Source organism: Gossypium hirsutum, chromosome D11 (assembly GCF_007990345.1).
Source record: "Gossypium hirsutum isolate 1008001.06 chromosome D11, Gossypium_hirsutum_v2.1, whole genome shotgun sequence".
NCBI classification, from domain to species: domain Eukaryota; kingdom Viridiplantae; phylum Streptophyta; class Magnoliopsida; order Malvales; family Malvaceae; genus Gossypium; species Gossypium hirsutum.
In genome coordinates this window covers 72,313,557-72,428,831 of record NC_053447.1, presented here as the reverse complement: position 1 = coordinate 72,428,831, position 115,275 = coordinate 72,313,557, and the positions used below count along the sequence as shown (strand labels likewise).

At 32.0% G+C, this 115,275-nt stretch overlaps 14 protein-coding genes and 1 non-coding gene across 20 annotated transcripts; 7 read left to right on the top strand and 8 right to left on the bottom strand.

The window, feature by feature from the left end:
* The first annotated feature begins 692 nt into the window (after positions 1-692).
* Positions 693-7,430, top strand: LOC107898809 (ethylene-insensitive protein 2). Of its 2 annotated transcripts, none has more exons than XM_016824356.2 (8): positions 693-1,039; positions 1,672-2,290; positions 2,634-2,720; positions 2,822-2,932; positions 3,014-3,226; positions 3,781-3,966; positions 4,061-6,682; positions 6,773-7,430. In XM_016824356.2, the coding sequence occupies exons 2-8, from the start codon at positions 2,042-2,044 to the stop codon at positions 7,157-7,159; spliced, it is 3,855 nt and encodes a 1,284-aa protein (XP_016679845.1). In that variant the 5' UTR covers positions 693-1,039; positions 1,672-2,041; the 3' UTR covers positions 7,160-7,430. The 2 variants fall into 2 exon arrangements, with proteins under 2 accessions (XP_016679845.1, XP_016679846.1); XM_016824357.2 differs by having other exon boundaries at positions 793-1,039; positions 3,784-3,966.
* Positions 7,431-14,825: 7,395 nt separating this feature from the next.
* On the top strand, positions 14,826-18,680 carry LOC121203612 (phenylalanine ammonia-lyase). The gene is made up of 2 exons (XM_041105309.1): positions 14,826-15,448; positions 16,797-18,680. The coding sequence occupies exons 1-2, from the start codon at positions 15,042-15,044 to the stop codon at positions 18,544-18,546; spliced, it is 2,157 nt and encodes a 718-aa protein (XP_040961243.1). The 5' UTR covers positions 14,826-15,041; the 3' UTR covers positions 18,547-18,680.
* A 1,503-nt stretch (positions 18,681-20,183) lies between these two features.
* On the bottom strand, positions 20,184-24,597 carry LOC121223572 (uncharacterized). Its single transcript, XM_041105308.1, has 9 exons — positions 24,364-24,597; positions 22,835-22,945; positions 22,434-22,620; positions 21,871-21,920; positions 21,668-21,758; positions 21,023-21,582; positions 20,712-20,939; positions 20,580-20,636; positions 20,184-20,508 (listed from the first exon to the last, which is right to left on the bottom strand). The coding sequence occupies exons 2-9, from the start codon at positions 22,892-22,894 to the stop codon at positions 20,323-20,325; spliced, it is 1,419 nt and encodes a 472-aa protein (XP_040961242.1). The 5' UTR covers positions 22,895-22,945; positions 24,364-24,597; the 3' UTR covers positions 20,184-20,322.
* An 11,269-nt stretch (positions 24,598-35,866) lies between these two features.
* Positions 35,867-44,024, bottom strand: LOC107898806 (cell division cycle protein 48 homolog). The gene is made up of 9 exons (XM_016824352.2): positions 40,557-44,024; positions 40,297-40,462; positions 39,344-39,572; positions 37,958-38,724; positions 37,655-37,876; positions 37,482-37,553; positions 37,111-37,392; positions 36,654-37,013; positions 35,867-36,366 (listed from the first exon to the last, which is right to left on the bottom strand). Exons 1-9 carry the CDS (start codon positions 40,583-40,585, stop codon positions 36,076-36,078), a joined length of 2,418 nt encoding a protein of 805 aa, XP_016679841.2. The 5' UTR covers positions 40,586-44,024; the 3' UTR covers positions 35,867-36,075.
* Positions 44,025-44,505: 481 nt separating this feature from the next.
* LOC107898804 (transcription initiation factor TFIID subunit 8) lies at positions 44,506-46,525 on the bottom strand. The gene is made up of 2 exons (XM_016824351.2): positions 46,257-46,525; positions 44,506-45,924 (listed from the first exon to the last, which is right to left on the bottom strand). Exons 1-2 carry the CDS (start codon positions 46,261-46,263, stop codon positions 44,816-44,818), a joined length of 1,116 nt encoding a protein of 371 aa, XP_016679840.2. The 5' UTR covers positions 46,264-46,525; the 3' UTR covers positions 44,506-44,815.
* A 2,463-nt stretch (positions 46,526-48,988) lies between these two features.
* LOC107898802 (S-adenosylmethionine synthase 1) lies at positions 48,989-51,345 on the top strand. Its single transcript, XM_016824349.2, has 2 exons — positions 48,989-49,468; positions 49,870-51,345. Exon 2 carries the CDS (start codon positions 49,872-49,874, stop codon positions 51,042-51,044), a length of 1,173 nt encoding a protein of 390 aa, XP_016679838.2. The 5' UTR covers positions 48,989-49,468; positions 49,870-49,871; the 3' UTR covers positions 51,045-51,345.
* A 4,957-nt stretch (positions 51,346-56,302) lies between these two features.
* Positions 56,303-59,429, top strand: LOC107898803 (probable xyloglucan endotransglucosylase/hydrolase protein 32). The gene is made up of 4 exons (XM_016824350.2): positions 56,303-56,546; positions 57,454-57,554; positions 57,964-58,181; positions 58,840-59,429. Exons 1-4 carry the CDS (start codon positions 56,348-56,350, stop codon positions 59,204-59,206), a joined length of 885 nt encoding a protein of 294 aa, XP_016679839.1. The 5' UTR covers positions 56,303-56,347; the 3' UTR covers positions 59,207-59,429.
* Positions 59,430-60,301: 872 nt separating this feature from the next.
* On the top strand, positions 60,302-63,487 carry LOC107898800 (serine/threonine protein phosphatase 2A 57 kDa regulatory subunit B' beta isoform). The gene is made up of 2 exons (XM_041105306.1): positions 60,302-61,739; positions 62,933-63,487. Exons 1-2 carry the CDS (start codon positions 60,606-60,608, stop codon positions 63,227-63,229), a joined length of 1,431 nt encoding a protein of 476 aa, XP_040961240.1. The 5' UTR covers positions 60,302-60,605; the 3' UTR covers positions 63,230-63,487.
* A 1,174-nt stretch (positions 63,488-64,661) lies between these two features.
* LOC107898801 (uncharacterized) lies at positions 64,662-67,614 on the top strand. Its single transcript, XM_016824348.2, has 4 exons — positions 64,662-64,991; positions 65,092-65,202; positions 66,559-66,627; positions 67,212-67,614. Exons 1-4 carry the CDS (start codon positions 64,848-64,850, stop codon positions 67,260-67,262), a joined length of 375 nt encoding a protein of 124 aa, XP_016679837.1. The 5' UTR covers positions 64,662-64,847; the 3' UTR covers positions 67,263-67,614.
* A 912-nt stretch (positions 67,615-68,526) lies between these two features.
* Positions 68,527-68,600, bottom strand: TRNAM-CAU (transfer RNA methionine (anticodon CAU)). The gene has a single exon. It is a non-coding gene; the product is annotated as a tRNA-Met (tRNA).
* A 3,610-nt stretch (positions 68,601-72,210) lies between these two features.
* On the bottom strand, positions 72,211-74,187 carry LOC107898064 (aquaporin TIP1-1). Its single transcript, XM_016823616.2, has 2 exons — positions 73,636-74,187; positions 72,211-72,787 (listed from the first exon to the last, which is right to left on the bottom strand). Exons 1-2 carry the CDS (start codon positions 74,017-74,019, stop codon positions 72,416-72,418), a joined length of 756 nt encoding a protein of 251 aa, XP_016679105.2. The 5' UTR covers positions 74,020-74,187; the 3' UTR covers positions 72,211-72,415.
* A 2,000-nt stretch (positions 74,188-76,187) lies between these two features.
* On the bottom strand, positions 76,188-76,656 carry LOC121223570 (50S ribosomal protein L2, chloroplastic-like). The gene has a single exon (XM_041105305.1). It carries the CDS (start codon positions 76,628-76,630, stop codon positions 76,202-76,204), a length of 429 nt encoding a protein of 142 aa, XP_040961239.1. The 5' UTR covers positions 76,631-76,656; the 3' UTR covers positions 76,188-76,201.
* Positions 76,657-78,408: 1,752 nt separating this feature from the next.
* Positions 78,409-82,017, bottom strand: LOC107898799 (ras-related protein RABC2a). 2 transcript variants are annotated; one of them, XM_016824346.2, is made up of 6 exons: positions 81,732-82,016; positions 81,556-81,624; positions 80,741-80,806; positions 79,685-79,806; positions 78,964-79,092; positions 78,409-78,711 (listed from the first exon to the last, which is right to left on the bottom strand). In XM_016824346.2, the coding sequence occupies exons 1-6, from the start codon at positions 81,874-81,876 to the stop codon at positions 78,580-78,582; spliced, it is 663 nt and encodes a 220-aa protein (XP_016679835.1). In that variant the 5' UTR covers positions 81,877-82,016; the 3' UTR covers positions 78,409-78,579. The 2 variants fall into 2 exon arrangements, with proteins under 2 accessions (XP_016679835.1, XP_040961238.1); XM_041105304.1 differs by lacking the exon at positions 80,741-80,806 and having other exon boundaries at positions 81,732-82,017.
* Positions 82,018-83,099: 1,082 nt separating this feature from the next.
* On the bottom strand, positions 83,100-102,653 carry LOC107898798 (protein SHOOT GRAVITROPISM 6). Of its 4 annotated transcripts, none has more exons than XM_041105300.1 (51): positions 102,468-102,653; positions 102,289-102,379; positions 102,150-102,204; positions 101,924-102,055; positions 101,079-101,150; positions 100,793-100,883; positions 100,579-100,674; positions 99,985-100,063; positions 99,814-99,877; positions 99,367-99,470; positions 99,043-99,148; positions 98,034-98,123; positions 97,827-97,904; positions 97,541-97,608; positions 97,368-97,467; positions 97,143-97,265; positions 96,686-96,790; positions 96,511-96,576; positions 96,237-96,335; positions 96,076-96,150; positions 95,542-95,601; positions 95,010-95,099; positions 94,625-94,746; positions 93,370-93,499; positions 93,214-93,305; positions 92,710-92,845; positions 92,273-92,354; positions 91,827-91,972; positions 91,639-91,719; positions 91,439-91,539; positions 90,290-90,525; positions 90,099-90,208; positions 89,831-89,959; positions 89,625-89,699; positions 89,404-89,537; positions 89,209-89,281; positions 88,422-88,553; positions 88,143-88,327; positions 87,939-88,061; positions 87,786-87,846; positions 87,592-87,681; positions 87,389-87,489; positions 87,183-87,288; positions 86,844-86,957; positions 86,646-86,720; positions 86,258-86,356; positions 85,328-85,399; positions 84,723-84,808; positions 84,546-84,639; positions 83,692-83,799; positions 83,100-83,603 (listed from the first exon to the last, which is right to left on the bottom strand). In XM_041105300.1, the coding sequence occupies exons 1-51, from the start codon at positions 102,508-102,510 to the stop codon at positions 83,367-83,369; spliced, it is 5,217 nt and encodes a 1,738-aa protein (XP_040961234.1). In that variant the 5' UTR covers positions 102,511-102,653; the 3' UTR covers positions 83,100-83,366. The 4 variants fall into 4 exon arrangements, 3 of the variants coding, with proteins under 3 accessions (XP_040961234.1, XP_040961235.1, XP_040961236.1); XM_041105301.1 differs by having other exon boundaries at positions 93,214-93,293; positions 102,468-102,638; XR_005920886.1 differs by having other exon boundaries at positions 83,497-83,603; positions 83,692-83,866; positions 102,468-102,639.
* A 10,226-nt stretch (positions 102,654-112,879) lies between these two features.
* Positions 112,880-114,543, top strand: LOC121223569 (UDP-glycosyltransferase 73C3). The gene has a single exon (XM_041105299.1). It carries the CDS (start codon positions 112,929-112,931, stop codon positions 114,399-114,401), a length of 1,473 nt encoding a protein of 490 aa, XP_040961233.1. The 5' UTR covers positions 112,880-112,928; the 3' UTR covers positions 114,402-114,543.
* Positions 114,544-115,275: the final 732 nt, after the last annotated feature.

The following is a 115,275-nucleotide window of genomic DNA, read 5'->3' as shown; positions in this document are numbered from 1 at the left end:
ACATTTCACGTTTAATTTGACAATTAGGGTAGAAAAGATATTTACAGTCCCTCCCATTTTTGAATTGAGCAAACTGGTTCCTTTGAAAAAAATTAAAGCTATTTAGTCATTGCTAATTTTGAAAGAGAGCACGTAAGGACAATAACTCACGACGTTAATGTTTTCCATCAATTATACATGAATTTGATTGATATAATAGTAAATCTAGCCCTCATAGTTTAAACATTTTGTCAATTTGGTATTAATTTAACAAATTTATCTTGACACATTTGTGTGACTTTGTAACTATGGAGGCTAAATTTGTTGAATTATTTATAATTAAGGCCAAAATGATAAAATATGTAAACACTGAAGGCTAAATATTGACAAAATATATTAATGTCATGAATAAATAATTGTCTTTAGTTGCTCACTTTTGAAATTAATAGGGATTAAATTGCTCTGAAATTTTTCGAAAGGACTAATTTGTTCAATTTCGAAATTGAGAGGGATTGAAGAGGTCTTTTTACCGCAATTCGGATGACAAAAAGACCTAATTTTAAGGACCAATTTAAAATCTGAATGAAAGCTTAGAGATCACTAGTGAAATTAACCCACATATATGTTTTTAGACAGATGAGATAAAAAGGAGAGAAAAAGAAAAGTAGGGGAAAACGTTAACTGTCTTTTAGACCTTTCAAGTTTCAATTTTGTTTTTTTTGTTCTTTTCTTTTCTTCTGTTTGGTTAATGGTAAAAAAAAAAAAAACGCTTTTCTTCAACATGGCTTGAAATGGAGCCCACACCTTTGAAATATATATCATGCAATCCCAGTATCCATCTCTCTATATATTTAACACCCTTTGTTTTTTTCTTTCTTTTTCTCTCTCTCTGTTTGTGTGGAAAAAAAATAAAGAAAATGGTGTCATAAAAAGAAGAAGAAAGCATCTTCTTCAAAGATTTACTCTGTTAAAACCCCCATACTTTTGACAGAGATTGCCAGAGAAAAGGATAGCAAATAAAGCTTTAAGAAAACAACCTTTCATGAACTTCACCACAAAGGTAAAATAAATTAAAAGAAAAGTTTTCTTTACAATCCCTAATTTTAGCTTCGTGTAGCTTCTAATTGTTATGTTGTTCTTTTTTAGCTTTCTGGGTTTTCTTCCTTTTATGTATATAATCCACTTTCAATTTTTTTTATTCTATTGTATTTTATTGAGTTGAATCAGATCCATAAAACTTGAATTCTCTTTTGATTTTAGTTCTTGAGGGTTTGGTTCAATTTTGGGATTCTTTTTGGGGGGTTTATTGAAGATCTGAACTTCTTTATTTTTGGGTTTTTTTTTTATGTACTGATATTCAATTACTATTGATTAGCATTAATGGTGAAACTGAGTTTAAAAACTGAAAAAAAAAATGGTGATGGTGCTTTGAATGCTTTGCTTGGTTGAATTTAATTGACACTGTTTTTGTTTTGGTGAAATAAAACTAGTTTGTAGTATATATAGCTTATGAGATTCACTGTATGTGGACTTTAATGAATTTTGCCTCTGGTTCAAATCCGTTTTTCGCCATTTTTAGACTATAATCTGGTTGTAATTAATCTTTAGATGTTGATTTTAGAACTTTGAATTTTTTTTTTTGTTTGTGTTTGTCCGGTTTGATTGATTTGGATCCGGTTTTTTATTTTCCAGGTGCATTTGAAGGACAGTTCGTTGTTATTGTCTTGATTACGACTGAGAGTATCTTTCGTTTATGCTGGTTCAAGTCAATTTCTTGCCTAAGGTCTTGACAGTATCGTGTTAATAAATTGGATTTCAAGCATTAAATCGGGATATCATAATTGCAGCTAGTGCTGGAATGTAAAGTGCATTTAGATCCCTGCTAGTCGTGCTGTTGCATATACATTCGTTTGCTAGTTAAGCTTCTAGAAAATGGGCTAGATGTGCATATCGTCTTGAGGTTTAGTTTTCATGAACAACCGTGTAATTGTGTAGTTCGTTGAAGCGTTTACGGTTCTTTTTTGCTATTCCGAAGTGTTGTTGTGATTTGTAATTTAGCAGCATGGAAGCCGAGGCAGGGAATGTGAACCTCCAACCTGGTGGTGTTTATCGGTTGCTTCCTGCTGTTTTACCTGTTCTTCTAATAGCGATCGGGTACATCGACCCAGGGAAGTGGGTTGTAACTATCGAAGGAGGTGCTCGTTTTGGTTTTGATTTGGTAATCCCAATGCTTCTTTTCAATTTCGCTGCCATTTTGTGTCAATACCTATCGGCTAGAATCGGTATAGTCACCGGAAAAGATCTTGCTCAGGTACAGTTCGTTTGTTTTTATCGTTTATGCTTATTGCAATGTTACTTTCTCATGCTTTGGCTGAATGGATTAATTGCTATTTTAGTACCTTCTAAACGTGAAAAGTTCAATTTAATTCTTTTTAGCTTGTTTTAAATAGAAAAAAAAATGTAATTTTAGCCCCTTTCAAAGTTACAAAGTACAGTTAAGTCATTTTAATACAAAATTTTTAGCTTTGGCCCTCCCAAAGTTTGTAAGTTTTATCTCGGCCCCCATCACATAATTCCTAGTTTTGCCCCTGGACTTTCATGCCTTTTTGTGATTCTTATTATGATTTTATTTTTTTTCCTTCTTCGGATGATAGATTTGCTGTGATGAGTACGAGAAAACGACTCTAATTTTCTTAGGAGTTCAAGCAGAGCTTTCCATGATTGTATTAGACCTTACTATGGTAATAATTTCCAGCTGCCTTCTGCAATTTATTATGAACTAAGGCTACCGTATCAAGTGATATTTATTTTTATTCTCGAACTACTGTTCTTATTTCACCAGGTTTTGGGTGTTGCACACGGGATAAATCTTCTCTTTGGGATTGATTTGTCAACAAGTGTTTTTTTAGCTGCTCTCGATGCTGTTTTATTCCCGGTTTTCGCCTCTCTCTTGGTAAAGCCAACCTGCTTCTTTTATTGCACAACCTCTTTTTCAACATCATCAACAACGATCTAATCGGTTTCCGATAATTAGGATCACTGCAGGGCAAGTTTACTATGCATGTATGCAGCTGGTTTCGTATTGCTTTCTTATGTTTCCGGAGTGCTCATCGGTCAACCCGAAATTTCTCTTACCATGGCTGGGATGCTAACTAAGTTGAGTGGCGAGAGTGCATTTGCGTTGATGAGTCTCCTTGGAGCAAGCATCATGCCCCACAATTTTTATCTACATTCTTCTATTGTTCAGGTATCTCTCATTGGACTGCTTATATATGTGTATGTATGTGATTTGTGTTTATACGTATCTTATTTTGGGCTTCAGTATCGGGAATCCTATATCATTTGGAAATTTCATTTCTCTAAAGAATTCGATTTTCTTTTTCCCGACAAAACTTGGGTTTAAAAAGCCTTTTCAGAGTCTTCACTTTCCGAATCAAAGGTGTTATATATAGGGGCGAAGGGAGGGAAGGCAAGCAGGGTCCTTGGCCCCTCCTAAAATGAAAAATTGTGCTTCTACTGCTTGAAGCCTTATAAAATTTTAAACAAATGAATGGTAAAATTATAGTTTGGTCCCACAAAAATGATAAATTTTTTATTTTAGTCCTAAAAACTACAAAGATATATGCCAATACAATGGTGAAATTGCATTTAGCTCTCATAAAAATATGTAACTCAATCTCGTCCCCCCAGAAAAAATTTCTGGCTTCTCCCCGCACACAAATATAGTGTGGTTTTCTAGACTTTACAATTTTCGACTCAATCATTGTCGATTTTCTGAACTTTTCTTCTTATGTTACGCAGCAGTATCGAGGACCGTCAAATATTTCAAAGAGTATCTTATGCCACAACCATTTCTTTGCCATCGTATGCGTCTTCAGTGGCCTTTTTCTCGTAAATTACTTGCTGATGAACTCGGCCGCAAATGTCTTCCATAGTGCCGGCCTCGTCTTGCTCACTTTTCAAGATGCTATGTCACTACTCGAACAGGTTTTTCTCTTTTTTTTCTGATAAGCTATTGGTTATAATGACATTTTACGAGTTGTTTCTATATATTTCTTGATGTTAAAAATGATTGAAACAGGTGTTTAGGAATGGAGTACTGTCCATAATCTTTATGCTGGTTATGTTCTTATCGAATCAAATTACTGCATCAACCTGGAATCTCGGAGGGCAAGTTGTTTTGCACGATTTCCTCGGGCTTGAAATACCGGGTTGGCTTCATCGTGCAACAATCAGAAATATTGCATCGGTTCCGGCTCTTTATTGTGTTTGGACTTCCGGAGTCGAAGGGATATATCAGTTGCTTATCTTCACTCAGGTTATGATGGCTCTTTTACTTCCATCATCAGTGATCCCTCTCTTTCGGGTTGCTTCGTCGAGACCGATCATGGGTGTCTATAAGATATCTCCAGTTGTTGAGTTTCTGGCACTGACTACATTCATGGGGATGCTCGGGTTAAAGATAATATTCGTGGTAGAAATGATTTTTGGGGATAGTGATTGGGCCAGTAATTTGAGATCGAATGCTGGTATTAGCATGTCTGTTCCGTTTGTTGTTCTTCTCGTAACTGCTGGTGCATCGTTTTCTTTGATGCTTTGGTTAGCTGCTACTCCTTTAAAATCCGCTAGTTCCTTGTACGAAGTTCAAGCATGGAAATGGGACTTGAATAGAACTGTTCCCGAGGCAGCTATAGAGAGAGAAGAAAATGGTTTAAGTGAAACTAGATATCATGGAGATGGACCTGCTCGTATTGGGGAAAGATCATCAATACCCGAAAAGTCTACTGAGAGTAGTTTGGATTTATGTTCTTCGGATTATGATCTCGATTTGCCCGAAACAATTATGGAGTCTGACCAGGAAATATGTTTGAGTACTGTTAACGAGAACTCTTCTAATATTATACAGCCTAGTCCCTCTGTTTGTAGCACCGAGGAGTCCGTATCTATAACTGATCCAGCTTCAACTGTAGTTAACGAGGCTGCTGGCGATGATTTGCCGAGCACTAAAACTCCACAGATTGAATCGACGAATCCCATGGAGAGAACAGTGAGTTTAGAGGGAGATCTCCTGATCGATGACCTCGGAGAAACTTGGGAGCCCGAAGAGCCATCAAAACCTCCTTCGGGAAGTATCTCGTCATTAACATCGGACGGCCCTCCTTCATTCCGGAGTCTCAGTGGGAAAAACGATGACTGTGGGAGTGGTACCGGAAGTCTCTCTAGATTAGCCGGATTAGGTCGTGCTGCAAGGCGTCAATTAGCTGCCATTCTTGATGAATTTTGGGGACAACTATACGATCTTCACGGCCAACCTACCCAAGAAGCAAAGAAACTCGATGTATTATTAGGTATTGATTCTAAGCTCGTAAAAGTGGATACTACCGGGAAAGAACATGGTGGGTATTTCCCTTCAGTAGGAGGAAGAACATCCGATACACTGATCAGTTCAAGTCCGTATGTGTATTCAAGAGGATCATCTCCAATGTGGTCAAGTCACATGCAATTATTAGATGCTTATGTTCAAAATTCGCGCCGTAATGTTGATTCTGGTGAAAGGAGGCACTCTAGTTTACGAACTGCAATGTCCGGTGACACATGGGATTATCAACCAGCTACGGTACACGGATATCAAATGAAATCTTATCTGAATCGAATTGCGAAAGATAGAAACTCCGATAGCTTTAATGGTCAAATGGAGTTACAAGCACCGAATTCTCCAGCCCTCGGACCTACAAATTATCGAAACTCCATGGCTTTGACATTAGAGCAAAAATTGCAAAACAGGATAACTCCTGCTCACGAACCCGGATTTCAGAATGTTGCGGTTTCTATAAATAGCCCGTTACAATCTGAAGGATCTTATTATAACATTGGCTCGCCTGGAACTAATGATAATTCTGGGATATCTGTCAATACAAAGAAGTATCATAGCTTACCATCCATATCAGGGCTCTCTGTTCCTCATCGGGACCTATACATGTCCGAGAAGAATGCTCCATGGGACAGTTCCAATGGATATGGGCCGGCTGCTGGTCAGCCTATGTTTTCAAATGCCGGGTCAAGGACCAGAGTTCCATTGGTCTTTGATGAGCTTTCTCAACCAAAGGGCTATCAAGATGCTTTTCCAGTACAGTTGAGTTCAAGTCCAGGCAGTGGATCCCTTTGGTCTCGACAACCTTTTGAACAGTTTGGTGTAGCTGAGAAGAAACGAACTGCTGGTAGTGAAGTACCTGGAAGTGGGTTGAACTCAATGTCATGGGATACAGCTTCTGGCATGGATTTAGAGTCCAAGCTTCTTCAATCTTTCCGACATTGTATAGTAAAGCTCTTGAAATTAGACGGGTCCGACTGGTTATTTAGACAAAATGATGGAGCCGACGAGGATTTAATCGATCGTGTAGCTGCAAGGGAGAGGTTTCTTTACGATGCTGAAGCTAAACAGATGAACCAGGCTATTTGTACGGGCGAATCTCAATACTCATCTCCAGAAAAGAAGTACGGTTCAACACTGAAGAGCAACGAGGCAAGTCTCGCCAACATTTTAATTTCATCTGTTCCTCAGTGTGGCGAGGGCTGCATTTGGAAAGCCGATTTAATAATAAGCTTTGGCGTATGGTGCATTCATCGGATCCTTGATCTTTCGCTGATGGAAAGCCGACCCGAGCTGTGGGGAAAATACACTTACGTTCTTAATCATCTCCAGGTATATTGGTTGCTTTAATTCTCGGGGTATTATCATTACCGTATGATCGTTTCTATTTCTCCTTTATATTGATGGCATTTTCATTAACAGGGTGTCATAGATCCGGCATTTTCGAAACCCCGTTCCCCAATGTTATCCTGCTTCTGCCTTCAAATCCCGGCAGATTACCAGCAAAGGTCGAGTCCTCCAGTTTCAAACGGAATGTTGCCCCCAACCGCGAAACCTGGCCGGGGCAAGTGTACGAATGCAGCCACACTCTTGGATATAATCAAGGACGTGGAGATCGCTATTTCTTGCCGGAAAGGTCGATCGGGCACTGCTGCCGGCGACGTAGCTTTCCCGAGGGGAAAAGAGAACTTGGCTTCTGTTCTTAAACGCTACAAACGCAGATTGTCCAATCTAGTTGGCACACATGAAGGCCTCGGTTCACACAAGGTCCCGACATCAGCTCCTCTGTCGGCTTCTTATGGATCATAGCTTCCGTTCTAGTTCTACTCACCGAGATTCACAGTTGTCAAGCTGTTCGGTTTTCAGAGGCAATTCGAGCACCAAATCACGTCTCATGAGACTGCCAAAACCGACCCCTCTTCCCCTTTCTCATGTGTATTAAAAGTTAGACCTGATAATGTTATTTCCATGTATGTTTATATATATACATAGGAATGGGAGTTGTTAACTGGGTGTGTAATTGCAGAAGAACTAAAAGAAAATGGGTTGAAAGGAAAAAAAAAGTAGAAATTGGTCTAAATAGCATTGGTCCCTTTACTAAAATTTAGGATGCAATTTTCGTATATTAATTTGGCATAATTTAGGATTAAAAGTTAACTATTTCAGGTAAAATGTTTTTATAATTTTAAAAAGGGTAAATTATACTCAAGGTCATTAAATTATTAAAAAGTTTATGTTTTGATCACCCAATTTTAAGAAGTTACAAAATAATCATTGAACTATTTGAAAGTACTCATTTAAGTTATTATTTTTTAAAAAAAAAATTTGACTAGCGAATTCTAAGTAGTGATTTGACATCGATGCAATTTGACAATCAATATAGTAGATTAATATCTATTGACAGGTAGAACATATCTTAGAACTTAGTTTATCTGGGAGTTTGTGCTAAAGATCGAAGAATAAAATTATTTGAATTTTGGTTCACTGATTTGTAACGATCAAAGCTAATTTATGAAAAAAATACTGAATAATAGAAGGGGAAGCAGTGCATTCAATTAGTGCAAGTAGTGTGTAACATACCAAAAATTTCGCTTTCGGATTTTGCGTCGGATCAACATAAATTCGGTTAAAATTTTCAAACAACTTATTTCTGAAATTTTGGATGAAAGGATAAAATTTAAAATTTTAGAATGTTTAATGGATTTTGTACTTATTTGAATTTTTATTTTAAAATTTGAGATTAAATTGAATTTCGATTTAGTTTTAGTGATTAAATTGAATTTCCAATTTTTAAATCAGGGATTAATTTTGCAAGTAATTTTTTTAAATGTTAGTGTCGTATGTGTTGTGTTCTTCATCATCATTTATTAGAATTCATTAGGATGCAGATAATTTCTACAATTTTCTTTTAGTTTAGCCTTCGCGTGTATTTCGTAAAAGATAGATTTATTATTTGTATGTTTAATTTTTATATTTTAATGTGTATTAAATGAATAATTAATCGAGCGGGTCGCTTTAACGACCACTGTAGCACTCCAGATCCGACTGGACTTTTGGGTCGGGTTTGGGGTGTTACACGGTACCAACAGAGAAGCAATACAACGACAATTTTAATATTCCAGTGACTTAAATGAAAACTTTCAAATAGTTCAATGATCATTTTATAACTTTTTGAAGTTAAGTAACCAAAACATAAAATTACTATAGTTTAGTGACCTTGGATGTAATTTATCCTTTTAAAAAACACTCATTTCAATTTATCATGTTGACAAATATTTTATATTGAAAAGAGCGTTATCTACATCACATGAAAGTAGGGATCAAATTAAATTAAATTAAAATATAGCAATAAAATTCCAAATCTTAGCATAATAAAAGGATAAAAAAAATCATAAGTTGACCTTGTTCAAAAGTTAGTTTGGGTAAAATTATGTTAAGTGACTAAGACTTTTCTTTTATTTAGAAGGGAATACAACAACAATTTTAACAATTCGGTGATTTAAATGAAAACTTTTTAATAATTGAGTGGTAACTTTTTGAAGTTAAATGACTAAAACGTAAACTTACTAATAATTTAGGGATCTTGAATCTAAGTTACCCTTTTTGCTCTCTCTATAATTAATCCAAAACACATTTTTTTTTCTTTTTGTTTATTTGCATCATAAAAACCGTCAATCCTCATCACTACCCAATACTCACCGAGACCTGATCATGGGTCGGGCCACCCACTCAGGCCCGAAGGTTTGTCAAAAAAGTGGGAGGGTTTAGGTAAAAATATAAACTCAAAAATGGACTTGAACAAAAAATAAGACTCTTTTTCTAAATGGGTCAGACCTCGGGTAGGATTTTTCGACTCGAGCCCGGTCTAACCCAAATCAACTGTTTTGTTGTCATTTTGTTATTATATTACTATTTTGTTGTTATTGTTTGGATATTATGTAAATTTTATTTTATTGTCAATTTTGCTACTATTTTTAGAAGCATTTGCTTGCTAAGTTACAATTTGTTGGGAAATATTTATTGTAATGTTTTTAGTGTATCTGATGTATTATATTTTTTAAAAATTTATTTTTATATAAAAATAATCTAAAAAAATTAATATGAGTGGACTCGAGTTTAGCTTTTTTTAATTTGAGCTCGGCTTGGACAAAATTTTAGGCTCATTTTTCAGGCCAAGCCAGACCTGAGCCTAGAATATTAGCCGAAAATATTGTATGAATGAAATTACATATAAATTAATCTGAGGTAGAAAAACATCTCATAAGTATACAAGTTAGTGGCTAGCTGAGTTTTAGCTTGATTGACATCGTCATTGTTGTTAGTGTGGGAGGACATGGGTTCGAGTGCGCTGGAGAAGCTATGGGTAGTTTGAAGCATTGTATCAAAAAGAGCAGATATGATAAAGAACCTATAATGAGATTAATATTAAAAAAAATATCAAGTTAATGAGGGCCTGTTTTTTAATGAAAAATAATTCTAGCTTGCTGACATTTTATATTGGTTCGTATAGTTCTTATGTTGCAAATAAACTTTTAAAAAAAATGTTTTAGACTAATTATTGAAAGATTCCTAATTTTATTCAAAAGTTTAAAAAGACCACATCAAAAATACGTTAGTGGGTTAATCGAAATTTTAGCGGTAGTGACCAATTCGAACAATTGTCTCAATTAGAGTGACTAAATTGATCAAAAGAATTAGAGTGACTAAAATAACAACAACTTTATTTTAAAATGACCTGTGGTGTAATTTATCCGAATATTTTTGGTAGGTGTATATATGTACACACACGAAGGTTGGTGGGATATGCGGCCTGTATTTATCTAACTTCTTTTTTTTTTTTTTTTGCTTCACAATAATTGATTGATTAAATGTTTTGTAGGTCCCTTGCTTTACAATGTTTAGTTAATACTTGATTTTGATATGAAATAGTATACCAAATTCTATTTTGTTGACTAGACAACTAATCACATTTATTATTATTAAAATATTGTACGTTTTATTCAAATGACCTTTTTATTAATGGTCCTTATAATCATTCCGGTTTATGCTTGGCATCTAATTTAGCTGAGACGTTTGCACTTCGCGAAGTTCTTTATTAGTTAGAAGGCTATTGGTATCAATAACATCATTGTTGGTTCTGCTTGTCTTACTAAGGGTGACATAGATTTATCGAATTTTGGTTTCTTGATTATGGATTGTCAAGTTGGTTTCATAATTTGTCCTTTTGTTGGACACGTCGAGACGCTAATAAGACGATTCATAACCATGCTAAGGTAACCTCATCTTATGCGGATCATACTTAGTGGGATAGCCCTTCCTCGTTTCCTAATTCTAATTTATCTGATGATGCTTTGAATTCTAGTTCTGATGTTTGTAGACGACAATAGGACCGAGTGTTTGGAGTAAGCCTGTTGGTTTGGGTTTAGTCTTTGTGAAACGAGTTTTACCTCCATCTAAAATAACTTAAACTTCATTTTTTATTATTCTTTTAATTCGTATTTGAATTTGAATCGCTACACTTCTAATAAAATTTTAAAATTTCACAAACGAATTTATAATATTATTATATATTATTTTAAATTTTTTATATAATTAAAAATAAGTAACAATTTTATAATCGATTTATATAATTTTTTGGGTAATCTATCAAAATAGTCATTTTTGTTTACCTCAGATTGCATTTTAGTTACTTATGTTGGAAGTGTTGCAACATTTTAGTCACTGAGCCATTAACGGTGTAACGGTAAGCTGATGTGGCATGTTAAATCATCATTTCAAACAAAAATTTTAGGTTGAATTATACAATTGGTCTCCATATTTTTTCGTTTTGAGCAATTTAATTTTTTTTTCTTTTATGTTCTTTTAACGTAGTTTTTCTATGTTTTTGATTTGTTATACTTTTATTTTTTTGAACAATTTAATTTTTTTTCTTTATTTTCCTTTTTTTCTTCCCTTTTAGTTTTAATAAATAGAAAACATAGAAAAACTACATTAAAAGAGACGGAGAAGGGAGGAAAATAGAGGAAGAAGCAGAAGAGAATGAAAAAAAGAAAAAAGAAAGTTAAAATAAGATAAAAGAAAAAATTAAATGGCTCAAAATGAAAAAAAATATGGGGACCAATTGTACAATTCAACCTAAAATTTTTTGTTTGAAATGATGATTTAATGTGTCACATTAGCTTACCGTTAACGGCAATTAACGGCTCAGTAACTAAAACGTAACATTTCAAACATAAATGACTAAAATGTAACCTAAGATAAACAAGAGTGACTATTTTAGTAGTTTACCCTAATTCTTTTATTCCACTAATAAGGTATAAAACAATAATTATTTATATTGGAGACATAATGGAAATTTGGTGAGGTTTGAACAGTTTTTTCTTGTTGAGGATAAGTTCAAGAGAAAACAGCTTTGTTGAAAATAGTATACCAACAAGCCTTATTTTTACTTGTTCAAAAATATATATATATATATAAATTTTTACGAGAAATTTGACTTAAATGAACCAATTTTGAAATTATAGATATTGTTATTTATATATAAATAATTATTTAATTTCAAAGTTTAGAAGAAGAAAAAAAAACTTAATTAATCTTATATTAACAACGCATAAATAAGAGGATAATACGTTTCAGCGCACTCGAACCCACAATCTTTTACATTAACAATCATATTCATGTCAATTGAGTTAAAACTCATTCGATTTAATTTCAAATTTTTTAATTTCCTAAATTATCAGTAATTTATTAATCAATAATAGAATTGCAATTTCCACAACTTGACTTTTTAGTATATATATATACACACACACACGTATAAAAGATTTAATCTTTGACACTAATAGCACTGTTTCAACAACCCAATCCCACTGAAAAGTAGGTGTATATATATATTCAACAATAATAAATATCTTTTTATATATGTAAAATTAAAATTTTGATTCGATTAATTTACTTCTTAACTCGATTTAAATTTTTTTACTATAAAAGTTCTTTGTACAGCACAAAATAAGAAAAATGAATCGAATAAAAAAATTCAAAATGATGCAAATAAATAAATATATGAATCCGAGATTGTCTAACTTGAATTCTCGACCAATAATCATGAAACGACATAAACCCGAATTTTAAATTGTGTGGATATGAATGAAATCGTCAAATTAAACAATATAGAGGGAAAATAAGTATAAAATTTAAATATCCAATTAAGTTTAAATTGTGTGGATATGAATGTGATTTTTTTTATTGGTATAATAACAAAATTAACTCTCAGATTTTACACATTCTATCAATTTGATTTTGGTTTAACAATTTAACTCGCAATATTCACACAAAATGTACAAATATCAAGGGCTAAATTTATCATTACACCAATTAAAATTATATACAATTGTCAGAAAAACTTTAACACCATGATTAATTGTCGAATAGTTGCTCACTTCCAAAAATTTTAAAAAATTGCTTTAAAATTTTTTAAATGGACCAATTTATTCAATATCAAAATTGAAAGGGACCAAAAATATTTTCACAAAAAAAAAATCTATCAGCTCTTCTATAAATTACTCAACTTTATCTTATCCCAAAAAAAAATCTCTCTTCTCTTAAAAATTAGATATTTTATTAAAAAATATTTTTATTTTTTATTTTAAAAGTTATTACTACTAATTCCAAAAGTATTAATCCAAATATTAGCTTCTCCCAAAAATAGTACAAAAGTCATTTTGCAGGCGGTGTTAGCTTTAACTAAACATAATCTTAGTTTATTAAATAGGGCTATTCTACCAAGCATACCCAAACTTTCATTCAGATTTTAAATCGGTCCCTTATCTTCAAAATATTCTAATTAACTCTTCGAAATATCAATATTGTCCTCCCATCATCCTATTTCTCAATGTAAGCATAAAATATCAATTTAGATCTAATAATGATCATATTTAATAATTAAAACACTTACATTAAATTGTAAATACGTGTATAATGACGGAGCCAAAGGGGGTCGACAATGGCCTTGGCCCCACAAAAAAGGATTATAGTTTATTATTATATCTGTTCTTTTTGATACAATATTTATAATTATCCATAGCCTCTCCTCAATCATTAAATAGGAGGATAATGCACTTCAGCATATTCGAACCCACGTTCTCCTAAACTGGCAACAATACCAATGCCAGTTGATACTTATTTTAGTATTTATATATACATATATATATTTATTTATGATACGGAAAGAAATCTAACGTGAAACAAAAATCTACCTAAAAAATCCAATTTATAGTTTGATAATAAATTTAGTCGGCGGAATTAGTAAACATATTTCTGGGATAAACATGGAAAAGTCATTAATGAATTTACATATTTGGCAAAAAAAAATTTAAAAATATCTTTTTCATTAAAAATATAAAAAATAATTAATGCAACGTTAACCTACTACTCAAAAAAACATGCATGGAAACGTTTCCTCCTCTATTCTCACCAACCACAAATCCATCGCTTTCACCCTTTTTTTTTTCTGTTCATTTAATATTTATTTACGTTTTTGCAAGTATTATTTTAATTTTTGAAACTTGTTCGAGGGTCGAGTTATCCGTTTTAAATTAATAGATATTTTTGTTCAAGTTATGATTTTGACATTTAAATACCGATGATGTTAATTACATTTTGTTTATGATTGTAAATTAAATCTTGAATCGGAATTAAATATCAACTAGGCTTGCTAATTGGACCGGTTTGGACTATTAAGATTAGGTAAATTCGAGTTTTGAAAATTTTGAGTTATTTTAAATTTAAGTCACTTTTGGTTTTATTTTTAGTCGGAATATTTCGGGTCTAGTCAATTTGGATTGAGTCAATTCGTCTTTTGAAAATTTTTCAAGTCAATATTGATTTAGATTCAGTTTTATCAGATTGTCTCGAGCTCAAGAGTTTTAGGTTTGATCAATCTAGATTGAGTTAATTCAAGTTTTAAAAATTTTAAGTCTTTTCAAATTCGAGTTAATTGCAATTTTGATTCATTTTTAGTCAGACCGTTTTGGGTTATGTCGTTTTTGGTCTAGTGAATCTGGATTGAGTTAACTCAAGTTTTAAAAACTTCTAATTTGACTCGGTTTCGATTTCGATTCATTTCTAGTTATACTATTCTGAATTCGGCTCATTTTGGATTCGAATTCCAAGACTGAATTTTTCAAATAAGGTTATTACGAATTTGAAAAACTTCAAGTTCCGGGTCATTGCATGTTACTTTTTGGATAAGTTCGAGCTTAATTCATTTCAAATTCAAGTCATATTTAAGTTAAAATGAGTTTAATTGTTAATTTTTTCCAATAATCAAATCTAGTGAAACCGAACTCAAATTTAATTTATCTGAAATAAAATGAATTGGAATTTTTAATTTAATTTAATTTAATTTAATTTAATTTAATTTGTTTTTCGTTCTCTACCATCTACATACAACCCCCTTATGCTTACCTACCCAACTCCACTAACCCTTTCCCCCTTTATCTCTTCTCTATTTAAACCATCTTTTTCTTTTCTTTTCTCTCCAAGAAGGAAACCAAAGGAAATTTTCAAAAAAAAAAAAAATCCTTTGATATTTCCTTCGATTTGATCTCATTTTCCCTCTCTCAAAATCCATAGATTCGTAAATCAAACATAAAAAAATCCTTTCATTTCGATCAATAATTCCTGTTATAAAATGGCGGCAATCACTCAAAACGGTTCTTTAGACAGTTTTTGCACCACCACAGCCAACGGTTCCACCGCCTTCGCAGCCGATCCATTGAACTGGGGCGTTGTGGCCGAATCGTTGAAAGGAAGCCATTTGGACGAAGTGAAACGGATGGTGATGGAGTATCGGAAGCCATTGGTGAAACTCGGCGGAGAGACATTAACGATTTCTCAAGTCGCGGCGATTGCAGCGCACGATTCTGGTGTCAAAGTTGAACTCTCCGACGATGCGAGGGCTGCCGTTAAAGCTAGTGCCGATTGGGTGCTTGATGGGATGAATAAAGGCACTGATAGCTATGGCGTTACTACTGGTTTTGGCTCTACTTCTCATCGGAGAACCAAAAAAGGCGCTGCGCTTCAAAAAGAGCTTATTAGGTAAGTTTTAAAAGAAAAATATAAATAAATTTACGTACTTAAAAACCAGCATTGCAACTCGCTTTCGTACTGAGTTGAATCGTACTATTTGACTCAGTTCTGAACCAGGTGGATTTGTTTTTTGTATAACATAATTTGGCGGTGAAGAGGTGAACAACGGTTAATACGGTCAGATTAATTTTTTTTAGTGCTTAAATTGAATTATAAAATTATAAAATTTTGAGGATTGAAATATAATTTTATCATAATTAATACAGTATTTAGAAAGGACCTAACATAAATTTTACCAAAATGCAATTTAACCTGCATAACAATTTTTCCATTTTTGGGGCGCCAAGCCCTTAAATATAATTTTAAATCCCAGTTGACCTAACAAAGTCGATTTAACATCTCAGTTCGGTCGGTTTAACTTTTTTTTTAAATATAATTATTTTATATTATATATATTTAATATAAATATTAAAATATACATAAAATTTTGGTTATATTAAATATTCTGAGTTAATCAAGTCGGTCTATTTAGTTACAGGCGTGGAAACTTGTAGGGATCTTCGCCTCTCAAAAATTTTGAAAATTTTTCATTATATCCTTTGAAATTTTTAAAAATTTCAATTAAGCCTCTCAAAAGTTTTAAGAATTTTACTTGAGTCTTCAAAAGTTTCAAAATTTTGAAAATTTTTCATCATGCCTTTTTTTTTGTTTTTTTTTTAAAGTTTTAATTATGCCTCTTAAAACTTTTAAAAATTCTAATTAAATCTCTAAAGTTTTAAAAATTTTAATTAGATCTTTTAAGATTTTTGAAAATTCCCATTCATCCATTAACAATTTTAAAAATTTCAATTAAATCTCCCCAAAAAATTTAAATTTTGAATTAGGTCCCTGAAATTTTTGGAAATTTTGAATCAACCCCAAAACTTAGCAGCATGTTTCACCAATGGGTTCAATTATAAATTTTAATAATCAATAACCGACCAACAAAAACATCTTAACTGAAACCTTAATTGAGATTTAATTGAAAAAAGAATAAATCGATTTAGTTGGGTGAGTTATAATCGAGTTATAAATAATTGAACCGAATTTTACCGATTAGTATCGGCTTGGTTCGGTTCTTTCGTTTCTTAATAAATTTAATTAATTGTTAAAATATTTAATTATTTATATTCGTTTTCAAGAATTTTCAGTTTTTCACTGTTTAGAAATAAAATCCTAGTTCTTATATTAATACAGAATAAAACATTAATTAGAATTTAATTTGAACAATTACGATTTTTAACTTATAAATAACAAATTAAATCAATGAAAAATCGAAGCAAAATATCTTAAATCTATTTGTTGTCTGCCTGTACAGGTTCTTGAATGCTGGGATTTTTGGCAATGGAACCGAGTCATGCAACACGCTTCCTCACTCAGCAACGCGGGCAGCCATGCTCGTTAGAATCAATACTCTGTTACAAGGATATTCTGGTATCCGATTTGAGATTTTAGAAGCCATTACTAAGCTTTTAAACCACAACATTACCCCATGTTTGCCCCTCCGCGGCACTATTACGGCCTCGGGTGATCTCGTTCCGCTTTCCTACATTGCTGGATTACTCACCGGCAGGCCGAATTCCAAGGCTGTTGGACCAGATGGAAAATCCCTCAATGCCGAGGAAGCCTTTCGTGTAGCTGGTATCGATTCCGGATTCTTCATGTTGCAGCCTAAAGAAGGGTTGGCTCTTGTCAATGGTACCGCGGTTGGTTCAGGTTTGGCTTCCATGGTTCTTTTTGAAGCTAATGTTCTTGTTGTTTTGTCCGAGATTTTGTCTGCGGTTTTTGCTGAAGTGATGAACGGTAAACCTGAGTTTACGGATCATTTGACACATAAATTGAAGCATCATCCGGGACAAATTGAGGCCGCTGCGATAATGGAACATATACTCGAAGGGAGTTCATATGTTAAAGCAGCTAAGAAATTACATGAAATGGATCCGTTGCAAAAACCGAAACAAGATCGGTACGCGTTACGGACTTCTCCGCAATGGCTTGGTCCTCAGGTTGAAGTGATCCGATTTGCAACCAAATCGATCGAAAGAGAGATTAACTCTGTCAACGACAACCCTTTGATCGATGTCTCGAGAAATAAGGCCTTACATGGTGGCAATTTCCAAGGTACCCCGATTGGTGTCTCGATGGATAACGTTCGCTTGGCTATTGCTGCTATAGGGAAACTTATGTTTGCTCAATTCTCGGAACTTGTTAACGATTTCTACAACAACGGTCTCCCATCTAACCTCTCCGGTGGTCCAAACCCAAGTCTTGATTATGGTTTCAAGGGAGCCGAAATTGCAATGGCTTCCTATTGTTCTGAGCTCCAATACTTGGCTAATCCAGTCACGAACCACGTTCAAAGTGCCGAGCAGCACAACCAAGATGTGAACTCATTGGGGTTAATCTCATCTCGGAAAACCGCCGAGGCCGTTGATATCTTAAAGCTTATGTCCTCCACATACTTGGTGGCGCTTTGCCAAGCTATCGATTTAAGACATTTAGAAGAAAACTTAAAGAACACGGTAAAGAACATCGTGAGCCAAGTCGCTAAGAAGACCCTCACGACCGGTCCCAACGGCGAGCTTCACCCTTCGCGGTTCTGCGAAAAGGACTTACTCAAAGCCGTGGACCACGAATATGTTTTCTCATACATTGACGACCCTTGCAGCGCTACGTATCCGTTGATGCAAAAGCTAAGACAAGTCCTCGTTGAGCACGCGTTGAGCAACGGCAACAACGAGAACAACGCTAGCACTTCGATCTTCCAAAAGATTGCAGCTTTCGAAGAAGAATTGAAGACCCTATTGCCGAAAGAGGTCGAGAACTCGAGGGTTTCCATCGAGAACGGAAACCCAGCAATCCCAAACAAGATCACGGAATGCCGGTCTTACCCGCTGTACAAATTCGTGAGGGAAGAGCTTGGGACTGGGTTGCTAACCGGGGAAAAAGTGAAGTCCCCTGGTGAGGAATTTGACAAGGTGTTCATTGCTATGTGCCAAGGGAAGGTAATTGATCCAATGCTTGAATGTCTTAAAGAATGGAACGGTGCCCCACTGCCAATTTGCTAGTTTTTTTCTTTTTCAATTTGGTCCTTGGAAATTTGTTTTGCAATCTGTTTCTTTGTTTGTAATTTGTTAAATAAGTTATAACTATATATATTGGGCTCAAAGTTGGATTTTAAATATAGTAATTGTTTTTCTAATTGCTACCGCTAAAAGGCCAAATTACAGTTTTGGTGCCTATATACTATGATCAGATATGAGATTTAGTCGGCATAATCATCTTTCTAATTGCTACTACTAAAAAGGTCAAATTGCAATTTTGGTGCCCGTGCTCTCAAATTTGAAATTTTGTAATCCATATCACTTCTCTCAATATAGTCAATGGCGTACCATGAACGTATCATTTTTGCCCTTGTATAGGTATTCACATGTGTGAGCAGATATGTCGTTTTGGGTTTATCGATGTTTTTCTTTTCACATATATTATCTTTTTTTTGTCAAGTTATTGTTTAATTTTTAATTTCTTAATAAATTATATATTTTATACAGGCAAATATATCTCAATTACGTAAATATATTTATCTCCAAATATATCTCAAAATTAAAGAAAAATAAAAGTTATATTTAAAATATCAAAATATTGTACCAATCGATATGAACCAAAATACATCAAAATAGTTGAAACACAGAGATAACTAAAACGAAATCTAAATTACTTGGTACGGATCGAAATGATGTGTACCATCCTCAATACAATACTAACTACTATGATCTCTTTAATTACTACCGACAAAAGGTTTTTTTTGGTGCCTATGCTCAAATTTGGGATCATAGTAATCGCTTTTCTAATTGCTGCCACTACAACGTCATATTACCATTTTGATGCCTATATTTTTCTGTAATTTTTTAAGATTTAGTCCTTGGAATCATTTCTCGAATTGCTATTGCTGAAAGATATAATATTGGTTTCGGTCCATATACTATACTCAAATGCAAGATTTAGTAATTATATTTTAATTTGACATGATTTGATTCATCATACTTAATAATCTAAATAATTAACGTTGTTAATTATTTCAGTCTAAATAGTTAACGTTCTTAATTATTCCAAACAATTGTTAGGCTGACAAAAGAACCTCGTTAATATAATGCCAATACTTTAAACACTCAATCATAAGCTTTGAAGTTTAGGGTTTAATTTTGAACGTGATGATAATTTGGGTGTAAATAAGATATTGGCTCTCACAAGCTACTTGAGTTCAACTAAAAAAAAATTCAAACTCGATTTGGTAATTATCGAGCCAAGCTTGATTGATCGATCCAAATTCGAGCTTAGTAATACTTGACTCGAATAGCTCACAAGCCTTATTGAGTTTTTCATATTTTTATATTATTAAATTACGTCATAACACTTAATATATGCTATTAACCCTATGTTTAATTATTGAGCTGAGATCGAGATTGAGTACTCGATTATATCTCGATTCGAGCTCAAACTTAAAAACAGATGTTCAATCGAGCTTGAGCCGAGCATCAAGCTCTGAATCTCGAGCTTGGCTCGATTAGACCCCTAGTGGTCGGGTTTGATCACTAGAACTGAAGTTTGAGTTCAAGATAGGTATCAAGTCAGGAGTGACATGTAAATTCATACAATCCCGACCCCTTGCCATCTCTAGTTAGTCAAGAATGATAGAAAACTATCATAATTGTAAACCTTGGTTTTTCACTTTACCAGATTAATTTCCTAATGATTTAAAGAGCATTAATATGTGCAGGTCAGTGTTAAAGGGACTATTACAAGCTAAACTTGAATTAACACAAAATGCTTTCTTCAAACTACGCTTACTTCCTACGTAAGTTTCGTGCACGGTAGTAAACCGGAGTGCCTTTAGTTGTCGGTTGTTCGGACGAAGGAACATAATCGACAGATGAAACCTTCGGGTATGGATGAATGGTTGCCAGTTCACGGATGCGACGTACCACGGGCTTTGGTAAGGGACGTACGGCATGCTTCGGATGATTCTCAACCTGCAATGAACATTTGGATTGAGCTGAAAAAGCAAATGAAAGTGAAAATGGAGAAAAACCCGAAAGCTAACCTCTCTCCGGTTGTTTTCCTGCACAGAACTGGATCGTAGTAGATTTCGCCACTTGTCCTGTAGGAAAACATATGTATTTAAAAAAGTATTCGAGTTTTTCAAAAAACAAGAGGAAATTGTAGCAGGAGGTACCCTGAGATCAACAGGTGTCCGATAAGTGGATGATGCAAACAGAAGCTTTTTTATATTGGTCCATCTTCCGACACCGTACTTGGCAATTCCATCAACAAGCTTAATCACCTCCACAAGGGTCCACATCTTTTGATGCTTCCTCCGATCACAAGCTGTTTTGGATCGTTTAGTTCTCTTACGCCCATCTTCCGATTCTGATGCGGAGAGCTCATAATCCGATTCAAGCTCCTGAATGGAAAATGAGAAACACGTAGTTAAAATTTTTTAAGATATCACACTTGTAACCAGTTAGGCAAAGGAACATCTCCTACCGATTTAAGCACAATTTTCTTCGGACGTCCTCTCCGAGGCTGGGATTCAGATGGGACTTGAGGAAACTCTTCTTGCGGTTGGATTTTATGGCTCTTACTCTCTTCCATAGTGGAATTTCTAGAAAATTCCTCAATGTACCTCCGAGTCGGTTTTCGTAGTCTCTTCTGTCTGAGAAGAGTGTCACCTTTTGTTACTTTAACAGAGCTTTTTACTTTCTGATTCGACAATATAAGACTTACTAAAGGTTTTTCATCATCATCGGACTCGTCAAGATCTTGCACGTGTTCTATATTTGATCGACCGACATCCATAACGGGACCCTGACACCCGTGTTTTCTCCTAAAGTTATGACGTAAATTGCAACCAACCCTCTTCCCAAGCCCACCATTCTCGCTGTTGGATTCTCGAACAGTTGCTATCAATGATTCTGATATGCCACTGACACTATTACTCCTTCCACTAAATCCAGGCGAATGACTTTCTGAACTTGAGTTGCACAAAGTTGATCCTTCACGAGGACCACAATCCAACTCGGATAACTTTTCAGGAAATTCAATATCTGCAATCCAAAGGAAAAAAAGTGAGCCTCAGGTGTTATAGCACACAACTGGTAGTAAACTATTATAATTACAGACAAGACTCACCCAAAAGAAAATCTTCACAAGCACCGGAGAGATCATGGGCTGCATCGATATCATCCACTTCATCAACCTCATCGAGCAATCCGTCGAGAACCTACAAAAGCAGTATCATATCAGATGCAAGCATGTGGCCTAATCCAAGTATACATACTGTAAATATGATATTTAACACAAAAGTTCTAAAAATACGAATGAGCAATACATACTTCGAGCTTCAAATCATCTCCTCCTCGACCACGGATAGAATCCAACCCACCTTATAACAAATCATAAAAAGGTATAAGCCGCATGAAAATATATATAGAGAAATTTCAAATGCAAATGTAATCGAAAGCGTTCGTGCATGTTCGATGAAAGAATCGTAAATTGAGTGGTTCAGTTTCTACTATGATCATGTTGTGTAATCATTGGTGCAACAAATAAGCTTCAAATCTTTCAAGATGGTCCCATGTCCCAGTTGGATACATAATTTTCATGTCTTAAAATGATTATGCTTCCCACATCCAAGCGCGGCTCATAGTTTTAAGGACTTTCGAAAAATTACAAACTAATAGGAAAATGATTGACCGTAAAGCAAGTTAGAGACTAACAGCTAAATACTCGTATATGATACTTGCACCAAGAAATAGCTATGTACTTGAAGAAAGAACCTATGAGTTTGTTTTTAAAGGGATAGACTGACCCATCATTCCACAGGCCAGTATCCATAGATAACAAGCACTTAAAAGATCACCGGCGAAATAATAAAGACAAACTGTTAAAGTACTACCGGAACTGATTTTCCAGCCATAATCGAAGGCACACGAGAAGTCCTCCATTTTCAAGTGCTTCTCTATATTCTCGTTCCCAAAACATAAGATTCCATCTACCGAAACATGTTCAATTTTAGGTTCTGCAAGTAAATGCTCAACCTCAGTCACTTCATCGTCCAGGCCAGGAACTACGGGTTGATCAACCTATATCCGGAAAACAAATGCAGAGGAATGAGTGTGGGGGAGCAATGTAGGATTTATAGAATTTATAAGCTCGTTTTATGTTTAAAGAGGATACCACAAGCAAAAGACTCAGAGGGGCAACTCGAGAGTGTAAAGGTAGGTATACATCAAGGATTAAAGGCAGGTATCAAAGAATATATCGATGACTAAAAAGATTAAAGAAAGCTTTTCTTACCCTTTGACATTTCACGTCATCGAGCTTCTTCATCGAATGTGATTTCCGGTCGGTTTCCATTTCATAACCTTAGCTTGTTCCAAACCTGCAATCATCTGTCCGAAATTTTCCCTGCAATCAAATGGAACAAAATGCATAAAAAATGATCACCTACTCGGAAAATGGCTGGCTTAATACACCCAAGGAAACAAACATCAGTACTTCCGTTAACTAAACTGGACAACAAATTCAAAATAAAGAAACAAACACCTTTCGGCATGACCATAAACATAGAAAAATGGCTAAAATCGAACTTCATTTTCCTCACCTTCATCCAAATTCGTAACATTTCAAGAAGGCTAACATAAAGCATCAACAAACCAACACTGCAACACAGATACTTGCCATCTTATAACTAATTAACTCAATTCAAAAATAAAAGAATCAAAAGTTGCTCTTCGTGTTCTCCATTTTACTTCACACGCAAGCTACACGACACGGCCTGTTACACTTTCATCAAATCAACATAATAGCAATTTACAGTACTTCATGCACAATTTGTGACGATGAAATACGCAAAATATGTCTAAATTAGTTAGGATTCGATATGATTATATACAGGGGCAAAACCGGATCCCTAATATGGGAAATTGTTGCTTTAGACCTCCAATCATAAAACCTTAAGTTAATATATAGTAAAATTATAGTTTGCCTCCCCCCCCCCCTCAAACAATAGAATTTTGATCCAATCCTTTTCAAAACCATAAAGAAATAAGTCAATACAAGGGTGAAATTGCATTTTAGCTCTCCTAAAAAATATATAACTTAATTTTGGATCCCCTAAAATATTTTCCAGCTCCACCCCCAATTATATATTTAAAAAGTATAAAAACATGAAATCCAAGTTTACAAATATCTACCAGAATTTCAAATTCAGTACTAAATTAGCATCCAATAAATTGGTGGATTCAAGAAATAATCATAGACATTTATAAGTGTTTTATCACACAACTTGCACTATTTTTGAAATCCGAGTTCGAAAAATTTGTTCTTAATTTTTGAAGAGCTCACACATGCAATAATTAAAAGGTCTTTCATTTTAATGCAAAAAAGAATTGAAAAATTAAAATTAAGTCCACGAAGTTCAACTAGGATCTAACATTAAAAGAAGAGTTACTGTTTTATTCACATTAGAAGTAAAATTTCGTAAAAAAAAAGCATTAATTTTGCAATTTTATACTCTTTTAGAGAAATAAATAAAAATATATGTATTTCCATAAAATTTTCCTCATTTTCCTAGTTTCCTTTTTCCCAGTTATTTTCTGAGTAACCAAACAGACACTGAAAAGCACAGATCCATCAACTCATAAAAACTAAACATAAAGAAACAAGCGTTACATCATTCATTCGTAAATTAAACGCTAAACACTTACCACTCTCCGATCTACTCAATTTCCAGCTCAATTTTTTTTAAAAAATCTAACAAAATTCATACAATCATATATATATAATCTAAATTGTAAAAAAAAGTAAGTAAATAAGGATCTTACCTTTGAGAAAGATAGTGAGAGTGCTAAGCAAAAAAAAGAAAAAGGAATCGAATGTTCGAACGATAAAAGCTGAAACCGCCAAAAAGCGACGCGAGATGAAGAGCAACAGAGAGAAAATGGAGGCTTTTATTATATATAAGACGGAATCGAAACGTATTTTATAATTACGATAAATTTTTATTTACAAATTAAGGATTGTTTTATTTTGTTCGTTAAAAAGTGGTAATAATATATGGCTGTCATGTCCGGGTCACCTTTCCTGTCACCTTATATAAATTAAGTTTATATTTTCTTCATTTAATTTTAAAAAATTATAAAATAATTGAGTTGATAAAGTTTTCTTTTTAAGTCTAATTAGCAAGTTTCAAGTAATGATTTGATTATTGATGCAGTGGATTAGTATCCATTAAATTCAAGTTGATCTGACAATAAGTGTCGGAGATCAAAAAAGGAAGTTGTTTAGATTTTTGTTCACAGATTCGTGATATTCAAAGTTGTTTTCATGAGAAAAAACTAAACGGTAGAAGAGAAGAGAAAAAAAGCTTTCGATTGGTACAAGCGGTGTGAACAAAAAAGGCTATGCAACAACAAATTTAACAGACCGGTGATTTACATGAAAACTTTTTGAATAGTTTATTGACTTTTTTGTAACTATAAGTTGAGTGACTAGTACGTAAATTTACTAATAATTTAGTTGCATTGGATGTAATTTACCCAATAATATAAAAGCAACATTTAGTTTCTAAGATTAGTAATTTTTTCACTTTGGTCCTTGAATCTTTTTTCCACTTTGATCTCGTGACTTCTCATATTTTCCTTATTGGTCTCTAAACTTAAATTCCAAAAATTAAATCTTTTTATTCGAAGAAAATACAAAATAGGTCTAACCATGATTTTAGTATCACTATTTTGCTAAATTTGAAATTTAATCCCTTAAAATTGGCATAATTTAATCTATCTTTTTATGGTGGGCCTAGGGACTTTGGCCCCTCAAAATTTTCAGAAATTTTTATTTTTTCCTTAAAATTTTTAAAAATTTTTAATTAGGCTTCCTCAGATTTTTGAGAATTGCCATTACACCTTTTAATTTTTTTTTTGAAAATTTTAATTAAACTCTTAAAATTTTTGAAAATTCTCATTAATCTCACAAAAATTTTAATTAGACCCTAATTATTTTTCTTTTAAATCTCATTAAACTGCAAATCCAAATTGATAATACAGATAATTATTTGTTAATAAAGTGTCAGTATATTTATTTTCTTATGTAATATCACAATTAAGATTTTGTGAAATTTAGATAATTATATTCGATCAAAAATAAATTACACTTGAATGTTAAATTTTTTTAAAACCCACAATATTATCAATTTAAAAAAAAATCAAATTAAAGATGAGGATTAAATCTTTTATTACAATTTTTTTAAAGATGTTTTATTTTGTTCGTTAAAACGTAGCCATATAACGTGGCTGTCAATGTCCGGGCCAGCTTGTCTGTGACACAAGATAAACAAAAAAAAAAGGTTTAATTCTGATTTTAGCATCTCTTATATGCTAAAATTTGTAATTTAATCCCTTTTAATTTGGCATAATTTGATTTCTTTACTTTTTTTTTTTAGTGTTATTAATATATCCAAATTAATAATACGTATAGTTGCCATTGTTAAAGTGATTATGTGAATTTTTTTATTTGGTTAAACAATTAAAATTACATGGAAATATAATTAATCATGTTTAATCAAAAAATGAATTAAGTGTCAACAATATGGTTAATTTTTTTTAATTATGTCATTAGTAAGTTATTCGAATTTAACTAAAAAAATTCAAACCCAAGCTATCAATTAATCCGAAATCGAGCTCTATAATACTTGATTCAAATTTATTGCAAGACTGATCTAGTTTTTTGTTTGAATATATTTTTACCTTTATTGTATAGAAAAAAAAAAGCTTAAGTACAAACAAATTTGAGCTTGAATATGAACAAACTTAATTGAGTTTGAGTATAAAAGTTGATAAATGGGCTTATTTGAGCTCGAGCTAAAGCAGCTCGATTAAGTATCAAGCCAAGTTTGAGCTTAAAAATTAATGTCCGATTAAATTCAAGTTGAGCATTGAGCCTTGAATTTTGAGTCAAGCTCAATCTTGCCATTATTTATGTTCGGCTCAACTTAATTACACCCCTACTTCCATGTATATAAACTATATATTTTTGTTTGTAAGGTATAGTTGAATTTGGCATTGTTTGATCAATTACGCTAAGTGTAATCGTCTGGTTATTCCATCACTCATGCCAGTTTTTATTAGTAGAAATTGATAAAAAAAATTTAATAGAAATGATCAACTTGCTCTTTGATTTAACATATAATGACTAATTTGCCTATTTTCTTAGTAAAATAGGCAATATGCAATATAACTCCTAATACAACATAGGGGTGTAAACAAGTCGAGCCGAGCCAAACCCAAATATTGTCAAGCTCGAGCTTAGCAAGAGATATAATCGAGCTAGTTGAGCTCGAGCTCGCTTACTAATTTTTGTACTCAAGCTCAAACTCGAGCTCGACTCAATAATTAAACTTATAGTTAATAATATATATTAAGGGCAATAACGTAATTTAAAATTATAAAAATATGAAAAGCTTGATAAGGCTCACGAGTTGTTCGTAGAGGCGAAATTAAAGGGACTGGCAAGGGCCCTGGTCCCCCCAAAATAGAAAAATTTCTATTTAGACCCTTCAAAATTTTTAAAATTTTAATTTAGTAAAGGTAAAATTGCAAATTGCACACTGCCCCCTAAAGTATAAAATTTTGGTTTAATCCTTTGAAAATTATAAAGATATAGAGTATTAAAATGGTGAAATTACAATTTTGTCATTGTAAAAATTACAATTTAATTTCAGTCCTCCTAAAAAAAATTAGTTTCGCCATTGGCTATTCGAACCAAATATTACTAAGCTCGAATTTGACTTGACCGATAGCTCGAACTGCTTGTGCTCGAGCCCGACTCGATAATTACAAATTCGAATTTAAATTTTTCTTGAGTCAAACTTAAGTAACTTAAAAACACCAATATCTCATTTATACTCCTAAATTACAACCTACCGGCAGCTCCACGATAGTTTTACCGGTCAATTTCACGTTTTAACTAGCTACATGATTATATTTAAATTATTATATATTCATAATTTATATTATACAAAAATTTAATGGGATGTGACAGTAACAGTTACTCATCATTATAATTGACCACCGACATTAACAATTATTAGCAAAATATCAGTTTCATGATTTTTTTTGGAATATATATATATTTTTTAAAATCGTAAAAGAAAATTTTTATTTACAATTTTGTATCAGATTTATAAAATTATAATCTTTTACTAAAATAATTGATAACCAGGGGCAGACAGTTTTGAAAATTTTTATTTATTCCTTAATTTTTTTTGAAATTTTTAATTAAACCTCCAAATTTTTAAAAATTCTCATTATCTCTTTTAATTCTTTTTGAAAATTTTAATTAGCTCTCCCCCTAATTTAGTCCCAAGCTCTGCCATTGGTGATAACTTGACACAATTTCAAAATGCCACATTATTTCGGAGACCTTGATTAGGAAAAGTTGTTATGTTCAAGTGCTAATGTGAACTAAAAAAAAAGTTCAAGGACCGAGTTGAGAAAAGGTACCAAGTTCAAAGACTAAATAAAATAAAACCAACTCCTAAAGATTTTTTTAAGTAAATAGGGGCATGGTAGTCTTTTTAATTGTATTATTAAATTGGATTTTTATGTTTTTTATATCTATTTTGGTATAATAGCTATATAAATTTAAATTCTATAAAGATACGCTGATTGAGTAACTCAATTGATATCAATATTGTTGTCAGTGCAAGAAGATGTGGGGTCGAGTACGCTGAAGCATGTTATCCTCTTATTTAGGGGTTAAGAAGGAGTTATGAGTAATTCTCTAAGACTATGAATCGTGATATTACATTCATATGAAATAAATTAATTAATTTATTTATGAATTATTAATATGTTAAGAATAAACTCAAAGCCCAAAGATTAAGACAACTCAAATAGGCCCAATATATACGATACCTTCATCATGGGTGTTGAGCTGTGATTCGGTTTTAAAAAGAATTTGAATTTAAGCTCGTTATTGTTTGATCTATTTAAAGAGTCCATTTCACTATTAAAAATAATATAAAAAAACTAAAACCTTTTTTATATACTTTTATAATTAAGTTTAATTTTAACATATTTTTTATTATTTAAATTGATTTCAAGTCAAGTCGAGACATAAAATTTTATCCAAATCCGACTTATGAATAGATCTAATCATAGCCCTACACGCGGTGTTGATGCAACAAATCATAATAATCAGTTGCAACTCAATTTGATTTGGTTGACACTTTTTAGCTATTTTTGTGCAAATAGGTAAGAGTTCTTGTAAAACATATTATTGAGGAAGACTAGTTATCAAGTAAGGAAACTTAAAAGATGCTAAGTATGTTTACCTTTTAATAAATAAGAAGACATGCCATTAAGAGAAATTGAGTTAATTGCACTAAGCATCCTTAAATTATGACCCTTAATTTAAATTGATCCCCTAAATTTTAAAATATTTTAATTATATATTTAAACTATTGGTGTTATATTAATTAGGTTATTTCATTATTGAAACTGTTAATTCAACCATTAATTGACACACAAAATTTTATGTTTAATAATTTAAAATGAAAATTTTAAAGAAACGTGAAAATATTATTACATATATTTTAAAAGTAAAAAGTAAAAAATAAAGAAAAACTGAAAAATAGAGAGAGTGAAAGATAGTTTCTGTAAAAGCTTTGAAAACATCAAAATCGAGATTTTTACATCTATTTTTACAATATTCATTTTTCTTTAAATTTTGACACGTATGGTCTAAAGTCTCATTTAACGGTTAAATTAACAATTTTAGTAATGAACCACTAGTTTGAAGATGTAATTATAATGTTTTAAAGTTTGAAGGCCAATTTAGAATGAGGGTCACATCTTGGGGATGTTTGGTGCAATTAACTCAACGAAGTTATAGAATATGACTACTTTATTTTATTGCATAGTACTAGGTTTAATCAGGACAAAATTGTAGAAATTCATTTTGATCACACTAGCTTAAAGAATTAAAGATCAGTTAAAGTACTTGGGAGGTCCTTGTAATATAAGGACTAGATCAAATTAGTCCCTTTATTATAAAATGGATCAATTTAACCCCTATACTATTAAAAAAATCATATAAGTCCAAATTTTAACAGAGTTATATTTATTGTATAAAAATATCTTGAAAAACATTTTCTTTGATCTGACAACCATAATTATTTTTGAATAATCTCATTATAGGTTCTAATCATATATTTTTTTGACACAATGCCTAGAACTACTCATAGGTAGTAGCCCCTCCCCATAAATAGAAGGATAATGTCATTCAGTGTATTTGAACTCACGTCCTCCTGTATTGGCAACAATATCCATACCAATCGAGCTAAGATTTAATCATCATCTGACAATCATAATTAAGATTGATATTTGAATTTTATATATAGTATCGAACAAGTTCATAGGTCTGACCGAATAAAAATATTTTTGAAAAAAAAAATCAACCAATAAACTAGACCTATAGATAGGTTTAATCATGATTAAAGATTTAATTTCAAAATAAAAAATTAATTATAAATGTGGTAAAACAATTTTATTTATAATTTAATCAAGAGGAATCTTGAAAATAAAGAGAATTGATTGAAATGAAAAGAAATTTCATAACCTATATGATCATAAATTATTAGACCATTGATTGAATCAAGTGGTAAAAGTAAAAAGTAAAAGAAAAAAAAAAGTATTGTGTCAATGATTGATCCAACAAAGGGGAGATTTTATTCCTTTCTTTTTTCACCATTTGATGCTTGGAATTTTTTTACTGTGCCCATGAATGTAATCAAAAGTACCACTCTTTTAAGATTTGTTTTTTTTTTAAATTGAACTTGTTTTTTTTTTATATTTCTTCTCGATAAAATACCTAGAACTATTCATAGTCCATTCTCAACCCATAAAAAAGAGGATAATACACTTCAATACACTCGAACCTACGCCCTTTTTCATTGGCAACAATGCCCATACCAATTAAGCTAAGACTCAAGACATGTTGAGTTAGTATTTAGTACACTATAAATAAAAATATTCAAAATAAAAACAATGGAAAAAGAACATAAGATCTTTATAATAGAAAAGTAAAAAATAAAAATAAAAGATAAAATTACTATATATACAAAGGGTGAAAATAGAGGTGGATAAAAAGGGTTGATGTACACGTGTATGCAAGTGGTAATCGTGTATTTTTATTGGTTGTATTAAAAGTATAGAAAGACAACTGCGTTCATAATAATATGATTGATTTATACATATAAGGGTATTTTCATAATTTTTTTATCGAGTTGGTAATCAGCTGATTCGTGACACTAACTCAGTTAAAGACTTAAATAAAAGTACAGATGAAAAATGGTCAAATTACTAATATAGGCTTAGAAAAAAATATATTGTTTATTTTGTAGTTTGGTTTCTATGTACTTTCCTATTTGAGTTAGTGTCCCCATGTCAAGTGGCAGCGAATTCAGTCAAAAATTTTATAATAGTATAGAAGATGCAATTATATATGCCGGTTCTAGCATGAAATCGAAAACTTAATTCATTCAACTTGAATCTAAATTAAATCAAACCCGATTTGACTATAAAAAAACCAAAAACCTAAAATTGTCCAACCCAAACTCAAAAAAGAATCGAACCCAAAACGATTTATACTCAGAAACAAAGTAAGTAAAACCTAAAACGGTCCAAATCCAACGACGGGCTGGAATGGAGGGCCAGGGGGCCATGCTCCCTCCCCCCTCCCCAACCACCACCAATTTCTGGAAATTTTTGTTTTTTCCCTTGAAGTTTATTGAAAATTTTCATTATACCTTTTAATTTTTTGAAATTCTCATTAATCTCACGAAATCTTTTAAAAAATCAATTAGACCCTTATTTCTTTTAATATTAAATTTTAAATGTTTTAAAAATTTTAATTAATCCTCTCAAAACTTAATTTCAAGATCCGTGGCGGTACCAAATCTATAAAAATTAACCTAAACTTTGAATTAACTTAATCCAAAATCAATTAGATCTAAATGCAATGATGATGGAAACAGTCAAAAGTGGTGACATGATTTGAAGATAGTGACCCATGAATTTAAGTTTTAACCTAAGACCCCCCAAAGGAAAGACTAAAAATTGAAGCTGGCTTAGCACATGGGCAAGGTCCCATTGAAACTGGATATTTGACCATTGGCTTTTTGCTTCTTTTCATGTAACAAAATACTCACCTAATATTCGGGATAGCAATAGGGCGGCATGTTTATAATCTTATTTTATAGATTTCGCTTATCCTTGAATATAATGGCTACTTCATCGTTTTATCAATGATTTTTACTATAGTGTTGTAAAAAGCATATTATATGTGATATTTATATAATATTATTTTCGCTAACTAAATTTAGTGTCACGAGTCAAATAGAATATTTTTAAAATTTAATAAATTTATTAAAAATGTATTAAAAAGAAAGAAAGTGTGTAACTAATACTGTGAATAATGATATAAGCTTAAACATTGACCCGATTACCTTGAATATAATCTTGGTTTGAATACTATAAAAATTGAACTGCCTAAATCTATCAAACCAAAGCTCGAAAATGATCCGTCGATCTTGAAACCGGATTAAGGTTGTTGAAACTAGATCAAAAACCGGAATAAGGGAAAGAACGATTGACCCACAAGCCGATACGGTCTGGGATTAAAAAATCCTGTTGAGCTAGTAGCTGAATCAAATTTTATAATTTATTAATATATCTTTTTTATTTGTATGATTTTTTAATAATTTATTTTATTAAAATCGAACTAATTAGTCAAATTGAAAATCGACGGCCTGACTAGTTCAACCACCGGTCCAGTTCCGAAAAAAAAAAGAAGTATTTACTGTAAAAGAAAAGCCTAGAGTGGGTTATCTGTATAATAATTGCCTTATTGGTAAAGTTCAATTTAAACCGAAGTTAAGGTACATCTCGATGTAACCGTCTTCGAGGTTGGTAAGCTTAGGAAGTAAAAAACATTAACGAGATTAAATTTGGCTCGACGATTGTCCTCGATGGCGTTATGACAATGCTCTCTATGGCACGGGGTGCTCAAGTGTGAGGATATAACAAACTCGAAAACAAAAATGAGTCTACTTAAATAACTCGATTGACTCAAAATGTTCCAACCTAATACACACCAATACCGATACGTATCAGCACCAACACTACCTTGCTATTAAGTCACTCTCCAATTTTTCTATATAAATAATAAACGCTTAAAACCCTTATCGATTCACCCCTTTACCCTTTTTCAAATTTACTGCTTTTGTTTTATCAGTAGGGGAAGCAAAAAAAAGGAAAAGGCACCGAAGCAATGGCCGGCAGCAGAGAAACAGCGACGAGACATAATATTAGCGAAGACGACGGCGGCGGCGACAAGCACACGTGTGAGCCTTGTAGATCCGTCGGTGCAAAGTGCGGCCATTTGGTTAAGAAACAGCGAACCAAATTCTACATCCTCCGCCGTTGTATAGCAATGCTTCTCTGTTCGCGGGAAAACGGCGGCGAATCTTGAATTTTTTTTTTAATTTGGAAATGCAATTTTAAATTTTTGATGTGCAATTAAATGAAGTATTTTTCATTACTGAATTTAATGGTAAGAGGAGGGGAAAAAATAATTATATAGTCTTTTTTGTATGAATTTTTCTTTTTTTTTTTTAAATCTCGAGGTAAAAAAAAGGTTGTTATCAAAATGTAAAATTTCACTTTTGGCCCTTTAAGTTTTACATAATTATAATTTAATAAATAATAAAATTATACTTTAACCTCCAAAAATGATAATATCTTAATTTAAATTTTTAAAAATTTTAAAAATATAAACTATTAAATTTGTAAAATTACATTTTAACTCTTATAAAAATATAAAATTTAATTCTAGGTTCGAATTTTTCTTTTAGCTACTCACTCCCCTTGGTTGAGTTTTGTATAACATTTTGCTTGATATTCGAACCTTGTTTTGGTACTATTTAATGACAATATCATAATAAATAATCTCATTATCACAATTATTTTTAATTTAATCGAAATTAATATTTTAAAAAAAATTAATTGAACTGGACAAATATACTAAAAAACCCCTTAAATTATTATATATTGTTTAAACAAACTTTTATATTATTTTTGTAGTTAAATAGATCTATAATATATATTTTTATCCATGGAAGTCCTTGATCTGTTTTTTTTTTTATACAATACTTAGAATTATTCATAATCCATTCTTAACCTTTAAATAGGAGGATAATGCGTTTCAGTACATTCGAACCCACATCTTCCTACAGTGAAAATAATACCAATGCCAATCGAGTTAAGACTTAATCGGTAAAAAAGAACTATTTTTATTTTTTTTACTCATGGAAGCCCTTGATTTTATTATTAAAGTAAAATATTTCGAATAAAATAATATTTTTTAACATTAATTTCAGTATAAATTATTATTATATTTGCTCTTTTTGCTAAGATGCGTGGAATTACCCATAGCCCCTTCCTAATTCTTAAATAAGAGGATAATGCGTTTCAACGCACTCATACTTATGTCCTCTTGCACTGGTAACAATATCGACGGAAATCGAGTTAAGACTTAATCGACAATAATATTTTTTAAAAAGAAAAAAAGAAAAAAAATAAATATTTTTTACTTATTATTTTTTAAAATTTTATGATGGTGTTGAAGTGTATAAATCAAGTGGAATCATGTTACTTTTGGACACTCAAACACTCATTTAAAGTTAATTAATATTTTTTCAATTATTGTTATGTCATTTCTCAATATGTTTTATATTTTGTAAGCTTCGAAATGATCACATCACATGTCAAATGGCTGTTGTTGTCACAATAAATTAAGGGTTATTTACACCCGAAGTCACTGACTATTAGTAAATTTACGTTTTTGTCACTCAACTTCAAAAAATTATAAAATGGTCATTAAATTATTCGAAAGCTTTCATTCAAGAACTCAAAGTTTTTATCTAATTGGGTGGTCCCAATAAATTTATGGGTGAATTACAGGTAAAGTTACAAACTATTAGCTAGTTTATATTCTTGTCACTCAACTTCAAAATGTAACAATATGATCGCTGAACTATTTAAAAGTTTTCATCTAAGTTGTTGAACTATTCGAAAGTTTTATTTAAGTCATTGAGCTCTTAAGGTTTATTTTTTAAAAAAACCTCGGCTAGCCAGCTTTAATCGATGATTTGACGTCCGATACAGTGGATAAGTACTCATCGACGAGTAGAAGAATATGTATTAGGTCCAACTCGATCTAGCGGTCAGTGTTGGAGATCAAAGAAGAAAATTGTTTGAATTTTAGTTCGTAGATTTATGACATTCAAAATTGTTTAATGAAAAAAAAACTAAATTGTAGAAGAGAATGGGAGGGAAAGCTTTCGATCAGTACGGATGATGCGCACCGAGAAAACCTTAAAACATCAAATTTAACAACTTAATGACTTAAATTAAAACTTTTAAATAATTTAGTAACCACTATAATTTTTTAAAGTTAAGTGACTAAAATGTAAATTTATTAATAATTTAATTAAAACGCAATATAAAGACTAGATATTGAAAAATCTAAAAAAGAAAAGAAAAGGGAATACAATGATTTGACATTAATTAGCCAAGCTTAAGTCTATAAATCAATAATTACAATTTGAGAAAGGAAAAATAGACGTTAAAGTCATTTCAGACCCTTTTATGGATAAGGTAGTTGCTGCATCAATTATTTGGTTACACGCGGTGGTGGAGTTCGAAAATTTCTTTTTTTTATGGCTCAAAATTAAATTGTATATTTTTACGATAATAAAATATAATTTTATCATTTTTACAATCTGTATATTTATAATTTTTGAAGTATTAAGTTAAATTTTTATTAATTTTAGAGGCTATTACCATTATTAATTTAAAATTTTTATAAATTATAAATAATCCAAATTAAAATTTTATTATTTTAAAACCTAACAAATTTATACACAGCTATCAATTTTAGATAAGAAACGCCAAATTATATCGAGATAAAAAGATTTAATCTTTAATTTCGTAAATTATAATTATTCTTTTATGAAAATTTAAATGTTTTATATAATAAAAACAATAAAAGAATAATTTTAAAGAATGGAATAAAAATAGAAGCGAACGAATAAATTTGATATATATATATTAAAATCAAATAACAATTATTTCCCTTTCAAATTTATAATTTTGATCAAACCCTAAATTTTGAACCCTAGAAATAAATATTTAATAATTTGTAAAAAATAATTTCCATGACATACCAATCCTAAAACAATATAAGAAATTATAGAAAAAAAATATGTTAATGCAACAATTTTAACGTGTTTACGATTTTAAATTGATTTTAAAAAAGACAAATGTAAAATTCTCAGTTCCCAAAACAACAAACACTGCTATTTTGGACTCCAATGGCTAAGCCACGAGCAAAAGCTCCCTTTAGTTCAATAATTGTTACCATAAAGGATTAAATTAAAACAATTTTAAAAAAGAAACCCTCAAATGAAAGCAATTTTAACTGTAAAGATCATCTTCATCAGCTCCACCAGCTGTAGTTGCAAAAGGATCAGATGTTGCAGCCCTGGAACCGGTTTCTGCAAACTTGAATTCGCTTCCGAACCCCCTAGATTGCTGCAACGTTTGCGCGAATGCTTGGTACTTTCGGATATCAGCATCACTCACACTCCTCCGAGCAAACTTCATCGATTCCTCGAAATGCGCCGGCTTGATCTCTGCCACTTCGTCATCCACATCTTCCTCCATAGCTTCGGGGTTCTCCCTTCTTCTCCGTTCTCTCTCAATGTCCTGTAAAACAAACGTAAAGTTAGAGTCTCGCCGAAGATTTTAGAACCGAGTCGATAGTTAAACCAGTCTAGCCACCAATTTGACTGGTCATTCATCCGGTTTGATTAAATAAATCATTAAAACTTTAAATAAAAAAGAAAAATTCCAATTCAACCGCCCGGTTCAATGTCCCCCTCTGGACCGGCACCCCAACCAGTTCACGATCCAATCAGTCTGGTTCGGTTCAAACAACCTTGGATCTAGCTCATCATTGACTAATGCAGAGGGAACATGAAACGTCGTTTTACCTTCTCAATGTCTTCTCTGATGGCATATTTGCTTGCATGTTGGCAAATTTCGGTAATATCAGCACCGCTAAAGCCTTGAGTATATTTGGCAAGAGCACGGAGGTCGACTTCTTTTGCAAGTGGTGACTTCCTCAAGCAAGCCTTAAAGATTTGATGACGAGAGTCCTCGTCGGGGAGGGGAATATAGATTAACTGATCGAGACGACCTGGCCGCAAAAGTGCGGGATCTATAATGTCTGGTCGGTTGGTGGCTCCGATGATGAAAACAGTTTTCTTGGCAGACATGCCATCCATCTCGGTAAGAAGTTGGTTCAGAACCCTATCGGCAACACCACCTGCATCTCCGACACTGCTTCCTCTCTGCAATATATAGCAGGAATCAGTCACATAAAAAACCTGAACCATGTACACAAAGTCAAACTGACATGCCTTGTTGCTAAAAGTTAATCCGACATACCTGAGTAGCAATTGAGTCAAGTTCATCAAAGAAAAGGACACAAGGAGCAGACTGGCGAGCCTTATCGAAAATTTCACGAACATTGGCCTCACTTTCTCCGAACCACATTGTGAGCAATTCCGGACCCTTGACGCTAATGAAATTTGCCTGACATTCGTTTGCGATAGCTTTGGCCAGAAGGGTTTTCCCACATCCAGGAGGGCCGTAGAATAGCACTCCCTTCGACGGTGACATCCCAAACTTCTCAAACTTCTCGGGATGCTCCACTGGATATTGAACCGTCTACATAACAAAGCAACAAATTAATCCCAATTTTTCTGAAGAAATTTAAAAAGAAGAGAAAATTGAGTAGTAACCAAAACCGGTATTACCTCTTGAAGCTCTCTCTTAACATTCTCAAGGCCTCCAATATCTTCCCAACTGACATTGGGCACTTCAACAACCTGATCGAGAGCAAGAAAAATAAAATATTAGAAACCGAACTGTCATCAAAAGAACATAATCGGCAATGAATCTGAATATCAAGCATCTTGCTTAAACTCACAGTTTCACGCAGAGCTGATGGATTGCTTGTTCCAAGAGCAGTCGCGAAGTGTTCGTTTGTGACTGCCATAGAGTTTAATATCTCAGCATCTATCGAATCATCTTCCAGGTCAATCACATCCATCTTTTCTCGGATGCATTGTAATGCTGCCTCGGTACAAAGAGCTGCAAGATCTGCACCAACATAACCGTGGGTTTCCTTCGAAATTTTTTCTAAATCAACCTGCATTAAATCAGGAAATACATTAGATTCGGTACTTGTTTAGACAGTAAAAAGAAAATAAGTTTTGGTTTTTGACATTACATCTTCAGCCAGCTTCATGTTCTTTGTGTGGATACGAAGCACCTCAAGGCGACCAACTTCATCGGGGACACCAATATCAATCTCCCGATCAAATCTTCCGAACCTTCTAAGAGCTGGATCGATGCTATTAGGACGGTTTGTGGCCCCGATAACAATAACATGAGCCCGGGATTTAAGCCCATCCATTAGTGTCAAAAGCTGAGAAACAATCCTCCTCTCAACTTCACCATTTGTTTTTTCTCGCTTAGGAGCAATCGAATCGATTTCATCGATAAATATAATGGACGGAGCGTTCTTCTCTGCTTCTTCAAATGCTTTTCGGAGATTACTTTCACTCTCTCCGGCCAACTTCGACATGATTTCCGGACCGTTGATGCAGAAAAAGAAAGCACCAGTTTCATTTGCAACAGCACGGGCGATCAAAGTCTTTCCTGATCCAGGAGGTCCGTAAAGCAGAATTCCTTTAGGTGGCTTCACACCAATTGATTTAAAGAGTTGCGGATGCCTTAACGGAAGCTCCACTAATTCCCGAATTTGAGCCATCTGTTTTCGTACTCCACCAACATCATCATAACCGACCTCGTCTAATCTATTTTCATCTTCCCTCTTTACAGGCTCTCCCTCACAGAATATCTCGGTGTCCGGTGCAACCACACAGTACTCGGGAGGGTCGGTCTCAATAACCTTGAATTCTACGCTTCTCATTCCACCTCTAGCAAGGAAGAAATCACCCTTCCTCACTGGGCGGTACGCTTCAAGAAAGTAAGCTGTAAATGTGAAGCTTCCATGTCAGTATTTAAGGTCAACATTATCGATAATTGAACATTAAACTGAACCTCAATTAGGTTATCAAGTATTTAGTATCATCATGAGACAAGTCCATGCATATTATCAAGTCACCAAGGCATGAGTCCATTATATCGATACAAAGACAACGAAAGAAACAAACAACAAAGGCAGCATATAAAAGCATTTTAAATATTGGTTAAAAGACCTCTTTGATCCCTCTTAATTTCGATATTGATTAATTTTGGCAACATTTACATAGAATATATAAACATTGAAGGCTAAGTTAAATTGCTCAAAATTTTTATCCTTATTTTGCTCACTTTCGAAATTGACAAAAATTAAATTGCTTAAAATTTCTTTAAGAGGGACCAATTTGCTTAATATAAAAATTAAGAGGGACTACAAAGGTGTTTTTACCTTTTAATATCACAAATGCATGTACAAGAAAGAAAGACAAACTCGATGAATGCTTAAGCCTGTGAGAATAAATGCCTTTAAACTTATAAGAGCACTCTATGAATTGAAAAGTAATGTAATCAACCAATCTATTATTGGCTAATTTATGTTATTTAATCAAAATTATGAGAATAAACTCACGTTTAAGGTAGGCGTCAAAAAGACTTCCAGTAACCCCTTCGATGGTGTCATCCACGGGCAAGATGTGCACACGTTTTCCGTACTTAACATCAGGACACTGGTGCACAGAGACGACATCACCAAGCCTAACCCTCAAGTTCGATCTGACAACTTTATTCATCCTGATCTTCGGTTCATCACATGTGTCGTCTGCGAGAGCAATGCAGATAGTATCTTTCCTCTTCTTTCCCTACAGACCAAAAGAACAAATGTTAAACGACAGTAGAAATTTATAATAAGAATCGCAATTCCAGTAACCATTCATGCCATATAAAAAACAAGCTTCGATTCAACAGTGCAGTCTAAACTAATATTACGTGTTCCTCGGTAAAGATATTGACCCTCTTGGCAACAAAATCATGTAAACAGCCTACAATAACGTCCATCACACATTCAAACCTAACAAAAGAGAGACCAGAACTGAATATTGATTTGAATCGTTCATTGAACAAAACAAACAGCTAAACATAAACAAATCTTCATTAACCAGAAAGGACAATAATAAAAGAATCCAATAAGAAGGGGCCATTAAATAAAAGCTATAATAATCACGTAAACAGCCTACAATAACTCCCATCACACATCCAACCAACAGGGGCGGCCTTGGTTGTTTGGGGGGGAGGGGGGGAAGCTCCCTAGAATGGAAATTTATGCTTTGGGTCCCTTCAAAAGTTGCAACTTTACATGTTAATAGATAGTAAAATTGCATATTGGCCCCTTCAAAATAATAAAACTTTGATTTAGTCCAAAATTGATTATCAAACTCAAAGCAGCATAGAAAGAGCCAATGAGACTCATCATTCATCCAATAACACCCCAAATCTAAACACAACGAACAGCTAACGTAAACAAATCATCATTAATAAAGATTCCAACAATAAGGGCATAAAAAAGCCATATTCCAAAGAAGAAACCTTGATGAGGATAGTGTCACCGCGAAACAACTGGAGCTTTTCCATGGTGTCAGGATGCATGGAAACAACGGAGTTATCATCGTTGATCGCCTCATCAACAACGAGCCGATTGGGAGCCTTCTTTCTTTCCAAGATCGCCGTACTAAAATCCCTCTTAGTCCCTTTCCTGAAACACCCAAAAACAAAAAATCGGCATTAGATTATCAAAATCTAAAACGAGCCCATTGATGTAGAAGGGAAAACAAGATCTGGGAACTTACGAATCAGAAGATTCAGCTTGGTTCGACATAGTTTTTGGTCGATTAAAGAACCAAAAATAAGAAACAATGAAGAGCTTGCCTTTCGGTGTTGGCTTTGTTTCAAATTGATTGCTTAATGTGTGGGATCTGAAGAATTGAGCGAAGAAAAGGGGCGTTGGGGGGTATTAATCTAAGGGGAGAGTTATCATCAATGAAGGGCACCTCCGTTTCTTGTTGGGGAAGAAAATAATTTGGTTTTCTCGATAAAAATGAAATAAAGTTTATTCCCAACCTATAAGTTAAAAAGTGGTCAAATAATTATATTAGTCCCTATATTAGGCATAACTCATTAATTTAGTTCTTATAACTTAATTTGGACACAATTTTAAGTGATGTTTGATAAAATTAAAAATTAAAAATTTCTAGAACAACATTATAAAAGTGCTGAACTTATATTATAAATTTATTTGTTATGTTAGTGAAAATTAAGAATATAATATAATTATGTATTTTGATAATAAAAAAATCTTTAAATCTTTTAAATTATTTATTTCATAATTTTAATTTTATTAAAATAATATTTTTATATTATTTTGTATTGTTTTATATAATAATTATTATTATAATTTGGATGTTTTATTTATTTAAAAAAGTAAACAGATAATTTATTTTGAATATAATTTTTAAAGAAATAAAAGTATAATAATTTAATTGACCTCCAACATTATCTAAAAGAACAAATTATTTGTCATCTATTTAATTCTGTCTTTTTAACTCATAAATTTACATTATCCTGTCAAATCATTTCAAAATGGATAGAATAATTAACATCTGTTAACTTTATTAATGTAATATACACATGAATTGCGGCACCAACAAGTAATTAATTTTTGAATTTTAAAAAATAAAAGTTACTTAAAGTTTTTTTAAAATATTAAAAGTATTTAAAATATATAAAAATTAAAAAAGTTATTTTTAATTTTTTTTAAAAAATTAAGTAATTGCTAACATCTCATAAATATGGATACAATATCAAAAAAGTTAACAAATGTTAACTTTTTCATTCTTTTTGAAATAATTTAACAAACAGTGCAAATTCAATGGCTAAAATAATTTTTTATAAAGTTAGAGGGACAAATAAATCATTATGCAAAAAATAAAATCAAATTTATCTTCCAACATTGAGTGATAAGTAACTATCTAAACACTTTTTTTTTTGATATTTTTAAAATCAGCTGAAAACTTGAATTAATTACACCAAACATCCCCAAACTATGACTCTCATTTTAAATTGGTCACTAAATTTTAAAACATTTCTAATTGCATCTTTAATCTATTGATATTATATCAATCAAATCTTTCCATTATCAAAACTGTTTAATTTTTTAATTTAACCATAAAATGACACTTAAATTATTATGTGATATAATTTAAAATAAATTTTTGCGAAGAATAAAATTTCTACAAGAGCATTGAAAACTTCAAAACTGAGACATCCATTACAATTAATCCTTTAATTTATAAAAATTTGATCCTCACCCCTTGTGAAAATCGAGAACTTGACCAATAAACACAAACTTAAACCCGCTAATTTTTGCTTATAGTTTGCCAACTCCTTGCAAAATAAAAATTGCCATTAGTTCGAAAATCAAATTATGATAAATTAAAATAGATGAACTAACTTCTCAATTTTTATAGAGGGATGAAATTCAAAATTAAACCAAAAAAGAAAATGGTGTTTCCTCGTATGAGGGCTCGACCATTTCCATTAAAAACACATAAAACAAACAATGAAAGCTTATCAATACAACTATCGAGTTTATATAATATGTAGCAGAACAAGAATGGGGCTTCAATCAAGAGGGTGCTGTTAAAAGTACCATGAAAATCCTTATGTTAGGAATAGCATTGCACTTTGCTTCCTCTACTAAAAAAAAGAACAAATCAGTCCTTCTACGTTAGATTAAAGAACAAATTGTTCATTCATTTCTACAGTTAAAACTAGTCTTGTAAGTTAGCATAAGGTACACATGACATGCCACTATCTAATTATTTTGTTAGCCACGCTAGTTTTTAACAGTACAACTGAATGAAATTTTTATAGAAAGAACCAGTTTGCTTTTGATCTAACATACAAGAACTAATTTGTCTAGTTTTTTAGTAGAACGAACAAAATACAATCCGACTCCTAATACAAAGGCCTCCGTGATACTTTTACCAATGGGTGCTCTAGCCATCAGAAACATTTCATTATAAAAGCATATAAGTCACGGATTCATATCGCCACTCGTAAAGACATTGGTTTTTGAGTTCTAAACCCTCTTTTCTAGAGGGTGTTACTGCGGTATAGCAACGTGCTTCATTCATTCAAGTTCACAGTATGCAGCAGAACATGAATATGGCTTCAATCAAAAGGGGTTGCACTATACATAAAAAACATTTCATTATAAAAGCATAATAGTTACGAATTCACACCGCTACTTGTAAAGATATTGGTTTCCGAATTCTAAACATTCTTTTCTAGAGGGTGTTACGTCGGTACAGCAATGTGCTTCATTCATTCAAGTTCATAGTATGCAGCAGAACATGAATATGGCTTCAATCAAAAGGGGTGCACTAGACATAAAAAACATTTCATTATAAATGCATAAAAGTCACGAATTCACACCGCTACTTGTAAAGATATTGGTTTCCGAATTCTAAACATTCCTTTCTAGAGGGTGTTACATCGGTTAAACGATGTGCTTCATTCATTCAAGTTCATAATTGCTTTAGACATCGAAAACATTTCAGTATAAAAGCATATGAGTCACGAATTCACATCGCTACTCATAAAGACATTGGGTTCCAGGTTCTAAACATTCTTTTCTAGACGGTGTTACGTCGGCATACAACGTTCTTCATTCATTCAAGTTCATAATATGCAGCAGAACATGAATATGACTGCAATCAAAAGGGTGCTCTAGACACTGAAAACATTTCATTATAAAAGCATATGCGTCACGAATTCACATACCTATTCGTAAAGACATCGTTTTCCGGGTTCTAAACATTCTTTAATATAGGGTGTTACGCCAGTATACAATGTGTTTCATTCATTCAAATTCATAATATGCAGCAGAACATGAATATGGCTTCAATCAAAAGGGGTGCTCTAGACATCGAAAACATTTCATTATAAATGCATATGTCGCAGATTCACATCTCTGCTCATAAAGACATTGATTTCTCGGTTCTAAACATTCTTTTCTAGAAGGTGTTACGTCTGTATAGCAACATGCTTCATTCATTCAAGTTCATAATATGCAGTTGAACATGAATATGGTTTCGATCAAAAGGATGCTCTAGACATCAAAAACATGTCATTATAAAAGCATACAAGTCATGAATTCACACTGCTACTCGTAAAGACATCGGTTTCTAGGTTCTAAACATTCTTTTCTAGAGAGTGTTATGTCGGTATAGCAATGTGCTTTGCTCATTTGTGATAAATCAAACAACAAAACTAACGCAATCCTTCCTTTTTGACAATAGCCTATAAGTAAATGCAAAGGCATTTGTTTTTTAGAAACTTCGACAGACATAATCAGGGATTAGAGCAATGCTCAAATAATTACTTTGCTGCAACCTAAAATCGAGTGATGAGTCGGAAGCTTCTTTAATCAACATCCACAGCATAAGCTATTTCCCTATGGCTATTTCACATTATTATGTTGTTTAAATGAGTCTAGGGAAACAAGTAATCCTTCCTTTTCGACAATAGCCTATAAGTACATGCAAAGGCATTCATTTTTTCGAAACTTGAATAGACATAATCAGGGATTCGAGCAAAGCTTAAACAATTACTTTGCTGCAGCCTAAAATTGAGTGATGAGTCAGAACCTCATTAATCAGCATCCACTACATAAGCTATTTCCCCTCAAAAGGAGCTTATGAAGAGCATAAATTGGCTTAACTTGACACGGTATCGTAAACAAATACAATTCACTACATGTTGGTTAAAAAAAATACAGTGCAAGAAACCAATGTAAAAAGTAAGTGTATCAGTATTCAGTACAACACAAATGGTGAAGAAATAGGAACCTCATTACCAAAGAATTAATTGAAACTAGTTCTCATACCTCGAATATCTGTTAGAGTGAGTCTCCCAACGGTGTGATTATAATCCATGCTAGAACAATAGTTAGCATGATCCAAGGATAAAGCATCGACATCCCGTTAAATCGATCAGTTACCAAAAAATATGAGATTTCTATAAAGAACTACCTAACATACACTTTTTAAGACTGGTTAAGTTCCATCGGATATTCCGTAGTTTGTCTAAGAATGAACTCGGCTCTCCTCTTCTTATCATCCCGCTCCTCATCACGTAAAAAGAATGTCGAGCTCCTCTCACCCTTCTTCTGCAAGCTCAAATCTAGCAACTCACCCAAGACTTTCTTGCCGGTTTTGAATTTGAATTGAACAGCAGGCCTTTTCTCAGGCAGGAACATCTTTTCGCTATCTAATCCATTAGATGGACCAGTTTTCATTGCTTCAATGGCGGGGGCATATGCCTCTAGTAAAGAAACATGATCATCCTTGATTGGTTCATTGGAAAGCTTAGCTGGCAAAACAACCTCTGAAACATCTTTCTCCCCAGGTTGCAGTGGGACAGCAAGAAAAGGGCTACTTCTAGATTCTTGTATATTTTCCGTTTTAGCATCCAAAACCGTGGAAGATGAAGTTCCAGTAGAACTGTTACACACCAGTCTCTGTTGCAACCTCAGCAAAGCCCTCTCAGCCTTTCTCCGCTGCCTTGCTTGCTCAATCTTATCAGCACAAGGATCCGATCCCCTCTCATTCCACATAGGTGTATGATTATAAGTGTGGGGATCAGGGAAAGCCGGCAACCAACTCGGGGTATGCTTCCCAGAAGGGGTTTCTTTCATATGCTCGAAACTCGGAATCAGTTTCTGGTTCCTAACAACCGGAAACTTAGGCACCGGCTGAGCAAATGGGATTTCCTCTTTTGTATCCACAAACTGAACTATTTCCCTAACCGTACCAGAGCCTACAAGACAATTCCCAACCTCTGAAGCACCTGGAAACCCATGTGAATCCCCCAAATCTTCTAAAGCTCGAGTTATATCAAACACATTGCATTCAGTCCTACCAGCTAAATTAGCATGAAAACTAGCATTTTTCCCTAAGTCACAGAGATATCGAATCGAGATATCGGCAAGAGCCTCCAAAGCGGACTCTTTACATCCCTGATAACCGACGCTCTCGCAAATCTGTGCCACCGCAATCTTCGAAACCGACCTCCCGAAATCATCAGCTTTTGGTCTTCCCGACAACGAGCTACGGCTTTCTTCGCCCTTTTTCGTATCTCTTGTACTCTCCACACCTCCGTGGCTCATATTCAAAAACTCATATCAAATTTCAAAGCTTTCTTTTTTTTTCTTTCTCCACTCAAAATTCTCACATTATCTCATTTTTTCTTTCTTTCATTCCATTAATCCCAAACTAAATTACTCATTTTCTTCTATTTTCTTAATTGTAAAGTTTCATTTTCTTACGATCTATAATTTTCTCAAGAAACAAGCAAAAATTAACAGAGTATAACAGCTGATTCCAAGAAACCCTAGAAATGGTCTAAATTTCTACTCTCTTTTTTCTACATACTAAAAAAAATAAAGAATCAAAATTGTATACAAAGAACAGAATTTGAAACCTTACCAGTCATCCAAGAATTCCAATGGGTAAAAAAAACAACAAATTTTCGGCTGAAACCAAAGAAACAAAGCCAGAATCTGAAGCGCAAGCAACACAAAAACGAAAACCCCAACAATGAATTTAACTTTCCGAGAGGTTTTTAAGAGTTTCCAAGAAAAAGGGTCAACGGAAATGGAGGGAAAATTAGGGAAATTTGAGAAATTGAAATTTTATATATAAAACGGATCGAGCGAAATATAAATTCGAAAGAGGTGAGAGTGAAGGGTAGATGCAGTGAAAAAGTACTTTGTGGTTTTATTTATAGAGATTTTATATTTTAAGGGTAAACTACACTAGTAGTCATTCAACTATTAGTAAATTTCTTTCTTTATCACCCGACTATAAAAGTTACAATATGGTCACTCTACTTTTCAATTGTCCTTTTTAGTCACCTAAACTATCTTGGATATTTGGGTGTTTTCATTTTTTATGTTACCTTGCTAGAGATACAAAAAAAAGAAGAAGAAGACAAAATTGAAGAGTTTGGTGACCATTTTGTAACTTTTCATAGTTGGGTGACCAAAAAAGAAATTTATCGATAGTTGGGTGACTATTAGTGTAATTTACCCTAAAAAAGTAAGAGTTAATATACTATCTAGTACCTAAATTTGGTTGTAATGGTCAATTTGGTACTAAGTATTTGTTTTGGGTTTCAATTTGGTACTTAAGTTTGGCTTTGGTACCTAAGTTTTTTTATTTTATTTGATACTTTTAGTTTTCTTTTGTCTCAATCAAGTTTCTAAATTTATTTGCTACCGGAGTTTTTTTAACCCAATTAAGTGCCTATTTTTTAAACTATAACACGTGTCAAACATTCATTGAGCTACATGATATCGTTTGGTTTGGTACCAAACTGAACATTAAAGCCAAACTTGGGTACCAAGTGGGGAAAAAAACTTAGGTACCAAAATGAAAATAAAAACCAAAGTCAGGAACCAAATGACGTATTAATACTATTTACTTACTACTCGCTTTCTAATTAGGCCTTTAAGCCCAACACAAAAGGTTAAATTCTGCTATTAGTACATGCACTATATGTTAGTTATGAATTCAGTCCCTATATTTTAATTTTTTCAATTTTAGTTTTATACTTTTTGAATTTTGAAATTCCGATATTGACCAAATGGTAGTTGTTAAATACAAAGTTAATTTCTATTAATTCCAAAACCTCATCTGGCAAACATATTATCACATGTGTAATGTCGCGTCAACTTGTTATTTCCTCATATTACTAAAAAAAACACTAATTATTTGATTTAACGATTGTTATTTAACCGAAATTTCAAATTATGGTAAGCATAGGAACTTAGAATTATCATATTAGAAAGCACAAACTAAATCTACAACTTCACTCATAGTACATGACTAATAATAGAAGTTAACCCGAATGATATAACTGCTACTATTTTGGGTTACGACTAAATTTTAAATTTCAAAAAGTAAATAGACTAAAAATAATAATTCAAATTGTACATGATCAAATTTTACCAAATTATAATACATGGACTAAATCCGCAACTTACACATAGTACAATGACTAATAACATAATTTAACTAATCCAAAAGCTATAAAGAATGGGTAAACTACACTGGTAGTCACCCAACTATTACTAAATTTATTTTTTTGGTTATCCAACTATTGGACTTTTTTATTTTTTGGACACTGGCAGTTAAATTACTAACAAAAACATAACTTGATAACTTTTAAAATTGACATAATCACAACTTTAACACTAATATTTATACATTATGTCAAACTAGTCCTGATTCTAAAAAAATTAACCTTCAACATTCATAGATTATATAATTTGATATTTTTTTCTTTTTTTCTTTTTGTAGTTTTGCTTCTTTTTGTTACATTGAGGAATAAATCTAAAAGAATGAAAAAGATGAAAATTATTACCTTAGTTTTTTTTAGTGTTTCCATTTTTTGTATTTTTATCAAATTTAGTTGATAAATTTATTTATTTTTAAAGCTTTTCAGGTGAAAGGGTTGCAAAAGAAAAGAAAAGAAAAGACTAAGTTACACAATGTATAAATGTTGAGGGTTAAAGTTGCTATTATCCCAATCTTAAAAAGTTGTCACATCATATTCCGGTTAGCTATTTAACAATTAGTGACCAAAAAAGATAAAATTAAATAGTAGGGTGACCATTTTGTAACTTTTTATAATTAGGTAACTGAAAATAAATTTATTAATAATTGGGTGACTACCGGTGTATTTTACACAAAAATTTGTTAAATTTCATTGAATGTCCCCAACGATGACCCATATTTTAAAGGGCAAATATACTATTTGACATCTAAGTTTGGTTTCAATGTTCAATTTTGTACCTAAATTTTTTTCCCAATTTGGCAATTGAGTTTGGCTCCAATGTTAATTTTGGTACCTAAATTTTTTTCATTTTGATACTTGAGGTTTATTTTTTTTTCCAATTTGGTACCTAAATTTGACTTCAACGTTTAATTTAGTATTGATTTTTTTCTCTGTCACAATTAAACACCTATACTTTTTTAACAGAGAATACATATCAAATCTTCATTGGGCCACATGATGTCGTTTGAACTGAGTATCAAATTGAACTTTGAAGTCAAACTAGGTACTAAATTGGGAAAAAAAGAAACTCGGATACCAAATTGAACGTTGAAGCCAAATTTAGATACAGAATGGTACACTAACCCTATTTTAAATTGGTAAACTCGAGAGCTTGATTAAGCTCTCTGGCTTATAATAAACAGGGGACTGAGGAGAAAAAAAAAAAACAAGCACGGGGTTCCCCTTGATCCACGTTAGAATGTAGTCGGTGCGGGTCAGATCCGTTTTTCCGCCATTGTTATCGAGCTTTGACAAGCTTAAACCCAAGCATTCCACATCTGCTATTTTTCATCTCATCTCGTCCCTCCTTTTTTTTTTTTTGGTTCTTAGCCAAATCTGTTCTTAATTTTGAACGCTCAAGATTACCGTACAAATCCATTTATAAAAAGCAGTGGATAACATGTTTTTGAACGCCGGGAAAAAAGATAAAGCAATGGAAGATCCAAGCCACCGAAAAGAGCGGAGAATCATCAATACGATTCGTCTTTTATAATTTCCTATAAATTAATCTCATTTCCCCCCCTAAAATTCAATCTCCATTCTCATCTCTGTTTACTTTCTCAATCATCTCAGCAAAAAGGTAACTCCGATTCTTAATTTTTCTCTCGGATTTTAATTTGAATTTGTTCTACATTTTGTCTTTAGATCTGATTTGTTCTTATATTATTAAAGACCAAATTAAAGATCATATTACTAATCAATCCAGAAATTGCTTGATTTAATTTCTTAGGTGATGTTTGTTTTGCTGCATTTTGTTTAAAATCGGTATGATTACGTGGTGTAACGATGATGAAAAGTATTAAATCGAAAAAGTACGAGGATTTAAATTATTTTCATGTAATTGTGTTGATAGTTTCTTTGAAATATTAATTTGTTTAAGATTATTATGACTTTATGTTGTGTTAATTTTATTGGTGTTCATCGAAAATTTTCATTCGAGTGGAATTTAATCGAATCTGATATGAATGCGATAAAGTGCAGATATGGATACTTTCCTATTCACTTCCGAATCCGTCAACGAAGGCCATCCCGACAAGATATGCGACCAGGTTTCTGATGCCATCCTCGATGCTTGCTTAGAACAGGACCCGGAAAGCAAAGTAGCTTGCGAGACTTGCACAAAGACGAACATGGTTATGGTGTTTGGTGAGATCACGACCAAGGCCAAAGTTAACTACGAGAAAATCATTCGGGATACTTGTAGAGGTATCGGGTTCACATCCGCAGATGTTGGCCTTGATGCTGATAAATGCAATGTTCTAGTTAATATCGAGCAACAGAGCCCCGATATCGCTCAAGGAGTTCACGGTCACCTCACGAAGAAACCCGAGGAAATTGGGGCCGGTGACCAAGGTCACATGTTCGGTTATGCCACTGATGAAACTCCTGAGTTGATGCCTCTAACACATGTGCTTGCAACTAAGCTTGGTGCTAAGCTCACTGAAGTAAGAAAGAACAAGACGTGTCCGTGGTTGAGGCCCGACGGTAAGACCCAAGTGACTGTCGAGTATCAAAATGATGGTGGAGCCATGGTCCCTGTTCGTGTTCATACTGTTCTCATTTCCACTCAACACGATGAGACTGTTACCAATGAGAAGATTGCAGCGGACTTGAAAGAGCATGTCATTAAGCCTGTTATTCCGGCAAAGTACCTTGATGACAAAACCATTTTCCACCTCAACCCTTCCGGTAGGTTCGTTATAGGTGGACCTCATGGAGATGCAGGTCTCACTGGCCGGAAAATTATAATTGATACCTATGGTGGTTGGGGCGCTCATGGTGGAGGTGCCTTCTCGGGAAAGGATCCTACGAAGGTGGACCGAAGTGGTGCATACATTGTTAGGCAAGCAGCAAAGAGTGTTGTGGCTTCAGGGCTTGCCCGTCGTTGTATCGTGCAAGTATCTTATGCAATCGGTGTTCCCGAACCATTGTCGGTTTTCGTCGACACGTATAAGACTGGCAAGATCTCGGATAAGGATATTTTGGAACTAATCAATAAGAATTTTGATTTTAGGCCAGGAATGATCTCGATCAATCTTGACTTGAAGAGAGGAGGCAAGTTTAGGTACCAAAAGACCGCGGCTTATGGTCATTTTGGACGTGATGACCCCGATTTCACTTGGGAGATCGTTAAGCCTCTTAAGCCCAATGCATAAAACACGGTTTAACTCGATAAGTTTTTGGGAAATAGTTATTATCGTAGCTGTGATTCCGGTATACTCGACGAGGAATAAAGACATACATACATACGTGTGTTCATAAATACGTACACACATATACGTACATTGTAATTTGTTTTCATTTTAGGGCATAATTTGTTTTACCTATGGCCCATGCTTCTTGCAAAGGATTTTATAGTGTGTATTTTTTAATATATATGTATATATATCTTTTAATTCAAATACAATATATATTACGAAGTGTAAGTGTCGGATATAAGAATAGGTTTCTTTTCAACTTCAGGTATGTTTATTTTCTTTTAAGAATTTTTAATATATATTTAGAACGTCCTCGAAGAATCACATCTTTATTAGATCTGTTCATGGATTGGATTAAGTCGTGACATAAATTTTTTTCTTTGAATTGGACTAAATTTACTATTCATTTCAAATTGGAAAATATAAACCAAAACCGATCTTCTCAACCATAAACTATTATTTTAGAACTAAATTAGATTGGTCGGGCGCACCATGAATAAGTCGAGGTACTAGTCTAGAATAAGGGAATAGACTGGTTGATGTGAGAACCTTGGATTGATTGAATTGATTTTTTTTAAATAAATTATTCAATTGAATTGGATAAATTTATCAAACCGATGAAACCAAAAATCATAATTTATCCTATTAAAAGCTTTACCATAAACATATTACTTGAATCTCATTTAAAAAAAGAAAAAAAGAAAACAACACAAAGTTTGGATTTTATATAAGACATGAAATTATAGCATGCTCCGTACTCGAGTTGGTACTTATCTTATCAAACACAAAAAAAGATTCTGTTAGAAAATAAAAAGACTAGGTAAAAGTGTTATAAGAGTAAAATTACGTTTTATCTCTTTTATTTAAAAAAATAGGTAAATTAATCTATTTTTGTTAAAAATTTTATCTATTTTTATTATTAAAAATTGGTATAGCTGACAGAATAACCGAGAACTACACGCAAGGTGCTCGTATACTTCATGTAAATGTACATAAACCAATTTTTAACAGTTAAAATAGATGAAAATTTTAACAAAATGATCAGTTTACTTTTTCATACATATAAAAACTAATTTGTATATCTTTTAAAAGATATATAATATAGAAATTATTAAGTCGGTACATACTAATTTCAGATTTATATATATATATAAACTAGCATGAATTTTTCCCTTTTTTGGGAAAATAAAAATACCAAATTTTCATGGCTAAGAGATGGATTTGGTTGGTGAACAGATGTGAGAGAGTGTGGGATATGAATTTTTCTTTAAAAAAAATATTTATTTAATTTTAGTTATAAAATATTTTTTAAACATAAACTATTATTTTTAGTTTTAATACTTTCAACCATTTAATATTTTTTAAATAATCTCATTATATGTTCTGATCGTATCTGTTCTTTTTGACACAATGCCTCCCAACTCATAAACAAGAGGATAATACGCTTCAGTAACTCGTACCCACATCCTCTTGCATAGACAACAATATTCATACAAATCGAATTAAGACTCAATTTACACATTCATTAGTTTTTTTAAACAATTTCTAGCCATAATTTCTAGAATGGTGGAAAGTATTAAAATTTTTAAAAAATATTTTTAATTAAAATTAATATATATTTAAAGAAAAAAAAATTCCAAGGCTACCAGCCTATTACCGACAGAATAGTGGCACTATGTATTGTTCAATGTCCCCAATTTTTCTATTTTTTTATTGTTTAATATATATTTATTTATTACTTATTATATCTCGCCACTATACACACTGTGCATCAACATAGTATCGATGGATGTATCGTTTTTATTTTAGTACTGATATATATCAATAATGACATGTTTCGATATGCTGTTTTAAGTTTATTAATATTTTATATATATTTATAATTTAATTTTAATTTTTATAATAAATTATAATATAATATATACGTGCAAATATATCTTAATTATGTCTGAATATATTTATATATAAATATAAATTTTAAAATTATTAAATAAGGTAAGCTAGTAAGTTCGTATCAAATGATAAAACCACTTAGTAATTAAATCATCTCGTGATAATGGGGTAAATTACACTCAAAGTCATTAAACTATTAGTAAATTTATGTTTTGGTGACTCAACTTCAAAAAGCTGTAAAATGGTCATTGAACTATTCAAAAATTTTCATTTAAATCACTGGGCTGTTAAAAGTTTTTTCCATTTAAAATGTTATAATCAAGCCTTCTTTATTTACGCTGTCTGCTCCAAACGAAAGCTCTCATTCCCTTTCTCTTCTACAGTTCAATTTTTTTCTCATGAAATAGCTTTGAAAATCACGAATCTACGAACCAAAATAGAAACAATTTTCTTTTTTGATCTCCAATACTAACCATCAAATAAACTTGGATTGAAAGTTTGTTATTCTACTCGTTGATGGGTATTGATCCATCATACTGATTGTCGAATTATGGCTTGGAACTCGCTGGTTAGACTTTTTATAAATAAATAAAAAAAACCCTTAATAACAAGTAACTCAAATAAAAACTTTCAAACAGTTCAGTAACATTTTGTAACTTTTTAAATTTAAGTGATCAAAATGTAAACTTATTAATAATTTAGTGGCATTGGATGTAATGCCAATTACTGTAAGGATTAATTCATAATTTGGTACTTGAGTTTGGATTTTCTTTTTCTAATGTGGTATTTCTGTTATTTTTTTGTTCAATCCGATATTTTTTTGACAAAAGTTATATATTTTGGTACGAAAAAAATAACAATATTAAATTTTTAGTGTTTAATTCGGGTTTTATGGTTGATTTGATGAAAATTTATAATTAACTAATAATATTAGCAATTAACTTTCATCATATCAACTCTCAAATTCGCAATTAATACTAAATTTATTCTATTAACAAAATCATGAAAAATTAAAACCTATTAATATTAGCAATTAACTTTCATCGAATCAACCCTAAAACCCAAATTAAACACTGAAAAGATAATATTGTTACCTTTGAGTACCAAAATATATAACTTTTATCAGATACAGATACCGAATTGGACTAAAAAAATAGATATACTATGTTAGAAAAAGCATTAAACTCGAGCACCAAATGATATACCAAGTCTTATTGTAATGATTTAAAAAACAATATTCAATGATTGGTTTTTTTTCTTTAAATATTTTGGCATATGATAAGACGATATTAAATTCTAATTAAATCTAAAATCGAGTCAAATAAAATATCTAAACGATATTCGATGATTTTTTTTGATACAATGCCTAGAACTAACCATAGTCCCTCCCCAACCCTTGAAAACACTTGAGCTCAAGTTCTCTTACACTAACAAACTATACCGATAAATATTGAATTTTTATTCACTCCATCTCGGTTATGATTCTTACTATATTGCTTTCTTATAATACAAATTGCTCTAGGTGGATCTAAGACCATACATTTGAACAACCAAAAAAGACAAATCAATTTAAATGGCTTCGATCCGTACCCAAGCCGGACCGATGTGGAAAATCTCAAATTTTCATTATATGACCCTATGTGGGCACAAAATGCATAAAGATTTAATTATATAAAAATAATTAAAATAAAAAATAATATTATATTCATAAAATTAAAATTGGTATATAAATGCATGAATGGCTTTTATGTCATTTCTTAATCATATTCGTGTTCGATTAACTCGTGACCCCAACTTAAACAATGACATTTATGATCTAATTTTAGTTTTAGTCCCTCTGCTATGTTAAAAGTTAAGATATAAACTCTTTAATTTAATTTAACATAATCTGGTATATTCATTTTTATAATGTTATTAGTATGTTAAAATTGATTCTATTGTTAGTGTTATTGTTAAAACGGTGGCAGGTAAATTTTCTAACGATATCTTTAAACATTTAGCCAATCATGGTTGCATAGTTTTCATGTGACTCTAAACGTAATCAAGTCAAGTCGAGCTTGAATAGTAGCAAATGGTAGGCTCAATTATTCGAGCTTGATTGAATATTAATTTTTAAGTTTGAACTCGATTCAAGACATTGAATTTTTAAGCTCGTTTGTATTCAAGCTCGGGTTTCTTCTAACTTAAACTCTTTTTATACAAAGGTAAAATGAAACGCTTGATTAATAGACTCATGAGCCATTCGAATAGGGTATCATGGTACTCAAATTCAATTAGATAATTACCTAATCAAATTTGACTATTTTTCTGAGTCGAACTTGAATAACTTGCGAGTATCAATATCTTATTTTTTAACCTCAAGTCTTGGGGCCTTAAAAGCCTAAGTTTGAGTCTCATCTTATGTAAACCGTATGTGGAATCACGCGTGAATCTTGTCCAAATATATTCCGATTTATTATAAAAAAAATTACAAACTTCACTATATATAAATATGCTTAACCAAAGTTTATAAGAAAAAAGCCAATCTAAAAATTATATATACTTATATCTTACACTCATTTTTAAATCCGAATAAACTAAAATCAAAATCAAACACACGTCCCCATGCAAGATACGTGATGACCCACACCATTTAACAAGCTTCCTTATGTTCAAAACACAAAAAGGACCCCCATAACTCTCATTTTCATTCACAAAATTTTGACTGAAAAAGAAAAATCACAACGAGACCCACTAAGATCTTGAAGTTGAAGGAGAAAAAAATAGGGTAAATTACACTCAAGGTCATTAAATTATTAGTAAGTTTACGTTTTGGTGACTCAACTTTAAAAATTTATAAAATAATCATTAAACTATTCAAAAGCTTTATTTTAGCTCCAAGCAATCATTTGATAAATGGTATGGCGGTTGGATCAATACCCATCGATGAGTAAAAGAACATATTCTAGATCCAAGTTTATAGAACTGTTGGTGTCGAGAATCGAAGAAGAAAGTTATTTGGATTTTGGTTCGTAGATTCATGACGTTCAAAGCTATTTCATAAAAAAAAACTGAACTGTAGAAGAGAAAGAGAAAAAAAAGCTTTCGACTGGTGTAGGAGGTGCAATCAGAGAAGGTCACACAAACAACGATTTTATCAGTCCTGTGACTTAAATCAATTCAATGACCATTTTATAATTTTTTAAAATTAAGTGACTAAAACGTAAACTTACTAATAATGAATATAGTTTATCCAAAAAAAATACCCGAAATTTGCCGGTGCATTTGTCACACCCCACCTTAGCATTTATATATACACTTAAAATCAATCAAAAGTTTCCTTCAACACATTGAGTTTTCTGTTTTGCTCTGATTTCAAGCTTTTTTTAATGGCTGCCATTCTCTTAATATTTCTTCTTATGCTATCGATTCCTTCAATGAATGCCGGTTCGCCGCCGTCGCCGGGATACTGGCCGAGCACTAAATTCCGGCCGATGAGCTTTCATTATGCGTTTAAAAGCCTTTGGGGTTTTAGCCATCAAAGTGTAGATCAAAACACATTAACAATCTGGCTCGATAGAACTTCAGGTTGTTGTTGTTTACTTGTTTTTGCTTTTTCCAAGTAAATTCAATGCTGCTCCAGCTTGAAACTTTCTGGTTAAATTGTAGTTTCAACCCCTCTATTATACTTAAAATCGAGATTTCTTTACTATATTTTAATTTGGTATAGTTTGATTGATCTATTTTTATAATGTCTTTTAGTTAGTCCAAATAATTAAATGCGGACAACGGGTAGATGGTAACGAGACCCTTAAGTTTTTTTTAAAAAAAATTTAGTTATGTCCCAAAAAAATTTAAAATCTCTTATTAAGTAATTTAAATCTTTTAAAATTTTTAATTAAGTCCCTTCAAAAATTTTGTCAATTCTTATTAAGTCCTTCAAAAATGTTGACGTAGATTAATCTTAAAATTACTATAAAGAAATCTATATCAACATGATCAGTGACGGAATGTGTCATTAAATTTTGGGGAGCCTAATTAAAATTTTCAAAAATTTTGAGATTTAGTTAAATTTTTTTTAAAATGGGATGTTTAATGAGAATTTTCAAAAAATTTAAGGGTCTAATTAATATTTTTAAGCCTTTCGGATAGCTTATTTAGAATTTTCAAAAAAAAAAAACTACAGACTTAATTAAAATTTTCAAAAATTCTGAATGGCATAATAAAAAATTTTAAAATTCTCAGGGCCAAGTCCCTATTGCCTCCAATGACATTCCGCCATTGAAGGGGAAAAATTCCAAGAATAGTAATAATTTGATTATTTGGAATAACTATTCTCATTATAAAAGAAAAAAAAATTCAATTTACATCAAATTAAAGTATAGAAATTAAATCCTAAATTTAAACATAATAGAAGGACCAAAACTAGAATTTTACCATCATGATCATTCAAATCTGATATTTTTCTTCGTTTTATTACTGGTTTTTTTTTCAGGAAGCGGGTTCAAGTCGGATCGCCCATTTCGTTCGGGTTATTTTGGTGCCTCTATTAAAGTTCATCCTGGTTACACTGCAGGGGTCATTACAGCTTTCTATGTGAGAATTCAATTCTTCTTTACTGAAAAAAAAATCGAAAATCTTTGATTTTTATTGAATTTTGTTTGAACTTAGCAATTAAATATATTCTCTTTAGTTTGCAATTTAAAAGATAAAAATCATAATTATTCGAATCGAATCGAATTATATTTTTATTCTATTTAAGAACTTAATATCTTTTACGATCTTGATTTTGAATCTTGTAAATGGAAAAATAATCACTAAAAAAGCTTCTCTCTTTTTTCGAGTCTAACTTGACTTGATCTAAGAATAATCTGAACCCAATGAGCTACAATATTGACAGAGATAAAACGGGATATTTCAGAGAATTTTTCTTAAATTTTTGAAAATTTTAGTTATACCTGTGTGTTGCTGATCTCTAATAGACAAATGATCGAACACATGGCAGCTATCAAACAGTGAAGTTCATCCGGGATTCCATGACGAAGTGGACATTGAATTCCTCGGAACCACATTCGGGAAACCTTATACTTTGCAGACAAATGTGTATATCAGAGGGAGTGGAGATGGCGAAATCATCGGAAGGGAAATGAAATTTCATCTTTGGTTTGATCCTACCCAAGATTTTCATCACTACGCCATTTTTTGGAGTCCTAAGGAAATCATGTAAGTATTTAGAAAGGGATAAACTATCATTTAGTCCTTAAATTTAGTAACTTCTTTTTCACTTTAGTTCTCGAATTTTTTCCCACATTAATCCCAAAATCTGACAAAATTTTTTCCCAATTTGGTCCTTGAACTTACAATCTCTTCTCCTACCCTTAAATCGAGACGTCTTTTACATAAAAAGGATATATTGAAAAGAGAACTCTAACAGTAAAAAAAAATACAGTTTAGCTTAGTTGATTCATGTAATCACCTCTTTAAAATGATGTTCATTCAATCTAGGGCTCGATTCCAATCAGGGGTGAATTTAAAGAAGGTAGGCAAGGTCTTTGGCCCCTTTCAAATGAAAAAAAAAAGATTTTTTTAATCCCCTAATAAATGATAGAATTGAAAGTTACTATGTAGTAAAATTACACTTTAACCCCCCAAAATGAAAATATTTTTATTTAATAATTTCAAAAATAATTTTATCATAAGTTAATACAAGATAAAATAGCACATTAACCTCACAAAAAAATATAGTTCAATTCGGCCCCTAAAAATTTTTCCGAATTCGTCCCTAATTCCAACATTTGCAATCCTTCCGAAGTCCCTACCAATTTCTTTTCATTTTTAAAGGCATTCTATTTATTGACTTATATTATATTTTATGAACTAGATTCCTAGTAGATGACGTGCCTATAAGAAGGTACCAAAGGAAAAGTGATGCAACATTCCCTTTAAGGCCAATGTGGTTATATGGTTCAATATGGGATGCTTCATCATGGGCAACTGAAGATGGCAAATATAAAGCTGATTACAATTACCAACCCTTTGTTGCAAAGTTCACCAGTTTCAAAGCTGGCGGTTGCTCGGCTTACTCGTCACCTCGGTGCCGGCCGGTCTTTGCCTCGCCTCATCGATCCGGCAGGTTAACCATGCAACAATATAAAGCAATGAAATGGGTTCAAAGGTACCATTTGGTCTATGATTATTACAAGGACCCCAAAAGGAACCATGCCTTAACCCCAGAGTGTTGGAATTAGCTTTTGAAATGAACTTAAGTGATAGCTTTGTGGGAAAAAAATATAGAAAAAAAATATAAAAATAAAAGATAAAAAGGAGATTAGAAATGGGAATCATTTGGTTTTTGTGTGTGTTGTTTTAATTTTCATTTTTCTTAATAAATGTAAAAGTTCTTTTTTTGGGTTTTTAAAAATTTCTTTGTATTATAATAAAATTACGGTAAATTTATTTGGTAGGCCCGTTTATTTTAAGGACTAGATCAAATTAATCTATGTACTATTATGATAATCAAATAAGGTTAAATTTTAAATGAGTTAACATTTATTATTTTTTAAAAAAATTGTCATTTATTATTTAATAGAGTTAATATTTTTAAAATTTAAAAATTTCATGTCATTTTTTAAAAATAGTAAATGCTAACTCTACTAAAATTTGACTTTATTTGATTGTGCTATTAAGATTAAATTGATGAATTTAATAATAGAAGGATTAATTTGATTTGATTCCTAAAATAGAGGGACCTGAAAGGTCGTTTTACCTTTTTATCATTCATTCTTTTTTCCCACGTGGCATGTCCGTCGTGGGCTCAGGGTTTTGTCGATTAGCTTTTTGCCACGTGTATGAAAAACAATGTCAAAACAAAATTAAATTAAGTTAAATTAAAACTATCCACTTTGTTAGAAGATTAAGAGAAAAATCACAATGGACTAATTTCACTACGAATCCTTAAACTATCACACAAATTTTAAATTGTTCTTTAAACTTTAAAATATTTTAATTAAATACTCAATTTATTGGTATTATATTAGTCATCCTAATGTTAACTCCGATATGATGTAAAGTATACTTAAAACACGCAAATCTATGTTTGTTCATATAATAATTACACGTGTTTATGGTTTGATTCAGTCATGTTTGAGCTAGCGTGTAACACCCAAGCTAGTAGATGGACCGATGGAAGGATTTGATTAATACAATATTAATATTTTGAGGACTCAATTAGAATGCTTTGAAGTTTGGAGACCAATTTATAAATTAAACCCATAGTTTAAGGATGTCTGATGAAATTAACCTATTCTAATATTAAAATATTATTTTTATTTCGTCACTCTCCTGTCCTCTCTTTCACTTTCTTGGTTTTTTTTTTCAAAATGTTAAATTGGTCGCCGGACCACCATCGCCGTTAGATTCGCTACCAGATTTTTCCGATGAGTTTTGGCAGATTTCCGAAAAATCAACGGTGACGAAATTCTATAATTTATGGAAATAGAGACAGATTTTATGGAAATTTAAGCTCCTTAAAGACGATATTTTATTTTTATTAGTTATTTACGGGGAATTGATTTGATGCATGCCGTTCCATTGCCTTAATCTCTATCTCGATTTGTAAATCTAATCCTCAATTAGTTTCGATACAAAATGTTCAAGAATTTTAAGAAAGGAGGGCATCGGAAGCCTTCCAAATCATCGGACTCATCAGCGGATGCATCTTCAAAGGGAATCGGTGCACCCGGGCCGGGTCCGACATCAAAATCCGGTGTCGGTGCACCAGCTCAGAACACCGTCGAACCTGTCGTTCCACCGCCGATGACCCACGTGGAACCCTTGCCTTTACTCGGAAAATCCCCCGCTGCGGAGAGACAGAACCTGTTCATGAGGAAATTACAGGTTTGTTGCTTCCGATTCGATTTCACGGACACCTTGAAATCAGCCCGAGAAAAAGAAATCAAGCGGCAAACGCTGCTAGAACTCGTCGATTTCATCCAATCCGGTACAGGCAAAGTCGCGGAGGCTTGCCTCGGAGAGATGATCAAGATGGTCGGAGTCAACATCTTCCGATGCCTCCCGCCGGCGTCTCACGAGAGCTCGGGGACGGAAGTCGTGGATCCCGACGAAGAGGAAAACTATTCCGAACCCTCGTGGCAACATTTACAGATCGTTTACGAGCTTCTCTTGAGGTACGTCGTTTCATCTGATACGGACACTAAGGTTGCCAAGCGATACATTGATCATACCTTTGTTTTAAAGCTGCTTGATTTGTTTGATACTGAAGATTTCAGGGAAAGAGAGTACTTAAAAATGGTTCTTCATAGGATTTATGGAAAATTCATGGTGCATCGTCCTTTAATTAGGAAATCCATAAGCAACATATTCTATAGGTTTATCTATGAAACCGAGAGACATAGCGGTGTGGGCGAGCTTTTAGAGATTCTAGGAAGTATTATCAATGGCTTCTCAATGCCTATGAGAGAAGAACATAAATTGTTCCTTATGAGAGCATTGATCCCTTTGCATAAGACTAAACAGGTCGGTAATTATCATCAGCAATTGTCTTATTGTATAGTTCAGTTTGTTGACAAGGATTATAAGCTGGCTGATATGGTTATTAGAGGGCTGTTGAAGTATTGGCCATTGGTTAATTGTCAAAAGGAAGTTCTCTTCCTCGGGGAACTCGAGGAAGTGCTCGAAGAAACACAGTCCGCAGAGTTCCAACGATGTATGGTTCCTCTTTTCCGAAAGATTGCAGGTTGCCTTAATAGCCCTCATTTTCAGGTAACTCATTTTATGGCTTTTGTCTTTTGAATATTTCAACATGATTTTGCGAAATTGGCAATGGTTTGGGAACTTGAATCACCTTTAGGAATCGTTGGTATTCGCAATTGTGGAGTTGTTGCTAGGATGTGAACATTGTTACTTCTTGTGGTTGTTGAAGCATAACCATTGGCTCATGCTGCAATGTGCTGCATACATTGTGTTTTATCATTTCTGATTTTTTTTCTGAAAGTTGTGCCGATTTTTGTATTATTTTGAACATTATACAATTTGCATTCGGTTTCACTCTTTCTGCGTCCATTAAAAAAAAAAACCTTAGAGTAGCTCGGCCTCCAATAGAATCAGTTTTCTCCCATGGTGCCGTGTCTATACTCATCTGAATGCGTTCCTCGGTCATGGTTTTGTTTTAGCTGATATTCAATCATAAAGAATTACAATACTAAAACTACCATGGAGGCCCCTATACTAAGAGTCAGATTGCATTTTGCCCCCTTTGCTAAAAAAATGGGCAAACTAGTCCCTGTATGTTAGATCAAAGGGCAAACTGGTCCTTTTTGTTAAAACTTTCATCAATTTCTACCGATAAAAACTGGCATGGCTAAGGGAAAACCAGACAGTTACACCTAGCATGCCACGTGTACCACATTTTGACGTACAAGGACCAGTTTTTAACAGTAGAAATGTATGAAATTTTTAATAGAAGGATCGATTTGCTCTTTGATCTAATTTACTGAGATTAATTTGCCCATTTTTTGAGTAAAAGGATAAAATGCAATTTGACTCCTAGTACAAAGGCCTTCATGGTATTTTTATAAAATACAATCATTTTCCTTTGCTTCATGTAATATCTTGGATAGTTGATTTTCAGTTGTCTTCTTCATTGTCTGTAGATACTGTTTGATTGTCGTGCAATCGGTTGTTTTTAGAATTTACGAGTAGATATATGGTTCTCAACAAATGATCGTTTTATTTACCATATGGTTTGATTGTGCTTAACTGATTCTTATTGAGCTAAGTTTCACACGCAATGGATTACTTTTATTAAAAAGTGTTTGATTCCAATGGTCACGGTTTATAGTTGGACCCGAGCAGGTTGCTATGGAGTTCTTGGTTTCTTTAAAACTTGGCTTCGATCTTAGTAATACGATAACAACTTTCTTCACGGTTCTCCCTTAGACCATTTTGTATTACAGGTTGCAGAAAGAGCCCTCTTCTTCTGGAATAGCGAGCACATTGTGAGCTTAATCGCTGAGAACCGACAGGTAATATTACCAATCATCTTTGAGGCATTGGAGAAGAATATCCAAAGTCATTGGAACACTGAAGTTCATGGGTTGACCGTGAACGTACGGAAAATGTTCTTGGAAATGGACGCTGAGTTAGTCGATGAGTGCCAGAAACAGCTTGCAGAGAAACAAGCCAAAGCCAGAGAGGTAGCAGAGCAACGAGAAATGACATGGAAGAAACTCGAAGATGCGGCACGCAAGTAGTGGGAATGATTATGGTCTAGCTGATTAATCCGAGCCAGAGGAAGGCTCGATGGATGTTCTGCTATTCCCTTCTCAATTTTGATGGTATTCCTCTTTTTCTTTTTCTTTTTCTTTCCACGTATTTATATTTTGTTCAAATTTAATCATCCAAAACAGAACAGCGACGGATGTAATTAAAAAAGGTATCGAATTTTGTTAGTAACATGCTGCTAATTAAATGATTTGTTAGGAACAACTTGTATTTTTTGGTTGTTCTTACAAAGAAGGATTAACTTTTATATTTTAGTTTGTATCTTGATAGAACTTGAAATATTTATTCATTCTTTAAGATAAAATTAGGATCAAATTATTGAAATTCAGGCATGCTGGATATGAACATGCATTGGTTTAGTTGGTTCATTGATGCTAAAAACTTTCTCATTGCAAGTGATATTCTTCCATTTTTTTCGAAGTATTCGTGTTCTTGTTGAATGCATATCCGAACATGAGTACGTGAATATGACCCTCGAAAGACTTTTGAAGGTCAAATTATATAAAAGGTCTCTATATTATGCTCCTTTTTTTTGCAGATTTAATCCCTCTAATATAATTTGATCCTTTCTAGTCCCTCTACTTTTTGAAATGTGTATTGTCAGTCCTGAAGTCATTTTTTTCTTTCTAATTCCATCAAATAATATTACGTGGCATAATTTTTAAACATGTGATAATGTGGTATATACACCTTGGCCTTTTTTGTACAAAAATAAATATTGTATAATTTTCTTTTTAAATATGCAAAAAATTGTTTACCTGTACAAAAATGCTACGGTGCACATGTAACATCGTTAAATTATTTGATGGAATTAAGGGAAAAAAGTTAGACTCGAGACTAAAAATCCATTTTTTTGAAAATTAGTGGACTATAAATGGTTAAATTATAATAGAGGGACTAAATTTTCCAAAATATATAGTACAAGGACTTTTTATAGAATTTGACCCAAAATTAATAGTTATAATAAAGGTTTTGAAAAGAGAGAATGTGAATTATTTTTAGGTTAAAATTATTGTTTGTCCTTGTATAAAATTTGAGATTTACTTCATGTGCTTTAAAAATTACAAAATGAGTCTTCTTATTTTTCTCATTTTAAAAATCTTAGTCCAATCTGAACCGACATTACGAGTTTTTGTAAAAAAATGATTAGTTTAGCATATTTAATTTTTTGTCATTTAGATGCCAAATTAAATTTTGATGATGAAAAATACTACCGAAGTTAACAATTGAACTCAAAACTCAAAATTGAAATATTGAAAAAGTATGGTGACTTAATTTGTAATTTTCTAAGAACAATGACTAAATTACAAATTTTATAAAAGTATAGGGGACATAGTGGCAAATTTTGTTTTATTACTGAAAAGAAAATAAAAGCTCTAAGAAAACCAAAATAAATATCATTTTCATATCCACAAAACAAATTTAAAAACCAACTTCGAAAAGCCACAGCTAGAAAAAAAAAAGCTAATCCACAATATTCCACAGCTTCTCTAATTTCCATTCATTTTTTATCAATATCTTGATTTTCATCAAGATTTGGAACCAAAACCTATAGTTTGTTTTCGTTTCGGTCGTTAAGAAAAAACTATGTCGAAGAAAGGCGGAGCTTCGTTGCAAAAGGATGTTCCATGGCGGGCCTCAGCCGGAAAATCAGTTCCTAAAATCCACCACTCGCCTGTTCTTCGTATACGTCAAAACCCTAATTCCAATTACGCCATCGCTGTCATGAAGGTTTTCTTTTATCCCCTTTATAATCAATTGTATTTTCTTTTTTTCTTAAAGAAAAAAGGATAATGAATTGGGGATTTTTGTTTTGATTTTTTTTTTGCAGCACCCGGATCCTATAGGAAGTGGGTTAGCGACTGAGGCTATTGTGGAAGCGGCGGGACCCGAATGTATTGTTCCGGGTCAGGTTACTCCTGTTAGATTACTTGGTCTTAAGGTATTTAATTGCTTTGGTTTTTTTTTTTTAATTTATGTTATTAAAGTAATAATTCAATGCCCAAATGGCAGCTAGAGAAACCGAAAACTGATTCGAACTAACTTGTTTGGATGGTTTTTGGAGTACAAATTAAACAATCATGGTTACTCGAATCAAATTATATTTTTTATTTAATTTCTAATTATTTTTAGTTTTTTAATGGTGTAAAAATAAACATTTTATATTTAGAATAGTGAAAAATAATTTAAATTTTCTATATATATTTAGAAAAACTATAGAGTTATTTATTATTTACTTGAAATTTTAATTTTATAAAAATTATTTATGATTTTTTTTAAATTTTACCAAATAATGCACAAAACTCATAAAACAAAGCCTATTTTATCAAAGTAAGTCTAATAACCAAAACTGCAAAAGTAGCCTGAAAAAACCAAGAACCAAATTGAATTGAACCGGATTATTCTAAAAAATCCCGATTGATCTGAATGGTAGCAGTGGTTCTGTCTATTATCATAATCTATAACAAGTAGTAGCTTTAGTACAACTAAAGGGAATCCTTGTGGTTTGGAGTTTTCATATGAAGAAACCGTTGAGGAAGTTTAGCTTATTTACTCCATAAGTAGTCTTTTTCTAGGAATGGAATTATCTAGGGTTTATGGGGAATTTTTATGCCAATAGACCCGTCAAAGATGTCTCGGAAACGATAGCTGTTACATACGATTTTAGTGAAACAAACTTGTGTCATGTTTGTATGTTGTGTTTGCAACCTTTGTTTCATGGTCCTTTTCCTCATTCTAATTATCTAGTGTTTATGGAGAAATTTTGTAAGTTCACAATAGCTGCTGTTAAAACCCTTGAAGACATCTCGAAAACATTGGCTGTTGCACTCGGTTTTAGCAAAACAAACTTGTATCATGTTTGCATGTTGTGTTTGCTTTGTTTCATGGTCTTATTCCTTGTTCTAATTAACTAGTGTTTATGGAGAAATTTTGTAAGTTCACAATAGCTGCTGTTAGAACCATCGAAGACATCTCGAAAACATTGGCTGTTGCATTTTATTTTAGCAAAATAAACTTGTGTCATGTTTGTATATTGTGTTTGCTTTGTTTCATGGTTTTATTCCTCGTTCTAATTAACTTTGGTCCATTTATTGACTATGTCTCTCTAGTCATTAATTCGAAAAAATACAAAATAAATTCGAAAGATAAACCCTATGGTTTCATCTTCTATGTGAAACTTAGATGACTGTTACTTCCCTTTATCTTCCTGAAATATCTTCCTTCATATATGTCCGGAATGTAGACCTTACCCCAGTACACATTTTTGTTAATTTATTCGTCTTTTCAATATCGACAGGTGTGGCCAATTGAAGTTAACACGAAATTTTTGGAACCAGTCGGTAAAGAACTAAAGCTGCTTGGAAAGGTAAAAATCTGTAGTTTTAGTTGCTCTTCTCTTTCGAGCACACATGGAATGATCTGCTTATCGTGTTGCTTGCATCTTTAATAAGGCTTTAAAGTGTTGAAAGATGGAGATGTTTGTGATGAAACAGAAACCTATGGTTTTCTCTTTAACATTGAGGTTGATTCGGCAAAATGGGATTTGCTCTAATTAGTCATGTTATTACACCTTAAGGCACTCCAGAGCTATCGGACTCAGGTGTGAGTATTAGATATGAGTATAGTTAGAATTCTCTGAAGTTTTCTATTTATATCCACACGAGTGTTTGACACAGATGAAGAGTTTGAGTAACATAGGTCTACAGCTCTCAGATAATGGGTTAAAAAGGCCCATAGTATATACAACGGTGGGCTTGAGGCCCATAATTTGTTGGGAGAAACGAAAAGAGTTTTGTTATATGCATAATTTAGATAGTACTTGCTAATTGCTCTGATCCTAACGAACATTACATCGTCGTATTGGATTAGAGTAGAAGATCAGAAAGGGAAACTGAGAGTCATCCTCCATGTTTTCACGATTAATTTGTTTACTTGCTACTGTTAATGCAGTTCATGGACGACGCTGTCAACCTCATGAACAAATCATTCATAGATCGCTAATGGCTTAGGCGTTTTACGCCATCGAAAGCAAATGGGGCACCAAAAAGGGTAGGATATCTCAGGTTATTGTTGCAATGAAGAAGTTGCAGCATGTGGACCGAATGGTGACTGTAAGTAAGATGCTTTTACTGTTCTTTTTTTTTTTTATCATTTTCCGCTGCTAGAGTCGAAACAATCGCGATCGACACATGAGATGATTAAGTTTGAGGTTTTTTTTTATTTTTATTTTTTTTATATTTTGGGTTTAAAATGATTTTTATAGAATTTTCATCTTTAGAATTCAGATGTTGAGACAGTAATGTATGAGTTTCCTTGCACCAAGTTTGAATAAATATGATCTTAGTAGCTTTAACTTTGTTTTGTTTATATATATATATGGTTTGGTCGGTGCTTAAGACTGATTATGTATTGGGTAATCTACATTAGTAGTGATCCAATTATTAGAATATTTATTTTTTTGGTTACCCAATTTTGAAATTATTAGTAAACTTTTTTTTGTCACCCAACTTTGAAAAGTTATAATGTGTAAATGTTGCGGGTTAGATTTTTTAGAATCAAAATTAAATTAACATCATGTATAAATGTTGTGGGTCAAAATTGTTAATTTGCCAATTCTAAAAGCTGCCTCCGTTAGCCGGTTGGTGATAAAAACAGATAAAATTGAATAGTTAAGTGATCAGTTTGTAGTTTTTTATAGTTGGGTGAGAAAAATTATTAATAGTTGAATGACCATTTTGTAATTTTTTATAGTTGGGTGACCATTAGTATATTTTGCCTTTTATTTTTATTGTTTTAATCTATTTAGGTTTTTTTCTCAAATAAAATTTGAGAAATAGTTTTTTAATAGTGAAACAGTTTTCTCGAATAATTTATTTTTTAGTTATGATTATAATTAAAATATTTTTGGTAAATTAATCACTTTCATGAATTATTATATTTATGATTTATAAATTGTAATAAAAAGTAAAAAGTGTAACAATTTATCATAATAAAAAATTGAAATTAAAATTATTAAAGGAAATAAATTTATTAAAAAAATTATAACAATGATAATTTAGTAAAATATGCTTACGAGTAATCTTACATTTTACTCTTACATTCCCGCTATCTGCCCAGTGCAATGTATTTAAGATAAGAGGATAAAAGATTTGTTATAGTTGACTGTAAATAGTTGACTGGAATTGGAATATAATACACCCCACTAAAAGAAAAAATGACTAGTTAATCGGATTAAATCTAGTTTTTTTTGTCAAAAAATGTAATGTTGCGGGAACAGGATTTGAACCCATGACCTCAAGGTTATGAGCCTTGCGAGCTACCAAACTGCTCTATCCCGCGGTGAAAAGAAACCAAACTAATGGACAAACAAAGATTGAATGATCCCCTCTTCCATATATGTACAAATAGAATAGCCTATTTATACAGAATGGTAAAGGGGCCCCTCTATGATCATCGATCATAGAAATAAATAGAAAAGGGAAAGGATATTTTAATCCTTACCAACTTGATCTTGTTGTCCCCGACAACAAACTTGCGTGAACCATTTCACGAAGTATGTGTCCGGATAGTCCAAAGTCTCGATAGTTAGCTCTCGGTCGTCCGGTCGGAAAGCAATGTCGATAAAGACGTGTGGGTGCGCTATTTTGTTGTGAGGATTGTAACTTTCCATGAATTTTCCATTATCTCAGTGATTTAAATAAAATTTTTTACTAATTCAATAATTATTTAGTAATTTTTTAAAGTTAAATAATTAAAATATAGATTTATTAATAATTTAGTAAAGTTTTTAAAAAAACTATTGAAGTGCCTAAATTCACCATGGGCTAGACCTTGCTGAGAACCAATGGACCCAAATATGATAGCTTTGAGTGAAGCCCATCTTTATAGTAATTGGCTAGGGCCATAGTCGTGAAATGTCTAACCCATATTATGCCATGACTTTTTTTTTAGGTACAATACAAATGCCACAATTCGAAATAAGAGTTACAAATATTGAGATCTCGAACTTAGATTTATTAGATGTAACTTAATCAAGCTCAATTAAAAAATCGATCGAGTTTCAGTTTTAAAGCTCGAGTTCGATATAAGATCAAAAAAATTATGTTGCTTGAGTTTGTTCAATTAGGCTCGATAAAATTCGTTTATTGATGATTGAACCTTGGGTTGAGCACTTGAGCTATTAAAAATAAGGCATAATGATAAATTGAATTATGAAGTTTTATAAAAAAATTTTGTCAATTTTGCCCTATTTTTTAGTTAAATTTGACATTTATTTGAGTCAAATTTGACCATTAACATTTAAGAGTCAAATTATTTTTTTAACAAAAAAATATTGGCTAAAATGTTAAATTTTTAAACATGACAATTTATATGACAATCTACGTGTACTTCATAAACTTTTTATAAATTTTTATTTTTGATTTTTTAAATATTTTTGTAATTTTAAAATTATTTATTGACGTGACATATAAGACAAATAGTGCCATGTCAGCATGAAGTATATATAGACTACAACATAGGTTGGCACACTAACATCATTAAAAAACTAATGTTTTAATTAACATTTCCTTTTAAAAAAACGATTTAATTCTTTTTGAAATGTTAATGCGAAATTTAGCTTTAAAAAAAGCCAAATTTACAAATGATGTAAACATTAAGAGTTAAAATTTTCATTATGCCTTAAAATTAATAAAATATTTGAAAATGATTTTTATGTTAATGTTTTTGTAATTTATAATTAAATAAGATAATATATTTTTATTATTAATAAGTATTTGTGTTATACCCCATCAGTGTCAAGACACGTGGCAAACAAAAAAGATACCCAAACATTAAGCTAGTTGCCAACAAACTGAAAGGTCACCCACAAGCCTCCTTTCTGGAGAGACCATCTGGACAAGTGTAAACGATCCGTAATTTGGATCCCTAAGTTTTCATTGAGAAATTAAGGTTGTTGGTCACCAAACATAACAAGGACTCCAGTACCCTATACCATCAAGTTAAAGTGAATGACAAAATTTGTCCCATCAAAAACATTTGCCCCACACATTCTGTAATGATGACTAGATGATAAGGCAGCACGTTAACGCTGTCTTAAACAGGACCTCGCCTATAAATACATTCAGGGATGATGAAAAAGGGATGGACTCTCTAAGAATATCAAGCCTATACTCTATCAACTTATCTTCAGTCCTCAACCTTAACACTCTCCTCACATTTATTATTTATACCCTGTAACTTTCCTCCATGACTGAATGAATCAACCTCTACAGTAACCACTATTCTCTCTTTGATACCTTCTCTTTGTTGTATTACTGTATCAATAAATTGAAAGCAACAAAAAAAATTTAAAAAACTTTGTTCAAGAGTGTACTTTAAAACAAAGTCCTAATTAATTTAATACAAATGTGGCTCATGAATGACATATTTTATTATGTTTGTGATAAAGTTTTCACTTTATATTATATAAGTTCTAAGTTAAATATTGTCTTAAAGTATATTATCTCTATCTTATCAAATATATATTATATATTATCTCTATCTTATCAAATATATATTATCTCTATTAAAAAAAATATTAAGGGCTTTTAATATATTATATATAAAATTTATAAAAAAAATAATTTAAATAGAAAACACTAAAATACTCGTAGCTTAAATTTTATTTTTTGAATCAAAATCTTATTATTTTTTACACAACTCTTTTCATTTATGAATACGAAATCTATAGAGAATTCGTTTTGATCATTTTCACACAATCTTTTATAAATCACTTAAAGCATCCAAAGTTTTCATAAATCACAATCAAATGACTCATGTGAGAGGGTCACTCTCAAATAAAGTTGACATCTTCCTCTAATATTTGCATAATATATAAGGTTTATATGCCAAGAAATTTTTTAAAAAATGTGAAAAAAATCAATTAAACCCTTTCGTTAACGGGATTTATGTTTGATTATACTAACCGTTAAAAAGATTGGTGGACCAATCAGATAGTAACACGTGACAACTTTTGGTTTAATCTAATATTTTTCTATAAAAATATTAAAATTGATATATAGACCCTGAGCTCTCACACACAAGAAGACTTTCTTTTCCTCTCTCTCTCCTCAACTCACTCTCTTACATTCACTTCTCTTATCTCCGATCAACCCATAACCTCTGTTCTCTGCCCACCATGCACAGTGGCTCTCCACCTTACCCTAAGCAACGTGAACCACCCAATCCTTGCATCAATAAACTGATTTTTAACTTTTTAATGATTTATTTAATCGGACCAATCAAACTAATGGCATGACTAGCCCGATTCTGAAAAGCTTGGTCCCAACAGGACACTCTCACTTTGTTAATCCTACCAGCGCTTCCAATAATCTCAAACACTTGAACTCTCCAAAAAATTAAGAAACAAAACCCTGACTAAAAATAATATTGATTCGTTAAAAAATTCATTTACTTCAAATAAATAATACTACAAAGAAATTTCCTAAAAAAAAATTCAACACAACATACGTATATTTAAAGTTTCGATTTTTCTACTAATAAAATTGTATAAGCACGACAAGATTCTAAAAAAAAAAAAACCAAAAAACATATATTTTTTGTCACTTCCGGATTCCATCTTCTTAGAACCTCAATTTTTTTTTGCCAAAAAAAATTAATAAACAATTTTTTTATATTTTTATTAATACAACATATAAATATTAATAATGTATTAAATATTCATTTTTATTAATACAACATCACTATATACAGTTTATATTGCCAAAAAATCCCATCATATAATTTATTAATAAATAATTTTTTTATATTTAGATTTAAGAAATTTTAATATTTTAATAAATATATATGTATTAATAATCAAAATTATCATTAAAAAATTAAACATTTTATATTTATTAATAAGCTACTGATTAATCAATAATTTAGAGATTTATATGTTGACAATATATTAAATATAAACTTTAAAAATACAATTATAGAAAACAGAGGAGCATTAACACAAATTCACAAACAACATCCGCCATTGGATGATGATCATGATAAAGTAAGCATGATCAACGGTCACAAATTAAACACAAAAGAAAAGCTCAACAAAATACATACACCAGGAAAAGAAAAGGAAAAAACCGTTTTCATGATAAATTAAACAGGTTTCAATAATCGGTGGGAGGGAGTTGTTCATGGCTTTGGTTAATGAAGGCGAACTCGTAAATGAGACCAGCCAGACCACCACCGATAAGCGGTCCGAGCCAATAGATCCAGTGGTTGTCCCAGGACCAGCTGACCAAAGCCGGCCCGAACGAAACGGCTGGGTTCATCGAAGCTCCATCAAAGGCACCACCGGCCAAGATATTGGCTCCCACGATAAAACCGATCGCCAACGGTGCGATCACTCCTAGGTCTCCTTTTTTAGGATCGACGGCCGTGGCGTAAACCGTGTAGACCAATCCGAAAGTCATCACGATCTCAAAAACGACCGCGTTCCACACACCTACTCCCGATGAAAGTCCGAAAGCCGGTACGGTCTGCGAAGTACCGTAACAAAACCGTATATTAGCGCTATTAAAAATAACGGAAAAAACTGATTTTCAAAATTGGTATTTAGGGCGGAAACGTTGAAGGAATAAACTAGGCTTACGAGTCCGTAAATTAATATTTTTATTAAAAAGTAAATAATTTTATTTTTTGATATATTGGTAATAATTTTTATTTTTTTTTAAAAATTGGTAATTAATTACAGGGCATTTTTAAAAATTAACGATTTAAATTAATACTTAAAATTTAAAATATTCTAATTATTTTTTTAATGTTAAATTATAAGCCAGAAGATAAATAGGGGCGAAATTAGAAAATTTTGTTAATGAGCCGAAATTAAATTGTAATTTTTAATAGCTTAAATCTCTTTATAAATTTTAAAGGATTAAATAAAAAATTTATCATTTTTAAGGGGGCAAAGTACAATTTTACCTTTATTAATTTAAAATTTTAAAATTTTTAAAAGAATTAAATGAACAATTTTTTATTTTAAGGGGGCTGGAGCCCTACGAGCCCTCTAGATACGCCACTAGAGATAAAGTCTCGATTCGTGCATCTTAACATCACCTTTATGTACTTACTATATAAATAACATGTTAAATTACGTGTTTTAAATATGTTGTATACTGTGTATGAGTTAAAATTACATTTAAACGGATAGTTAGATTATTAAAATTTGATCACTAAACTATTGGTAAGTGATAACTTAAGGACTTAATTAAAATGTTTTAAAATTTTGAGATTAATTTAAAATTTAACTCAAGGTTTTAAAATTAATCCTAAAATTAAATGTAAAAAAGTTTATATATGTTTTATTTGACCAGTGGTGTATGTTTACCATGTCACTAGTAGCGAACTTGAGCAAGAGGCAAGCGACGGTTGAGCCAAGTAGTTGAGCGATCCAGTAAAGGATGCCGCGTAAAAGACTGATGTTCCCGCCGACGAAAGCACCGAAAGTGACGGCGGGATTGACGTGACCGCCGGATATGTTAGCGCCGACGGATACAGCGACGAAAAGTCCTAAGCCGTGAGCTATAGAAGCGGCAACGAGACCGGCCGGGGTGGTGGCTCCGTTGTCGGTCAACTTGTTAAAGGCCATGCCGGAGCCTGACCCGGCGAAAACGAAGATGAGTGTGGAGATGAACTCAGCCAAAGCTGCTCTGAGTGCGTCCGGTTGAGTCGCCTCTTCGGGTCGGCCCACGGCTATGTTTCGGATCGGCATGGTTCTCACCGTCTAATGGAAATCAAGCGGACGGGAAATGGAGAGTGAAGATCGGAGTGTATTTTCAGTTCTCAGCCCTGTTTACTTATATATAAAAGGGACGGTCCATGGTTACCGCTTCAAGTTAGTTAAATTTTGTGTAATTTACTTTTTAGACCTGAATTTTGTGAAAGTTAAAATTAATTAATAAAGGTCAAATTTTGATTTGGGTCCCTTTATTATTTTCATAATAATAAATTTAAATTGCAAATTTTTAAATTTACAAATTTAAATTTTGTTCTTTCAAAATTTATAAAATCTTAAGTTAGTATACGGTAAATTTGTATTTGACCTTCAAATGATAAAATTTTGATTTAACTCTTCAAAATTTAAAAGTTATAAACTATTAAAATAATAAAATTATATTTTAACTTTACAAAAATATATAACTTAATTTCGACAGTTTTTCTATCTTCGCTATTGATGTCGAGTTGTGGTTAATTTTTTTTAATTAACTTTGGGTTTCATTATTAATAAAATATTGATATATATATTTATACTTTATTTTGTAAAAAAAAACCCTTTATTATTTAAAATTTTGTTTTTTCTTTAATTTTTTTAAATTTTTTGCTTCACGTGAATAAGTAATTGACACGTGTTTCATGTTGGGTAAGAGCAACGTAATGTGCGGCATTGGGTCCCATTCCTCGAAACATCCAGGGAAATATTTCTTAAAATTACTATTTTTTAGAAAAAAAATGAAAATGAATAAGGTTAAAGAATGCTCTGAGTCCTTTTACTTTTCATATGGTTGGAATTTAGACCCACTATTCTCAATTTTAGGAATTTAGTCCTTATATTTTTTAGATTTAAAAATGCAGATCTAATTGTTGACACAGTTAAAATTCTTTTGTTAAATTCAAGTTTATTACAATGTTATTTCTGTTACATGGCTATCAAGTGAGCATTTTATTTATTTTAAAATGTTACACTAGTAAATTTAATAGAAGAATTTTAACCGATTTTGAAATATAAAAAGTATAGAGACTAAATTCTTGAAAGTATAAGGGACTAAATTCAACATGTACAAAGAGTATAAGGACTTTAAGACGATTTTAACCAAAAGAAAAAGGATAAGTTTTCTGACTGGGTGACTCGTCAGATATTAGATTCATTGTCACCACGCAATATGATTCGGACACGTAGAATAAGACCCGGTGGTTGACATTATTTTATTTAAATTTAAGGTTTAATTCTGCCATCAGTCCCTGTTGTCTTTCACTTTTGAAATTTAATCCTTCTATTTGTCTGATTTGAAAGTCAAACACCAATTAATAGCACTATTAATCTTTGTTTGCCATATATATGTGGTATTTTATATTCAAATATCTTGTTTAAAAATTAAAGTCTAATTCATAACTCATAGTCAAATTGAATAAAAGCCGATTAACAGAGTTATTAATTAGACTATAATTTTTTAAATCAAACAAGTAGAGAAATTAAATTCTTAAAATTAAAAAATATAGCCATTAAATTTCAACATTCTAAAGAGTACGAGGACTAAAAGCATAATTAGATCTAAATTTAATTGTAAAATATATCTAATTCTAATTTTAGTACCTCTGTTGAAAATTCGAGATTTAATTAATTTGGTATAAAATAGTCTTCTATTTTTACAATTGATAATATTAGTTGTTGTTTAAAGTTTTAATACAGATTTTTCTTTAAAAGAAATACCTTAAGCAGTAAACGAATATCTAAAATTATTATCAGTTAGATATGATCAGTTAGATCTCCAACTACATGTTTGACTGATAGTAAAAATATTTTCATGTTATCACTTCACAACAACTAACGATATTGTCAATTTGAATCTTTATAAAAACGGAGAGACTAGATTATATAAAATTAAATTAAAGAGAATAATTCCAATACAAAACATATATTAATGTTAAAATATGTCCACCAATATTTAATTATGTGATGCAAACTTAATAATATATAAGGTTTAAACTTTGAACCAAACCAAAGCTTCTTAACCACTTGCTTCATTGATTATTAAATAGAATTTATAGGTGAACAAAACAATAATGTTTTCTTAAATATTTTTTAATAAATGATTTACTACAAGAAGGTTTTTTTATTAGTCATTTAAAAAAATATATTTTTGTTCTTGTAAAGTCGAAGAAAGAAATAATCTCTCCTATTTACTCCGTCGACGAAGAATCAAATTATCACTATATTTATTCATTCTTCTACTTCTTCTTCCAAGTAGAGGATAACCCCAAGGGGTTGCGGGATTTTTTCTACCAATTGGAGTGCTCCCTTCACCACCCCCATGGGGATGGTCTACAGGGTTCATAACTACTCCTCTTACTACAGGACGCTTACCTAGCCAATATTTAGATCCGGCTCTACCCGAACTTTTCTGGTTCACCCCAACATTCCCCACCTGTCCGACAGTTGCTGAGCAGTTTTTGGATATCAAACGGACCTCCCCAGAAGGTAATTTTAATGTGGCCGATTTCCCCTCCTTTGCAATCAGTTTCGCAACAGCACCCGCTGCTCTAGCTAATTGTCCACCCCTTCCAAGTGTGGTTTCTATGTTATGCATGGCCGTGCCTAAGGGCATATCGGTTGAAGTAGATTCTTCTTTTTGATCGATCAATCAAAACCCCTTCCCACTGTACAAGCTTTTTCCAAAGTATATGGCTTTCTGGATATAGATAATTATAAAAAAAAAATAATTTAATTCTACCAAAAAAACAATTTATGATTCTGTCCCTGCATGAATTTGGTATCACGAGTTAACTCAATACCAATTAGTCATTAAAATGTTTTTCTTATTTAATAAATAAATAATTATTTAAACATAATCACTTATCTATACTTTTTTTTTATTTTACTTTAATATTATATTTATTTTTTTAGAAAATAATATTTTCACCCATATGTTAGGTATGATGAATTTTAGTATATAAAAATAAATTCTATTTATATATATATGTATATATATTTATATAATTCATAACTTTTTGTTATTATTAATAGGAAATGGGCTACCTAAAAAGCAATTATCATTATTTTTGAAAATGCTTAATTAATTAAAGAAGAATCTAGGATTTGTTTATCCAAAGCATATTCCAAATAACATTGCTAGTGATAATAACCTTATAATATGCTAATTGGCAAGTCATGGTTGGTAAAGCTTAAGCTTAATGGCATATTAGCCATTTAAGTAAAGCAATTAGGGCCGCTCATCTAATTTAATTAAGCTAATGACAATTAGTGTTGTGATTAAGACAATCCATCTGTGGATGATGGGACGTCTCGTATTTGTTAACATCGTTATTAGTTCATTCTACGTGTCTACTTGTTTGACGTGTAGAATTTTCTTTTTTAAGTTGTATTTCTTAGAGCTAATCATGTACTGTGTCGGTCTAAAATTTTAGACTTAAGCCCGATCTAAAAAATGGGTTTAAAATTTTGTTCAAGTCTAATTCAGATAAAAATATTAAAATCAAGCTCGGTCCAGCTTTGCCCACCTATATTAAACTTTTTTATATTATTATTTTTGTATAAAAACAAATTTAAAAAATATAATATAAGAGTTATACAATATCTAAATAATAACAACAAAATAGTAGCAATATAATAGCGAAATGGTAGCAAAACAATGGCAAAATAATAATAGTTTTTTTGGGTCCGGCCCAGGTAAAAAAACTTACCCGAGGCTCAACCCGTTTTCTAGACGAGTCTTATTTTATAATCTAAGCCTATTTTTCGAGCCTATATTTTTACTCAAACCCTCCACTTTTCGAACATATCTTTAACTCGAATCTAGTAACTTGACCCATGATCAGATCTAGTATCTGTTTTGTGCCACGTGGTACTTTTAGACCTTGAACAGACCAAGCTCGTTTAGACAATACATCTATTGGACCTTAAGCTCCTTTGGGCCGTATTCGGATCTAAGTCCATTACAACAATACATGTATAAAAATATCGAATCCAAAATTAACATATAAGCATTGTTTTTGGCAGGCTAGATATAAATAGAGTTGTATATGAGCTAGGTTTCGACAAAGAATTTTTGTTCATGATTCGGCTTCACTCGAATGTAAATAATTTAAAATTTAAAAATTTTTGTATTTAAAATTAAATCTCAATAACATAAGGTTTTTTAGGTAAGTCGAGCTGAGTCATATTAAAATTTGGGTAAAATTTTAAAATCAAATCTCGGTTTAACTTGACCATAAACACCATGGATAAAAATTAACCAAGAAGAATTTATGCATATAGATTATTAAACTGTAGACTTCCAAATCAAAGATCTAGCAACTAAGTTTAACAGTGTTATTGTCCAAATGGATTAGTTTTCATAAAATGAAAGGACTAAATTATGATAAATTAAAGTTAAAATACTAGCTTTTTAATTATCATAAAGTAAAGAGATGAATTTTGGAATTAAACCAATTAACGGAGGCAAGAACTCCATCGAAAGCAACACCAGTATATCATGTATATATGTGTGTGAAGAAAACCCTAAGATGGTTAAAATACTAGCATTAATGCTGCAATCTAAGCACAACAGTCAGGAGGTGGCCCCGGCCGCCTCAGCCCTGGCCCCGGGTTTCCAGCTGGTTGTGGCTTTAAGATGTGTCCTTTTCCACCAGTCGACCCTTTTTCCAAAAGACTACGAACTTCCATTATCTGTATGATGATCCATAATCGATGAGTGATGGATATGAATAACATTATATATATAAAGGAAAAGGGGGCAGGCAGTGACCTTGTCTCCCCTAAAATGGTAGATTTATCATTTTGTTTTTCAAATATTTATGAAATTACATATTAATATAATGGTAAAATTATACTTTGAGTCCTAATAATTTATGATCCATTCCTAATATCTTTAAAGCAAATTTCTGAACTCGTCTTGATGTTAGAAAAAAAACATGTTACCTTGAGTGAAAGGTCCTCAAAGCATTGTTGGACGTTTTGTCCTGTTTTAGCACTGCATTCAATGAACGTACATCCAAGCTCTTTTGCAAGTTCAATCCCTTCTTCTTTACTTACAGCCCTTTCAGATTCCTAAACAAATCATATAAAAGAAAATACCTCAATTATGGGGGAGGGGGCAAAAAGTAATTTTTCCATTTATCAAAAGGGAGACAAACTACAAAGCCCCTTTTAATAGTTATTAATATTTGAGAGGGATCGCAAATGAAACTACCTATTTAACTAAGAGAGCTTTTGCTTGTCCTTAGCTTTGTGCATATTTATTGAGATGATGTTTAGAAGTTAAAAAAAAAAAATTCCTTTGATTTTAAAATATTTAGCAAAGTTATAATATTGTTTGGACTCTTCGTATTTTATTAAAACATTCATATTTAACACCTTTTGGGATACCGACTGAGTTTTAGCTCAATTGCCAGTACAGGAGGACTTATATTTGAGTGCGTTGAAGCGCATTATCCTCTTATTTAAGGGTTGAGGAGGGACTACGGGTAGTTCTAATCATTCTATCAAAAAGCAAAAATTGACCTATATTCAATATTGATATTTGAGTCCGAGTAAAATTTTAAAAAGAAGAAGCAATTATGATATATGGGTTTCAAATATAATCTACAAATATGTCAAATAAAATGATAGTTTTGAAGTGGAAAGAGAACATTGGACTTACACGATCAATTTTATTTCCGACAAGGATCTTGACACAGTCTTGATTGGTAGAATAGAGCTCCACTTCTTTGGCCCAAACATCAGACAAATTTGTGAACGTTTCTCTCCGTGTTACATCATAAGCTACATCCAGAAGGCATCGGTTATTTTCTGAAGATTATATCCTGTATCTGAATATATTTAGAACATGAGCGTCAGAGCCTGTTCCTAATCTTGGTTTTATGTTGCTTCGATTTTTTATTTATTAAAATACTCAAAATCGAGTCTGTGAATGATATTAGTACACCTATCCATATTTGTAAATGATTAACTTAAGCTCGTTTTAGGTCTGTCCGTATTATTTTAGAAAAACATATTTATTTTTAGTTTATATTCAATATTCTATATGGGTTTTCTATTATCGAAATTTTAAATTTAGAAAGCTTAACATATTTTTAATTTTTATATAGTATTGTATTATTATATATTTGATTTTATGTAATATAAATTACGTAATACATAAAAAATAAAAATATATTGCAAAAGTATAGAATAAAAGAGTTTAATTTTTTTCCAAGTCTATTTTTCGGGCTCGTATTCTTTTATCCAGACTCACTTATATTTTGAGCAGATAACTCGACCCATAAACAAGTTTATCTAAGAGTGGATAGGGGGCTTGGCCTAATAATGAAAATATTATATTTTAGCCTCTATGTAAATTATAAAGGTATAAACTAATACAATAGTAGAACTATATTTTAGCCCCTTCAAAAATTTATAATTTTATTATAGCCTCAAAAAATTTTCGAGCTTTATCCGTGTGCGCTTAATGTAAATCTAGACATGGATATGAGAATATTCAAATACGTAAAAAAAACTTACCAAGAGATTGAATATACTCGTGTTGAAATATATATCTATATCAAATACTCACACTTAAATACGAGAATATTCAAATACGTAAAAAAACTTATCAAGAGATTGAATATACTCGTGTTGAAATATATATCTATATCAAATACTCACACTTAAATACGAGTAATATTATAAAAATTTGAAAATTGGACCATGAACTTACCAAATATGATCCCATGGGCACCTCTATAGTAAGAGCTTGTTAATGTTCGGAACCTTTCTTGGCCGGCTACCATAACCATTCAATCAAACAAATCAATCATTCAATTTTTTTAATGCAGTCCTAATAATTTAATAAATTGAAAATTAAACCTCCTTTACTTAATAAAAAATAAATCTTATTTTTATAATCAAATTTTAAAATTCATTTATTTGACAAGTTATTCCAAATTAGAACTCGGCTAAGTTTTATTTTTAAAGATCGAGTTTACTTTATTTATGCTGAATTTTAATACTTTACTTCAAGCTCGATTATTTATGCCTAATTTATCGCTATAACTTGAGATTTTTGAGCTTAATAATCATTATACTAAGGGGCAGTGTAAAGGGGAGGTTGGCAGGGCCTGACCATTTTAAAATGAAAATTTTCATTTTTAGTCTTGTTACGATTTATAAAATTTTAAATTAGTATATGGTAAAATTATACTTTAACCCAAAAATAATATAAAAATGATTTATCTCTTTAAAAAAATTATAAAGATATAGATTATTAAAATAATGAAATTATATTTTTGCTATTACAAAAATATACAACTTAATTCGGCCACAAAATTTTTTTAACTTCACTCTTGACTTCATATACATATATGTAAATTTATGTAATACACGAGCTAATTGAATCAAGCACTAATACACTTAAAATTCAACTCACTTCAAATAAAGAAAAATTATAGAGTCAATTTTAATTTTTTGTTTCGAATTAAACTCGAGTAACTTGTCAGCACTTAATGCAATTATAAAAGTGTATATATATGTTACCAGTATCCCAAATGGTAAGCTTCAATCTCTTTCCACCAACTGTTAAGAACTTGATCTTAAAATCCACTCCTATAAACATATATTCAAACAAAAACCCAAATAAAAATCTTCACAAATAAAACAAATAAAAAAAAACCATAACTCAAAAAAAAATTAAAGAGAGAAAATAAAAGAACCAATGGTGGGAGCTGAATATTGTGAAAAAGCTGAAATGAAGCTAGCAATCAAGCTAGTTTTGCCCACTCCCGAGTCTCCGATCGATAAAATCTTGAACGTAAAATCATAGTTTTCACTACTTTGTTGCTCTGATGATGATCCCATTTCGATTTCTTCTATAAAAAATTCCAAAAATAAAAATAAAAAGGATTTTTTTTTTGTTTCAAAGTTTCTGCTGTATCAATGATGAACAATCTCGAAAACTAGGGGGAAAAGAGAGAAAATTCTGGGTTATGAAATGAATTATTTAGTGTTATATATTTATATATAAAGGAAAAAAAATGAATTGAAAAAAGAAAAAGAAAAAGAATCAAAGTATTGCTTGAGAGAGAAGCTAAAAAGGAAAACGTCGAACTTAGGAACACCTGACACCAACGTTATTCTTTCATTTTCTTTTGGGTTAAAATCTTTTTAAGTCCATGTGCCTTCTGTACATTTATAATTTAGTCCATCCATCTTTTTTAAAGAATTTATTCCCTTTCTTTTTAATATTTCAAAATTTGGATCTCATTGTTGCATTATTGAATTTGTTCCATTAAATTGTTGATTTGATATTTGAAGCTTAAAAAAATGTAAACTTAAAAATATAGGTATTTATAAATTAAGTCGAATCGGATTTAAGCTGAATTTACGTATAACACGAGTCACAAAGTGTCACAATAATTTTTTTAAGGAATAAAAAAAAAGTTCATTTTTATGTGATTTTATAGGTATATAATCACCGAAAACTTGATAATGACAAAAACAATGGATTCTCCATTGCCAACCCAACATTTAGCTGAAAATTTGCTTTCAAGGTAAAGTATATATAAGGAATGGAATGCACCGAGTTAAAAGTAGATGTGATAATTTAAATTGTATTATATTTATATATTTGAGTTGATTCTATCAAACATCCTCAAATTATGATTTTTATTCTAAATTAGTCTTTAAATTTTAAAACATTCTAATTATATCCTCAAACTATCAAGTTTTATGTCAATAAGGTCCTTCCGTTACTAAAATTAATATAAAGTTTTACGTGTCATTTAATGGTTTAAATAATGGAAGGACTTGATTGATATAACATTGATAGCTTGAGGATGTAATTAAAATATTTTAAAGTTTAAGGACCAATTTAAAATGCGTCATAATTTGGGGATCAATAAGGGCTAAATTGACAAAAATGTAAGGAGCTAAATTTATCATTACACCAAAAATAAATGGATTACCTATGCTATCTTGAAAATCATGTAAATTATTTAAACTACCCAATATAAAACATAAATTTCGAACATAATTGAAGGTAATAAAATTTTCCAAAAAAAAAATTGAAAACTATAGGCTTGTACATGAAAAAATTTCAGTTATTAACATTGACTGAATCCAACTTAAAATCAAAATTGAAACATTAAACCAACACACAAATCATTAACACTGAATTCTTTTCATTTCATCCCATCTAAGCAAAATCAATCAATTTTAATCTCTTGTGCCTCAGCGATTCAATTACGAACTAGTAAAAATTGACCTACCGGAACTGAGATCGTCCGGTTTATTTGCATTTAGGATGATCATGGATAAAGAATACAATGGTGGTTGATGATCGTACCTCTTTAAGTGCTTGTGCTGTCTTTGTTGCCTTGTGGAGTTAGAATTGTGACCCTTTCCGGCAAAGTCTGTTCGTTCAAGTCCGGTTGACCCTTTGTAGTGACGTCCAATCGTTCAAGTCGGGCTGCTTTCCAAGGGACTGAATTAGTTGATTTAAGTAATAAACCGAAGGCTGAAGAGCTTGTAGCTCTAACGATAGCGTCCGTTGAACGACTCATCTTGCTGACCAACATTCCGAACACCTAGACCATGGCAAATGTTTTTAAAGAATAATTCTTAGAATTATAGGATTATTAACAATCAAATAGTGGAAATATCTCGGAATGTAACCTGTGAATAGTAAAGAGTTAAAATGTGCCGATCATCTGAAAGAGAAAGTATGCTGCTGGAAACATAAATGGCATTTGCTTGGATTATCGGCCAAGGTGCATCGAAAGCCTGCATCATCGAGATTTATGTTAACGGTTTTTCCAGCTTCCATGACTGTCTCACATTAGGCCAAAATCTAGCACATTAGACACAATTGAAGTTACGCAATTTTGTCAAGAAAAAGTACATTGTTTAATGTCAAATTTAGCTCCTCAACGTTTATATCTTTTGTCAATTTAATTCTTATTTTTTCTTGAGCTAAATTTAGTCATTATTCTTTCAAAAAAAAAGACCAAATCACTTTTTTTAATAGAAATGCGGACTAAAACATTTTTTAATAATGTTGGTGTGACAACCCGCATAACAAATCATATGTACTTTCATATTGATATGGCATTGTTTATTTTATATGACACTAATAAATAACTTAAAATTTTCAAAAAAATAAAAAAAAAAGTTCTTAAAACTTTAAAAACTTGAAATGAATTGCATGTAGATTACCATGCAAGCTACCATGTTAAAAAAATTAAAGTTTTAGTTAGTATTTTTGTTAAAAAAAAGAACAATTCAACTAATTTCGAAAGGTTGATGGTTAAATTTGATTTTTTTCTAAAAAGTTGAGGGCCAAATTTAATTTAAAAAAAGTAAGGATCAAATTGATAAAAAATGTAAATATTGAAGGTTAAATTTGACATTATACCAAAATATATATACTCTAATTTAGATACTCGATTGCTTCGCAGCCATTGATAAAAGAAACCCGACGACTAATAGTGTAAGATAAATATGTAGACTTATCGGCGAAAAATTCAAACCTGTATGGTTGACATCATGTAAGTATCAACTCTAGACGGAAGATGTTGCAGAAACTGCTTAGTAAAATCTCTTACAAAGTCCTCATAATCACTTCTGAAAGGAGACGAAATAAGGAATTAACGAAATAAGAAAGACAACCGTATGTTACTGTATTCCAAGATTCGTTATTTGCATACCGATGGTCGGAGTTAACAATATGTGAATTGAATAAAACCAGCAACCCTTCTATCTCCATTAAAGGGGCAAACCGCTTGAGGGTATTCTATTTATTAAAAAAAAATGTACCACTTAGTAAGTACCACTTAGTAAAACTAATGATAAATAAGGTATAGGTATCATAGAGGTTTTTGGAGTAGGAATTAGATTGTATTTTCTTTCTTTTATTAAAAAAATTGGTAAAATTGTTTTTGTATATTAGATTAAAAGAGTAAATTAGTCATTCTTATTAAAAAATTCATCAACTTAGATTAAAAGAGTAAATTAGTCATTCTTATTAAAAAATTCATCAACTTCTACTACTAAAAATTGGCATAGTTAACAGAATAACAAATAATTACACTTGACGTGCCATGTATACCTCATACTCCCGTACAATAACCAATTTTTAACAGTAGAAAAATTAATTTACTCTTTCATCTAATATATAAAGATTAATTTTCATATTTTTTTAATAGAAGGAACATGCAGTTCATATTTTAATACGAGACATCTATGTTACTTTTACTGCTAAAATAAACACACTATGTATAAAGGGACATTCAGTATTAAGGTAATCGCTTACACGGCAAGTGAGTCTAACAGAAAGCTCATCATCATGTAGGTGTAGGATCAAGCGTGAAAGTGTAGCATGTATCTGGAAACAGTGATTAACGTTTGATTAGCTTGATTAGATGGTAAATGATGCAAAAACTCGATTATTTTCTATTTTGACATGTGCTAATAAATATAGAATAAATTAGTTATTAAATTATTAGTAAGCTTATATTATTTAATTTCAAAAAATTATAAAATAGTCACTGAATTTTTCGAAAGCTTTCATTTAAGTTAGCGAAGTATTCAAAATTTTTTTTAAATTACTGGATTATTATTATTTTTTAAAAAGTTTGATTAGTGAGCTTCAAGCGATGATTTGACGATTGATACGGTCGATCAATACACATCGGCGAGTAAAAAAAAATACCTTAGATCCAAATCGATTTGACAGTCAATGTCAAAGATTGGAAAAAAAATTGTTTGGCTTTTGGTTTTTAAATTCATGACGATAAAAGCTATTTCATTAAAAAAATGAACTATAGAAGAGAAAAGTTTTCCATTGGTCTAGATGATGCAAATAGAGAAGGCCATACAGCAGTGACTTTAATAGTCCAATAACTTAAACTAAACTTCTTTTGAATAGTTCAGTTTTGAATAGTTTAGTGACCATTTTGTAACTTTTTGAACTTGAGTGACCAAAACTAAATTTACTAATAGTTTAACAACCTAGGATATAGTTTACCCACGAATATATCAAGCACTTATTAAGTCAAACGGTTGCACTTATAAGACTAGGTTGCTTTATATAACATGGTATTATGCTGATATCGGAACAGCTTATAGAAATCTCCGATAATATTGGAACAGTTCGATGATATATCTCTGAAGGAAGAAAGACCAGTTATCCTTCTAAATTTAACCGATTTATTTAAGCTCAAATTAAAACAAAGTCAATTACCTGCTCCAAAAAAGCATCTTTATGTGCCTGAATTCCGTAGTTGCTAAGTGCTCCAAAGGCTGCAAAGGCATCAGCTCGCATTTTTACATTCATGGATATCTGTACAAGATAAAAAAGCATTGCCAATCACCAAATGCAGCCTAACATCGATAATAATTTAATTAATATTGATGGAGAAAACAAAAATCTCAAGAAAAGCCATTATCGGTCACAAAAAAAGAATCTAGTACAAGGAATATGGATCCACCTGGTTCGTGAAACGTGAACGTAAATGAACACTCAAGTAATCAAGGTAAATTTTGAGTCGCATGTCCTAAAAGTGGTTTAAAACTCGGGCATCTATAATAAACTTGCCATAATCAAAGATTGTTATAGTAAGTGAATGCACCTGTAGATTGCGAAGCCGAACAGACAACTTAAGCAAAATGGGTTCAACAGCATCATTGGGTGATGATTCAAGAATCTACAAAAAAAAAAGTACAAATAAAAATAATATTATGGTCGAAGAGGCATATCGAAAGATTATGTGTGTGTGTATTAATTATCAGGCCAAAACATACACATAAAAGCGAGGGTCATAAATTACCATCAGTAAGCATGAAACTGCAGTTAATTGCACTGGTTCATCCAAATCATCAAGCAATGCTAATATTACACCCAAAACTTGAGTTGTATACTGGTCAATATGAGCAGATGGTATCTGCAATATACATGGAAAATCATACTTTCATGTGTTATAAATAGAGTGAAATATGAGCAGATGGTATCTGCAATATACATGGAAAATCATACTTTCATGTGTTATAAATAGAGTGAAATAAGGCAACCTTACAAACATTAAACTTGAGCCAGAAATTATGAGAGAAGTGAATGCGTGTGACCGCAATTGAAGACCTAAAATCTAGATGATATCCTTATCATATACCTTCACTAATCCTCTTAGACAAAGGCATCTAACTGTTGGAGATTCATCTGAGACATGTCGGCACAACACTTCTACCATCTCTTCCAATAGGGAGCTAAACCCGCTACTGCATGGTTGAAATTAGCACGTAAACTATAAGAAGAGAAATAAAAAGGACACAAGTAGAAGCTAGCAAGAACTTCAAAGATGGATCACAAAATTCATACCCGTACTGAATAAACTCTGATACTGCAGCAGCTGCAGCTTCCCGTTGAAAGTTTTCTTGAAGGTTCAACGATTTCGAGAAAATCTTGCATATATTCTGAACCTGAAGAGTTGGTTACAGTGTAAGAAAATAGTCTCCATTTAGTATTTCGTTGGAAATGGCATCCTACATAAAAATGGAAAAACACCAAATGGATAGTTTTACCTCTTTTGGTCTCTTCATGGAAATGCAATCAGCTAAATCTCCAATAAGATTAATCCACTTTTCATTATGCTCACTGTCTCTAGCCAAAATCTGAGAACAAATTTAATTTTGTTTTTAACTTGGTAATGTTATGTGAAGTGTTTCTCGTTGTCCTAGCAGTAGCAGGTGTTCATATTATCAGAAAGTTCATGTACCTTGCCCATTTCAAGATCTCCAACACATTCACAAAATGCCTTAAATGCAGTTAAAAGTGCGCTGCAGGAATGGAGAAAGAAAATTATTTACTTTTAAGAATATCACGTTCCTGACTTACAGATGCCTACATATATATATAATAGGATAATTACCGTAGTGGTTCATGTCGACCAGAGGTGACTAGACCATGACAACTGCCAAGTTGCAGTACAAGTGCAGCAAGAACTGAAGAGTAACTATGTTCAACAGCTCGCTTTCCAACTTTACCTCCACCTCTGAAATTAAGATGAAACATCATAAAATTATGAAGACCATAAATTAAGATAAATTTCGATAAATGCAATTGGTCAACATACCTAAAGAAGGAAGTAAGAGCAAAAATAGCAGCTTGCAGAATTTCATCCTCCAATTGAGTTTCAGAAACAAGACTAGAATTTTCTCCTTTTCCTGGATCACTACTTTTAGTGACACGAGTCTGATTAAGGACAGAGATCAGGTGCTCTAAGAATAAAACTGACAGCACTGTATGTTGAGAAAATGCCTAATCAAATTAAGAAAAAAAAAACAGAAGGAATCAATTGATAGCCATCGAAAATTAAGAAAAATAAAAAAGATAAAGGAACAGAGTAGATCACATGGAATGCATCTTGCATTGGCCAGCCACCACGTAGCCTAGATATATCTTTTGTGACAATATCCCTTCCAGCAGCAGCCAATACTTCATTAAAAACAATTTTTGCATTTGTATTCTCAGATAAAGAGGATATCTAAGCTAATGAAGGATATACAATGATCTTTATTGAAGTGATGGGAAGCTTATGAAATGGCTCCACTATTGATAGAAACCTCTATTTATGTAGGTAAAGATAGACAATTACATTTAAAATGGAAATAAGATAAAACAATAATTTAAAACAATTCAAAACTAGAATAAAAAATAATAACTTTATTTTCTAAGATTACGTTATTATGACCCCTAGATTGATGGTTGGTAGAGCAGCAATCTTAGATTGACAATTATGAAAAAAGTGTGAACAGTTGATGGTAAAAGAAAGGTGGATTTTCCAACTTAAGAAGTTGAAATGACGAACTCTTGTAGTGAGTTACGGTAGCATAGAACTGAATGCAAAATGTGGTTTGACATCTATTAGGCAAGGCCCCTCAAACGACTACCAAGATAATCGGGCACGAACCTCACCGCTTAAAGAAAACCGGTTGGTTGGCTTTGGTGAATAAGAGTTGGTGTTGTTTCAGCCAAAAAAGGTAAATAGTTAGAACTATATGAAGATCCAAGAATATGCTCATTTAAGTGAAAAGTTAAAAACAGAACAGGCATATAGCCCAAGATAAAAAAAGAAGTCTTCACAGTTGATTCTGCAGACTGTTAAGTGTTAATAATGAGGAAGAGGAAAAAAAGGATACAGCTCCAAGAACTTCTAAACGTAATTGCTTCTCAGTAACATGCCCTGCAGCTGAGAGCAAAGATTGAGCGGTCCTGTAGAGAGACTTGATCAATCCTATTCCCAGAGATGTTTAATTTATACTTTTTTATCATAAGAATGTATAACTAATAAGCTATTTAAAAGTGAATTTCCTTGTCTAAAGGAGGAAAAAAACCTTGAAACATCAGATTCACTGAGCTCAGACCCTCTCTTTGCTACAAATTCAATAACAGCTAGGATAGCCCCTTCAGCTGACTGCTTGATTCTGTCACAAATAGCTGGCATGCAACAATGCAATGTGCCTACAAGCTGCACGTAATCATCAAGAATAACTAGGGTTGGTTAGTTTGAAAGCATTTACATTTGAAACAAGCAAAACAAAAAGATAAACCCAACCTCCTCCTTTGTCATAAGGGTACAGACAGAAGCAACAATTCTGTTAAAAACCTCAGACGGATCAATTGAAGCATCCTGAAAATACGTGCAAAATTAAGAATTAAACCGGTATGAAGTATCGCTGGTTTGCTTTCTTTATCTTGAATGGGAAAGGTGCACGAGATGCAACTTTAAATAGGGATGTAGATACACAGAAATAAACATACACTTCTCAAGATGGCTATAACATCCTCAAGGGAGGATAAAGCAACATAGCATAACTCGATATCACCATAAACACTAGAACCTAGTGGCTTTGGAAGTGAGAGAGAGATGTTGAAGAGCTGATCAAGAATCTAGACAAAGAAAAAAAAAAGTATTAAAAACATTTTCATTTCAATAGAAATTAAATTCCATATATAGTTAAATAATTATACAGGAACTGATGTTTCATATTTAAATGATACCAGATCTTTCCCTAAACCAATTTAATACCTGAGCAGAAATTTTTCTAATTTCAGAATCAGCGTCAGCACAGCGTGGAAGATATGTTATAACTCTATCTCCCAAAGACAGAGCTTCACGACTGGGCAATACAAATGCCGCTGGCAGTTGAAGAAACGAAGTTCAATAAGATTAGCAAGAGGCAGAGAACATTTGCAAACTTCTGTAGGAAGGGCACTCACAAGGTAAATTGGAAAAATTTCCCTGTGTACGGTCAATTTGCTTGCCATGTGTGCAACCCCCATGACAGCCTAATGGACAATAGCCACAAATGCAGAGCACCCGGAACTTGTCAAGCATCTCATAAACTGCAAGACAACCTCTTCTTCTTTGATAATCCACAGATGAAGAAACATATTGATCAATTTTCCTTAATATGTGCAATAGCTGCTCAGCTCGGCTCCTTCCATCCTCTCCACTAATTGTTTCACAAGTTTCCAGTTAGAACAGCCATGAGTCATACAACCATACATACAACGATATGGAAATTTTATAGAAAAGGATATATATTAAGATTCTTTTCAGATGGACCCAGATTGCTTTTGATATTGCAGTCAATCAATGAAGCAGGATCAAATACATGCTAACTAAACAGCACAAAGCTCTACAATAGTGGAACAAGTTAATGAGGTAGCTATGCTATTCGAGGACCCCAAACCTCTACAAGGCTCTTCTTTCATGTATCTACCATGTGTGGCCTATTCTCTGTCTAGCCTTGGGAGAAAGGGAGGGGGGACGAGTCCACCTACATCATTATTGGGGACAGGAATCTAACAAATTCCCCTAAAAGATTAATCGCTATAACTGGAGAGAAACTTGAGTTCAAAGAACTAGCTCATAGAATTTGGGTCACAGAACAAATTTGATTCTTATCCATCAAGAGGCCATGGATGCGTAAAGGGAAGTTAGATCTTCCAATAGAAAAACTGATATCCTTTCTTCAAGAAAGGAAACTTGAATATACATGGAATAACATGTTGCAGTAATTATACCACAGTTTTCTAAGTGGAAAAAAAAAGTGAGATTGACTTTTCAGATATGCACAATTAGACCACAATGATTTTACACTAAGCTACAGGGCATCATCGGACCATAGAAGAAAACATAATGGACCCAAGACATGTGATTATCATTCATTAAATTTATTTCCCGTGTTCTAAACATGAAGTATTATTTTTTTAAAGTAGTCTAGGAGCACAAAATGATCATCACTTGATCAAATGAAGGCAGTCAAGCAGGACTTCGTAAATCAAAGAAATATTTTCCATTTACTTGTCAGAAATCTTACAAATGATATAAAAAAAAATGATCAAACTGTGTTTCGGTAATACCTTGTAAGAAGAATAGCACATAGGAGTGTGATAAGGTTATCGATAAGGGGATTGACAACGTCTATTGGATCATTTGGCAAAGCAAAGAACCCCAAGGTTGCCTGTAAATATTTTCAGAAGTATTCATGGCTCCAAGTATGTAATTACTGCACAAAATTTACATTCTTAATATGTTTATCAAAGATAAACTGAAAGAATACCTTCATAACATGATTTCTTGTTTCAATTGTCAACTTTGGCTCCACAGAAACCAAGGTGGTACAGGCATTCAAAGCAAGAGCCTAGAGAAGAAACCATAAACAGAAAATATAAACTATGCGACACAGTTGAGATAGTAGACAATAGTATCACTAGATCATACTACAATTACTAGAAGCAACAAAAATACCTGGGTGCGCAGAAGTTCAAGACTGGAATCAGCAAAACCATCAGTTTCTTCTCGGCCCATTAAGGTTAAGATATAGTCAAGCAACATGTCTCTTCTTTTCAGTGGGAATGGAGCACCATTTTCAGCAGCTTTAGCGACAGCACGACCTGCATGACAGTAAGTTAATATCTTATCAACATATTAAGTATGACATGTGACTACATATTCTAGCAGCTTTATTTCTCCATTTCATTCAAGCAGCAGTAGTCAATGGATCCTTGTCAACCTCTCCTTATGAATCATCAAATCTACATGCTGAACAATCACTCTTAGGTCTTATGAACTTCCTTCTACCCTTAATAAAGTGCATTCTGGTTATACTATCCAACTCTGCTTAACCTAAAGCCTTTTGAACACTAATTTTATCCAGGTTTCTAACTTGCAAATAAAGCAGTATTTTGACTAACCTAGTAAATCGATAGCTGTAATAACAGCCTGCTTTGCTTTAGGGTGACGTACATGAAGAAGACGTGAAAGCATGTTAGTCCCCTGCAAGGATCAGATTTAATAATCACCTTAGTATCATATTAAATGATGGCAGTACAGGTAAGACAATGAAAACATCTGTAATTGTTAATAGATATGATACAACTTCAACATGCTATAATGTATACGGGTATAACACCATGAATATCATAGTTCATTCATAAGATGTTGAGTTATATTTTAACATCTATGACGGGATGAACCCATTAACCACCATGTGTTAATGTTTTCCAAACATGCAGACTGAAAGCCAATCTAAATATGAAAGGGTTAATGCTTTAGTGAGAAAGGAGGCTAAAACATGTAAAAATGACAAAGCATATATCAATACAGAATCAGAGTTTTAAGGATTCCTTACAACTAGTGCATCTATTCTAGCCTCAATAACCACTGATGGAGCATATCTAGCAGCATATCCATACATAAGAGCCAAAGCAGCATGTACATCATCAGATTCTTCTGTCCTGTAACTTTCGGAGAAGAATGCTAAGAACCTGCAGTAGGTAAGCCTTAGATTTCAGATCAAAGTTTTCTGGAATATGAACTTCAAAACTTCAAAACTAGAAAGAACGATTAAAATGATGGAAGTTGATAACATGCTTATACAAATTGAAAAAAATAATTAGAAGATGATTCAACTGAAAATAAAAATAGTTCTAAAGAAAGGTTGCTTCGAGTTTTCAGTTTCAGCACATGATGAAGATCAGATACTTGACAAATAAAATAAGCAAAGCCTTTCAGCTTGGGGTTTTATTCTCTCAAAATTTTGAAGAGAAAAATGCATGAACTGTTAAAATCCACAATTAAACCGAACATCACATTGCATGGTGTTGCAAATGGAATGTAGTTTGAAGCACCAAACCTTTGAAATATGCTTTGACCAACGTTATCTAGAATGTCTTTCAGCTTATCCAACACAGTGTCCAGGTGGGATGCTGCAACCTGAAAGAATGACTAGTATAAACGATAAACATGACAACAAATAGAAAGAAAATTATTAAGAAAGCTTGACGATTACCAATCCCATGGATTTTGCTAATCCAAGCCTGTTTATTGGAATAGCAATATTAGCTTGCTTGTACATCCAGTCAATCTTCCCACGAACATAAGCCCTGTCATTAACTTTCTGAAGAAGCATACCCAGGCATCTGTGACAGATTGCAAAAAGAGAATATGTTCCAGGGAGATCAGAATTTTGCACTGAACTCAGGTTCTACAAAAAAATTGTATTTGGGAGTCCATACTAGAGTGAATAACCTCAGAACCTTAACATCAGATACTAACAATATTTTAAGTGGAAGGTCAGTGCTTTGTGTTAGTAAGAGAGAAATCAAAAGCTCCTAATCAGTACAGTGATTCCATATGGGACTTGATCCCAGTGAAACCAGCAATTTCAAAAGAAACTGCTTCTAGAATTACAAACAGAACTTATAATTCAATAAAATTACCTTACAAGAATTTTCACTGCTAAAATAGATGGGCTGAAAAAGTCAATAACCATATGAAATTTCAATCCTGACTAAGAATTACATGCCAAAACCCCTGGCTCAAGCTGTTGCATATTCCAGTAGGATGGTTGCTTCACATGACACTGTTCCTAAAATGAACTAAAGAGGGGTGGCCAGGACTCATTTTAAACAATGCATCAATCCTCTAGAAGAAATTTGAAAAACTTTTCGAATAGCATCTAACATTTAATGTCCATATCTCATATATATGTCTGTAAGACTGATATAACAGATAAATTCCTGCCAGTAACACAAGATTTCTAGCACCTACCAGAATAACAAAAATTATAACTCAGAATGCATAACTATAGGCTAAGATGTTATGATAGCCTCCATTCTTAAGCACACACATTAAAAAAATCAGTTATAAAAGATGAAAAGGAATTAATGTATGACTTCCATATGGAATGAAATAAAAGAAATCAAGTATTCTTTTTTTTTAAATGCAGAGCAAAATACGATAATTCAACGATTTCATTCCTCAAACAAAAAAGGTTTATAATTATCCCTTCCTTTTCTTTCTTCATTTTAAGCAATCCCAAAGACCATAGAACAGTCCCTCTCCTTTGCCCTCTTCAACTTTTCATCCATTCCCCCTCTTCTCCTTCCCTCCAGTCTTCCTTTACTACTTCATCCTAACAGATAAAAATATTATAATAATCTTTTCCCTTTTGCCAGATTTTTAACATCATCCCACCCCACCCACAGAAAAAGGCCATAGTAGTTTCTTCTGTGAATTCAATAAAGCAAAATTCAAACTAATACCGATGAAGGACTGCTGAATGTTCATCATCAGGCGTATAAAGTGCATATTGCTTGGTAAATGCATTTCCCAGAGAAAGCATCCAATCATTGTCGTGAATCACATCCAAAGATTCTGCCAGAAACTGCAATGCAAGAATAATGAGATATTTCTAATTGTACTTGGCACATATTGAAGAATTTCTAGTTTTTCCCCTCCTTTGGTATTGTTATATTGCAATGAAGAGACAAATCCATTTTTCATTTACATAAGAAAAAGTAAATCATTTATCCCCTTTCTAGAAGTTCCAATGTCAAAAATGAAGTTTTCTCTAGAGCATACATTTTCCATCATGTGACCAAACAATAGAGTAATTACGTGAATAATTTATTAGTTAGAAGACCTTACATTGATTATCATTTCATCCCAGGTCTCTTGATAGGAAGGATCCAGCTTAAGATCTTCTGGGTCACTAATATACGCCTTCATTTTTTGAATCTAGAGCTTACAAAAGACAACAATCAATTAGATACTAGAGCATGCTTGCTTTGGCTAACTATTATTTCATGCGTGAGTACTAATTCATTTAATTAGAAAACAAACATTTTACTACTAATGTTTTAAGCAATAAGTATACACTTTTTTAACCTTATTTTTAGTATGCTGAACAATATGTAGAAATATTTTAGAGCCTTTAAGATTCATGGAGGGAAAAAAAAACTATTAACATCAATTTAGCCAGTAAAAAGTAAATGGAACTGTCACCTATTTAAGTGTTTAAATTTTTGTTCACTCACATATTTTACGTATCTATATTTTTATCCTATTAATTTCTCAAAAGAACTTCATGCACCATTCCAATTTTGGTTCCTCTAAAAAGAATAGAACTTCAGCTCAAGCATTATTTCTCCAAACTCAGTTCTCGTAAATGAGGATCTACCTCATCTTGCCAAAACAAGTTGATGTTCCTCGGAAAGAGAGGTGCCAAATAAGAGAGGACCTGCAAACAGTTGAAAAGTTAAAAAGAGAAGAAGACAACTACTTGGTCTAACAATGCTAATCTGCTCCAACTGGAACAACCATGTTATAACTCTAACAAGAATCAAATCAGGTTACTTGAAGAACTGCCATACACTTTAATTTCAGCCAAAAAAACAGAATTAAAAAAAGTAAATTTCCGTGCATTGACCTTTACATGCCTCTATCCTTTTCATGCATATCTGACTAGAAAAACTGCTTAAAGCACATGGCTAACAAGTGATATAGCATTGATGGTCACATGAAACAAGAAAAAATGAATGTTTTCCTTGCAATTTTATACGTGTAAAATAGTCCTATTCTAAGTAGGAAATTCTTCCAGCCCAGTGGTCTGATATTCCAATTGAACACAAGCACCATAAAAGACATATTTATAGTTTCCTTAACTTGCCAATGTCAGTAAGTGATATAAGCTGATTTAAGTATAAATGCTTACTTTCAAAATCTGAGTTGCATGCTGCTCCCTTGCCAAAGGGTTGTGCAAAAGAACAACCAAGCGTGCAAGCAGCTCCTGAATTTATACATAGGATAGAAGAGATTTACTTTCATATATAGAGAACAAAAGCGAACTTGCATCACATGATTAACACACATCACCTCTGGACTTGGAATATCATCACGAGCTTTATAATCACCAACTATATTATTGTTATAAGAAGATCTATGTCTGCATAATTCTGCAATGCATCTGCATACCTGAATAGCAGCACAAATTAAAACCAGTCAATAAAAATTATTAAATTCAGTGCACTATAATGTATAAGGTGTGTATAACATGCACAAAACAGGAAAAGAGGAAACAGAGAAAGAGAAGGTGGCAGTGAAGCAAAAACAACACAAGCGGCTTAAAATAATTTAAGATGCATCTTACTATGGCAACTGCACCAGTGTAAGCCCGAGGAATGATCATCTTCAACAGAAATGGCCAAAGAATGTGCTGCATAAAAACTAGATATCAATTAAAGAAAACCCTTTACAATTAACTTTGTCTAGGTAAGACCCCTCATTAGAGATGTAATGGTTGAAGAAAGGAGAAACCAGTATACCTCCATTTCAGGAATTGTGATAGTTACAAGAAGAAGACCTTTTTCACATATTGCTCTTAATTCTTTTGGACAAGTTGATCTTGTCTTCACCTGGGGAAACAATAACTGAAGCTAAACCCATCATTACATGCATTATCAGACTTTATATGATCCAGAAAATGTGTCAAAGTAAAAATATGGCATTTAAGGTTCAACTTGGACCATCTGAAGGACATCCAAGCACTTTAGCTGGTTCAACAAATATGACTTGTGATGACATAACCTGATTACACTTTAAGAATAAGTTATTCAAGTATCATTTATGTATTGTCTTTTTCTTCAATTTCATTATATCATTGAGTTCTACATTGTGAACAACAATCAAATTAAATCAACACTTGACACTGAATTTTCAGATTTTTAAAGTGAAACATCCAAATGGTTTTATTATAGTTAATATAGCTGGACCAAAGCTTGCCTGGGAGCTTTCAAGATCAATTTTTCCGTGTTCTGGTAAAGCACAATGGCATACAAGATACTCGATAAACAACTCTGCGGACGGCCCAACCAGGTAACAATGTGAAGCCATCACCACAATCAACTACCATAGAAGTAAAAGGATGGAAAAGAGGTAAGATTAAGAAACATATATTTGATTACTAGCTTTATGAACTGCAAGCTATAAAACTACATACCAACATACCTCAGAGAGAGCCTTTCGGATATCTAAATTTTGCTCATCCAGCAACAACTTTACAGTATCCACTAGCAAATGCCTTTTATTGTGCCAAGCTTCAGATGACCTTAAATGAAATGCAAGGAAGTCATGCAAGATAACTAATAAACAAAATTTCAAGATGAAAGATAGAAATAAACCTGGGCAAAAGATGCTTCAAAACACAGAGGGCGCCAAAAGTTAAAGGCTCCTCCTTTAATCTACATTTCTAGTAGCAAAAATAAATTAAGAAAAGAAAACATATGTCAAAACATTACTGATTTATCACCACTACTCAGAAAATAAAACTAGATCTTTGTACCTATCTAACAATGAAGTACAAACAGTACAACCATTGATGTCGTATCAATAAGAAATATCAGTTTCCTGACGGTACAAACATTTCAAACAAAAATGAAACCCCTTGCTAGAAATGTTTATACATACATTCAGAAGAAAAGAAAATAAATCCTCAGGGTATACGGAGCCAACTGACAAAAAGCAACGCTGTACTTCATTGTATGTCTGCAATGCAGTATAAAAATTATGGTGTGGAAAAAGAAATGGAACCTAATATTGAGCAGAAGAAAAGAAATTGTCAAGTTCAAGTATAATAAACACTACTAGCAAAAGATGGCCAGTGTGTAATCATACCTTCAGAGCCACAGAAAATTTTGAATACTCTTTGCTGTCACTATTCATGCAAATGACAGGGAGGAGAGTGGATAATATAACTGCGAGCTCCTGCAAAGACAACAAGAAACATCCACCAAGAAAAAAAATCTGCTCATATGGTACTTACAATAACATAGTTGAAGAGAAAAAGGAAAGAAAAACAAGAGGGGTGGAGTTGCAACAAATAAGTTATAGAAAGGACACAAAAAATAACAATCCATTTCCTTTTCTTTTCATTGTAGGTATTGAGGAAATCTAAAACTGGGAGAACAGTAATCAGAAAGCAGCATTTCTTTTCTTTATAAATAACAAATTGTTAATGGATAAACACATTCAAGAGAAGACAAGTAACGAAAAAAGTAACTTCTAAAAGTCATCCTATGTCCATACGAAAAGATCTTGACAGAAACAAGCTGGCATAGAGGGAATTCTATAACCACAACTGTTTGATTTCTAATTTATGGCAATGCTGATATACCCATCTATTATCAGATCAGTGATCAACCCAAATACCCTATCATACGGACTATAAAAATGCAGAAATAGGTGAGCAAACAAACAACTAATGCTACAATGTAACCATAGGATCTCGTACACTATTAAGGCATCCAATCTAAAACTATTTGACCACCAAACCTCAAATCAAACCAATGTCAAGTAATACAAAATAACACTTTCAAAGTTTCTCCCTCTTTAGAAATAAAATTAGAGACTCATCCTTAGATAAAAACTGAAAAGAAGAAGGGTGAGTAATATCTAGAAAAGTTCTAAGAATGGAAGGAAAGCACTGACAAATCCTCTTTACGGTAACCAGATTTTATTCTCTTTGAACATTCCTCTTGAGAATTTATGAATTGTGATGTTGCAATAGGAAGCATTGAAAGCTTTTTCATTGAGAAATCACTAAGTAAATAAAAATTGCAATGAAAAATTATTAACAGGAGTACGTACAAGTAAATAAAAATTAGAAGAGAAATAAGGGCTTTACCTCAAAATCTAGCAAAGGAGGGCCTGTTTCTGGAAGTAAGGAAGCATTCAGGAGATTATAAAGACTATAGGTTGCAATAAGTTCAATATCTTGATCCTTTCTATACCTGATGAAAAGGATAAGGAAAAGGCTTTACAGTCCATGTTGACATTTAAGTTTAAGAAAATATGAGATCTGTTAGCTTGTAAATATTTGCAAGTGCATGTGTTTGAAATTTAGCAACTCCAAAATACTACATTATATTAAAACTAGTATACATCATATGTACCGACTACAACAATGAAATTTATTCTTTGAAACATTGAGGACTAAATTTAATCTTACAACTCCAATATAGTAGGGACAAGTCTTGGTAAAGCTGCCTTTAAATGTGAGCGGGTGATAAGGCCAACCATCTGACCTAATGCTTCCACAGAAGATACCCGAACCTAAATGAAATATGAAAATAGTCAACAATGGGCAACAAATTTACTTTAGATCTAAAAGATAGGGTACAACATAATAGGGCATTTAGATATCATTATAATGTATTCATCAGCGCTAGACATGATTTCCATACATGGCCATTTTGCTTGAAGAATTTTGTAGTCTTAAGTGCTTCTTTTCTCTTGGGATGAGCATAGAGGAGTTAAGCAACATGCAAAGTAATAAAGTATGCGGTGGTTTTTCCATAATCAAACAAATAAGGACATAATAAAACAGTGCTAATATCTAGAATTGAAGGTTTCTAATCTATTTAAATATAGGAAGAAATATCTTGACTTAGCAAACCTTAAGATCCCGTGAAGCAGCCCAAACTCTCAATAAAAGTTCAAAAGCAGAATTTAGAAATGACCTGTAAAAAAAAAAAGAAAAAAAAAACATTTATCTTTAGGCATTACTTACTGAAATATAAGGCATCAACAAAATGACACCAATAAAATGTGTATCACAGAATCTTACATGACATCACCATCAATGGGGGATTCTGAAGGGAAATCAATGTTATATTGCCATACAGCTTGACACCAGCACTTGAAAGCTAAGAGAGTAGAAAGAACATATTATCATGGGCTAGCCAGCTATCAGGAGAAGAAATGCATAATGCATGTGAAACATACACCTATGACAAAATCATCCAAGGCGAAAAGTAGGGTGAATTTCAAAGAGAGTTACTGTACGTGGGAAAACATAGAAAGAGGAAAACCACAACATAAAGAAAGTAACATAATAAACTTTGTTAAAATAAAAAAGGGGTCAAAGTCCTTACATCAGCTATGCTCCCATGTCAGAGCAGAGATTCTTGTAAAGGTAAACAAGATAAACAATTAATAATCTCAAATGTTGAAGAAGGTTCTGACGTCAAGCAACATAGAAGGAAATTTCTATTGATATTGAAAGACATAAGGAAATATTCTAACACGAAACCTCAGATACAAGCAAAGATTGAAACATAAACACGTTAAAGGATTTCAAGAGATCAACAACGCCACCCCATGCTCTTAACCTTATTAAATAACTCAACTATTAGAAAAATAGCGAGGGCACATATATTACCATTTGCAAATATTGGCCTGTGGGCATCTCTTCCATTTCCGATAATAGGTAGAACTCGCGAAAGGACACCTTTCAAACGTGGAGTGAACTGCAAACCTTGATTGAATAGAATAAAATGAAAGTACAAAAATATTTCATTAAACAAAGAAATTGCAATAACACGATAGATAACTGAAGTTCAAAAAGCAAAAAGAACCACAGGTAAGTGATTAACCATCAGCAGAAGCGAAATCAGCAAGTATTTGAACCATAGCTGGCAAACCTGAGCTTGGTCCTGACAAATGAAGAAATATTTCTTCCATCATCTGCCAGACCAGGTTAAGCCATAATTAGTGACTAACCTTAGATAGTTTAAGCAATGAACTTGATAAGGAAAAAACAAATACCAGAAGAGGAGATAAAGCAAATAAGGAAATACTTTTCTTAAACCAAAATATAATTACAATTACGCAAAGCAAAAGTGAAAAAATTTCAAACCAAACTGCAAGCAACAAACTTACAAGGTCAGGCAGATGTGAGCCAATAGAAACAAGTAGACTTGCTGCGGCCCTTTGCCAATCTGAATTGAGTTCCTATATAACAATAAGCAAAACAAGCAAAAATTGTAATCAATGAACAACTAATTGCCTTGGATTGATAAGCCACCAACCAAAGCGAAATATAGTGTCAGCCAATACAAACTAATATTTTATTTTCCAAGCAACCAAGGAGACACCGTGATGGTTAGAGCTTGAGACTTCTGGAGGACTCAAGTTACAATCACTGAGAACGCTTGCATTTAGAAGCTTACAAGACCTTTGATGCAAGCAGGAGGAAAAACATTAAGAAATGTCTGTGTTACCCAAACTCAAGGGAAAGTGTCAAATACTGGTTTGTTCAAATACATGTATGCTCAATTTTTTCTAAGTTATTCCATATCTTTGGAGGATCATACCCTACATGTCTTCACAAGTGCCAGACACGATACTTTAGAGAAAAATGAAGAGTCCAAGTAACTTATAGAAGGACTATAAACTTTTAATATAATATAATCGCTTCAAAAGATTATCCACCAAAAGCAATATTAATCAACAGCAAGAACTATAACACCCAACATTTCCAGCTGCAATTCCGCGAGCTGCAAAAAACCATGTTTGATTACTTTTTTTTCATTGCACTACAAGAGTTTAAGGCCACAAAACCAATCCAAAGCTGCAAAACCGTCATAGGACAATAGACAAACAGCAGGCAACCTAATTCGTGCCATATTCCTGAGCCTATTAGCGAGAACCTGCCTGCTAGTTATAACTTTCATGTTATTAACTCTAATGAAACAAAAGAACCAAGAAATAAATATTATACATACCTTGGAAGAGATGATCTCAGCAGTGACAATTTTAGCAAGCTTGGCAATATAAGAAGCATCAATGTCATTTTTATCTAAAGCACGAACTCCAAATGCCATTACTTGAAAAACTCCAGCCATATTACCAAATCTCTACAATAAGGATCGCATAACTTTTAAACGTTAAATGATTAAATCACTAATCACACTCCAGTTTTCTAAATCTAAATAGCAGAGAATGTTTTACCCGACGGCCACCTCGAGAAATGGCGGAACAACAGTCGAGGACGAGGAGAGGATTCCTAATACAGTAATCAAATCAAAATTTAAAAAGAAAAAGAAAAGCTGAATTATATAATATTGTTTCAAAAGAAAAATAAAGGTACAGTGGAGAAATGTCTTTAAGCGAAGCCATGGATGCTTCTCTGACGATAGGCGATTCATCCGCTAACGAAGAAACGAGAACTTGAACGGCCTCTGCTATTTTTTAACAAAATAATACAATTCACAAATAGTTTAAGACTAAAATCATAGTGGTAAATCAAATACAGGGAATTGAATGTACCTGGAGCGGGAATTGAGCTCCCGAGGGAGCTCGAAGAAGCCATTTGAAATTCAATAGAAACGTAAATGTAGCATAAAAAATGTGAGGAAATTTGAAAATGAAATCAAGTAATGGAAAATGGAATTTGGTTTTTGAGAAGCAATGAAAGGAGATGACGAGACAGGGAAGGTGACAGCCAGGCTGGTCGTTAAGGTTTTCCTTCTTGGTTCTATATTAGTAAGGGTTAATCTGCGCGCCAGTCCTCAAATTATAATTCATATTTTAAATTGATTTTTAAACTTTAAAATGTTCTAATTGAGTCCTTAATTAAAAAAAAGTGTATTCTTGGGGTGTAAATGAGATGCTAGTACTCACAAACTACTTTGGTTTGACTCATAAAAACTCAAAATTGATTTGGTAATTATCGAGCCGAGCTCGAGCTATTGATAGAGCCAAATTCGAGCTTAGTAATACTTGACTCGAACAACTCAAGAGCCTTATCGAGATTTTGATTTGTAATATATATTTTAAATATTTTTATATTATTGACTTATGTTATTTCCCTTAGTATATATTGTTAACCGTAAGCTTAATTGACGAGCCAAGTTCGAGCTTGAGCTCGAATACATATGGCCTTAATCGAGCTTGTGTTCAAGCTTGAGTACGAAAATTGATAAAAGAACTTAATCGAGCTTGAGTCGAGTATCGAGATCCAAATTTTGAGTCAAGCTCGAACTCAAGCTTGCCAGTAATCAAGCTCGGCTCAGCTCAATTACACCCTATGACTCAAGTTAAAACCAATTGGGGAATTAAACATCAGCTCAACTCTAACATGAAACGTAAATCACATGGATCTAATTTTAAACATGTGTATACATATTACTTGGGCAACTTAGATTTAACATATTAAAAAGTAGAGAATATCATTAAAATTTATGAGGCTTATTTTTTTAAAAAAATTTAATATGTCAGACCAAGTTGTTCATGTGATAGGTATACACATATTTAAAACACCGGCGGAGGAAGGGGGCAAGTAATGGTCTTACCCCTCTCCAGAAAAATAAAAAATTCTCTATATAGTCCCTTTAGCTTTTAGGAAATTACTAATTAGTATTGTGGTAAAATTGTATTTTGACTTAAAAAAAGTATTCATTTTTCGCCCCCTAAATAACTTCTTGGCGTCCCCCTGAATTAAAATAAGATTATAAACATATTTTAAATATGCTCCACGTTATATTTGAACTAAAATTCAAAGGCTCAACTGATCGATGACTTGATTAATATAATATTATTACTTTGAGGACTCAATTATAATATTTTAAAAGTTTGAGACTGATTTAAAATTTTAAGCAAGGGGAATGCAACTAAATTGATTGAGTTTTGGTTCCCATTTCTATGTTGATTTCATTCGCTCTAATTATGGTTTTAGCCCATCAATTATGCCAAAAATTTGAAATTTAGTCCCTTTATTATTTGTTTTGTTAGAAAAGAAATTTCATTGATACGTAAATCATTACAAGCAAATGAAAGGAGACACAAAAACTCCGGTACAATGGAAATTAAACCCAAAGAAAAATTTATAAAAGAAAATCGGTATGAACACTTGACTAAAAATTAGTCCTCTATTATTAAATGGATCAATTTAATCCCTATACTATTAAAAAGAACCAAATAAGTTCAAATTGTAACAGAGTTAACATTTACAGTATAAAAAATGTATTGATTTTTTTTTCAGTTGCAGTTCAATTCCAAATAAAAGGTTTCATTTACAAAACCATAAAAATTTTAAAAAATTTAACTTAATTAAATAGTAAATTATTTTTTAAAACTAACTTTATTTCAATTTCATCTTATTTGAATTTTTTTAATAGTACATGAACTAAATCAATTCATTTAATAGTAAAGGGACTAAATTGATCAGGTCCCTATAATAGAGGGGTCTCTCAAGTACATTCACCCATTGTTAACAATGTTTAGGGATAAAATTTGGATCGAGTGATGGATTTTGAAATGACCCGTTTTGAACAAAGATCCCCTTATTTATTTTGTCACTGTATTTATTTCTTAAATAAGTGACGTGATTCGGGTCACACAATCTCTAACAACTATTTTACTCTTTATATCTAACTTTTTTTAAAATATAAATGCAATAATATATTATACAACAAACATATTAAAGTGAGATATCCATATATGATATATTAGTCTTCTATGTCTATACTGTTGATGCGCATTGAAAGCATCAAAAGTAACTAATAGATATCAAGTGGGGTGCGGCCGTTTATAAATGTATCCTACATCCATAAAGATGGTAACGGTGTTCAATATTTAACATTTATAGCAAAACAGGATGGCAAAAAAGGGCAAAACATGCAAATAATGAAGCGGTGGTAAATTTGATAATATTCGCTCTCGTCCCAATAGAAGGATAAGAATATATAAAATTTAAAAAGAATTTTTAAGTTGCAATTTTGATAATAGTGGAGGGATTAAATTTTATAATTAGACTATTTACTTTGACTTATTTCATTTCTTTTAGGCATAATGACAAATTTAGCCTTCAACGTTTACATTATTTGTCAATTTGGTCCCTTTTTTTAAGCTGAATTCGACCATTAACATTTCAAAAAGAGTTAAACCGCTTTTTTAACGAAGATGCTGACTAAAACGTTAATTTTTTAACGATTTTGGCGTGGCAACTCTTATGGCAGTACACATTTATTTCATGTTGGCATGGCACTTTTTGTCCTATATGCCACATCAATAATAATTAAACAATTATTAAAATATTTTGAAAAATAGAGTTTAATTTTAAAAGTATATAAAAATTCATAAAAATTAAAAAAAAATGAAGTACATGTGAACTGCCACGCAAACTGCCATGTTTAAAAAATTTAACGTTTTAGTTAATATTTTCATTAAAGAAAAAATCAATTCAATTATTTTGAAAGGTTGATGGTCAAATTCGACTCTTTTTAAAAAGCTAAGTGTTGAATTAAGCTAAAAAAGGAATAAGGGTCAAATTGACAAAATATGTAAATATTAAGAGCTAAATTTGTCATTATACCTTTATTTTATTATTTTTATTTGGGTTTTCAGTCACCAATCACAGATTTTATAATTTCAAAGACCCAAATGCATTATATCAGTTTCTTTTTGTTTCTAAATTTTGGGCCGAACCATTTCTTCCCTTATATAGAAGAAGCAATTTTATATAAGATTGTGAGTTCAAATTACTCAAGTTGGATTGCATAAATTTATTTATAGAATAAAAAATATTGATTTGTGTTGATACTAGATAGAATAAAGCGAAGCTTGTTGTAGTGTTGGTCGGTTAATTTCATTTGAGACCGGGTGAAAAGTCGATTATTTTGGTGGTGGGTAATGGAAGAATTGAACTCTCTTATGGAGAGTCGTGAAGAAAAATAGACTGAAATAATTGACTCTCTGTCCATTCCAAATGAGGTAAACCAACTAACACCGTCACAAACTCCACCTTGTTCAATCTTTGCATCAACAATTCTAACGCTGAATTTCAAACTTGATTATTTGTACTCAAGTGCAAGTTGAGATTTTTATAGATTGTAGCATCACAATGTAGCATCACAATGAGTAGCCCCACTACATTTATAGATTGGTGGATCACTATATCCAGCATACTATGTATGTATGTATGTATGTGCCCATTGACAAGCTTGTTTGAATCTTCCACGTATCCCATGGGACTATTATTACATCCGACATCGACCCCCATTTGTGTTGAGCCACTAATGGTAATGGTCTGATGGACACACATCTGCCAAATCCTTGGTGGGTGCAGTCCACCATAGGACATGGTCCGGCCTACCAACCAATGAGGCACCCATTGGTTTAATCCGTACAGGCACCTTTGTGCCCATGGTTCAGTTCATCAATGACTTAGTTGTGGTTGATATTGAAAGGAAGGTATAGAGTTTAAATTTTTTTAATTTAATAATTTTAAAAAATAAGAATATATATAACTAAATTGAGTTAGGTTTAATGTTTTAAAAATTTATAAACGGGTTCAACCATCAATTTTTATTTTTAATTTTCCTTTTATCGATTTTAAATAATTTTTTAAAGTTCGATTCAATCTCTTTATTCAACCCGATATTTGTTTCAATAACATTTGTTAAGTCATCAATTTGATTGGTTAACTGACTTAATCCTTATAATACTACCAATATCTAATTGGGAGTCTTAGTTTTTGTTTTTTGATACAATGCCTAGAACTATTTATAGTCGCTTCTCAATCCTTAAATAAGAGGATGATGCACTTCAGCTCACTCGAACTCACATCATCTTATGCTGACGATAATACCGATACAAATTGAACTAAAACTCAATCGGCGACTTTAAATATATTATTCAAATGATAGTTGAATATAGATAACAAAAATATCTAAGATATTTCAATATCCACTTTGATTTAGATAAAGAGATGCCACATTGAATGGAGGGGATATTATAAAGATGATATTTCAATATCCATATGCCTTTAAAATTCATTTTTGTCTCCATCAATGTTTATTTATATTTGCTATTAAGGTCTAATGTGTTCGAAATGTCCAAAGCCTTGAAATTATCGATTGTATTTAAAATCCAAACTTAAGCCTTCAAATGCATTTTTGTTAGTATCGTCCCGATTAAACAACAAACAAGTAAAAATAGCAGAATAAATTGAGAAGATGAACACACAAATTTAACGTGAAAAAACCCTCCAAAGAGGATAAAAAACCACGGGCAAAGATAATTTTACTATAATGGCAAAAGAATAAAGAGTACAAAAGATGGAGATAAAACTAAACCCCGAAAACTCGAAAAACAAAGAACCCTCAAAACGTGAACACAAAATTCTCTGAATGTGTTATGAGTTCTAATCTAATGGGTATGTTTTTCTAAGATTGTAAAAGAGCCTATTTATAGGCTAAATTAGTAAGTCAAATAAACTATACTAATAAATGTTAAATATATTATACTAATAAATACTAAATCTTCTAGAAAGAAAATATATTTTTGTTTAACTTGACTTGCAAGCAATCTCTTAGAATTTGGGTCACACAACTCTAACCATTTTAAATTACAAATCATAGAATACTTTGTCATCATTTCATTAATGTTTTTTTTAATAGTTAATTTTAAGTTTTTATATTTAAAATTTGGGTCCGAATTTTAATACTGTTAAATTTTGTTTGTTAAATTTTTTGGAGTAACACTTTGAAATGTATATAAAAAAGAAAAAATTCACTTGGTAACCATATAACTAAAAAATGGCGTTGTAATGACTTATGGCATATTTTAACTTTTTTTATTTTTTTTCAAAATTTTTATTTGATTTAAACATCGAAATAAGGGATAATCGAGTCGAGTCTGAATATCGTCAAGCTCAAGTTCAATCGTACATCAGTTTTTGCTCAAACTCGATTCGAGATTTAATAGAGCTACTCAAGCTCGAGTTAGATTAAGCTTGTTTATCAATTTTTTAACTCAAGCTCAACTCGATAATTAAGCTTAAGGTTATTAATATTTATATATTAAGGACAATAATGTAAATTAATAATATAAAAATATGAAAAGCTCGATTAGGCTCGCGAGCTGTTCGAATCAAATATTACTAGGCTTGAATTTAACTCAATCGATAACTCTAATTTAACTTAATAATTACTAAATCGAGTTTGAATTTTTTTTCAATTTGACAATCCCAGTATTTTATATAAACCCTTTTACCGAACCGAAGAGTCACCAGCCAACTTAAAGAATAAAAACCATCGACAAAGAGAATCATAAAACATGGGATGAATATATTATATACTTATATGTATGTATAGGATATGATATGATAATCAAAGTCAATAATTTAGGAAATCAGCACATGGTAAAAGAATAAACCTTTTATTTTCCCTACAAGTACATAATTCATATTGGGATAATATAAATTTTGCCCCCTAAACTTGGTAACTAGGTTTTTATTGGTACTTATATTTTTTGGTTCATTTTGATCATTGAACTTAGCAGCTAGATCTTTTTTGGTCATTGATCTATCAAGATTTGGTAATGTGACTAGTGTTATTAGAATAAGACCTGATCGAATGGATCGAGAATTAATTGATATAATGGTCGAAACAAAGGGGTTGAATCGACTAAAAAACTGCTTGAATTTGATAAAAATAGAAAACTGGGGTAAAATTTTTGAGAGGATTAATAAGATTTTTTTTAAATATTTGTAGGGTCTAATTAAAATCTTCAAAACTTTTGAAAGGCTTAATTAGAATTTTTAAAAATTTTAAGGGGTCCTAATTAAAAACATAAAATTGTTTGTCAAATATATTTTAATTTTTTTTCGTATTATACTAATTTAGGATAAAAAGATCTCTCCAATTTTTCTTAATTTCAAATTAGTCCCTCTCAAAAAAATTAGAGCAATTTAATCCCTTTCAATTTTAAAAGTTAGCAATTAAGGACAATTAATCACAATGTTAATGTCTTTTGTCAATTGTGCATTATTTTGATTGATGTAATAACAAATTTAACCCTCAATGTTTACATATATTGTTAAATCATGACCAAATTAATAAAATGTGTAAATTATGAGAGCTAAATTTGTTATTATACTAGTCAAATTTATGTAAAATTGACAAAAAAATTTAACGTTGTGATTAATTGTCCTTAATTGCTCACTTTCGAAATTAACAGAGATTAAATTGCTCCAAATTTTTTTGAGAGGGACCAATTTACTCAATATCAAAATTGAGAGGGATTGGACAGGTCTTTCTACCATTAATCTAGTTTGTCAAATAAAGTTCAGCACCATATACGGGGATTGCCGGCCACAAATTGTCCTTCCACACAAGTCAAAAGACAATTTTCATGGGGAATTTTTATTATTTATCCTATCAGGAAAAAATTTTATATATATTTTTTTTCGATACATTGTTAGGAGTAGGTGATGGGGCTAATTTTCTAAAAAACAACATAAAATTGACTAAATATTTTGTTTTTTTTAATTAAAAAAGTGATTAATTAATTAATCAAACTGTAGTAATTGTAAAGTATACATTTTAGCGGCAAAAGTATTATAAAAGCTCTCGTATTAATAATCAAATTGTATTTTTTCCTTTATTCAAAAATTGAGTAAATTAGTCTCTATACGTTAGATCAAAGAATAAATTGGTCATTCTGTTAAAAAATTTCACCTATTTCTATAGTTAAAACCCAATCCATGTACGTTAAGTGTTAACCACGTGGCAATCCACGTGTAATTATCTGATTATTTCGTCAGCCACGCCAGTTTTTATCGATATAAATGGATAAAATTTATAATAGAAAAGATATCTTTGTTTTTTTATCTAACGTACATGGACTAATTTGTTCATTTTTTTAGTAAAAGGAACAAAATGCAATCTAACTCTTTATACAAACGGCCCCAATATTACTTTTACTTTTACTTGTATTTTTTTAAATTTGAAATTTTAGTCTTGACTTAAAAGATAACTGTTAAATTTGTTTGGTTAAATCACCTATATATTAATCATTCAAGATACCATTTGTCATCATCTAATGAAATATGCCAACAAAACTTACCTACCATATTTGTAAAAGATTAAATTATGCTATTAGTACCTATACTTTGCGAAAGTTATAGATTTAGTCTATATATTTTAATTTGACCATTTTTCATTTTTGTAATTTTCACACTTTAAAATTTAGTCATTACCAAAGAAAACCTAGTTGCCAAGATTAGGGCCGATTATCTCAAGAAAAAAACAAAGCCTGAAACAGCAAAAATGAAGATGCCACGAAGCTTAATTAAAATTTTCAAAAAAAAAATTTTTTGAGGGTCTAATTAAAATGTTTAAAATTTTAAGGGCTTAATGCGAATTTCCAAATATTTTATGGGGTTTAGTGAAAGTTATAAAATTTTCAGAGGATTAATAAGATTTTTTTTTAATATTTGTAGGGTCTAATTAAAATCTTCAAAATTTTTGAAAGGCTTAATTAGAATTTTTAAAAATTTAAGGTTCCTAATTAAAAACATAAAATTTTTTGTCAAATATATTTTAATTATTTTTTCGTATTATATTAATTTAGGATAAAAAGACCTCTACAATCTATCCTAATTTCGAATTAATCCCTCTCAAAAAAATTGGATCAATTTAATCCTTTCAAATTTGAAAGTTAGCATTAAGGACAATTAATAACGTTGTTATTGTCTTTCGTCAATTGTGCATAATTTCAATTGATATAATAACAAATTTAACCCTTGATGTTTACATACATTGTTCATCTGGTCTTGACTCTAAAAAATTTAACAGATTTAGCCTCAATATTTACAAATTTACAAAAAAATATAATAAGCTAAATTTGTTAAATCATGACCAGATTAATAGAATTCATAAATTATGAGAGATAAATTTATTATTATATTAATGTAAAATTGGCAAAAAAAAATTAACATTGCGATTGATTGTCCTTAGTTGCTCACTTTCAAAATTAACTGGGATTAAATTATTCTAATTTTTTTAAAGAGGAACCAATTTGGTTAATATCAAAATTGGGAGGGATTGGAGATGGTTTTTTACCATTAATTTAGTTTGTCAAATAAAGTTCAGCACCATATACGGGCATTGCCGGCCACAAATTGTCCTTCCACACAAGTCAAAAGACAATTTTCATCGGTAATTTTTATAATTTATCCGATCAGGACATAGATTTATATATATATTTTTCTCGATACAAGTAGGTGATGAGGTTAATATTAAAAAAACAACAACTTAAAATTGACTAAATATTTTGTATTTTAAAAAAAAATTAAAAAGAAGTGATGAATTAATTAGTAATTATAAAGTATTTGCATTTTGCTCCCTCTATTAAAAAATTGAGTAAATTAGTCCTTATACATTAGATCAAAGAGCAAATTGATCATTCTATTAAAAAATTAATCTATTTCTACAGTTAAAAATCGGTCCATGTATGTTAACCACGTGACAATCCACGTGTAACTATATGGTTATTTCACCAATTTTTAACAGAAGAGATAAATTTACTTTTTGATCTAACGTACTGGGACTTATTTATTCATTTTTTTAGTAAAGGGAGCAACATACAATTTAACTCTTACCTTGTTTTGGCTTGGCATTTTATGGTATGTTGTGAATGTATTATTTTCTTTTCTTTTCTTTTTATTACCATAAATGGTGTTTTAGATTTTGGTCAAATTTACTATCAGTCTATGTACTATGAGTAGGTTATAGATTTAATCCACGTGTTTTAGTTTAACTATTTTAATCTTTATAATTTTGAAAATTTGAAATTTTAGTCTTTACTTTAAATCACAAAGATACCAATTGTCATCTAATGAAATATGCCAACAAAGCCTACCTACCATATTTGTAAAAGATTAAATTCTGCTATTAGTACCTATATTTTGCGAAAGTTGTGGATTTAGTCCATACATTTTAATTTGGTCATTTTTGTTTTTTTAAATTTTAAATTTTAAATTTTAGTCCTTACCAAACAATAATTGTTGAATTCATCAAGTTCTACTAATTTCAAATTTTGATGCACCAAAACTTTTATCACATCTAATGCTACGTCAACTTGTTATTTTCACATATTACTCACTAAAAGTCTAGTTAATGAATTAATAACTGTTGTTTGCCTCAAAATTGAAATTCAAAATTCGAAAAAGTACAATGATTTAGAATGATTCAAGTAGAGAATATAAACAAAACCTACAATTGTAGGTATGGTACAAGATTAGTAATTGAATTTTGACCAAACGGATTTAACTGTTATTGTTTAGGTCAGGACTAAAATTTCAAATTTCGAGAAGTACAAGAACTAAAATGTGACCAATTCAAAAGGTAAAGGGACTAAATTTGGTCAAATTAAAGTTTAGAGAGACTAGATATGCAACTTATACAAAGTATAAGGACAAATAACACAATTTGACCTTTGCTCAAACACCTTGCTATAGACTATATATAGGTTAAAGTACTTCGGAGATCCCTCTATTACCAGGGCTGGATCAACTTATTTCATATACTATTAAAAAGAATTAAATAAGTCTAAATTATAATAGAGTTAATATTTATTGTATAGAAAATGTCTTGAAAATTACTTTCCAAACAAAATATTTCATTTACAAATCTATAAAAAAAACTTTAAAAATATTAACTTTATTAAACAATAAATGATATTTTTTTTAAAAGCAAATATTAACTTTATTCTAATTTGGCCTTATTTAATTCTTTTAAATAATACATTGACTAAATTGATCCACAAGATTAATTTGATCAAGTCTCTATAATAGAGGGACCTCAAAGGTACATTCACCATTATATATACACATGACTCTTCAACAAATAAAATATAACTAAATATAATTATTCTATTCATATAAATATTTAAGTTTTTTCAACATATGTTCAAAGCCTTTCACTTACAATCGCAATTTCCACCATGGGAGAAGAGCTTCATTTCCTTTTGATACCATTAATGTCACCCGGCCACCTTTTGCCGATGGTCGACATGGCTCATCTCTTAGCAACTCACGGCGTCACCGTTTCAATCATCACCACACCTCTCAACGCCCTCCGTTTCACTTCCGTCGTCGACAGCGCCGTCGCGTCCGGCCTCCGCATCCAAGTGCATCACCTCCCTTTCCCGGCGAAAGAGTTCGGCTTACCGGAAAACTGCGAGAACATGGACCAACTCCCTTCTCGAGACTTAATCATGAACTTCTTAATGGCAGCTAACGAGTTACAACAAAGATTCGAAGAGCTTTTTAACAAGTTGAAACCCAAACCGAGTTGTATGGTCTCCGGCAAGAACTTGCCGTGGACGGTGAAAACGGCGACCAAATTCAATGTTCCGCGGATTGTTTTTGACGGCATGGGTTGTTTTTCGTTCGTATGTACACATAAACTAGAGCTTTCAAAGGTTCATGAAATGGTATCTGAGTTTGAATCTTTTAAAATTCCTGGTTTACTCCATGAAATCGAGCTTAAAAAAGCTCAATTGCCGGAAAATTTGAATCCAGTTTCAAATGATTTGATTAATATTCGAGATATTCGAAAAGCAGAGCTTGTTTGTGATGGGATCGTTGTTAATACATTCGAAGAACTTGAAAATGAGTACGTTAAAGAGTTTAAAAGCATTAAAGGCAATGGTGAAGTATGGTGTATCGGCCCAGTCTCCGCTATCAACAAGCTGAGCTCCGATAAAGCTGAGAGAGGACAAAAACAGTGTCGTTTCGAAACCTTGCAGCCATGGCTTGACTCGAAAGAACCTGGCTCTGTGATTTACGCTTGTCTCGGTAGTATATCAGGGTTAACAAAATGGCAACTTATAGAGCTTGGTTTAGGTTTAGAATCATCTGGAAAACCATTTATTTGGGTTATAAGAGAAAACCCAAAATCAAATGAAATAGAAAAATGGATTTTGGATGAAAAATTTGAAGATCGTGTTAAAGATCGAGGGATTATAATCCATGGTTGGTCACCACAGTTATGGGTTTTATCTCATCCTGCAATTGGAGCTTTTTTAACTCATTGTGGATGGAACTCAACGATGGAAGCTGTTTCCGCCGGTGTGCCAGTGATAACGTGTCCTCTGTTTGCGGAACAGTTTATTAATGAGAAACTCGTCGTCGACGTGCTTGGGATCGGCGTTAGTGCCGGCGTAGAATCGGCGGTGACGTGGGGATTGGAAGATAAATTCGGGTTGTTGATGAAACGGGAACGGGTTAAAAACGCCATTAATGAAGTGATGGAGAAAAGTGAAGCTGGTGAAGAACGAAGAAGAAAGGCTAAACAAATTGGGGAAACTGCAAATAAGGCCATTGAAAAAGGTGGATCTTCATATCAGGAGATGGAGATGTTGATTCAGTTTGTTCTACAACGAACTAAAGAGGAAGCTCAAACTAGTTCTTAATGGGTAAATTTCTGATATTAGTCTCTGTATTATGTGCGAATTTTGGATTTAATCCATGTACTCTAATTTGGTCGAATTCAGTAGGTTAAAATGTGCGTTCCTATACTCTTTCTAAATTTGAAATTTAGTTCCTATATTTTTATTTCAGGAATTCAATCCCTCTACTTTCAAAATTTTAAAATTCAAGTCCAATTGTTAACATTGTTAATTCTTTTTTGTTAAATTTGTTCGTGTAGCAATTTGAAATAAAAAAAAAACTCACTTGGTAGTAATGTTAACTAAAAAAATATGTTGTAATAAACCTAAATTTAACAAAAATAGAGGAACTAAATTCCTAAAAATAAAAGTACAGGGACTAAATTTCAAATTTACAAAGAATATAGAGACTTTACATATTTTAAAGTACAATGACTATACTTTTTGAATTTTAAAATTTTAATAATGACCAAATTTGTAATAGTTAAATCAGATTAGAGGTGTCCATGGGCCGGGCCAGGCCCAGAAAAAATTTTGGCCCACCTCCTACTTTCGGGCCCGGCCCGGCCTGAAATATGGGCCTAGAATTTTGTCCAGACCCAGCCTGGGAATAAAATCCTAAGCCCGAGCCCGGCCCGGCCTATTTTTTAATAAACACCAAAAAATAATTATAAAATTAAAAGTATTTTAAAAATATTTTAAAATTAAAAAATAAAAAATAAAAATATATTTCTATTAAATTCGGGCCGGGACGGGCAAGGCCGGGCCAAAAAGTGGTGCCCTAGGCCCGGCCCATTTTCTAAACGGGCCTTATTTTTTTGCCCAAACCCATATTTCGGGCCTATATTTTTACCCGAACCCTCCCATATTTCGAGCGGGCCGTCGGGCCAGGCCGCCC

Bases quoted from the DNA above. Each gene is read 5' to 3' on its own strand.
- LOC107898809 (XM_016824356.2), top strand. From the start codon at position 2,042: ATGGAAGCCGAGGCAGGGAATGTGAACCTCCAACCTGGTGGTGTTTAT. The intron at 2,721-2,821 runs GTAATAATTTCC...TTATTTCACCAG, and splicing joins TTGTATTAGACCTTACTATG to GTTTTGGGTGTTGCACACGG. The intron at 3,967-4,060 runs GTTTTTCTCTTT...TGATTGAAACAG, and splicing joins CTATGTCACTACTCGAACAG to GTGTTTAGGAATGGAGTACT.
- LOC121203612 (XM_041105309.1), top strand. From the start codon at position 15,042: ATGGCGGCAATCACTCAAAACGGTTCTTTAGACAGTTTTTGCACCACC. The intron at 15,449-16,796 runs GTAAGTTTTAAA...CTGCCTGTACAG, and splicing joins CTTCAAAAAGAGCTTATTAG to GTTCTTGAATGCTGGGATTT.
- LOC121223572 (XM_041105308.1), bottom strand. From the start codon at position 22,894: ATGGAAACCGACCGGAAATCACATTCGATGAAGAAGCTCGATGACGTG. The intron at 21,921-22,433 runs GTAGTACTTTAA...ATTTGTTATAAG, and splicing joins TGGCTGGAAAATCAGTTCCG to GTGGGTTGGATTCTATCCGT. The intron at 20,637-20,711 runs GTACCTCCTGCT...GTTTTCCTACAG, and splicing joins GGACACCTGTTGATCTCAGG to GACAAGTGGCGAAATCTACT.
- LOC107898806 (XM_016824352.2), bottom strand. From the start codon at position 40,585: ATGTCGAACCAAGCTGAATCTTCTGATTC. The intron at 40,463-40,556 runs GTAAGTTCCCAG...TGGGTGTTTCAG, and splicing joins CAAGCTGAATCTTCTGATTC to GAAAGGGACTAAGAGGGATT. The intron at 37,877-37,957 runs GTAATGTCAAAA...GATTTAATGCAG, and splicing joins ACATGAAGCTGGCTGAAGAT to GTTGATTTAGAAAAAATTTC.
- LOC107898802 (XM_016824349.2), top strand. From the start codon at position 49,872: ATGGATACTTTCCTATTCACTTCCGAATCCGTCAACGAAGGCCATCCC.
- LOC107898803 (XM_016824350.2), top strand. From the start codon at position 56,348: ATGGCTGCCATTCTCTTAATATTTCTTCTTATGCTATCGATTCCTTCA. The intron at 57,555-57,963 runs GTGAGAATTCAA...AACACATGGCAG, and splicing joins GGGTCATTACAGCTTTCTAT to CTATCAAACAGTGAAGTTCA. The intron at 58,182-58,839 runs GTAAGTATTTAG...TTTATGAACTAG, and splicing joins TGGAGTCCTAAGGAAATCAT to ATTCCTAGTAGATGACGTGC.
- LOC107898800 (XM_041105306.1), top strand. From the start codon at position 60,606: ATGTTCAAGAATTTTAAGAAAGGAGGGCATCGGAAGCCTTCCAAATCA. The intron at 61,740-62,932 runs GTAACTCATTTT...TTTGTATTACAG, and splicing joins TTAATAGCCCTCATTTTCAG to GTTGCAGAAAGAGCCCTCTT.
- LOC107898801 (XM_016824348.2), top strand. From the start codon at position 64,848: ATGTCGAAGAAAGGCGGAGCTTCGTTGCAAAAGGATGTTCCATGGCGG. The intron at 64,992-65,091 runs GTTTTCTTTTAT...TTTTTTTTGCAG, and splicing joins ACGCCATCGCTGTCATGAAG to CACCCGGATCCTATAGGAAG. The intron at 65,203-66,558 runs GTATTTAATTGC...CAATATCGACAG, and splicing joins TTAGATTACTTGGTCTTAAG to GTGTGGCCAATTGAAGTTAA.
- LOC107898064 (XM_016823616.2), bottom strand. From the start codon at position 74,019: ATGCCGATCCGAAACATAGCCGTGGGCCGACCCGAAGAGGCGACTCAA. The intron at 72,788-73,635 runs GTAAACATACAC...GGTACTTCGCAG, and splicing joins AGTTCGCTACTAGTGACATG to ACCGTACCGGCTTTCGGACT.
- LOC121223570 (XM_041105305.1), bottom strand. From the start codon at position 76,630: ATGCCCTTAGGCACGGCCATGCATAACATAGAAACCACACTTGGAAGG.
- LOC107898799 (XM_016824346.2), bottom strand. From the start codon at position 81,876: ATGGGATCATCATCAGAGCAACAAAGTAGTGAAAACTATGATTTTACG. The intron at 81,625-81,731 runs GTTCTTTTATTT...ATATGTTTATAG, and splicing joins ATATTCAGCTCCCACCATTG to GAGTGGATTTTAAGATCAAG. The intron at 79,093-79,684 runs GTAAGTCCAATG...TGATTTGTTTAG, and splicing joins TCGGAAATAAAATTGATCGT to GAATCTGAAAGGGCTGTAAG.
- LOC107898798 (XM_041105300.1), bottom strand. From the start codon at position 102,510: ATGGCTTCTTCGAGCTCCCTCGGGAGCTCAATTCCCGCTCCAG. The intron at 102,380-102,467 runs GTACATTCAATT...AAAAAATAGCAG, and splicing joins GAGCTCAATTCCCGCTCCAG to AGGCCGTTCAAGTTCTCGTT. The intron at 96,791-97,142 runs GCAAGCTTTGGT...GTTTAGCTTCAG, and splicing joins TTGATCTTGAAAGCTCCCAG to TTATTGTTTCCCCAGGTGAA.
- LOC121223569 (XM_041105299.1), top strand. From the start codon at position 112,929: ATGGGAGAAGAGCTTCATTTCCTTTTGATACCATTAATGTCACCCGGC.